This window comes from Prionailurus bengalensis, chromosome A1 (genome assembly GCF_016509475.1).
Source record: "Prionailurus bengalensis isolate Pbe53 chromosome A1, Fcat_Pben_1.1_paternal_pri, whole genome shotgun sequence".
Taxonomy (NCBI): domain Eukaryota; kingdom Metazoa; phylum Chordata; class Mammalia; order Carnivora; family Felidae; genus Prionailurus; species Prionailurus bengalensis.
In genome coordinates this window covers 10,197,590-10,341,331 of record NC_057343.1, presented here as the reverse complement: position 1 = coordinate 10,341,331, position 143,742 = coordinate 10,197,590, and the positions used below count along the sequence as shown (strand labels likewise).

Below are 143,742 nucleotides of genomic sequence, written 5' to 3'. Positions count from 1 at the left end.
TAAAATACCTAGTAATAAATGTAACCAAGGAGATACAACCCTATTTGTTAGAAATTACCAGAAATTAATGAAAGAAAATGAAGAAAACATAAATAAATAAATAAATAAATAAATAAATAAATAAATAAAAGCTATGTGGTGCTTTTATTAAGACTTTTATTAAGAACAGAAGGTGTGGGGGCGCCTGGGTGGTGCAGTCGGTTAAGCGTCCGACTTCAGCCAGGTCATGATCTCACGGTCCGTGAGTTCGAGCCCCGCGTCGGGCTCTGGGCTGATGGCTCAGAGCCTGGAGCCTGCTTCTGATTCTGTGTCTCCCTCTCTCTGCCCCTCACCCGTTCATACTCTGTCTCTCTCTGTCCCAAAAATAAATAAACGTTGAAAAAAAAATTAAAAAAAAAAAAAAAGAACAGAAGGTGTGGGTCATAAATGCACAGCAGCTTACATGAAATGTGTTGGTGTTTTGGGTGCTGTTGCCAATAAACAGTCATTTCTTTTACAACAGCTGCTTCCAGGTGTAGGATCCTGGTTAATAAACTCAACAAAACGAACACAATTCTTCTTCACTTATCCATCAATAAACATGTCAGAGAGTAATGGCAGGTAGGAGGCCCCCACAGGACCTGCTGAGGTTGGGAAGAGAAACGTGTTTCCTGGGGAGATCACAGTCTGGTGGAGAGGACCGAGATGCGCATGAGTAGCCATGAGCTTATGTAGAATATGGAAAGCACTCTAAGAAGCATCTGAACAAAGTATGACAGAAATGCAGGGAGAAAGTTAGCACATCCACCTGCGGGGCGGAAGAAGGTCTCGCACACGGGGAGTTGAACTGCGGGTTAAGGGTCAAAGGGGCTGTCTGCAGCGAGAGAAGGTGAGATGGGCGTTGCAACAGAGAGAACAGGGCGGGCAGTAACATGGAAGCTGGGAGCTACGAGTTCAAAGACTGAGGAGTTTGGTTTGGCCGGCACATAGGGAATATGAAGGAGAAGCCAGTTCGGGCTGCCTTGAGGAGGACGTTAAATGCCATGCTAAGGAGATTGACCTTCCGCTGAGTGTCACAGGAAGGGCAGTGGAGAGATGGGAAAGGTGTTTCAGTGGTAATGACAAAACCCTCCACCATGACACCGTAGCTCCTAAGGCCTGTCTTGTGTCCTAAGTCTGCAACCGCTGTCAGAAAACCCGGTACGTAATGTTCCCTGTTCATGTGTGTTGTGTCCTGATTTCATGAAAGGGCTATGCTGTGAAAAAATTAATTCAACGGTAACATTTTGGATGAATTGGAGAGAGGAAGGAAAAGCAGAAAGAATGGTTAAAAAAAAAAAACTAAACAGCACACCCGAAACTAATATAATTACTTTCAACTATGTGACTTCATTTAACCCTCACAAAAAAATATACATAAAAGGGCCATTCTTCTCGCTTTGCAGAGCGGTAAAGTGAATCTCAGGCAGGTCAAACCCCAACAGCCAGAACTGCCTTTGGTGGCAGTTTCTTTCCACAAAGTTGTGCTCTTTAACCAGGGTGGCAGCAGCAGGAAGAGAAGGGATCACTGTGAAGACGTGACAGAGGGCAGATCAACCATCCAGTTCTCGTGGGTGAACAGCTATTGGCTGGAGCGAAGAGACCACAGAAGGAGACGGACAGAGCAATGAACTAAAACAGAGATCGGCCAGAGGAGCGAATTGGTAAGAGAAACAAATGGAAGTTCATCATTACTACCATTATTACTGAGAGCTACACCCTCACAGAATCAACAGCCTAATAGTCATAGCTAATTTTTAATAAACACGTATACACCAGGTACTCAGCCAAGGGCTTTACAGGCATTACTTCTCGTTAAATAACATTTTGTTCAATTCTCAAGACGATTAGTTCACGCAGCTCTCAAAACTTTCTGTGACAACACTAACATGTTATTTGCTTTTTAATCTGTGTTGAATTTCCACCAATGGTGAAAAGCAGCACGGGTCAAAGTGCTATTGTATTGGCTCAGCGCTAATCAAGGCAGTGGTAACGGCAACACAAAAGCCAAGTTACCGCTTAACGGAACAGTACGAATTACTAATCTTATTAAATGACGCCCTGAGTACATGCCTTTTTGATATTTTGTGTGGCGAAACTGAGGTGTGGTGTCAAAGGACTTCTCCTATATATCAAACTCTGACATCCTCTCAAGAAAAAGCATTCGTGTGATCACTGAACCGGATGCTTGTTTTTTTCCCCCTGCACAATACCATTGTTAGTTGATAGACTGACAAACCATGGCTCTTCAACCTCGGGGACCGGGCACACATTTTCTCAAAAAGAAACAAAGTGAGTCTGTCACTTCCAGGGAAAAATAACGGATGGCATTCGTTGCCAACGATAAAATTCAGGCTTTGACATGAAACTTGAATTTTGGAAAACTCATGTCTGCCACCATGAGCCTAGTAGCCTCCCGATCCTTAAAGACTTTTCCATGAGATCAAAGGTGGTATTAAGAAATGTAATTTTCTTTCTGAAAGCCTATACTGACGCATGTCAACGTTGGGAAGACGCGCCTACTTCCGTGAGACGGTATTTTCCGAATGACTTGTGTATGATGTTACAAAATCATGAATGGGTTTTAGAAAGTGCTATTCAAAGTAAAAGACCAATGAGTTTTAACGTAACACAGTACAAAATTCACTGATATGGCTTCAGATTCCATGCTGCAACTAATGTTTGAGAAATTACCAATTATCTCGAGTTTTGGTGTTTGAATGTCTGGGGCACCTGGGTGGCCCAGTCGGTTAAGCATGTGACTTCAGCTCAGGTCATGATTTCATGGTTCATGAGTTCAAACCCCGCATCAGGCTCCGGGCCGTGAAGCCTGCTTCGGATTCTCTGTCTCTCTCTTTCTCTCTCTCTCTCTCTCTCTCTCTCTCATTCTCTGCCCCTCCCTCATGTGCACACATGCTCTCTCTGTCTCTCAAAAAATAAATCAGTAAATAAATAAGCATTTTAAGAAGAATGCAATTAAATGGAAAGATTATTGGGGCACCCAGGTGGCTAAGTCAGTTAAGTGCTCAATTCTTGATTTCAGCTCAAGTCAGGAACTCACGTTTGGTGAGTTTGATTCCTGCCGGGCTCTGCACTGACAGCATGGAGGATGCTTGGGATTCTCTCTCTCTCCCTCTCACTGCCCCTCCCCTGCTTGTTCTCTTTCTCTCTTTCTCAAAATAAATAAATAAATTTTAAAATAAATAAATCACTTAAAATCCCTTCGTTTTTCAACTACGTATCTGTGAAGCTGGGTTTTCTTCACTTACTTCATCCAAAACAATGTGTCCCACCAGATAAAATAAAGAAGCAAATATGAAAATAATCCACTCATCTTCAGACATCAAAGAATGTACAAAAATGTGAAATAATGACATTCTTTTTATTTTTTTTCTTTTGGAAAATATAGTAATTTATCACAAAAAATGTATATGAACAGATGACGGGTTAAGTGTTGTTATTTTTTACCTATTAATATGTTTCACTTCCTTGCTCTTATATCTAAAATAGTACTTATAGGGGCGCCTGGGTGGCGCAGTTGGTTAAGCGTCCGACGTCAACCAGGTCACGATCTCGTGGTCCGTGAGTTCGAGCCCCGCGTCAGGCTCTGGGCTGATGGCTCGGAGCCTGGAGCCTGTTTCCGATTCTGTGTCTCCCTCTCTCTCTGCCCCTCCCCCGTTCATGCTCTGTCTCTCTCTGTCCCAAAAATAAATAAACGTTGAAAAAAAAATTTTAAATAGTACTTATAGATATGACCCACGTAAACAAAAGTTCTTCAGGGTTATTAATAATTTTTAAGACTACACAGGGGTCCTGAGACCAAAAAGGTTGCAAACTGCCAGGTCAGGACATACAACTTGTAAACGGGGCGCCAGTACTCAAACCAGGGGGTGACTCTAAAACCCTCTCTCTTACCCTGAATTGCTCGCTATTTAGTTTTAGATTTATTGCATTTGAAGTCCCAAATTTCCAAGGATCCCATTTTGGCTTTCTGTTACCTAATTAAACCTCTAATCATCAGGGACTTAAAATAAGCATCAGGTAGATGGGCCAAGTTACATCGTGGTACCAAACAACCCGAAAACCTCACTGGCTTACAATTACAAAGGTCCTGCCAAGTCCGCTACTGGCCCAGGTGACCCTCCAGGCCAGCTGTGCTCCATTGTCAGTGATCTCAGGCTGCCTGCCATCTCAACTCAAGTTCTCCTTCAGGGTCATTGTTGCAGTACAGGCGCCTGCCGGAAAGCCACCCCCCCCACCCCACACACACACCCCAAGTCAAAGGCTTCCAGCAACAGCGAACAGACATCTCGGCTCAGGTTTCCCTGCAGGGTGGGGCAGGTGCTGTCCTCATGGCTGGAACAGAGTAGAGCTGGATGCTGTTGATTACTGTCCAGCATCAACACCCTGTGTGCCCCCCATCCTCCACCACCCCAGTGTCTGCTCTGAGGAGATGCAAGGGGGCATGAGCAAGGGTCAGTTTTCAGAATTTAGCCTCTGCCCTTCAGAAACTCACAATTTACTCTAGAAAGGAAAGATGAAGACTACACACATGTCTCCGTAGCTGACCTGTGTACCGTTCTTGAGTTTTTATCGAGTAACCATGAAAATAATCGCTGAACAAGGCAGCTGGAGGAGGAGTCCAGATGAATCGAACAGTTTTGAGTGCTCTCGGGGGAAAAAGAAAGCTCTGGCTCGGGTGATCAAGGACAATTGCAGGGAGAAGGTAGGATTTGAATAGAGGTCATGAAATGAGGGAAGGATCCAAACTGATAGAACTGGAAAAGGGGTAGGGGAGAAAAAGACCTAAAGTTCAGTGAAATCAGAGACGTATTTGCAAGAGGGCCAATAGACTAATGCGGTGGCAATGGTGGATAATGTCCGAAGATGTATTGGTAACATACAAAGATGGGTACCAGGGGTGAGCGGACAGGAAGCTGTAGCAAGCCCAGGAGGGGGGCACTGGCCCCAGTGAGGGCTCAAGTCCCTGGGAAGAGACGATAAAGCTGCCAAGGGCCCAAGGAGGGAGGTCACAGGGCCCCGAGGTCTTCTCATCCATCAACAAGGAAAACATTAGGCTTAAAGATACAGACAACATTTATTTTAATCAAAAAAGCTAGAACCAAAATAGAATCAAATATTTGTCTCTCTTTTTGCTAAAGATGTACTTCCTTTGTAATTGCCCAACTTCTAGAACGATAAAATAGCTGTGGGGCAAATGAAAATACAACTTTCAGAGATAGCATTTCAGCAGCTTTAAGTCAAGCGGATGTTGGAATATCTTGCTGAAATTAAATTGTCAGGGCTCTCAGAGGTAGGCAGGTCCTCCGTTTTTGTGTTTTCCCGCTTTGTAACATCTACTGGCATCTACTTTTAGAGGGATATAAAATGGAAGAGAGGAAAGAAGGAAACGCCAGATCTTGAGGTGCGTGCGATGTCTGCTCAGGGGAGCTGTCCGGACTCACCGAGGCCCTCGGGGGTGAGCTGAGAGCCGGAAGAAACTCAAGAGGTACAGTAGTAATGCAAGAGAAGGGATTACGAGAAGACACATTGCAGGCATCAAATTTAAAGGACCTCTGAAAGATCGAAGTCAACACATTCTCCTTTCTGTGCTCCCTGCATGGTAACATTTCTTAGTTCATTTAAATGTTTGAGGTAAAATCATAGAGTGTATAACGCTAGAACAGAGTAAGAAGCTGAAGCAAGATGGTTGAGTCCTTGAATGGCAGGCTTGCAAAAGTGTCCTTTCTCCAGTAGTCAAGAGGAAACCATGGCGTTGTGGAGAGGCTGACGCTCACGGAGGTAGCCCATGAAGAAGTCTCTGGTGGCAGATTCTAGGATACACCGGAGAGAGTACAGACAGATGGCAGTGAGGTAGGTTGAAGGCCATGGCAACAGTCCATGCAGAAGTCAATAAAGAGCTGAACTAGAACCGGGACTGCAGAATTCGAATGGAACGTGAACGCGAGAGTTATCGTGAAGGATAAGTCAGAAAGATTCAGGATTAGCCAGAAGGAACGAAACATGATTCCGAAGTTTGGAAACCTCGCAGCTAAGTACCATGGTGAGATAAACGAGGGAAAGGAATGCATCGATGTCAAAGATTTCAGTTCTCTGGCAAGTTGTATTTGAGGCGAGGGTGGGCCGTCTAAACAGAAATGTTCTGTAAGCAGATAGACGGGTGGACGGGAACTCGGAGAAGGGGGAGTGGCTGAAACACAGATTTGAAAGGATCCACAAAAGAATTGGAAGAAGAGAACAATCGCAGGAGCCAATAAGAAAAGAGAGAGAGTGGCAAACGGTAGGACCCCGAGCTAGGGACACCACCCTGGGGGCTGTTTTTTCCCATCTTGAGAGCAAACGGTGGGTGTCTTTTGCGACACCACCTTCCAGCTCTCTGACAACAGCTGGGTGTCCAACGGTCCCATTCCATTCTGACACCACCCGCCATCCACCTGTAGGTTAAAAGCCTCCCACAGACTGCCCCCACTTCAGATGCCAGTTGCAAGTACAGGGTCACCCTATTTCTGGCGGATAGGCCACAAATCTGGGGTTCCTACAGTCTCCTCCTCCCTTTCAATAATTTGATAGAACTCACAGAACCCAGAAAGGCACTTCACTTAGGTTTACCGGTCTCTTGTAAAGGATACAAATGAACAACCAGATGAAGAGGTGAGGTACAAAAGGATGCCAAGCACGGAGCTTCTGTCCTCGTGGAGCTGGGGCGCCCTGCCCCCCCCCCCCCCCCAGCACATGGATGTATTGTCTCACTCGGAAGCGCTCCAAATACCATCATTCGGGGGCTTAACGGGGGTTTCATCTCGCGGGCATGATTGATTAAATCACTGGCCATTTGGTGATTAACTCGATCTCCAGCCTCTAGCCTCAATCTCTTTTCTCCCCAGAGGTTGGGCTGAGAGGTAGGGGGGAGAGGCAGTGAGGATTGGGGCTTCTAATCAAGGCTTGATCTTTCTGGAAACCAGACTTCTGTCCTGAAGCCGTCTAGGGGATCCCTAAGAAACACCTCAACAAAAGAAACTGCTGTCATTCTTATCACTCAGGAAATCCCAAGGGTTTTAGGAGCTCTGTGCCGGGAACCAAGGAAAACCGAGTCGCTTTGCTACATTTGGGAAATTCCTCGTCTTACTGTAGGCAGAGCCTGATCAGTCTCCCAGCCTTCATTGCTGCTAGGAAGCAGGGGCCACACCTAGACTCAGCCCATCAGACACCCCAGGCTGCAGGGTACACTCTGCGGTGAACCGTGGCATCGGCGACAGGTCCCGCCGGTGTTGGTGCCACCAACAGTGTGAGCAGCAGCATGTGGGGCTGGCGGCACATTTGATGGGTCAATCTCTGGCACGACCGGCCTCCAAGCTTGGTCCCCTGCCCCTCCCTCATGTTCATCCGCCAACCCTTCAGATCATTTGAGCTAGCCAATAACCTCTCTGTCTCCTTTCTTCTTAAGTCAGCCAGAGTGACTTCTGTAGCTTGCGGTTATGACCCATGACTAATACAAAACGTGGCGAACAATGTCAATCATGGCAGGTTATTGCATTTGATTTCATGATTTGGTTACTTGAGATTTTCAGACAGATATCTAGTCATGGGAATACAGTCGCGTTAAGAGGAGAAAAAGAGTGAGTTAAAGGTCATACTTAACCTGACCACACGTCTAAGATCGATGTTGTGCTAACCAACAATATCAACTTGGTTATAAAATTCTGGAGAAGTCATTACCGTCCAGGTGTTGAAAGTCTGAGACCTCGTCTTGCGTTTTAGGTGTCAGGTGAGGCCGGAGAGGGTTTCGATTCTTATTCCTTCTCCCACCAACAGAGGGAGACCCACTGTTAGCATCAGAGCCAAGAAGAGAATCCCACAGATTGACAGAATGGGGCAGTGGAATGGTGGGAGTATCCTTCTCTTCCCTCCCTACCTCTCCTTCCTGTGGGGTAAAACAGGTTCACGAACTTGGCATCCTCAGTCCTTCACACTCTAGCCTCGACCTTTCTACCATCAGCTCTATAGCTGTCTTCCCTCACGTGTCCCACCATAGATGCAGGACTCTCTAGGACCACACTGCGTTCGTAAAAGTGACACGTTCTTTCACACATAGGAGAAAACACCGCAATATTTTCCTTCTGACTAAGATGGTTCCCCCCCACGTTCCTGCCTGGCAAAATCACAGGCTTTTCCTGTATGATTCAGATCGAATAGTGCTTCTTCGGTGAAGTTGTCCCGCCACACCTCAGATCAAATGGTTTCTGTTTCTGTTCTCCTTTAGCACTGCTCTGTAAACAATTGATTATGCCCTGTATCGACCTGTATCTGTAAATTACAAGGGTGCCACTATACCAATTATATATATCTAAAAGCACATAAAAACAGAAAAATTTAAAGTATGAGATAAAAAACCATCAAATCAAATTTGACTCTTTTTTCTTGTCCCTACCCCCACCCCCAGCACAGGGTGCCCCTCCTTTGTACATAACTCTATCACGTTGATAGCATTTATTGCATTCTATTGTAATTCTGTGTCAATACCCCGTTGAATTAGCCTTTGTATCTGCACATAAACTAGGTGCTTATATACAGCTGTTGAATTAGCCTAATAACATTAGAAATCATTTTTTATAAATAGTTTCAAGTTCCCATAATTTCTCAGTGACGACAGATTGAAGAAATTGCTATGTTGACTGAGTTATCCCAACAACGGCAGTTTAAAGTCAGGTGAATCGCTTTCCTTCATTTAAACTGCCCTGATCTTGTGCTCAGTTAGATTTTCTTGCTGTCAGTCCTGGATTTATGCTTTAGAGCCCCAATAAATGACAATCCGATCCCAGATCTGGAGCTGTTAAAAATTCCAGATCTGGGTTTGTTTTCGAAATGAAGTATTTGGACACTGCTGTCGCAGCTGGGACTGGGTCATTAATCTGCAAATATGAAAGTCTCCCCAAACAAGCCAAAAGCCCATTATTCATGCAACACTTGAGGCAAAGAAAAAAGTCAAATAGGAATATACTTTAAATAGCCACAATTCCCATTTCTGAAAATTCTATTCATTTTGGGCATTCAAGGCTCAGTGCTTTTTCTTATGAGAATTATCTGACTGTGAAATACTTGCTAAAAAAAATAGAGTCTTTAAAGAATACTATTATGTTGTGGTCCTCTACAACGTTCATTCTACTTGCTTAAATTACATGCTGATGGCTGAGCTGTGTAGGCAACATACTAATGTGTTAATAATTAAATGAGTGCTATGAGGAAAGCCAGCAAACTCCTGCCTGATAGGAAGGTGGCTCAGTGAGTGCATGTTGACTCCACATGATGTTCTATGGTTTCATTTCCCAGCATCCTTCCAGTAACCATCTCTGTTCCAAAATAGCCCTTTAAAACAACAAAACACATTTGAAATAGGTCTATACAGTGTCTTGACTGAGCACTTACTCTTTATTTTGTTTCTGTGTACATCCCCCTCAAGACAACATTAAATTTCTGCTAAGGGCTATTTGGAAACAATAATATGGCAATAAGCTGTTGGCAATACTGCTTTTATTTGGGACACCCTACAGATAAGAGATTGAGAGTAGGTTTAAAGTTAAGGGAGTTGTTTGGTGTTTGAGTTGGTGTTTGGGATAATAAACCACACACTCCTCCTTTCCTCTGGGGATTTATTCCTAACTGTCCCACACTGGAGAAATAGTAGCCAAAGTACTGCTTAAACAAGAATCCCCTTGTGGGGCTATCATGAAGCTGGATGCATGTGGCCCAGGCAATCAAATGGGAAGGATTGATATACTCCCTCGGGAGCAAAGTTCTGTGGAGGCAAAACGTCAAAGAGGAAGTTCCTTTTGTCCATCCTGACCTTAAGACCAGTAACACAACTCACTTGCAAAGCATAGGCTGGAGGATGCCTTGAATTCCAGTCAACCAGATCAAGACGTCCTCATTCTTTTGAAGTTCTAATAAAGTAGAGTTGGGGGATGCCTGGGTGGCTCAGTCGGTTAAGCATCTGACTCTTGGATTTCGGCTCAGGTCATGATCTCATGGTCGTGAGGTCAAGCCCCACATTGGGCTCTGCCCTGGCAGTGCAGAAGCTGCTTGGGATTCTATTTCCCTCTCTCTCTGCCCTCCTCTCCCCCTCTCTCATGCTCTCTTTCTCTCTCTAACAAAAAATAAAAAAAAAAAATAGAGTTGAGTATAAGAATAAATGTGGGTTACCATCCGCTATGGGGAAGGAGGCCTAGTATGATGAGAAGGTCTGAAAATTCCTCTTCTCCAATAATGATAATATTCAGTTCTATGATTTGCTGGTGTTTTCTAAATTTCATGGGTTTGAAGTTAAGTATCTGTTGAGTTATGCCATATTATGCTGCAGTAACAAATGACCCCAAACTCTCAGAGGCTTACATAATAAAGATTTATTTTTCCCTCACTCTACATGCCTATCAAAGGTCAGCTGTACCTCTGCTCTATGTCATTTTGACCCTGGGACCCAAGGTGATAGAACAGCTTTTGCCTGGGACATTGGCAGTTGCCGTAGCAGAAGAGGAAAAAATATGGCAAACTATACATCACTTATGCTCACATTTCATTGGGCAAAGTAAGTTGTACAGCCACATATGAGGGAGGGGATGTGTCATCCTTCCGAGGAAAGGTCACCCCAGGTGGGCCACTGAATATGATTGAACTATATTACAATTAATGTGTGCTGTTACATTCGTATGTTTTATATTGACCCCAGGGAACTTTAGAAAAGTGAGACACAAAGGAGATCTAGAAATGGAGAAATACAACTATGGACGCATTCCAGCCCCAGTTACGGTGTATTGTCAAATACTCTTAAAAAAAAAAATAGGCTTATTTTTGCTTACAATATATGTCTATGTCAGGGGCCTCTGATCTGTGGTGTTCTACAGTGTCCACACCCAGAGACACGGGCCTCCGCGCCTTCATCTGCAACATGGTGGACCCACGGCAGGGAAAGAGAACATAATAATTTGCACACTTTGTCTTAAAGACTTTCACCAAGAGGTAACACATGACACTTCTACTCCCATTCTGTTGACCAAAGTAGATCACATGGCCATGCCCAAATGTAAAGGGAAAGCACTATCCCATGATGTGCTTGGAGGGAGGAGAACCAAACCACAGTGGAACCACCCAATGACTACCACAGAATATGTTGAAGATGGCCTAGGCTGAACAATTGAGTAAGAATCCAGAATCCACCAACCCTCTGTGACTGCTCTGGCCGGATTGCACAGAATAGAGGAGAATGAAAAAAAGTACATCTTCTGTCTGTCTCTTCAACTTTAATTTCTTCATGGGGAGAAATAAAAGAGTTAAAGTTTCATACGTTGATGCAAATGTTGAGTTATTTTATATACTAGCATTGTATTATCTGGGCTGGGTTCCTATCCGAGCTCACTATATAAACCTGCCAGACAAACTTAGTTGGCCATGGAAATAAATTATGGATGACTCTCAACCTATTATAGAGTATGACCCTGGATAGAACAACATCTCATCTTGATCCAGTTTAGAGGAAAGTGAAAGCCACCTCATAAAGGCCTGAGGGGTTCAAATACTCACATTTGGGGGGATTTTCAGAAAAGATAGGATAATTTCAGGAAGGGGCCAGAGTAAAGTTCTCCATTAGGCACAGCAGGCATAGGGTCTGGGGTCACAAATCTTTCAGCATATTCTTTTAAAATTAGAAGAAAAAAAGAACTTTCATGTTAAAGAAAATGTTTTCACATATAATATTAATATAGTCATCTTTTTACCAATGCTTTGGTAAACTATACTTTTTATTTTATTATGGGGAAAGGGGCTTATGAAGACAAAAGTGCCTAAGACCCATGAACTCCGTATTCTCCCCTAACCTTCTCTCTGGAGAACAAGAGAAATATGGTCGACTCAGCCTGATCATTGAATACGTTGGGATTAATAAGCCAAGAACTCAAATGAGGAACTTCTGGCCTCGAGGGGAAAATATGGCCTCCCCTGCTCCCCATCCCAGGGCACATCATATAGAAGAGTGCTAAAAAGGATGTTCAAGGTCTACATAATAATTTGGGGATCAAGACATGGTGGAGATTTGCTGGATGACAGAGTGTGATGTGGAAAGTATTACAATGCTAAGCCAGAGAATAAAGTCTACTTCTGGATTCTTCTCTTTCAAAGTCTTGTCATATGTCTGGCCTGGGGTTGTGCCCCATGTTGTTCTTCATTCTCTCTACAGGGGGTGGGAGTGAGCTATTCCACAAGTTCTAGCCTATGCCTTGAGGACAAGTTATTATTTCTCAGGATTGCTCATCCTTGGTGCACTTTTGTCCTTAGTAACAGCCACCTCACCATTATCTCCCATCTGCACCATAAGGACGTCCAAACTGGAGGCCATGTTTCCACCCTTGCCCTCTATAGTGTAGACCTGTGTTACACATAGTGGTAACCACAAGCCATGTATGCAATGGCTACTAAGCCCTTGAAATGTGACTCTGCTGAATTAAGAGGTGCTGTAAGAGTAAAATATATACCAGATCTCAAAGATTTAATATTTTTTAAAAGACGTACATACTATCTTAATAATAATTTTATATTGATTATACGTTATACTATTAATAATTGAGACATTAGGTTAAGTTAAATATACTAAAATTATTTTCACTTGTTTCTTTTTACTTTTTAATGTGGCAGCGAGAACATTTTTAAAAATCATTTATGACTCATTTTTGCGACTCATACTGTATCTCTATCAGACAACGTTGCTCTAGAATGTTGCAGCACCTAGAGTGATCCTTTGGGAATCATGAATATCATGTTTCTCCTCTACTCAAAACCCTCCAAAGCTTTTTGCATTTCACTCAGAGGCAAATAACAGATCTCACTGTGAGCGATAAGGTCTTATGTCATCATAGATGATCCCAGTGACCTCTCTGACCCCCTCTCCTACCACTTTTGCCTTTGCTACTCCGTTTAGGACACACTGGTCTTCTTGCTACTTGATACACATGCTAACCATGCTTCTATCCCAGGGCCTTTGCATATGTTTTTCCCTCTGCTTAGAATCCCTTTCCCCAGATATTTGTATGTCATCCCCTCACTTCCTTCAGGTCTGTGCTTTTATCACCCCGTTTTAAGCAGAAATGTGCATGCACACACACACACACACACACACACACAGTCCCCTGAACCACCTGTTCCCTCCTTATTCTGTTTAAGTTTTCCTCACTGCTTACCATAAGCCATCATTTTGTCTTTTTTTTTTTTTTCTGTCTCCCTGTGTTAGAAAGTAAGATCCATGAGGGCAAGGCTTTTTGTGTGTTATTTACTGCTAAAGACCAAGTGCCTAGAACAGTGCCTGGCACGTAGTAGATACTTAAAGAATCAATGTTGAATGGATGAATATCGAGCAGTAAATGTGTGGGGATCCGTGGGGGAAAGCTCAGGATGACCATGAAGTTTGCCACTGGCCACGTAAAAGGATCTCCTTCACCACCGATAGATTTCCACAACAGGGTTTGAAGCAAAAACCTAACAGTAATGGTATCGTCTCTGCCTGACTTTGTTCCCTGTAGAAACTCAAGGACAGGACAGGACCTGGGGATACTAGGTGCCATCCAAATGTCATCAACCCTAACACAGCCACAAAAAATCTCTCTTACGTGTGGGTGTGTGTCCTTTTTTCTTTTTCCTTCCTTTTCCTTTAAACACAACTAAAACAGAATACAGTGATTTTTTTTAAGGTTTATCTATTTTTCAGAGAGAGAGCACAAGCAGGGAGGGGCAGAGAGAAAGGGGGACAGAGGATCTGAAGCAGCCTCCTTGCCGACATCAGTGAGCCTGATACGGACCTCGAACTCAGAAACTGTGAAACCATGACCTGAGCAGAAGTCAGACACTCAACCAACCGAACCACCCAGGCGCCCCCATAATACGGTATTTAAAAATTATTAGATAAAATGAAAAGGAAGCTAAGAAATCCAAATAGCATAAAACCAATTACTGTAGGGCTTCGGCTGTGATCCTACAATAACTACAGTCAAGTCACAGACTGATTAAATTTTCAAGGGCAAGGCCTGGCTTCCTCTGGTTTCAGCTCTCATCTGTCTCCAGATCATATGTGCTCTGGGTGTTACCTCATGTCCCCATTACCTAGTACACTCCTGAACATTGCCCTCAATTCAGGGAGGCCCTGGAACACGGACTTCGTGCCACAAATCCTTGTTTGCCAGAGACCTCACTTCATAGTTTATGCTTTCTCTAAAACACAGTTAATCCCCAGTTCTTCCAGTCAGCCCCCTCCCCTGCCCTCACTGGCTCTGAGATACACTTCTCTGGGCTGTTCCCACCCCTACTGGACTCCAGGGAACCTTCCTGGCCAGATTTAGCCACTTGGTCTCAATTAACAGGGACCCTCTGTGCCCCTTCCCCAGGGGAGGTTAGGATCTGCTCTGTGTGAGATCAGACGGGAGTACAGCCCCGCCTACACTCCAGAAGCTTCACCCCATCCCATCCCCACAAATTGCTCGGCACCAGCGATATTAACCTGTGCCTCTAACAGGATGAACATGGTTCCATTCTCTGGGACTCGCCTGGTAGGGATTTTGTGCCTTAGGCGGCGCTTGAAGAGAAGGCAAGGAATTACTCAGGATCCCTTTGGTCTATTTCCTCGTGTTGCCTGCACCCACACCCACTACCTCTATCACCCAAGCCTGCCAGCCGGTGCTGGCCCCACACCCCGCGCCTCCTCCCCCTGCACTTTCCCACCCCTTTGTACCAAGCGAGGACTTCCGTATTTAACACCTGGCTCCACCAGTTACCAGCTGTCCTTTGGGAAATCACTGAATCCAACAGAGGTGTACTTGCATTGGTAAAACAAGGATGAAATAGAAGGTACCCGTCTCAGAGGGGCCCTGGAAGCTTCTCTGGAAAGCACGTGTGCCCCCCCCCCACTGGCTCCCCTCTCCTGAGCTGTAAGTACCATGTCAACCCGGAGTTTCAGGGCCTGACTTCATCCCCATCACAGAACAAAAGGAACACATAGCAGAGCTCAGCCGAGAGACAGATGTACAAAGACAGAGCAAGTCCTGATAAGCTCACTGGAGGCCCTGGATATGGCCGAGCCTGCAGCGGAGATGGGGTGAGATATGCACCCCGAGACTTCCAAGTTACATGCATCACCAACTTCCCGTTTTTTAGTTTTAGCTTGTTGGCTGGTTGGATTCGCGTTGCCTGCAAAAGCTCAAACTAAAATACTCCTTTTCTATGCCGTGGCTCTTAGGCAGCTTCGTGTAAGATTTCCATGAGCCTCTGGCTCCCCTGGGTGGCAAAGAGAATAAATTCACATTTCTAGGATTCCTACTTTCTACACGGGCATTTTCATTTCTACAATTTATTCACACTTTGACGCCCCTCGTCTCAGATGTATTGGGGTTTGCTCTTAGCCCACAGGTGCTTTGCCAGAGAATTCCTTTTCGTGATCCACCCACTCACCTCGCTGTGGTGGTGCTGTGTCTGAAGTGAGCCAGTCGAAGCCCCTCACTGGTCCTATTCGGGGTAGCCACTGGGGTTGGATCAGATGCGTAGTGAATGACCCCAGTCAGGGGAGCAGAGGGTCACCCTCCTCCAGAAGCAGTCGGGCCCCAAAGCACCACTTTGGTATTATTACAGGTGTCACCAACCAATTGTGTGAACCAGCCCGGGTTCTAGCATGTTCTAAAAAGCCCCGGCCTTGGGAATTGGCCTCATCCAAATCACTCTGAATGAGGAAAGTGTAGAATTGAAAAAAGAGCAAGCTGATAGCCATTTTCATCATGCAATTTGTAAAGGCATATTTAAACACACAAAGGTCCGGCCATATGGATTTTATTTTATCACGATCAATTTCCTGGATAGCCATTGCGATTACAAACATCAACGAGGTCCCTGGAACCCTTCCTGACCTTTTAGTACCCACGCACCACCTGGAAACACATCTTTGGTACGTACCACTCTGTTGTGCTTATGTTTTTTTTTTTTTTCCAACGTTTATTTATTTTTGGGACAGAGAGAGACAGAGCATGAACGGGGGAGGGGCAGAGAGAGAGGGAGACACAGAATCGGAAACAGGCTCCAGGCTCTGAGCCATCAGCCCAGAACCCGACGCGGGGCTCGAACTCCTGGACCGCGAGATCGTGACCTGGCTGAAGTCGGACGCTTAACCGACTGCGCCACCCAGGCGCCCCATGTTTTTAACATAATTGTCGCTCGTTCCTCACTGCGACCCTGGCAGTTCAGAAATACTAACCTGCTTGTCCCTACAGGTGTCATTCACCTTCTGTGTATTTGCATACTCTGGGAGAGAAACAGAGTACCCTTCCCCCAGCCGCCTCACCTCGGCTCAGGTGTATCTACCGTATCGCCCTCTTCCATGCCCTTGGCCCAAGTCTGCTTCTGCTTCTATGCACAGTGCTGTCGTTACAGTGATTGCATCGGATAATTGAAGCGTGGTCTTTATCTTTTTTTTTTCTTTAAAAAGTGCTTCCTAGCACAGGGCTTGGCCCAAGGTTTATTAAATGAATATATGAATTAGAAGGACAGGAGAAGACAAAATGGCGTTTGTTGAGGACCCGCTGGCCAGAAGCCCTATGGCACTGGGGTAAGAAGGTAACAAGCGAGCATAGATAAATGGCCTGGAGACATACCCGGCACCCAGTGCACATGCATATTGAGTGAATGATGGTAGATTCACATTGTGAAGAGGAAAGCTGAGGCTCCGAGAGCTTCAGCTACTTCCTGAAGTCACAGAGTTACACTGAGAGAGCTAAGATTTGAATAAAGCTCTGTCTGGTCCCCAAGCTCTGGCCTCCCTGTAGCCTTCCATGTAAAACCTCCCCGTAGCAGGCGGGCAAATTTTTTTCTGTTGATCGTGATCTTTCAAATCAACGGTAACACTTTTACATAATGACTTTCCATGGGAAGAATTCCACAAATAGTTGGTGGTTGAATGGGTGAGTGAATAGGCTGGGGGAAACTTCCAGTGCGGGGCAAACACAGGTGGCTGACAGAAGTCCAATTAGTGGCTGGTATTAGACTCCTCCTTTAGAAGGTGTACAATATCACTATAGCGATCCACTAAGCAGAAACAAAATGCATGATAACATAACCGTGGGTAAAGGGCTCTAAGCACAATGTAACAAAAGTAAACGTAAAGAAAGTTAATCTTTCCAAGACAGTGACAAAGTTAACATCGGTGATATTCAGAATGTTCTTAAGAATCTCTGACAGCGGAGAGGAGGCATTTTTAGCCTCCCTGCTAAAATCTGATTCTCTGGTTTTGAATTACCTGCCAAGATACGAACACAGATCTAACATTTTGAAATCTGTGGACAGTTACTTGTCTGAGCAGCCATGCGGTGTGAGGAGTGCTCTGTGACCGGTGAGGACAAGTAAAGAGTTTCAGGTTCTCTTACTGGGGAAGGGTTACGAGGGAAATGAAGCTAACTGGAAGCATCACGGGTGACCAGGAGATTAAATAATCAAAGCAGTAACAGCCACAGCTGCTGTCCGTTATCTTCCCTTTCTGTGGCAGGCACTTTGCTTATGTTACGTTATTGAATTAACCGGCCCCCACGATACACGAAGCGGTAGGATCTCTTACCCACATTTCACAGGTAACGTTTTCGGAGAGGTGAGGTATATAGCAGTTTGCCCAAGAGATGTTGCAGATGCGAAGATTGACACCCGGGTCCATCTGACTCCAGACACGGACGCTGCTGGATTGTCTTGTGACTCCCACTGTAAAGGCAAATCCACAGCCCTGCTGCTGGGGCCCTGAACCCTACCACGCTCAGTTCCAAAAGCCGCAACCCCTTCAGTTTGCTAAGGACGTGGGCTGATCACCATCATGGCCTCCGTACAAAGCGAAGGCCTTGCACACTGAAGGTGCTCATCCACTGGTAGGTGAAGCCAAGGGCTACTCTGTAATCAGCGAGGTGCAAAGTTGACCAGTTAGCAGAAAAAGCATTTCAAGCTGAAGGCTTAGAGGCATTTTAATTATGTCAACTGGAAGGACATATTTAAAGCACAAAGTTTTTGGCCATTTTGGTTTTATTTTATTATGATTAATTTCATAGAGACCCACTACTACTGAAAAAAGCCAACAAGGTCCTTGCTATCCGTTTTGGAAACAGCCCCGTGCTCCTCAATATTACAGTCTTTCTCCCACCATCCCTGCCAAGCATCCTCACACTCTCTTACTTATAAACTCTCCTTCAGGGAAGAGTTCTGTTCAAGGACAAATGTGATCCCCAAGGATAGGTCATAGATCACAGTAGTAAGGGTGGGGCTTCCTGTACTCCCAAGGAACAAAAATGTCCTTTGCTTTCATCTCTGTCCCCCAGGGGTAACAAGCATAGTTGGTCCTTCCTCTTCCTTAGGAGGTGTCCTGACCATTGGAAGATCAAACGCGGCCAGCGTGGGGCCGGACGAAATAAAGTTCTGTACTGGTTTGTTCTGGGAGAAAGAGGCCCTTTTCTGACTGCCTCGCAGGACTGAGGCTGCCTTCTGCTGGTAGGTCTCTCAGCCTTTGGAAGGCCAAAGAGAAATCAAATAGGAAAAGAGCATGCATATGTTAAGAACCTTAGCAGAGGCAGGTCAGGGACTGGCATTCGGCCACGTATGAGACACAACCAATAGTAAATGAGGAGGCTGCAGGCAGGTATGAAAAGGCAGGGTCAGGCACTACAGACACTCCCGACCTTTTGTTCTGGGCTAACCCTGTCCCTTCCCTTAGAGACCAAAGAGAAGAAACTGACCTGTCAAAAAATTAAAAACAGTTGAGAAAGGGTGAACTCCTCAAAAGGGAGACTTTGCAAGGGCAAAATAAAGCGCAGTAACAGACTCGCGGAGTGTGCTTTTTTTTTTTTTTAATGAGAAAAAAACGACACACAAACTTCCTCAGGAAAAACAGACTTAATCTTTCACAATCTAAATAGCCGGTTTCAGGTTCCTACCAGTAATTGTGTTTTTCTGTCTCTGGGAGGTTGGAGGGATCCATCTTCTCCAATGCTTTACTCATACCTTAAACCTTATGTTTGTTGATATGGAAAGCAGTTGGAAGGCATGTGCTATTATTGTGGAGTGCCTCATCATTCAGAATTGGCAGCATTTTTTGGTGCCTTTTTGCTATCTCTTCTTTTTGTTGGTGAATTTTAAGAAGCAACTTTAATTTGCATGACTCTCAGTTCTCATGTCTCTCTCTTTTCCAATTATTCCAGTTGTCCACCGCAAGACAACTGACCTTTTGTCATTATATCCATCTCTGCCGAGATCTGACTTTGTAATCAGGCGGCCGGTTCTCCTGAAGTCTCTAGAAAGAGGGATTTCATTTCACTGGGCACAAATGAAATAACGGTCTGACTTGCCCAGTGAAAACAACCCACCCTCCTGAGTGGATTATTAATTCATTCGGGAGACTGAATATACATGGGTTCCATAAACCTAAGGTGCCATCTAACAACAGCATCTGTAAAGATGCTAACATTTCTGGAACTCAGACACATCCCGGTCTCAGAACCTACGTGATGCATAAAAAAAAAATAATAATAATAAATAAATAAATAAATAAATAAAACAGAAAAAACATAAACGACCACAGGAAAACACCAACACTTCGGTGATTGTTTCCCACTAAAACGAAGGCACTTCTTCCAACAGGGCAAATCCAAATAGTGGCAGGGAAATGACTCATCTTTATTTACAAGGACTTTGAATTTACCCCATTACAGTTCAGAAAAGAGAAGACATAGGGAACCAATTCTTCTTCCTTTCCTTTTTCTCACATGTGCTGAAGAAACAAAGAAAAGAAAAGAAAAAAAAAAGAGGAATCTGTTTCTGGCTTACAAATTTAGATTTCAGGATGAAAAATCAGAATATTATGTAGGGCAGCAATGATCCCAGTTATCCAAATATCTAATTATTAGGTCATAAGTAAGGAAACTAAGGCAAAGAAGAGTGGTGAGTCACATACATTTGTCTGAAAGAATTTATAATCACAAAAAGACTTCTCAATCACAGGCAAAATCAACCACTCGGAATGGGCAGGGCCCCTTTTCACAGCAGCAAGGCATGTCCTGTAGCAAAATGGGAGACACACGATCCCTCCTCGCCTACTGGATGGAACTGTCTGACTTATTCATAGTCTGACTTAGCCTCCGGGTTCAGAATCAAACGTTAGTCTATTTTCTCTCAAAAACATCTATGCATCTTTGTGCCAGGTAAGCTTAAGTGAAAATCTCATAGATATGAGAGCAATGGTTCTCAATCAGGGACATTTATTTTCCTACTGCTGGTGGCTAGTGGGTAAAGACCTGTGGTACTGCGAAACACTCTAGGACAGCCCAGACACAACAAAGAATCATCTGGCCTAAAATGTCAACGGCGCCAAGGTTGAGAAACCTGGTGTTAGAGGAAAGCTGACACATGTCTCTTTTTTCCCAGTAAGTTTGTGATGTATTTCTGTCTCCTGATAATTCACCAAATATTTATTGAGTATCCATTATGGCACTGTGACGAAGAAAAACAAGGTCACCGCTTTCCTGAGCCACACAATTTGAAGAGAGGAAATAAGCAAATAAATAACTAAGTAAACAAACAATTTAATTTCAGAGTGTGGTACATATTGTTAAGGAAATAAATGGATCACAATAGAGAATAACTAGAAGATGTTTTCGATAGTATAGTCAAGGAAGACCTACCTTGCCGAGGAAATTAGGATGTTTTTAGCAGCAAATAACAGAAACTCCCAAGTCAAGCTGGCCTAAACAGTGAGGAAAAATATGGTTTCACCTAACTCCAGAGGTAGGATGGATCTCAGGATTGACTTAATGCCCAGGCTCCAATATCTATCCAAGTGTCTATTCCAACTTCCTTTCCAGCATGGCAGTAAGGTCCATCATAACAATTGTCGGTCTCATAACCTCACTTAAGGGTGCCTACGGGAAGGCAAGGGAGATGGAATGGGGCACCCAAGGAACGCTCACATCCCAGTGTTCTAAGCAATAACACTGAGAATCACCTGAGTGGACTGTGTAGGTCACGTGCCCATCCCTAAACCAATGACTGTGGCCAGGAAGAATGGAATGTGCTGATTGGCTTAAACCAAACAGTGACTACCCTTGGCTGCAAGGTCTGGCTTCAGCTTCTCCTTAATAACTAAACAATCACTTGGGTGTTTCTTGGGGAAGAGTGATGTCCTAACTGGGGGGCACTCAGAAACTTTCTCTGTACATGAGATTCAAACTCAGTTTTGGAGACTGACAAGGAGCTGGCCTAGCCAAGAGCCCAAGGAAGAGCTTGGTTGGGGGTGGCGGGGTGCACAAAAGCTTTGAGGTGGCGAAAGGAGGTCATTGGCCCTCCAAGGAGAAAGTGGTTCATACTAAGCTTGGAGGGGCAGATATGAACTTTATCCTATAATTTGAGTTTTTGCTAACCACATTTGTTATGTGGTGATTCTTTGTAAGTTGGGAGGGAAAAAAAACCCCACCAGTCTTTATTTCCTTCAGGATTTTTCCATGCATTCCTACTTTTAGGTAATCATTCTTTCTAGTATCACTTAAAATTAAGACAGAATAGGTTTTATCAGAATTAATTGTCAAAGAACAATTTTCAAGTTAATATATGAGAAGGAAAAATCTTTTAAAAAGCAAATATTGGAAAAGACTCAAATGGACAAGATTTGAGGTGTTTGAGCATTCAGATGCACAGGGACTATAGAGAAGCTATGCAAAACTCCTGATTTGGAACAATTTTCTTTGCTTCTGTAACCCCCCGCACCTGGCACAGGCTGAATACAGAGGCAGCCACAATAGTGACTCACACCAGAAGTTGAAGATCATGGGCACTTTCGTGTCCATTATTCTACCTACATGACCATTGTTTTGCCCATCTCTTCCTTCCTTTTAAGGAAGCCCATCACAACTCTTGTTTATATTTACTGCACATGATCTCTCGGAATGGCATTTTTGTTTGGGCTTTTCTTTCGTCTTTGCATTTTTGTTTTATTATTCTTTGGGAGCTGTTTCTGTTTCCAATGTTGATGACTCTCTTGTTCATCAAATATGGGGGGAAAAAACCCTAGTAACTGCAAGGATACCTGCTAGCAGATTTAGGATAAAGTCACTTTAAGTCCTTGTTTCCCTTTGGCTCCATAATTAGCAATGATGTGTTGGGATAATTTTTGTCTGTTCTTTATTTGATCCTAAAATTTCGGACACTATGACAGAAATAGTGTGAGAAGTTATGTGTATTAAAAATGTAATATATCGGGGCGCCTGGGTGGCTCAGTCGGTTAAACGTCCGACTTTGGCTCAGGTCGTGATCTCGCGGTTTGTGGGTTCGAGCCCCGCGTCAGGCTCTGTGCTGACAGCTCGGAGCCTGGAGCCTGCTTCTGCTTCTGTGTCTCCCTCTCTCTCTGCCCCTCCCCTGCTCATGCTCTGTCTCCCTCTGTCTCTCAAAAATAAATAAATGTAAAAAAATTAAAAAAATAGAAATGTAATAAATCAAAATAGTAAAATAGGATAAAGTAATATAAACAAGGATTCTAATTGAATAATAAGCATAGTATCATCTAATTAAATAATAATGTGATAGTTCATATGGCCCCTACTCCCTCACCTGTCCCAATAATTAGTTAAGGTGAACTGATTAAATAAAAGGGGGCTACGAACATGTACAACTCAGCATTCATGGAAACGTGAGCTGAGATAGCAGTTGTGGTGCTGGCTTTTCTTGAATAATATTACTACCACTATAATTTGTTGAATGCCTACTACCATGTAGATGTTGTATTTATATGTAATCCTTCCAAACTCCCAACAAAGATAGTTATCTCCATTTTTACAAATGAAACCAAAGCCCCAATAACAATTTGAAGATTACCCAGATATCACATAATAAGGACATACGTTTGGTGGTTTACATACCCCCCTCAATTATTACATACAACCTACGAGGTGGAACTCAAGAAGGTTTAGTAATTATCTCAAGGCCTCACAGCTGGCAAATTCATAAGTATCTAGAGCCAGAATCAAAGCCCATAAAGTCTAACTCTGGAAGGCTGGTACTCTTACAAGCTGTGCTATAAAGTATCTTAGTATAGCCCAAGATTTGAATCTGACTTGAAACTGTCTAGCTCTAAAGGCAAGAACTGTTCCCTTCTTTCTGTTCAAAGGTGCTACCATTCTGGTGATTTTAATACAAGGTTTTGTTATGCAAACAAAGTGGGGGTGAGAGAAGTTTTTGGAAGGCAAAACAAAAAATCAGTACAGCTAAGCAATTTTCAAAGGTAAGAATACAATCACCTTTAGATAGCTACTGAAGCAATTATGCGGGGCCAACCATCGAAACGCACATGCAATTTACTTTGTATGTAACAAAAGCCGGCCTCCCAGGCTTCTATTATAACCTTCTAAGAATTGCCATACTCTTCAGGAGACATATTTTTGTATCTCCAGCTCACTACTACTACCTTATCCACTTACACACATGTGAACTGTGCTTATATGTCTACGTGCCCGGGGGGAGAGTGAGCAAGGAGTTATCTGGACAACTTGAAAGACACAGAAGTGTGTAAAAGACGTAATAGCAGCAGAATTCCACCTTTTTTTTTTTTTTTTTTTCCTTTTCGTCCTTGTCTCTTTACCGAAAACAAGCTGACAGCAACACCACTGTTCAGGGAAAGAAACAAGATCAAACAAGAAGCAAAACTTAATAATTTATGGCCAGGAGTGGCAGGGTAAAAACGAGGTCTGCTCAAGTCAGACTTCAAAAATAAGCAGCAAGGGATACTACAGACAGCCTTCCAAATTACGCCACATTTAAAAGGGCTTCCTTTACAAAGAAAACAGTAACAACAACAACAACCTCTTATAGTTTATTCCACAAAAAGAATATCCTGCCGGCTGATGAATACAAGAACTTTTAACACACACCCTGTGCCTATTATTAGCCGCATCAACGGAAATCCCTTCTTCTAATTCATAATTCACTGTGGGGTGATCTGTACAACAATAGAAGCGAATACACACCAAACAGTAAACAAGATGCCACTGCTGGAGAAGGCGCGCAAACACAGTACAGGGAACCGGGCCTCTCCCGCGAACTCCCGAAAACAAAGCCGGGTCCCGGCACGCACTGCGGCCGGAACTACATATCCCAGCATACAAGGCGCACACCGGCTCCCGGCCGGACTACGGTTCCCGACATGCTCTGTTGACAGCTGGTCGGCCTCCTCAGGGTGTAGGGGTCTAGGGTCTCCGCAGAAGTGGGGTTTGTTTCCCCGCTCTCAGCCCCTCGGGGTCGCGCACCATCACCCACTAGTAAACTGTGAAGATTACGATTTTGGGGGTCAGTCTTCATTGTCCGTTTTATTCGGAGAGCAAAGAGCTGTGGCTAGGGCGGGCGGGGACGTAGGTGGGTCAGTCTGGCCAGCGTGAGCCAATAGCGCCGGAGCGGCTCTTCTGCCACTATGGCAACCGCGGCCGACCCCAGAGGGACCAGCCACCCATTGGGTAGAATCTTTCGAGAAGGCTCGAGAAGAAGGAAGCGGAAGTGGCACGTGGAGGGGCCGGTGGAGGCGCCGGTGAGTAAATGCCGCAGATTCTGGAAAGTTCTGATCAGTGCGATACATAAGGCTGAGGAATTGGGACCTCCCCTTTTGGGTCGGTAGTTGAGCGCCGCGCCGGTGAGCAGCGGGTGCAGATCGAGACAGTCCTCCCGAGCTTGAGGAGCGCCCCGCGGAGACCGAGCGCCGCTTTCTCCCGTGCTTAGTCCTCCGAGTGCTGCCACTGTCCCCGGGAAGCCGGAGGCGCCGGCAGGCGGGCCGTTCGCGTTTCCGTCCGAGTGACAGAGGAGCGGTCGGACCCCGCGGGAGCCGCGCGCGGCCGGGGCAGGAAGCGGCTGCCGAAGCAGCGGGAGGGCGGCAGGAGGACGCAGACCCAGACCCAGAGCCGAGGCGGAGGCGGAGGCGGACCGCGACCCGGCCATGTCGGTGGTGGGGCTGGACGTGGGCTCGCAGAGCTGTTACATTGCGGTGGCCCGGGCTGGGGGCATCGAGACCATCGCCAACGAGTTCAGCGACCGCTGCACCCCGTAAGTGGGAGCCTGCGGGGGCGCCGGGGGAGGTTCTGGAGTGCGGAGAGAGAGAGCAGGGGCCGGGGCTCGCGGGCGGGCTGCGGCGCGCCGGGCCGAACGGAGGGCGGTGTGGGTAGCGGTGCGCCCCTGGGGAAGGTTGGGAACCGGCGGCCCGGCCCGGCAGGACGCTTGCCCGACAGGGGTGGGGGCTTGCCGTCGGGACTGGAGGGGGGTCGTTTTGGCGATCCCGAGGCCAAGAATAGTCTCAGAGCGGAGAGTCCCAGGGTCGTCGCTTCTGGGGCGGGCTTCCTACTGATGGGAGAGCTAAGGCCAAGCCCGCGATTTCGTTCCCTTTTCTTGGCAAGCCTCAGCTCGCTGCTTCCGCGGCCGCCCCCGTTTCCCCACGCGGCTTCTGAGCTGACTGAGCCGCCCCCAGCTTGTCCCCCTCCTTCCGAGCCTGCCTCTGCGCACCGCAGATGCGGGGCTGCTGAGCTTTTTCTTCCGCATTGAGTCTCCGAAATGAACTAGAAGCTTCCAGAGCGTGTATGCTGCTGCTTGTCCAGTGAGCGGGCGGATTGTTGTTAGCGACCGCAGAATCACTCCTTTGATAGATGCCTTTTCTTGCGCACTTTCCGTTGCTAACGCTGGTAGACTTCGTGCCTGGGATCGTTTGTGGAGATGTAAACGGCCTTTTGCTCGTTTTAGGAGAGCCATTCAGGAGGAATCCTAAATCATGTTCTAGTTTATTAATTTTGCACAGTTCAAATAAAGGAGATAAGGTGAAAATTGCACACTTTTGTGCTAGAATTCGGGGATGGATGTGGTCAGAATTAGGATGTTCTATTCCACAGCAGCATGGGGTGGGCAAGGGCAACATTTTATTAAAGCAACTTTTTCAAGGGGCTTATTTTCTGAAGATCATCATGCAAACACGCCTGCATGTACATTGATGGAAACAACTGATTCCTTCTCAGGAAAATTAATGTAGGTAGTAATTTTTTCAACGTCTGAAACCCAAGATAAAAAGCCTAGAATGATACCTTGAGCTCACAGGTAGGATGACCGATGGCCATTTGTGAAGGTGAAACTCAGAAAATTAGCAAATGTTTGACGTTGATAGTACCATTGGAAAGACTTATTCCACGATTCTACCTCTTTGCAAATCTACAGTCTGTTCTTTAGATATGTAAAGGTCTGTATAATTGGAGTACGCTAAGAAAGACAGTATGTCAGGCTTTCCTGCTTAGGTACAATTCACATCTTTGTTCTCTTCGATCCAATAAAAAAGAAAAGCTGTTCAGATGAGACTAGGAAAATGTTGTATACGTGGCTGTGGTGACCACTGTGAAAGTGAAGACAGCAGGTATGTCCCTAGAAAAGGTAAACAGAGGGCAGCATTGGAGTTCCCTGTGATCTTGTTGATACAATAGATATTTGACTCACTTGCATTGGCCACTATTAATTTCCAAGTGGAAAATGAGTAAAGTCGTTCTGCAAAGTGAATGGTTACTCTAGTCCTAGAATGTTACTTTGTTTTCAGAAGGTTCTAGCCTTTGCTTGAACACTTCTCCAGCTTTTAGGATGCTATTTAGAGCACCTGCACAGATAGTTTGGGTCTAGGGTATCAGAGCAACCTTAAACTTGATGCAGCCCCGTGTTTAGTGCCCTCAGCATATTCCCACTTTGTTCACCTACCTGCGCCTTGATTTAAAATCTGATTTGCTTTCCTCCTGACAAGACTTGAGTTTATCTGTGCTCTGTGCTACCATTCCATTTCCATTGCTGAGAAGGCTGCCTCACAGAGGTCATTTTTCATCTCTTCAAAGCTGACTTAATTAATGGAACTAATTATTCATGCTTTTCCCTCAACAATTATACTCTGTTTGCTGTGGTCCTTGCTCTGCATCATACTTACTTGGCCTCCTTAAGTAGAGTTCCCCGTAGGACCCTTTTGTGCTTTTAAACTGCAGAAACCTAACTTAGGCCAACTTGTTTGGATTCATATAAATCTGTTGATCCTGAAGGGGTGGAGGTATATCAGGACAGTAATCGGTATGACAGTGATACTTAGATTTGTACAGAGTTGCCAACTGAGAGTGGCATTCACTCCATATATTTTGCTGATCATGTGGCTAGGGCCAAATTAATAATTCCCTTTATTCAAAGTATTTTCAGAGTTAATGTCCATTTCCTAATAATTGGGGACCTGGAGAATTACACGGGTATTTGAAGTAATGGAAAATGCCCCCTGAGCCATGAGCAGACTTTTTTGGCTAACTGCCCGTTAGATTAGATTCTCAGAGTAACAATTAAGTGGGCTTCTACTAAGTATCTGACTAAAGCTTTAGACTACAACATTGTGCCCTACTTGTGCCGCCCACCAGCACCCCTGACCGTGGGTAGGAAACTGGTGTATTATTTTCTCGTCTATCCTTTTCAACATTTTGAGACCTGTGGTTTGTATATTTTCTAGATCAGTCATATCATTTGGATCAAAAAACAGAACCATTGGAGTTGCAGCCAAAAATCAGGTATGTTCTTTAAGACCATTCTGGTCACGTTTTTAAGGGAGAGGTTATGAAATATCGTAGGCTGTTTATGTTTGAGTTTTAGAAATGTAATGTACGTATTCTTCAAGAGCCCTTAGATGGTTATTTTTTCTTTGTTCCCTTCCTCTTTCAGTGAGTAAGATCTGTCTTAACTTTCTAATCTGCCAACCTTAATTTTTAGTGATTTTGCTACCTTCTAATTTATCTAATTTTTAAAAATTATAAATGAGACACCTGAAGTTCTTTCATGTGGAATTGTGATACTCATTTAAGAGTTAAGGAAGATTTCTTCTAGAAGTTCTATATTTTAAAAGCATTTTCAGGTTATTTGGTAAGGTAAGACTGGGGGAACTGTCTGTCTAGATGTGTGCCGTCTTCAGGGTAGCTGTTAGATACACTTGAATTTGCCTCCTCTGCATTGAAATGGGAAGTAAGTAGGACATACACATGAGCTTTTGAAGTCTTACAAGGAAGTAAAGTATCTCCTTAATATTCAACATGAGTACATGTTGAATGACAGTATTTTGGATCTGTTAGACTAAGTCACTGAAATTAACTTCACTTGTTATTAATGTGACTAGAACATTTATGTATGCCCCTTCCATTTAGGGCTCACATTATAACCAGGAACGCTTAGGGTTGGGAAGGAAAAAAATAAAGGAAAAGAACACGAAATTTGAAATCTGTTTGGAGAGGCTGTAAGAAAGAGATGGAAAAAATTCTTTTAAACACAGAAAATAGTACTGCTGAAAAAGAAGCAAAACTCTAAACCCTGGAATGCTATAATAAGGCAAGTTGGAAGAGATACAAGGCAAAAGAGAGAAAAATAGCTATGCACACTCAAAATGGTGTACTTAAAAGGGACACATCAGTGGAGGAACTGTCTCCCTCAATATGGCTATTTAGAATATTGATATGCCAGACCTTAAAATGCTGTTGCAGTTTTTTTGTGGCTCTGTGAGGAGACTCAGTGGAGGCTCAGATGTAGCCTGTAGATTACTAGATACACTTCAACTCCATTTCAGAATCACAGGGAATTTTAGTACATAAACATGCTTAAATTCCATGTTTGAAAAACTACTACTGCCAGGCTGTATTCCTCCCTTTAAAAGAAGTAGACCAGAGAAAACAGTAAATAGGAAACTGTTCTGGTATTTTCATTACTTTAGAAGTCTGTTTTTAATCTTTTATTTTAATTGTTTCTGTATTTTAAATACAGTTTTTACTGTTGAGTGCTTTGAGTGAAATATACTCTGAAGTGGGACTTTTTAATCCGGAGTCTAATCATCAAAAATATGCAGTTAAAAGTCACTTAGAAATTTTGAATGATCCTTGCTGCTTCTGCTTTTTGGTACCGATAATTAACATTCCATGATTATAGCAGCCTGTGTATTTTATGGCACAAAATGTTTATCCTGACCAATTAACAATTTATTAGACTATAACAATTAACGTTAACTTTTTTTAAAAATGTAATTTCACTTGTAGTGCTTTTAGATCTCCTTATTCGTGTATTCGGTGGATATAAAACGTAATAAGTTTAGTGGGGAGAAAGGAATGAAATAAAGGGATGCAGTTCTTGATTTGTTCAGGGCTTTAGAGGTAGTTTCCCAATCTTTGATTTTATCTTGCAGGGTTTGAAATCTTTTTAAAAGTCTGTAGTGACAGCATTGCCTCCTGTTCCTTCTCATTTCCTACCTTTTGGCATTTCCCAGGTTTGCAGAGAAAGTTACTTATATTGTGGCTTGAGTCGTACAATTGACTTTTTATAAAATTATAATTACTGATGTTGCAATTAGAAAAAAAAAAACTAACTTCTCATTTCTTTTTCAGCAAATCACTCATGCAAACAACACAGTGTCTAACTTCAAAAGGTTTCATGGCCGAGCATTCAATGACCCCTTCATTCAAAAGGAGAAGGGAAACTTAAGTTACGATTTGGTTCCAATGAAAAATGGTGGAGTTGGAATAAAGGTAATCTAACTGACTAACTTTAATGTGCTTAATAGGAAATGAAATTCACCTATAGAAAAAGCGCCTAGTTCTTAATAAATGTTTACCTCAAATTTCTTAATTAGATGATCTTTTTTTTGTCAAGTTCTTTTAAACTGTAGGTATATGTTTTAATGGCCAAAAAGTATTCAAGTGGCATATATTGCTATAACTTAATTAATATCTTATGACTTCTTTATAATTGTTAAAATTTAGGTTTACTTAGTGGTGCTTAAAAAGTTCTCCATTGTGTTACAAAAGTCTGTTCCATTACAGCCCAGTTGCAATTGTTTGAAGAGCACTCGTGTAATGCAACCAGAGATCTGTTCTTAAACTAGCGGAGGCATTCCTGTGTTATGACCTACACAAAATGATGTTTGTCACAGTGATTCATCTCTTCAGTTAGAATGGAAATTTACTACTTTGTATAATGTTTCCACTAGTACTTTGGGTAGGGGGAAAATTTACCCTAGATTTTTTTTCTCTTCATCTCTAGAGAAAAGTTCTTTGTTGCATTTTGGGTTTGGTTGGTTTGGTTTTTGGTGTCCTGTTCCTTTCTTCTTTAATGACAGCTGCAACAATAAAGATTTTCTAGAAGAGGATATGTAATAATATATGGAAGTTAGTATTAGCATGTAAACGTTAAGTACCACAATGTTTAACATGTTTCTTTCCCTCATACAGGTAATGTACATGGACGAAGAACATCTGTTTAGTGTGGAGCAGATAACAGCCATGCTGTTGACGAAGTTAAAGGAAACTGCCGAAAACAACCTCAAGAAACCAGTAACAGATTGTGTTATTTCAGTAAGTAGAATTCAACAAGGCAGTGTGTTTTCTTTTAATTTGCCTTTCTTCCTACCCTTTAAGTGTTATTACTAGAGATCAAAATCCTGCTGGACTGTATTAACAGAGTGTTCAGGAGCATTTCAGAGTATGTTTGAGTGGTATTTTTAGCAAGAAGTTGCAGGAGTTCCTGACTGGAGGTGCAAATCCACCTCTTGCGGGACTCTTTGAAAAGACTGGTCGGTTGAATTGGAAGATGTTCTTTTTTTTTTTTTTTTAATTTTTTTTTTCAAGGTTTATTTATTTTTGGGACAGAGAGAGACACAGCATGAACGGGGGAGGGGCAGAGAGAGAGGGAGACACAGAATCAGAAACAGGCTCCAGGCTCTGAGCCATCAGCCCAGAGCCTGACGCGGGGCTCGAACTCACGGACCGCGAGATCGTGACCTGGCTGAAGTCGGACGCTTAACCGACTGCGCCACCCAGGCGCCCCGAATTGGAAGATGTTCTAATGCTGTCCGTTAACAACACTGTTAGACAACCTGTACGCTTAACGGGGATTTTCAGAATTCTGTCCATTGTGAACCAGTTCACTAGAAGTTTTATGGTGTAACCTTACCAGTAGTGACAAAACTTAAAAGATTTTTAGCACTGGAAAATCCACTATCAGTGGACAGTTGATAAGTTATCAAGGGGTATTTGAAAAGGACAGAAGTCAGTCTTTTATTTGGACACCAAAAAGGCAGCTGTAAATTCTGCTTTCCCAAATGTGTAGGGTCACCTTTTGATCTGCTCTGGTTATGCTCCGCACTAAGACTGTCTATAACAGACTACATCACGCGTGGTCTTTGCATTACAACATGAGCAGGGTGGCCTGCCCAGACCAGTCAGAAGCTTTGGTGACAGTGTGTCCTAGGATGTGAAAGGATGAGGCAGAGAGCCCTGTTTGCCCTTGCAAGGCAGAATATGTTCTACTAAAAAGGAGTATTGGGCTGTTGCATGGAGAAATAATATTAATCTCTGGTAAAATTAAGAATTAAGTTACAAGTCAGTAATTTTTCCTTTTTTTTTTTTTCCTAAGTAAGCTAATATGGAAAAACTGCTGAAAGCAGTGTTCCTGATTTGAAAAGTGAGCAGAGACCCACTTTTGCTCTTACCTCTCTTTCTGAAGCAGCTACAAATACTTTGGGGAAAAAAATGAAAGCCACTGTACTAAGTTTTCTCTTAGGTACTTTCTAGTTAAGTGATTTTATGAATGTATTGTTAGATTCTCCTGAAGAGTGTCCTAGTTAAAGTGCTGTCCTAGAAAGTGATCAAAAGAATTAACCTAGCTAAAGCACAGGTCAGCACCATAAGAAATTTCATCCCATCCCTTGAGCTGTTTTTGCTCTTCTTTTTAGGAATATCAACAGGCTTTGCCAAAAAATGTTTTTGTAATCTTAACAGGTCTACAGAATTAGGAGGTACCCCATCATCTATTAATGCTTGAATACAGTGAATAGCAAACTGCAGGGCGGTGGTGTATACGAGAATTAGCCGTGCGTTACCTTTAGGTACCTATAGTATTGTCTGTAGTTTAGTTACGTTTAACATTAAATGTTGACTTAGCACTGTGGTTTCCAAATAAGAAATTTCAGGCTAGCTTGGAAATGGTATTTCATATCCTTAGATTTAAAGCTTTCTTTTATTAGGTAGAGGCAGTTGTCACTATGTCTTAGTGAAGACTCCTGATTAATTTTTATTTGGGGTTAAAATTTGGTTATAGTAAAGATTACTTTGATAATACAGTTTTGGGGCATTTTTTTTTTTTTAAACAGCTACTCTTCTGAAAGTTACGGAACTTGCTAGAAACTAAGTGTAAATGTCTGTTTCTGTTTTATAACTTTGATAGGCACATATTTATCTGGACTGTTGTTAATGTGTTATACGTGGTCGTGAGAAATTTGTGTGTGTTCTAGACAACTTAAGGTTCTTTGTTTTCTTGTTGGTAGGTCCCCTCTTTCTTCACAGATGCTGAGAGGCGATCTGTATTAGATGCTGCACAAATAGTTGGCCTAAACTGCCTACGACTTATGAATGACATGACAGCTGGTAAGAAAAAAAAGCTACTTTTGTGTAGAAGTGAATATACTATCAAAACTGAGTTAAGACAAGTCAGATATCCTAGCCAAACATTTTTTCATGTACCCGTAGAAACATAGCCTATTAAAAGACATGGGTTAGATTTGAAAGCAGGAATTCTGTTTTTTTTTTTTTTCAGATGCTTATGTTTAATGAGAAATGGTCACTGTGTCAGTTTATGAATCTGTTGTCATTAGGAAGTACTTCTAGGTATATATTTCAGTCCTTTGTATTATGTGTGTTGGATTTAGTTTTTTATTTCCTCACATGGTTTTTATAGTTAAATTTTCCCCAAACCTTAGGATTTGGGGTTTCACAGCTACCATGGCTACGAGTATTAATGAGGTTAAAAAAATTTTTCCCCCTTAGTCATTGATCACTCATTTTCTATCAAATATTGATTTAAGCTGTACCATTTGCCAGACATTGTGTTAGGTACAGATAGGGTGGTGAGCGGACCAGTCACTGTTCCTTCCTCCTAGAGCCTTTACTAGTTTTTTATGATTACAGGTGAACAAAGAGTCAAGTTACAATTTAGTGTATTCAGACAAAGCAAGTAAGACTTTATTCCAGAATATTTCTAATATGTGTGTTCTTTAAAACTCTTAATTCAAGTATCAATAAAGGTGTATCCTTAGGCTATACATGTTTAGAAATACGGTGGCTTCAAAGTTCAGAAAAAGCTGACCCAGTCTCCTTAAGGTAGATCAGTTATTTGCCTTGGCTCTAAAAAGAAATTGGTAGGAACTGCCATTGCTATAGTTGTATATTAAATTCTTAATTTTTTTGGATAAGCATTCTCCTGGCAGGTTGTGGTTAAAATGTAAGTATGGTGTAATTAGCCTGCTAATGTTTGTGGTTACATTTCATTGTATTTGCACCTTGTACATTCTCTTTGTCACATCTCTTCATTGAAAAGTAATAGAGCATTGTTCTAAAATCAGAAAGGGAAAAACTTATGCCATGAAAATTAGTATGAAGTCAGGTGTGAAAGAAACGTGTTCACCAAGTTTCCTGCATGTATAATTCTTTCGGTAATGATGAAATTCCTAAGAAAATGTGAAACAAGGAATTGAGACAGTTATTTTTTTGTAGTTGCTTTGAATTACGGAATTTATAAGCAGGATCTCCCAAGCCTGGATGAGAAACCTCGGATAGTGGTTTTTGTTGATATGGGACACTCAGCTTTTCAAGTGTCTGCCTGTGCCTTTAACAAGGGAAAATTGAAGGTAAAGTCATAAATTTGAACTAAATGACCAAAACATATTAAATGTGTTGTAGTTGTCATTACTTTAAGCTACTGAGCCTTCTTGACTTTGTGCTTCTTAGGAAGCAGAATTTGGGGTACTATAGTAACAAGGACTTATTCCTAACACTGCTCCCCATAAAGATGACGTGATTATTTTAGGAGACCCTTAAGTGTTCTTGCTTAGGAAGGAGAAGCATTTTAAGATTATCTTCTATGTAATCATTAAAAGTAAATTAGAGATTCAGCATTTCATTTGGATTTGGTGGTAACATTTTTCTTAGATTTCATGTTACTATAATTTAAATAAAAGTTTTGATCTTACTAGTCTTTAGTTGTTTGTGTAGTAATAGTTAAGATTCTGATTAAAAATATGATTGAAAATAACCAGATTATTTGTTGTTTTAACTAAATTAGGTACTGGGAACAGCTTTTGATCCTTTCTTAGGAGGGAAAAACTTTGATGAAAAGTTGGTGGAACATTTTTGTGCAGAATTTAAAACTAAGTACAAGTTGGATGCAAAATCCAAGATTCGAGCACTGCTCCGTCTGTATCAAGAATGTGAAAAATTGAAAAAGCTAATGAGCTCTAACAGCACAGACCTACCACTGAATATCGAGTGCTTTATGAATGACAAAGATGTTTCCGGAAAGATGAACAGGTGCGTCTTGAATTCTGCTAGATTAAACAGAAGAAACTTCTTGCTGAAACTATAGCCCAGGTGTCAGTCTAGCTGTGGTGTTGAGAGTCTTGGTCCACATTTTCAAGATGATATGCTATATACTAGGACTGTTCACACCATTAGAATTAGGGTCACTTGTGCGAAAAGGTTTTTTAATTTTTTAAAGAATAGGTTTTGTTGGGTTTTTTTTAATGTTTGTTTATCTTTGAGAGAGAGAGTGGGGGTGGGGGGTGAGGACAGAGGATCTGAGGCAGGTTCTGTGCTGACATCAGAGAGCCTGACGCGGGACTTCAACTCATGAACCGCGAGATCATGACCTGAGCCGAAGTTGGGCACTTAACCAGCTGAGCCACCCAGGTGCCCCTACAAAGAGGTTTTTTAAAAAGATCTTTGCTAAGTGTCCTCATGATGAAATCTTTTTAGTGTTTATCAACTCTCGGTGTTTCTGGGCTAGTAATTGAATAATGGTTTCACAAAAACCATTTAGGAGTAAAACGGCAGTCTGAATAGTGATTTTTTTTTCCATTAATGCTGGTAGAACTAATTTTTCTCCCATTTCTTTTCTGTACCTGTTCTGTGTGTGTGTGTGTGTGTGTGTATATATATATATATATATATATTTTTTTTTTTTTTTTTAAAGTTAACAAATTACAGTACAGTTGAATTTGGCCCATACGGAATGGAGGTTGTCTGAGGAAAAACAAATTCATTGGGTTAATATTATTTTCAAAAAAAAATAGAACAAAGTATTGGCTTTCAGATGCTTTTTCTAAAAATTTATAGTGTTCCTCTTATTTGCCAAGGGCACAATTTGAAGAACTCTGTGCTGACCTCCTGCAAAAGGTAGAAGCTCCCCTTCATTCCCTTCTGGAACAGACTCAGCTCAGAGTTGAAGATGTGAGTGCGGTTGAGATCGTTGGAGGCACTACACGAATTCCAGCCGTGAAAGAAAAAATTGCCCGATTCTTTGGAAAAGATATTAGCACGACACTCAATGCGGATGAAGCAGTAGCTAGAGGATGTGCACTGCAGGTATTACGTTCTCAGCCCTCCTTTCTCTTGCTGCTCGTTCCTTAAGCCATTTCTGCCTTGTTTCATTGTGGTGGGGTCATACAGTAAGCAGAGCCTTGTGTCTAATAGATATCACAAGGGAGCCCGCTTCCAAAAACATCTGTTAAGGCTGTGGGGAGACCAGGATTTTCAGATCTGGAACATCTAGGAAATTTCTGATTAAAAGAAATTTGCAGCTGATGTTTCTTGAACTGTGGATTGGGAATAGGCATGATTCTGAGGAGACACGGGAAACACAACTGTAAAGCATGAATCAGTTGTGTGGTGTTGACAGTTGTTACAAAGCACACAGGGGGATTAGAATAACAATGTGGTGCAATAAGGAATTGATTTGGGGGAAATTTCCTGGGCTAGGAGTATTAGTTAACAAGTGATTTTAGAAAATAGCTGACCTCCTTCCCCCTAATTGATTTTAACTTGCTCATCAAGTAAGAAAGTGGCTCAGCGGCTCAAGTGTATTTGGCAGAGCACAAGCACCAAAACTAGAAGTTGTTGATAAGAAAAGCAGCATCTGTAGTTAGGATATCGCAGTCTGATGTAAGTAGTTTTGACTAAGTTTCAAGTTAACAATCCTTAAATTTTATTCTAGTTCGTACAGTTATTTTTGATATAAAGCAAAGGAAGAGATTCTGTACACAAAGATTTTAGAAGGACTATACTTAAAGAAGAACATATAGGTACTCATTATTGTTAATCATCTGTTGTATCATCATGATTCGTCATGGGGTTTTTGTTTTTGCTTTTTTCCTTGATAATGGAGTATGCCCCCTTCCCTAAGAAGTCTCCCAACTCCCCAGAACATCGGAAGTTCTTAGAGGAAGAGCTCACTTTTGGTCTCTCTTTTGAAGGGTCCTATGCTAATCAGAAACTGACTTTTAGCGTAGTCACATATTTAGTCATTTTTATGTAACTACTCTAAATCCACCTGTCTGTTGGGTGTCATCTACCCCAAATGTGAATTTACCATCACCTCCTTCATAAAATTCCTTGAAAATATGAATATTTGGGGTTTTATCTTTTTTCAGTTTCTTAGACATTCGAAAGATGATGTGGACAGAGCTGTTTGTGGATATATACACAGGTTCAAAAGTGGTACAGCTTGTAATTGAAGTTGCTGTCAGGACATTTCTGGAAAGGTCCATGTTTTTTCCCAAGCTCCTATGAAACTTGCTGTTAGTTAACTGTTGCCATCCTAAGATTCATTGTATTATCTGTCTTTATATTTAGTGATTGGCATAGTATTTAGATGATAAATCCTTTGCACTTAAGACTGTGTACCGTAAGCAATTTTGATTTTGAATTTAAACTTGATATCCGATTTTAATTAAAGGGTGAGTGCAATTATTTATTCATAGCCTCCTGATAATCCTTTTTCTTTTTTCCTTTTAAGTGTGCAATTCTTTCCCCAGCATTCAAAGTTAGAGAATTTTCCATCACGGATGCAGTTCCCTTTCCAATATCTCTGGTGTGGAACCATGATTCAGAAGATACTGAAGGGTAGGTAGCAGAAGATAACTATTCAAATACTGTATTTTAATATCAAGGAAAATTAACAAATGACTTTTACAGTTGAGAGTCTGATTATTGGGATCTTTGAACAACCAACCTGACGAAAATATTTCTCTCATTTTGGTGTTAATAAATGGTGGGCTAGAATTGGTAGAGATCTCAGAGTGTTTATTCAGTTTGTGTAGCACAGTAAGTTTACATGTTTGCAATACTGAATGCTTTTTCCTTTCCTCTAGTGTGCATGAAGTATTTAGTCGAAACCATGCTGCTCCTTTTTCCAAAGTTCTCACTTTCTTGAGAAGGGGACCTTTTGAGCTAGAAGCTTTCTATTCTGACCCTCAAGGAGTTCCATATCCAGAAGCAAAAATAGGTGAGCCATTAATTTTGTGTGTTTATGCTTTTAAAGACTTAGTGTACAAATGTAAAAATTTTTCTTGATGTCGAGTGGAGTAGAATTCCACGTAAAGACATCGTTGGTTTAGAATAATGGTGATGGAGGAATCTTTTCCTTCTATGGATGAAGAAATTGGCCAGTGGAGATGAAATGACTTGCTGGTGCCACTGTTACTTCCACATATTTGTGTTTAGGGACTCTTCAGTGTTTTTTCTCTTCTGATGCAGTCTCTATTTAAAGCATCAGCACCTACTTTTACTGTTAACCTTTCTTCTGGATGGCACGTTACTTCCAACTTAAAACCTGCCTCAGAACCCAGTGAAAAAAGTACATCTTTTTTGGTACACTTTTCTTGGAGAGGTTTGGCACTATCTGTCTGTTTTGACTCCTAGTTACTGGAAGTCTGTTGGAGAGCTACAGATACATCTTCCTGCGTGGCCATGTCTCTTTCCCAGGCTGAGGGCGAGGTTCGCCAGCATCGCTAGATGTGTTCCGGACTCACCCTTGCCCCATACCTTTTTGTAATGAAGTTGTTTGAAGGAGTCTGACCTGACCAGTTGTGTCTTCTTTCTTGTTATTTAAGACTAAAAGTGTACTGGCACAGATTGGTTTTGTTTTTTAAACAGTTTTTACGAATTTATTGCTAAGAAATTGTTGAATAGAGACTGAACTTTTAATAGATAGGTTGGATTCTATGCATTAATTCCCCATCATGCAAAGGGTATAATCCACGTTTTTTAGTACGTCATCAAGTTAACATGTTACCACCAAAACCAAAAAGCTTAGACATACTTAAAGAACGGTCTTGAGGGGCGCCTGGGTGGCGCAGTCGGTTAAGCGTCCGACTTCAGCCAGGTCATGATCTCACCGTCCGGGAGTTCGAGCCCCGCGTCGGGCTCTGGGCTGATGGCTCGGAGCCTGGAGCCTGTTTCCGATTCTGTGTCTCCCTCTCTCTCTGCCCTCCCCCGTTCGTGCTCTGTCTCTCTCTGTCCCAAAAATAAACATTGAAAAAAAAAAAAAAAAAAAAAAAAATTTAAAAAAAAGAACGGTCTTGAATTTCTCTTTCTCCTGTGACTTGCCTTGGATGCCCCATAGTAAATGCTGTTTCTTTAAATTATTTCCTGACCTCTAGTGATCTGATAATTATTGAATGTCAATTCCATCATCTTTCACTGACCTGGTAATTAAATATGTAACTTTCTGTGTTTGTGTAGACAGCACCTTAAATATAGGGCTGTTAAATCCCATATAGTGCTTTGCACATATGAGGTTCAAAATACTTAATTTTGGTTTAGTGATCTCTGGAATAAAGCTATTGGTGGAGATGATAGCTCACACTTAGCACTTGGTTCTGTAGTTTTACATGCTCACTGTAAACACTTGCCAACTCTGTCCATGGAAACATAGGTTAAATAACTTGAATTAGGACACATAGCCTGGGTTCACGCCCAGGCCAGAGTCCACACTCTTAACCCCCCCCTGAGTAATGGCTCTGGAACTACTGTATTTTGCATAGTAATTTCAGACTTTGATAAACAGGGGTTCTCAAAACCTCTCGTATTCAAGACCTAGGGAAATGTTTTGATTATTCAGTCAGAAAAACCGTATTCCCTAAAGACCCTGTGGGATTAAAATGCATCTGGTGCTTGATATCGCTTGAGAGCCATCTACCTTACACTTGGTAACAGATTTTCCAGTCTAGTTTGTCCCTTAGCACCAATCTGGAGAAACAGGGTAGGAGGAGGCAGGGACTGCTTGTCAGCAGTGCAATATCTATGTTAAATACACCCAATCACAAGAGTGCCCTTGCTTTTGAAGGTTTTATGGCATATTAAGACTAATCTCAAAGCATTGAAGTTTACCATATAACTAAGTTTATTTTATGTTTGTAGTGAAAAAGATTCTTAATTCAGTTGGTAGAGAAAATTGGGGAGATTTAGGACTAGCATACTTTCAAGCTGTATTTTCGGGCCTTTGACTTCTTTACGGAGGTTTAGATGCACTTCTAAAATTGCCAATTTCTTTTTGTTCCAGGCCGCTTCGTAGTTCAGAATGTTTCTGCGCAGAAAGATGGAGAAAAATCTAGAGTGAAAGTGAAAGTGCGAGTCAATACCCATGGCATTTTCACCATCTCTACAGCATCTATGGTGGAGAAAGTCCCAACTGAGGAGAATGAAGTATCTTCTGTTGAAACAGACATGGAGTGTCCAAATCAAAGACCAGCAGAAAACTCAGACACCGAGGTAAGTTTCTGGATCACCCTTTGTGTTTGAATATATAGTAGATTTAATTCTATAGGAGAAGGGTAGGGAAAGGTTAAAATACATGTTTCTTGATTTTGATTAGAATTTTGGGTAAGGGTGATAATAGCAATTGCTACGTGATGATAATATACAGCCCAGAATTTGATGACTTATGATTAAATTCTATATAGCTTAATTTGAACTGGCACATTACAATATAACTAGAGTCATAAAGTTTCTCTGAATTATTTTTTTAAAGGCATCAACCACATATTGAGAAGGCGGTGTTGACTGATGATTAAGAAAAAAGACTTAAAAAAATTAATGTGGTGGAATATATACCAAATATTAAAGATTATTTTTAAAAACTGTGAAGTTGACTTTGGTATTTCAGGACTTGCTTTTATTTACATGGTTTGCACTTTTGTTTACATGGCTTGCTGTATTGTGGGAGGAGGGAAGAGAAGTATCTACATAGAGAATAGAAAGTTGTTATTGTTCACGTTCTTAATTTAGACTTTTGTTAGCATGAGTGCAGAAGAATTTTAAGAAACTTCAAGATAGATTAACTGTTAGAGTTTACTTTTGGATAATAATCACAAATAGCTTACGTGAAGAGGCAGGTGGTGTAATGTTTTAGTTAACATGTGAGAAAGTATGGTATCCTGTGGCCACACAACTCTATTAACACTGTTACCATTTCTAGAACGTTTAAAGAACATTTACATCTGAGCCTTCATTTTCTCATTTAGAAAAATTTCAAAATAATGAGTTAAATGACCAGTGCCATATACTTTGCCATTTGGCAACAGATACCATTATTCTAATACCTGTTGTATCAGTCTCTTAGTGCCTTTTGGGTATATTTACATCATGAGTGCCTTGTTTTTGAATACTTCAGTGTCTGCCTTAGAATCTTGAAGTTCTGAAAGAAAATTTTAAGAGGCTTCAGGGTGGATAGAAAGTAGTTAAATTAGAACGTTTTGGGCTTTTCCCGAAGATAGGAAAAGAGTATAGCAAGCACTGATTATTGGGGATTGAGTTCTACTAACATGTAGCGTATATTCTTTATCCTGAGATCTTCTGAGGTGGAAATGGCTGGATCCCAAAAAGGTGGGGACGGATGCGGTCTTGGGTATCTGTAAGCTGAAATGATGCATCCCTGAATGACTGATAGTTGGCTATTTTATGCAACTGTTCATTTCATTGAAATGGAGCTGTGTTGAGATGCTCACAGCTGCTGGTGAAATTTAAGTTTTGGAATCTTGTTTTTGGGAGAGAGGCCTGGAGTCAACCTACTTTTTGTGCTTTTGAGAGCTTAAGAGCTGTACAAAGCTAGGTGAAAGTTTCTTAAAGGAGAGTTCTTGACTCACCACATCAATCAAAATGCCTACTACTTGGTTATTTAACTATATTAACTGCTATCGTTGAAAGAATTTCTTACAGGTTTAAGATTTGTAAGGAGTTTTCATGTGTTTATTTTGCTTTTATCCAGTCTCTTTTTTCCCCCACTTATTAAGACTTCAGAAATTGAGTGTACTGTCTTTGGTGCCCTATAACCTATTAAATTTATACAAGTACACCTGCTTTCTACATCCTTTGTGCCTGGGCTTTCATTTCAGAAAAATATCCAGCAAGACAACAGTGAAGCTGGAACACAGCCCCAGGTACAAACTGATGGTCAACAAACCTCACAGTCTCCCCCTTCACCTGAACTTACCTCAGAAGAAAACAAAATCCCAGATGCTGACAAAGTGAGTGACTCTTCTAGTTCATTCCTTTAGACAATGTTGCAACATGTGATCATTAATGATATCATTAAATCTGCAGTTTCAAGAGCAAGCACCAAGTTATCTTATTCTGGGTAGGATTTTTCTTCTGTTAATTTTTTATGTGTTTTTCAATTAAAATGAGTTAGAGGTACTCAAGCTCAACTCAGGAAACTGAATATCCTGCTTTAAACATGACAGCTTCTCTTGATGAACTGCTGCTCCGAGCAACAAGAGATGAATGCATGGCATTTCTTGTCTTCTCTGGTGCCAGACATATCTGCTAATGTGAGGAGCAGAAAGAGCTACATCCCAGTGCTGTGTGATGAGTTCTTACTTGCATTAGTCTGATGATAAATACACGGGCTATAGGAGTCTAGTAAACTTTTTTCTCCTCTCAAGTGACCTGTCAAATTAATTATGATCTGGTAACAACCAGATTGTACCTCAAAGTAATTTTGCTTTGCCATGCTTCCACAGTATGTATTGGAAGCTAAATGATTTGTGTGGTGTCCCTTGAATAAATGACAGCTTCTAATAAGCAAACCTTTAAAATTCATGGTCCGATAGATACCGCCAAGTTTCCATTGTGACTCCAGATCATTCTGTGCTTTGCAGAACTTCCACTTTTTGTGCAAGTTGCATGTAAATTATTAATCTTCCATTAGTGATTTGGTTCTCTCTTACCCTCCGATGAATTCTAGAATTGTTCATTGGCAAAAATACATTATACACTTGGTAAAAGCTTTCAGTTTTTAATCTCATGCCCTCACTGGTCCTGGTGTGGGGGGGTCCTACTATGAGCTTTAGTTCCTGACTCTCTGAAAGCTGCCTTTTTCTTCTCTTCCAGAGTTGCGTGGTGGTGGAGGTGGTGGTGAAGCAGCTTTGCTTTCTTTGCCACAACAGCTCCCTGCCGTCCCCATCCTTCCCCTTCACGTAGCGTTGAGCATGAACTGACTTGTGCTGATGGTCTCAGGACCTGTCTGGAACATAACATGGGGCACCATCTCATATTCTTAGTTGTAGGTGGGACTGATAGCAGCAAACCCTCTGGAACACTGTCACATACTACTTTGGAGATTCTTCATCCGTGCCTTGTCAAGTGCCATTTTGTGATGTATTGGTTTAGTCAGTAGTCGGTTTAATGTTGGACCGTCAGAGAGTCTTATGCTGACTTCACTGCCACACATGTGCTGTCATCCATTCGTTTCCCAAATATCTGTCGTACTCCTGTGTTTTGCTAGGTGTAGATGTCATCTAACTCATTTTCCTTGTGGTTCGTGCCCCCGGAGCATGCATAGTCTGTTGGGGGGTCTGTGCACTAGAGTGAAGAAGGCATGGGGACTGCGGGCTGATTGGCAAGATCATTGTGGGTGAGGCAGCTGGCCACACGGAGACCTGTGACTCAGGAATACTGAAATAAGTCTGGTAAACAGGAGTTCTAGTCCCGTCTCTGTCTTCATCATTTTAGGCAAGCCGCTGAACCTTTTTCAAGTCCCAGTTTCTTCTATGACGTGCCTAGAGCTTCAACCTTTTTTTTTTTTTTTTTTTTAACTCCCCAGAATTATCCACCAGTGGTGTTTGCCGTATCGGTGGGCTATTCTTTCCTATTTGGCCATCCCAGCCAGTCAGGGTATATGTTTTATACCCCTTGGTTTTTCTAATCTGTTCTACAGCTGAGTTTCCTAAATTGTGTTCTTTACCATCTCAGCTAGTAGGAGCCTGTAGAAATGGAAACACAGAAAAGTCCTGGAAAATTAAAGGCAATAGGAGAGATACTTACTTCTTTAGCCCTGTATTTACATATTTTTAAAAACTGCAGTAAATTGTTAGTGTTTGCTGCATCATTTCACTTTCTATATTAAGGCTCTTTGTCTCTTTTTACCTTACAGAGTTGCTTGTGAAAAGTGAGATCACTCAAAGACAGATAATAGGAATAAGGATACTTATACATATACTTACATATATGTATGGGGGTGTGTGTATGTATATAATCCCCGCATTCAGCAGGAAACTTTAAAAGGCACTCATCAGTATAGTGCTAATTATAACTGCAACAGGTATAATAGTGGGATACAGGGATTTAAGTATATATTACAGGAGTAGATTGGTCCTAACATGCTTAGCATTGGTCATAATCTATCTTGTTACTATTAAGGTTCTAGACTATTATTTAAAGATGTGGCAATTTAATAATATTTTTGACTTTTGGAGTCTGAAATATTGTCGAAGGGGGTTAAAAATTAGAGAACTATGAAGAAAAGCTTTAGCAGGAGAGATTAAATTTACCATGCAAAGAGGAAGGAAAGTATGACACGTTTAACTTGTAACTGCAGCCCAGTGTGAAATGTGTGGTGGGAATTAGACGGTCTTCGACATTCTTCTAAAGTTTAGGGACTTTATTTTTGCCTAAGTCATCAGTAAGTATGATAGGGAGATACTGTTGTCATTGTTTCAAGGATTATGTGAGAATTTTTCCACTTCTTTTTTACCCCTTCCCTAAGGTAAATGAAAAGAAAGTTGACCAGCCTCCAGAAGCTAAAAAACCCAAAATAAAGGTGGTGAATGTTGAGCTGCCTATTGAAGCCAACTTGGTCTGGCAGTTAGGGAAAGACCTTCTTAACATGTATATTGAGACAGAGGTAAGTGCTTCAGGTAAATATTTTTCATTCTGCTGTGTATTTAGTTGTTTGGCCCTGTTACCCATATTTCTAATAGATAAATACGTACACTTCTTTCCCATACTCCCAAGTTCTATACAGTTTTAGGAATAGGATGAGTCCATAACTAATGGTTTTCCAATTTAATGTTTTTAACAAGCTTTATTTATAGTTTTGCATCCTTTTGAAAGAAAGCTGTACCGTAGATCATTCTGCCAGGTATATAATTGATTGCCCAAGCTCTTGGAAGAAATCGGATGCCAGTATGTCCTAGCACAGAGCACAATACAATTGGCATTTCAGGCCACACTACATATTTCTGTTAAAGTACGTTGTGCTTCTTTGTAGTCTAGAATATGTGAACATAGTTGAGATTCCGTTTTATTTTGCTGAGATGGCAACATTGTGCTTAGAAATTTAATAATTATACCTCACTTATATTTCATAAGTGGGTAAATAAATTTATAGTCCTTAATTTCAAATATGGTGGCAGAATGGTGTGACCATTATACGCTTGCCGATATTAATCCTAATATGAGACAATCGTGTAACTACCTAAAAAAAATAATAAATTACAGCGGATTGGGTTTTTCCCCCCTTGGTATTAAACCTGAGATGTGGAAGCTATGTAATTTATTACCTAATGTTTTTTTTTTTTTAAATCACAACCTATGTGTATATAGTAAATGAAGAACTTTGTAAGATTTATTGGAAGATTCATGAGGTGTATGTTAGAACTGTTAACACTTTTGGGGGCGGGGGTATATAATTGTTGATTTTAACACCAGAGTCTAGTTAAAATTTAGTTACAGGTAACAGAAGACTGGAATTGACCTTTTCTGTTTTCTGACAGGGTAAGATGATAATGCAAGATAAATTGGAAAAGGAAAGAAACGATGCTAAAAATGCGGTGGAGGAATATGTGTATGAGTTCAGGGACAAGTTGTGTGGACCATATGAAAAATTTATATGTGAGCAGGTATGTGTAGAGCGTTGTTGTTTTCTTTTTCTGAGTTTATTTTGAGAGAAAGCGCACATGCACGCTCACAAGATGGGGAGGAACAGAGGGAGAGAGAGAATCCCAAGCAGGCTCCGTGCTGTCCGCACAGAGCCTGATGCTGGGCTCAGTCTCACAAACTGTGAGATCATGACCTGAGCTGAAATCAAGACTTGGATGCTTAACTAACCGAACCACCCAGGTGCCCCATGCTCTGTTTTTATTCAGATAATCTCATAAAGTGTTTCATCTCAAGTCTGACATTTAAATCTCTACTAGATTATGTAACAAGCTTTTTGAAAACGGAAAACTTGAAATAGAAATTGTATAAACAAAGTCTCGGGAAGAGGCCCGTCAGTGATGTGCAATTTTACATTCTAACTTATCCCAGTGACCCTTTCCACAAGAAAGAACCTATCAGACATTTACTCAGAGTCTGTGACACTAAAGGTATGGGGGCTAGAGGGATAAATAAGAGGAAAAAACCTTGCTTTTAAAGACCTCAGACCTTTTTTTTTTTTTTTATGACTGGTTCTCTTGCCTGCTCTGTGGTCATTGTTTTATCCCATAAGACTTGTTCATGCAGTTGTTCCAAAGTTTATTGAGCACATTATTCCCCTTAGCCCTTTTCTAAGCTCCCAAAGTCAGTGTGGCTCTGAGTAAATCCCAGAAGCCCAACTATGAAAGATGGGACTTGGAAAAAAATTGGCTAGATAGAAATTTGGGATGGTTTAGGGATTAATCCTGAAGTTACAAGAATTTAAACTTGGAGGAGTCTGTTTTGTTCTAAGATCCTTGAGCCTACCTTGTAATAAACTTTTGGTTTTTGGCTCTGCCCCGACACTTCCTGAATTTCTTAGATGGTTTGGATTCTGAAGGAGAGATGACCCAAAATAGGGTAGACCTCCTCAGGCTAGAGTAGAAATAATTACATGAATTGGTTCGGAAATGATTTAGGTTCAGTGATTGAATTGTTGTCAACTTGTCTGACCTCTCCCTTTCAGTATTCGGTAGTTGTGGGAGTGAATAGAAAGTTACTTAGTCAAGGCCCAGTTGCTTTGGAGAACGGGAAGAGAACTGCTCTTCCATAACCACATTTCAATGTATAGATTGTCCAACACTGGACTTCTGAGATACATCATTAAGTCAGTAAGCAGCTTACCAAAAATTCTCAGATGTCCCTGTGTAAAAGAGAAGCCAAAGAATTACAGTTCATCCCTCATGTAAAATGTATGGCACGGCTAGTGTTTATTGCTCCTTGATAACTTTTCAGTAAAGAGAATCCAGCTAATCAGAGTGCCTTCCTAGAAGTAAGATTGGTTACTTAGCGTTTAACACTTCTGAGGATGACTGTTTTGCTGTGAAAATTTTTGCAGTAAAGTTGCAACTGATACGGATTCTCTTCTGTTTCCTATACAGGATCACCAAAATTTTTTGAGGTTGCTCACGGAGACCGAAAACTGGCTCTATGAAGAGGGAGAGGACCAAGCTAAACAAGCATATGTTGACAAGTTGGAAGAATTAATGGTAAGCCCTTCTCTCCCCCTAGACCACAGACTTCTGAGATGCAGTTAGACAAATGCTAATTTATTACATTTTGTTTTAGAAAATTGGCACTCCAGTTAAAGTTCGGTTTCAAGAAGCTGAGGAACGACCAAAAATGTTTGAAGAACTGGGACAGAGACTGCAGCACTATGCCAAGATAGCCGCGGACTTCAGAAATAATGTAAGTCTTTTTATACATCGCAAGGAAGTTAACCTAGATTTTAATAAACTCATACTAAGTTGAGGAGCCTTCGTTGTGAACACATCTTCCTAAGTGAGACATTTGTTTTTGTGTTTGAGACCAGAGGTAGGTTTGAACTTGATGGAAAATTGGGTCAGGAGGTGAGATGTTATTGTTAAATACTTCGTTACACAGGATAACTGTGCTTTTTTTCCATTCAGGATGAGAAATACAATCATATTGATGAGTCTGAGATGAAAAAGGTTGAGAAGTCTGTTAATGAAGTGATGGAGTGGATGAACAACCTCATGAATGCTCAGGCTAAAAAGAGTCTTGACCAGGATCCAGTTGTACGTGCTCAGGAAATTAAAGCAAAAATAAAGGTAAGCATTAATGTCTAATGTTTACTCCTGTGTTCTCTTCGGGACTCCAGTTGTAATCCTGTGAACTTGAGACAATTCTTTCTTTGATCAGTCTTTACCTCATTCTGACTGAAACCAGATTTCTTATTAGTTCACTGTTGATATTTCAAAATACAGAAGACCTTATGTTTCTGTAAAATTCCCTTTTCTTCATTATTCATTTACTTCAATAAATACATTTGTTGAGCGCCTACCATGTGGCAGCCATTGGTCACAGGTTAAACTGAGTGTACAGAGGCAGTCCCCGCCCCTGTCACAGTCCACCTGCTGGTTCGAGGAAGGCTTCACAGCTTACAAGTGCGGAAGGAAGTGTATCAGATGGTGTCAGGTGCTGCGGGCACAAATGAATGTAGAGTGTTAGGGTTCCGGGCACTGGAGAAGGACCCAGATTGGTATTGTATCAAGGAAGGACTTGCCAAGTGTGTGAGGCTTTAAAGAAAGCTGAGAAGAAAACCAAAGAACGCTTTTCATCTGCAAGAATGTTTAAACACAGTGAAGGTTAAAGAATCGTGAGCCTTTGAAGTCAGGGGGCTGTAAACTTGAATCCCAGCTCTTCACTCACGGGTTTTCCTGATCTTGAGGTTAAATTATCCAGCCTCTCTGAACCATCTTCTCTCTCCTACATAGATGGGGATCATAATTCCTACTTTCTAATACTGTTGTGAGGATTAAGTGAGGTAATATAATCTAGGAGTACTTTGCAAGTTCCTGACACATCCTATAAGAATATTCTCTTCTCTCTTGATCAGGCCTCAAGCTATAGTTTTGGGCAAGTGTAACGAGAAAATGAATTCCTTGAGCTGTATATAATTGGAGTTGGTAGAAATGTACCCGTTCACGTGTGTTATGAAAGTAATTGAAAATGACTGGATGGATCTGAGTTACCCTGATGACCAGTTTTGTTTTCCTTGCTTAGGAATTGAATAACACCTGTGAACCCGTCGTAACACAACCCAAACCAAAGATCGAGTCACCCAAACTGGAAAGAACTCCAAATGGCCCAAATACTGATAAAAAGGAAGAAGATTTAGAAGGCACAGAAAATCTGGGTGCCGAGCCTCCACGTCAGAACGGGGAGTGTTACCCTCACGAGAAGAGGCCCGTTAACATGGACTTGGACTAGAGCACACTACGTCGGCTTCGTCCTTCAGTCAGTAGATGTTTCTGCCACAGTATGTGACTCTACATAACATACTGAGACTATTTATATTTTCTTTTTTAAGGATGTTTAGAAATTTTGTGTATTATATGGAAAGAGAAAAAAGCTTCAGTCTGTAGTCTTTATGATCCTAAAAGGGAAAATTGCCTTGGTAACTCTCAGATTCCTGTGGAATTGTGAATTCATACTAAGCTTCTGTGCAGTATTCCCATTTGCATCACTGAGGATGAATTTGACTTTTGTCTTTTGGAGAAAATAAACTGTACTGCTTGTTCAAGAGGGCTGTGATTAAAATCTTGAAGCATTTGTTCCTGCCAAGGTAGTTTTCTTGCATTTTGCTCTCCATTTCAGCACGTGTGTGGGTGTGGATGTTTATAAACAAGACTAAGTCTGATTTCATAAGGGCTTTCTAATATTAATTCTGTCCAATAGAATATGACTTTTTGCTTTGATATTAAAAAAATCCAATGAGTAAAGCAAAAGCTAGTGAAATGTGTTAGCAGCATGCAGAACAAAAACTTCCAACTCTTTCTCTTGTTATACAGCACATTGTCATGTGAAGGCGTAAATTGGAAGAAATGTGGATTCTGTTTGTCACTGATATTGTGAAGCTTTTATGAGCTTTAAAATAAAGTTCATCTCATGGTGTCATTTCTAAACGGTTTTGTCACTAACTTACATGGGACTGAGGGAGAGGAAAAGCATGTAAACTGTAGCAGAAATGAAGTTCTTTCATATGAAAAATCCCAATTTTCCCTTTTCTGATACCCCTTACATATGCTTTCTCCCGATAGAAAAGTAGCATATGTTTATTATATTAAACATGGTCTTTAATATAAAGTTGAATGTAACTCCCAACACCCAGAAGAAAACATTAACCTGTTGCGTATCTTTCGAGCCTTTTCCTCCTGATGACGGTGTGTGTGGGGACGGGTATGCGTGTTCCACTGTTGTGTAGGATGTTTTCTAAAACTGTGACCAAGGAGAGAAATACAGTTAGGTGTTGTAACTTTACTGCTCTACCGAGTTCCAATGTGAAGACATACATAAAACTACTTTAACCGGTCCCAGTGCCAGTGGAGAGCGGTTTGTCTGGGTCTTTTAATCTATAATTAATCCCGCGGTGAATCCTGTCTCTATCTGCATATTTTCTAAGGACAAGAAGTGTCGGGGGTGGGGTGGGGAAGACATGCTCATTTAGGATAGATGACAACCACGCTATACCCACTAAGGGCAGCAGTTTTATGCTCTTTTAATGAGGACCAATTTTCCCTCACCAAGGGGCGGAATTCATCTTTTATGTGCTGCCAGTCCGTTACAATAATCTATTTAGCTACTGTGTGTCAGGCTTTTCAGAGTTTAGTCCTTAAAACAGCCCCGGCACCCCAGCTACTCCAATCTTAAATCCCACACTCAACAGTCATTCTGCACTAAGTAACTTGTCTTTGTTACGTGTGGCTTGTACTTCCGACATTATGAATTTGTTTGCCTACGCGTGTTTCATAAAGGTTTTATTTGTTCTTATTTGTAGTGTTTATTGATTTTCCATGTTACTATTGAGGATCTTAACCATTTGCCAACATTCAAACATTTTCCCACTTTGCAATTTCTTTTAACTTTGTTTTTCCATGTAGAGTTGACCTCGTGGTTTTTCTTCTGTTCTCTTAATGCACACTAATACATACTCATTGTACAGTTCCCCGTTGACAGGTGAAGGTAGGTTAGTGTTCTGTGTACAATTGGGAAGCTCATAAAAGATGAAAGATTTTAAAATACAAGAATGGGAAAACTTTTTTCTTCCATCCCCAAATAGTACCTGATGACAGAGGAACTATCAGCCTGTCCTAAATCAGTATTAAAGATGGGAAGTTTTCTGTAGTATCACTTTTCTGTAAAGATGAAGTTGTTTTTTGTTTTTTGTTTTTTTTTAAATGGCTCACCTAGCTATAGTTTGCAGACCTCAAGATTGCATCTTTGGATGTTGGAAAACAACATTGTCAACGTTGACTACTTCATGATACATGTTAATATTCTAATATATATGATAATATCACACAATTGTGATTTATCTAGCAATCACTTAGAATCCTCAAGGCATGGAGTAGTTTGGATAAATGCTCTATTTAACAAAACATGGAATTTTATATTTAATTTTAACTTAAATGGTCACTTTCTGACATTCCTAAAAATATCTACTCACCGGAGAACATGGGCAGTAACCTGACATTGGCTGTGGCAACTTCTTACTATATATGTCTCCTGAGGCAAGAGAAACAAAGGCAAAAATAAACTATTGGGACTTTATCAAGATAAAAAGCTGCACAACAAAGGAAACAAAAGGCAAGCTACAGAATGGGAGAATATATTTGCAAATGACGTATCTGATAAAGGGTCAGTGTCCAAAATACATAAAGGACTTACCAAACTCAACACCCCCCCCCCAAAAGTAATCAGTTAAAAAATGGTCAGGAGACATGAATAGGCATTTTCCCAAAGAAGACCTACAGATGGCCAACAGACACATGAAAAGACGTTCAACATCACTCATCATCAGGGAAACCTAAATCAAAACCACAATGAGATACCACCTCACACCAGTCAGAGTATCTAAAATTAACACAGGTAACAGATGTCGGTGAGGATGTGGAGAAAGAGGAACCCTTTTGCATTGCTGGTGGGAATGCAAACTGGTGCAGCCACTCGAAAACCGTATGGAGGATCCTCAAAAACTTAAAAATAGAACTACCCTATGATCCAGCAATTGCACTATAAATATTTATTCAAAGGACACAAAAATACTGATTCAAAGAGATACATGAACCTCAGTGTTTATAGCAGCATTATCAACAGTATCCAAATTATGGAGAGCCCAAATGTCCAGCAAGTGATGGATAAAGATGGGAGGTATATACCTCACATGTGTAATATATATGTAATAAATTTCACATTACACCTCCCATACATACATACATACAATGAAATATAAGCCATCAAAAAGAATGAAATCTTGCCATTTGCAATGATGTGTATGGAGCTATAGAGTATTATGCTAAGCAGAATAAGTCAGAGAAAGACAAACATGATTACACTCACATGTGAGATTTAAGAAACAAAACAGATGAACATGTGAAAAAGAGAAGCAAACTAGGAAACAGACTCTTTACCTACAGAGAATAAACTAGAGAGTTACTGGCAGGGAGGTGGGCCTGGGATGGGTTAAATGGGTAATGGGTTAAGGAGGGCACTAGTAATGATATACTGGGTATTGTATATAAGTGATGAATCGCTATATTGTACACCTAAAACTAATATCACACTATGTGTTAACCAACTGGGATTTAAATAAAAACTTGGAAAAAATGTCTACCCTTGTAGACCCCTGGAGTCTAGTTCATCATGAACATTGGTGAAGTCTGAGCAATGATTAGCTTTCTTGGGTCAAATCCCCAATGTTTACTTTTTATTGTCCTTGATTCCCCATCAAAAAAATGTAATATGCCTCGTTTCAAAAGCCCTTCAAGAGTTACTTTCAGAAAGTCCAAAAATAAACTTTGGTTGTTGCCAATGACTCGCTTTTATCAGCAGCATTTGTATATATATGTGTATATATATATATATATATATATATATATATATTTACATTACCACTTCCATCCAGACTTCTATCCAGACTATGGTATTTGCTGTGCAGGAATACGTCACTCTCTCTATGTAATCCACACAAAACAACCCTGTCATGCTTTTCTGGGGAGATGGAGTCTTCTAATGATATTTGGAGAGAGAGATTCACTTTCCCAAAGTACTATGTACTGTGGGCGTGGTTACGCCCCTCCAGTGGGCAGGGTGAGGAGAAAGCTCCCCCGTGCCATTCCAACTAGCGGTGGCAAATGTGCTGTGGTTTTCTCTCCGTGGCCTAGCTTCGCTAGCATTGGGTACTTCCTAAAAGACAACCAGTCAAAATTGGTTATTTTTGAGTCTGTATTTGCATGTGTTTTGTAAATAATATGAGCATGTGTGACATATTTGAAAGCTTCAGAATAATTAGCTGTTCCAGTCTCTGGCGGTTTCATTTTCTCAGAACTGTAGTACAGCATGGGTCCCTTAACGATTCTTAATCTACTTAAGGCAGGTGGCACTGTGTTATGGGGACCGCCTGGCGCCTCATACAGTGTTCAACAGCATCCCTCATCTCTACCCACTAGGTGCCACTAGGTGCTCCTGTTGTGACAACCAGAGAGGACCCCTGCCCCTTGAGAGCCTCTCTAGGGAAAGCGACGACCTTCCAAATCGCACACAAAGAGAAGGGGGGATATTGGCACTTACCTGCCTCCGAGTGCCTCAGCCCTCTGCTAGGTGCTCCTACTCGGGCTTCACAATCCTCTGAGGGTATGTTTCCCGTTTTACCAGTGGGGAAATGGGGTGAAGGACAGTCCGACCAAGTTGAGAGGTTCATCAGAACTTAGATCTGACTGACTCCAAAGGCAGTGTTCTCCCTATGGCAGCAGAGGGATAAAAGTTAGCATGTACTCACCCAGGGGTAAAAGTTGGTCAGCGCGGTGAAAATACACTTTTATCATCATTGCAAACGCTCCGTGAGAGGCCTCCGAATCTGTTCTCTGCAATCATCCATTGAATGCAACCGTATTAAGATGTGTTATTTTCTCACCAGGCTGTAGAGAGCTTTCTAAGCCCATGCTTCTTTGACACACCAAAGCTTTTCACCACCAAATACAGTCTCTTAATCCAGTATTTGCAACCCCGGTTGCGACCGAGACAGAAACAAAGAGGCAGAGAGAGAAAGGAAGAGAAGAGAGAGAAAGATTAAGCAAGGTATCAGTGTATAAAAAGAATCAAGATGAGGACTGGTTCTGTTAGACAATTACAAGTGTTCATTAAAACAACAAGACAATTTAACAAAAACCGAAAAACGAGCTTGCCTCTCCATTAAACGCTGACCCAGAAACAGTGATTTGCAACGCAGGCTACAAGTTAAAAGATGCCAGAAGTTTAAAAAACAAAAACAAAAACAAAAAACAAAAAACAAACAAAAACCAAAAAACGAAAACACCCACAGAGATTCTGATTGGGATGGGGCCTGGGCATCAGGATTTGCAAGGCTTCCCAGGCGAGTGTAACCTGCAAACTCAAGAACCATTGAGCTATTGACTAAACACAGGATGTATGTGAAAGCTGATATTTCAGCCAAGGTATCTGAAGTTCCATTTTCCGAGCAGTGACACTATATTCTATAAACTGATATATGCCCATCCATTTACATTTTTCTATACTTAGCCTTTTCTCCTTGGCTATGGATGTTCAATTATCCCTTAAGCTACCCAACTTCCTCACTCCTCCTCTCCTGTCGCTTCCCCCTAGGGGGACTTGAGGATTGATGTGATACGGTTACCGGCACCTTTCCGTAGGTCTGTGTGTATCATTTTAATGGTTTCTGTTTTCCTCACTTAAGGCTTGAGGCATATGGAGAATGAGCCCCCGTGCAGCCCACTGAATGAATGGTAGCAGTTATTTACTCTGGTCCTCGTAGGGGCTCCTCCCCTGCATCACCACCACCCCTCACCCCAACATCCTCTGCACACATACTGCAGCCCAGAGATTTCCAACAAATGTGCTCCCTTTTAAATGCTTTCATCTTTTATTATTAAAAACAAAACAAATAAAGTGGAGAGAATCAGGAAACAACCCCCTACATCCCCCCTGCTGGCTCCAGCTCAGTTGGGGATAGCACTGGGTGACAAATTAAGTGCTTCCATAGCTTTTAAGTCAAACATATTGGGGGTTCCATTCCGGCTCCACATTTTACAATCAGCATGGCTTTGACATTGACCTCCCCCAGCCAATTTCCTCCATAAGCTCGGTTTCTCCCTCTACAAAGTGGTTGTCCTTGAGGACGAAAGGAGTTGGTCTACACGACGACGTGTTTGGGGATCTTGGCACAGAGCAGGTATGCGGTGAAGGCTGGCTGCACCAAGAGTAGGGAGGGGCTTCCTCTTTGCTAGGTTTCTTTTCCAACATCAGCATATACTGTTTACGCCTACCTGCTATCACTGCACACACGCGTGCGCGCACACACACACACACACACACACATACACACGATATTTTTTAGTTTCTTCCCTTTCATGTTTTCTCTGAAAAGCATGGCTTTTGAAATAGACATGGGCAGTCAATGCATGCCTGTCTTCCTGCTCGGTGAACCAACCAGCCACTGTGGGGTGAGTGGAAATTCAGTCTATTTATCCTCACTGGGTGCCCAGGGCTACCTCTTTGCTAACCACTTCCAGGTTTGGGAATGTTCTAGAAGCCAGATGGCGCCAAAAAAAGGCTCTGAGGGACCATGACTTTATCATCCATAGGCCAAGGACACTATTTGCCCAGGGCCAAAGAAGGGGTGATTGTCAAAATTAGTGAATCGGCCTATTTACTGGCACTAAAAACCTCCGAGAGAGTTGCCTTAATACTATCCCTTTCCCACTAAATGACGACAAATACCAGAGTAGCTTTTTTTTTAACGCCCCTCCCTTTTTATTTAGAAAAATTGGCAGAACAGTGCCGTGAACCCTTGACCAGTCACAGCGACAGTCACCTCTCCCGCCCATACCTTCTCGGAACGGGGACCTCGTCCTCCCACCCCTCAAGTCCACTGTCACGCCCAAGGAACCCCTCGTCGGCACAAGAGCCCGACCAGGTACCTCGGTCCCCCAAACGTCCTTTACGGCTGTTGTTTGGGTCCAGCGTCCGACCGAGGGTGACGCGCCTCATCACTTCATCTGGTTGTCATAAGCAGCCCGACGCTTTCTAAACGATGTTAAGTGTTGTTTGAGGATTCTGGACATTCTATAGCAACGCTATATATAAATGTTTTGCCTAAAGGAGAGCTTTCTCGAGGAATTTAGAAGGTGATTCTTTATTAGTCAAAGAATTCTCATGAGGTACGTGCATTCGCTGGTCCCAAGTGTGTCTTAGTAACAGCTACCTAATCTTGCGACGAGGGTCATAACATTCCTCCATGAGTAGATAATTCGCATGCGAGGGTAAACGGCCCTACTGCTCCACAGCCACGAAGATAAAACCCAGAAGAGCAGGGGGGGCGCGCAGAGATGCACCTCCCCGTGTCCAGGAGTCGGGGTGGGCACCCTCTCCGTGAGGAGTTTGGTGGGGACCGAACTGTGCCCACAAGGGAGCACTGACGTTCAAGCCAGGGGCGGAGTGGAGGGAGGAGCGCTGCTCGGGGCAGGGGCTGCTGCTCCGGAAGGAATGGAAGGATGTGTGGCACCCCCGGCCCCGCGGGGGCTGCCGGCTCCTGCCTCCTCCCTGGGCTCTCCCCGCACCTCCGAGCGGATGCGTCACCCTGACGCGGCAGGGAGGGCCGTGGCCAGGGGGCTTCTTCAGCGCCTGGCGGGCCGGGGCCTGTGGGGTCCCCCTGGCAGCGACGGTCCCCCGGTTGCCACACAGTGAGGCCGGCCCGGGGTGCCGACAGGGAAGCAGGCCGTGCTGGGAATCCTCACAGAGGACCTGAGCGATTCCCGGATCCCCTTCTGCGGACCTGGCCCTTGCACTTTGCCCCGGAAGGAGCACCTGTCCTGAGATCTCTGCGCGCTCACGGGGCCACTTCAGCGCTTCTGGGCCCTCGTGCGCCGTGCGCTCCCCACGGACGGCAGGGACGGGGACAGGCCGACTCCCAGGTCTCTGACTTCGGTGTCAGAGTGGAAGAGGGTGCCATGCCTCAAAGTGGAGCCCACGGGAGGAGGCCGGGCTAGAGGGGGGCGTGAGGAGAGCTGAGAGATGTGAGGAGAGCCGAGGGGGGGCGTGAGGAGAGCGGAGGGGGGCGTGAGGAGAGCGGAGGGGGGCGTGAGGAGAGCTGAGGGATGTGAGGAGAGCTGAGGGGGGCGTGAGGAGAGCTGAGGGACATGAGGAGAGCTGAGAGGGGCGTGAGGAGAGCTGAGGGGGGCGTGAGGAGAGCTGAGGGACATGAGGAGAGCCGAGGGGGGCGTGAGGAGAGCGGAGGGGGGCGTGAGGAAAGCTGAGGGGGGCGTGAGGAGAGCTGAGAGATGTGAGGAGAGCTGAGGGGTGCGTGAGGAGAGCTGAGGGACATGAGGAGAGCCGAGGGGGGCGTGAGGAGAGCGGAGGGGGGCGTGAGGAAAGCTGAGGGGGGCGTGAGGAGAGCTGAGGGACATGAGGAGAGCTGAAGGGGGCGTGAGGAAAGCTGAGGGATGTGAGGAGAGCTGAGGGGGATGTGGGGGGACCTGAGGGGGGCACGAGGGGACCTGAGGGGGGCGTGAGGAGAGCTGAGGGACATGAGGAGAGCTGAGGGGGGCGTGAGGAGAGCTGTGGGACGTGAGGAGAGCTGAGGGGGGCGTGAGGAGAGCTGAGGGACATGAGGAGAGCTGAGGGGGCGTGAGGAGAGCTGTGGGACGTGAGGAGAGCTGAGGGGGGCGTGAGGAGAGCTGAGGGGGATGTGGGGGGACCTGAGGGGGGCACGAGGGGACCTGAGGGGGGCGTGAGGAGAGCTGAGGGACATGAGGAGAGCTGAAGGGGGGCGTGAGGAGAGCTGTGGGGGATGTGGGGGGACCTGAGGGGGGCACGAGGGGACCTGAGGGGGGCGTGAGGAGAGCTGAGGGACATGAGGAGAGCGGAGGGGGGCGTGAGGAGAGCTGAGGGGTATGTGGGGGGACCTGAGGGGGGCACGAGGGGACCTGAGGGGGGCGTGAGGAGAGCTGAGGGACATGAGGAGAGCTGAGGGGGGCGTGAGGAGAGCTGAGGGGGACGAAAGGAGAGCGGAGGGGGATGTGAGGAGAGCTGAGGGGGGTGTGGGGGGAACTGAGGGGGGCACGAGGGGACCTGAGGGGGGCGTGAGGAGAGCTGAGGGGGATGAAAGGAGAGCTGAGGGTGATGTGAGGAGAGCTGTGGGACATGAGGAGAAGAGCCTCAGACTCCTCTCCTTGGTTGCCCAAACTGGCTATGACATCCTGACCTCTCTTTTTAATGTTTATTTATTCTTAGAGAGAGAGAGAGAGACAGAGCACGAGCCGGGGAGGGGCAGAGGGCGAGGGAGACACAGAATCCGAAGCAGGCTCCAGGCTCTGAGCTGTCAGCACAGAGCCCGACGCGGGGCTCAAACTCACGGACCTTGAGATCATGACCTGAGCAAAAGTCGGCCATTTAACCGACTGAGCCACCCAGGCACCCCTGACCTCTCCTTTTAAAAGCAAGTGAAGATTTATTAGCTTATGTAAGAAATGAGGAGCCCTGTCAGGGACATGATCTGTGTGGGCTTCAGCTTGGGGTTGTTCTCAGTGGCCCAAGAGACCCCTTTGTAGGCTCGTTTCCGGGGGCTGGTGGCAGCCCCCGCCCCGCACGTGCCCTCCCCCTGACACTATGAAACAAAGCAAAGCCAGGACTGGCCACGTGTGGAGTTCCACTTCCAACCCTGTTATTCCGAAGAGGCCTTTGTGTCATACAACTGTACAGTTTCTGTGAGGAATGGGGTTTGAAATCCACTCTTGGCTAAAACCCTGGATAGCACGTGAAAGGGAAAAGAGTCAATGCCTGGCTGCAGTTGAGATTCAGGAAGGTCCCAAGTAGGAAACAGGTGGAGGCAATGGGGCAAGGACCGGGAGACACCAGATGGACAGAAGGGAGCACCCAGGATGCTCGGGGTTCGTGCTGGTTTTCATGCTCGTGGCTGAAACAGGTGCTTCTGATTTCCAGGGCCTGTGTCCTCAGTGGGACAAAAGATACGTGTACTAAGGCTGACATGGGTCGAACAAGGAGAAGCCCAACTTCCTTTGATCCACAGGACGCTCACCGCTGGACCTCTGCCCGCAGGCTCTCGAGGGACGCATGCAGTCACGAGAGGTAATTTAGGGTTCCAGTTTACTGCTCACTTTCCTAAGTTTACGTGGGGGAGAATGTTCTGCAAACGCAATGTCCGTCGTTTCCTTACACTTGCTACAACCGCTCTGCTCTCAGAAATCACTAGTGAACTTTCTGGGGCTAAGTCGAGCGATCTTTCGGGCCTCCTCTCTGCTGGTGGCTCTGTGGCACTCAGTGTCCCCCATCTGTTGCTCCCCTCTCACTGGCCCGGAAGCCAGCAGTCTGAAATCAGGCTAGGGGTGGGCGCCCACTCCTTCCGAGGGCTCTGGGGGGAAGATCCCTCCTTTCCTCTCCCAGCTTCTGGTGGCTCCAGGGGTCCGTTGGCTTGCGGCCACGTCTCTCTCCCTTTTTCACATCGTCTTTCCCACGTGTCCCTTGATCTCTTGTACCTCTCTTCAAGGACACTTGTGATGGCATTTAGGGCCCACCCGAATAATCTGGGGTCATCTCCTCCTCTCCTGATACCGAGTTTAATCACATCTGCCAAGACCCACTTCCCAATAAGGTCACATCCACAGGCTCTGGGGATTAGAACTTGCTAGCTCTGGGTGGCCATCATTCAGCCCACTACCGTGCCCCACGGTGGATGAGAAAAAATCTTGCCTATGTCTTTCTTGCAATATTTTCCTGTCTGTGTTACACCAGAGAGAAGTCTCCCAGATGAAACGTGCCTGCTTTGTTGTTGTGTAGGAATATGAAGCCGGTAATTAAAATTTGTAAGCCTTTCGAAATACCTCTGCTGGTCATAAGGATGTCCGCAAATGACATCTTTCTTCGTGAGAGTCACCACAACAGGAGGCGGAAATGAAAGGGGAGACTGGAAAGTGTGTTTCGGGATGGGAGGTACGGGAAGGCGTGATACATTGAGCCAGACAAATTATTTCAGACTAGCATCTAAACTATAGAATATTCTCTTTGGGATCCTGGAACTGACGGGAAGGGGAGGGCAGGCCCAGGTTTAATCTGAGCAGAAAGGGCAAGAGGTGGTTTGAGGGATGGAGGGTAGAGGCTGGCCTCAGGGAGGGACCCGGGAGTAGTCAGGATTCAGGTAGGACAGAGTGGCTTCCAGGGTTTGGAGGAATATTCCTGTCCCTGTCCTGAATCTCACGGGCATCTGGCCAAGTATCTAGGAGCTATAGCTGGCCTCCCCTGAGTGAGCGCCTGGAGTGGAGAAAAGACCCCGGTTCCTCTTTGATGGTCCCCTACCTTCTCCCAGAGCATCCTGAGAAGACAGACAGATTGTGCTCCCAGGCTCAGCCAAGTGGTTGCTACGCTGAGTTGTCCCAAACAGAGGAGAGAAGACAGTGCTGCTATTCTAGTACCGCTGGTTAGAGACTGGGGTCCTGACTGGGCTTCACACTCACGGTGGGTCCCTCAGTCCAGAGTCCTCAGCTCCCTGAAACCTGGTGGTAAGACTTGGGCAGGAGAAGGAAAGACGGCTCAGGCTCTGAGCCTGTCATAATCCCAGCTCTGCTTCCTGGAAGAGTCCGTCCGAAGGACCACCAGTCGTCTCGGCTAAAATCAGTCGTCTTGGCTAAAACCAGTCATCTTAGCTAAAACCAGTCGTCTCGGCTAGCAATAAAATGGCCCTTGTTTCCGTCTTCCATTATTCCCTGTTGTGGGTCTCCCTCTGGGATCTCACCAGAAGGGGGGATTACTGGCGGGCCGAAGTTGGATCCCCCGGGGCCCCTGCTCGAATGCCAGGCACCATCAGCATCTCGGATCCTATCAAGTCTCATCCTTCCTACCAGCTGCCCACCCCACCTGCTGGTCCACGATGCCTCACGCTGTCCTTTACTTACAAAGGGAAGAGGACAGATGTAGGAATCTAGAGACATCATCGGTCCCAGACCTGGCTCTTGCCACCTTCTTGCTTATTATCCTGAGCAAGTCGCCTCTCTGTTATGGACTGAGTGTTGGTAACACTCCCACATCCACAGGCTGAAGCCCTGGCTGCCCTGTGGGGGTGGTGGGAGGTGCTGCCTTTTGGAGGTGATTGGCTTGATGTGCAGTCAGAGGTAAACAAATCCGCTTAACGATCATGAATCCAGCATTTCCCAAACTTACGTCGGCAAGGACCGGTGGGTAATGGCTGGCTTATCTCCGCTCCCGTTGTGACCGCCAGTGGACAGGTGAGAAAGCAGGATTCTGGCTGCAGAGGTAGGAAGAGTGGGAAGGGGGGAAAGAAGAACCGGGTCAGAAAAAAAAGGCAGATGTTTTCCACTGCTTTGCCCCATTTTCTCCCAACAAGTCCAGACCCACTGGAAGTTGCACCTGGAGGTATCTGGAACCCCGCTTGACATGATTTATAAGATAGGGTTTTGTTTTGAACGCCGCTGACTTCATATAATGGCATTATTTCCTCAAGGGATTAGTTAATGGAGGGAACACTGCCCTCAGCAAAACAGCATTAATGCAGAGCTCTCAATTTAAAATAGTACCAAGTAGGCAGGCTAGAACCCTGAGGATTAAACTCGAAATGTTATGGTCCAAAAATAAAGGATTAAAAATGAGTACTTCATTAAAATGGGGAGAGATCCAGTGTTTGAAGGTTTACATAAAGCAGGATGGGGAAAGGGGTCCGGCCAAGGTGGGTTGGTTGCTCAGGAGGCTCAAAGATTCCAACACGGAAGGGCAAAATCCGGGGGTGGGGGTGCACACAGCTCCCCCTGCCCTTTGTAGCAGGTGAAGATATTCAGGCTTAAGGGATAAGTAGTAATATACTCTGGCCCATCCGCAAGCTGATGATAAAACTGAGAGTGGGTCCTCTCTGTGCCTCTGGAACCTGGGTTCAGTAGGAAGGAGAAAACTCGGGATTTAAATCCATGTCAGGAAGAAGGGAAGGAAGGAGGGAAGGAGAGAGGGAAGGTGGGGGAAAGGCAGGCAGATAGGCATAGTTTGCTAGTCTGAGGCAGTGGGAATCAATTGTCTAGCTTTCGGAGACACGGAGAGGATTGTTTGTCTACTCAGCACCCTCCTCTTCTCCAGGGAACAGTCCTTGGCATCACTGTGGCTCTATGAGACCAGCCATTTAAAAAAATTTTTTTTTTCAACGTTTATTTATTTTTGGGACAGAGAGAGACAGAGCATGAACGGGGGAGGGGCAGAGAGAGAGGGAGACACAGAATCGGAAACAGGCTCCAGGCTCTGAGCCATCAGCCCAGAGCCCGACGCGGGGCTTGAACTCACGGACTGCGAGATCGTGACCTGGCTGAAGTCGGAGGCTTAACCGACTGCGCCACCCAGGCGCCCCGAGACCAGCCATTTTTTAAAGGAACCAGGCTGCGGCCCTCACTCGGTCTGAGCCAAGGTAAGTGCTGACTCAAGATATGTCAGCAAGTCCCTTTGCTAGGGATGTGAGACTTAGAACCCCCAAGAGAACCTGACGTCAGTCTCTCTGTGGAGTTCAGGCTACAAATTAAACCCAGAGACTGTTGTGGCCATGTTTCCTGCGCTGTGGACAGAACTGGTCTGCAGACAGAGAGAGACAGACAGAGAGAGAACAGACAATATCACAGGGACAAGGATGGGACGTTAGCCCTGATGGGGCTTTTAAGTTCTTGGTCATAATGTTTCCCATGGTTCTACAAACCAATAAATTTCTCGTTTTGCCTAAGCTTGGATTGCCTAACGGGTAGCCAGGAGTCTTCACTGATGTGAGGGTTCTCCACCGGCACCAGCTGGAGGTTCCTGTGTGGTTGGGTCAGAAAAATCCCAGGGAACGATCATGCAACTTAACCGGAAAGAGCACCCTCTTCCCGGGAGTGGCTGGACATAGACACATGTGAAATGCCAGTCATGGTGGGGGAGGGGACGGGGCTCCTAAAACGTGCCCAGTGAGGATCCGGCATTCTTGGCCAAGGTGGAATAGGGAACAAGGCCACGGGGGCCTTGAGGTCTGGGAGTGGAGGAGTCGGAGAAGTGAAAGAGAAGTGGGCACAGGCTCACCTCTACTTGGGAGTCCAGGACAAGAGTACAGATGGAGGCTCAGTCTTGAAAAGTTAAATATCAAGTTAACAAAGTGTCCAATAAAATGTTCAGCAGGTGACAAATGTTCTATCCTCCCACCTTGGCGGTGCGTAAGGCCCCAGAAGGCCAGTACGGGCATAAAATTTTGGAGTCCTCGTGGCTCCGTGGTTATGTGACAATGCAGGGAGGGCAGCCCCTGGCTCCCAGCCCGCAGCTCACCCGCTTTCTCCCTCCACCCTTAGCTTCCTCCTGCACCATGAGGGGTGTGGATGGCACCCCCAGCCAGCACACCCAATGTGTGTCCGCACCCCAGCAAACACCCACCCCTTTGCCCCCTTGCTGGGCTGGGACTGTGTGGTCTCTCCACGGATGGATGAATCCCCGAGGACACTGCATTCATGGCCCTGGACACGGGCTCAGGGCCATCTGGGCACGACATCTCCAGGGCCCAGGACCTGCAGCATGGTCCAGAAGGGGGACGCTTCTCCTTCGTCCTGCAGACCCCTTGCCCTACGGGGACGGGCACGGCCAGGACAGTGCCCCGCTTGCCCCAGTGTGAAGAAGGTCATGGGCTGACCAAAGAGCAGGTGAGCAGTACTGGCAAGTACCGGACTGGAGGGTCAAGAGACTTCCTGTGTTTGCAGTCACGGACTCTGTCCCTTACTGTCCTCATTTGCAAAATGATGGCTTTGGATTAAGGGTGGAGATTTATAGCCCAGTGACTGGGGCCAAACTAAGGTTTGAAGTTGGAATATTTTGGCTTGGGTGCCTTTATGAAAAAAAAAAAAAAATGTAATCTCTCTGAGGACCAGTTTGCTCATCTAACAAGGAGGGATGCACCTTCCCTAGGCTGCTTCAAGGTTAAATGATGCCCGTGAAGACATCAGCATAGCAAGTGCTCTGTAACTGGTAGTGGCACCATTATTCTTTCTCTACCGCTGTTGGGATCTCGGAGGGGGCTGAGAGCTTTCAAATGGCTGCTTTAGAGCCACGCTTGGAAAGGACCCGGCAATTGGCCTTCTGATATTATTCCTGAAACTTGCTTTTCTCTACCCTGAGAGTCTGCGCTGTTGGTTAGAACTTGTGGCCTCTGAATTTTCTTGCGCCATTTACTTAACTGATAACCATCAGCCAGTCATTTAAACTCCCAGAACCTCACTTTCCTTGTTGGTGAAATGGTATAATCACAGTACCTATCCATAGGGGTGTTATTAGGAATAAAGGAGATAATACGTCCAAGGTCTTAACTGAGGCTTGCCTGGCACAAAACAGACTTTCAAAATTGTTAGTTATTTTTTTTTACCAACAGCATCCCTTTCCTCTCTATGGTCCCACCCCACCTGGGGGCAGGAGGTGTCGGGGACACCTGGGTCGTGACGGAACTGCAGCCCATCGGCTCTGTGCTGTCTGCACTCAGTGAAATCGAGGCTTCCGAGGAAGAAAAACCTCAAATCTGACCCGTGGGCTTCACTTCAAGCTCTAATTGTTTGGGGAGGAAGCCCACATTGGCAGACATCATTTCTTGTTTTGTTCTTCTTGGGCCCCGTCGGGCAAAGGTTACTCTGAGTCAGTCAACTGGATTAACTGGGGAAGAAGAATTTGCCAAGAAAAGAGCACCCTGGTCTCTTCAGAGCCCAGACCCGGAAACTGCTATGTGATCAGTGCTCCTTCTGGGCGGCTTCGCTTCCTCCTTTTTCCTGTGCAGGACAATTTAAATTCAACAAATCCGAGCCGATAATAGACAAGTCTGGCTTCTCCCCGACAGCCGACATGCAGGCGACCTGGTGGCACCGGAGGGTCTGGTAGATGCCGGGCCACCCCAGCTCAGGCGTTCTCCGGGAAGGCTGGTTCCGCTCCAGCGGCAGCTTGCAGGAGAAGGACCAGATGAGCGTGCGGATTCCTCAGGCACCTGCTGCCTCCCGCTTAACCGGAAGCCCCCGCTTCGGCTCGGTGGTCCTTCCCATCACAGCACCGCTTCCATTAGCAAAAACATGCGCATGCTCCTCTCTTCGATTTGACCCTCTGTCACCAGCTCTTCTCCCTCCTGCTGAATTTGAAACACCTTGGAAAGCCGCCTACTTCCGCCCCTGAAAATCCTTCCTTCCGTGGTCAAGTCCTTGCCACGGTCACCTCCCCCCTGACTCTGTGCCAGCACATGGAGCTTCTCACACTCCCAGAACTCCTCCACCTTTCTCTCTTGCCCTGGGCCTTGCCTCATGCTCCTCCCTCCCTCCCTCCGCCCTGCCTTTCACTTTTAATTGCGGTAAGACACGCATAACACACAATTGACCATCTTAGCCTTCGTTAACTGCAGGACAGTTGGGTGGCGTTAAGCCCGTTCACCACCACCCATGTCTGGAGCTCTTGCATCTCGTAAAATGGAAACTCGATCCCCATTAGACAACAGCTCTGTACTCCCCTCTTCCCCCAGCCCCTGCACCCACCGTCCTACTCTCTGTCCCTATGAATCTGACTCCTCTCAGTCCCTCATGTAAGGGCAGTCGTACAGTCTTCGTCCTCCTGGGTCTGGCTGATTTCACTCAGCTGAATGTCCTCAAGGTGCCTCCGTGCTGTAGCAGCAATTCCTTTTCTAAAAGTTCTCTTTCAATTGGCTGAGTTCTACTCAACTTTCAGGCCGGGGTGTGAATGCCTTTCCTCCAGGAAGCCCTCCCCTCCGTGGGCCCCCCACACTGATGTTCCCACAATGCTTTGCACCCCTGCTGTCAAGGGGCAGCTAAGCGGTGAAGGCTGGGGGAGCCTGGAGACTACCCGCTGCTTCCCTGAGTGTGGACTCCTTCGGGTCACAGACTCCCTCCCATTCCCACCGTGTCCCGCACAGAGCGGTGCTCAACGAATAGTGCAGCATGAATGCTGAACAAACTCCTTGGAAGTACTCACTGATGACTTTCAGCAAAAATCTCGAGACCAAGCCTGAATGCTCTTGATCTACCAGGGACAGGAGGTACACTCACCTACCCTTTGCTGGAGCATGGTTGTCTCTGTGGGGCCATTCTCTGTCTCTTTACTGGATTCCGTGGCCTCGGGCAGCACCCCCTCCACGTCTCTGAGAGCCCAAAGGTACCCTTTCCCTCTCTCCGCTCCATGCACAGCCACTGGGTCATCCGCTCGCCTTCCTGGTACCGTGTCTCTGGAGATGATTTCCCAGCCTGCCTCTCCCAGCCTCACTTCGCCCTACACAGCCTGGGAGCCATCTACTCTTGGCCACTTGGCCACCCCTCTCCGTGTAAGTGAACTCCAGCCAGCGTGTGTTTCAGCAAGTTAACACTAGCGCCGTCACTCGGGCCCGCATTCGGGGGAGGACGCTTGATTCCACGATAATCTGCCCCCAGCCAACAGCTTCTACGTAGCGTCTGGAGCATTTAAAAATTACGCTTTCCTTTCTGTGCTCAGACCCGAGCCCTTCTCTGCGGCATGGCCTTTCACAGAGCAGTGGCACCACGCGCCTGCCTCACCACCGAACAGTGGTCTGACTTTGGGCAAACTCGAAGCCTCGGTTTCCTTATCCGTAAGTGTGGATAACACGTCGTACCTCTCCAGGATGTTGTGAGGACCAAACAAAATAATTTCGTGATTCCCACCTGACTGTCAGAGGTGGCCCCGGACAGAAGACCCTCAACATTTTTTGGCATTGAGTAAGGCGTGTGCTATTGGAGAAGGCCGGGCCCCACTCAGAGAATGTAGGTGAGGTAGCACCAACGCGGGTAGTGCAGTGACAGGATCTTCTCCCTCCTCCTTGCTCCTCGTGGTCTCTGCTTCTTGTCCTCAGTGCTACAGCCAAGCCGTCCAGGGAAAGCGTCAGTGTGATTTGTAGGGGAATCTTGCCGCTCCAAGACTCACATATAACAGACGCCCTCCTGACGGAACTCGTGGACTGACTGACTGACTCTGTAAACACCTGCCAGATGCCCGCAGCCTCCCAACGATCACATCTGGCAGATGGCACGTCTGCTCCCAATGGTCGAGGGTTGAGTTGTACACTTAACAAGGACCTGCTGTGTGTGTTCCCAGACCTGTTTATGCCAGTGGGACATTTTACTGCAATTATATATTTATTTAAATGAAATGAAAATGTGCCCAAAACCTTGTAAGAACTGAGATGAATTCTTTGGAAAGACTAGAGGAAGGGTGATATTGAATTGAGGATAGGTGGGACAACTTTTAAAGCTTGGCGGAAAATTCTAAAAAATCTAGGAGTCCCCTGTGCTCATATTGTTTTGCAAATACCTTCGGGTTCTTGCTCTACTTAAAAAAAGCAAAAAAAAGGGGTGCCTGGGTGGCTCAGACTGTTGGGCGACTGACTCCACTCAGGTCACGGTCTCACAAATTGTGAGTTCGAGCTCCATGTCAGGCTCTGTGCTGACAGCTCAGAGCCCGGAGCCTGCTTCGGATTCTGTGCCTCCCTCTGTCTCTGCCGCTCTCCCGCTCATGTTCTGTCTCTCTCCTTCAAAAATAAACATTAAAAAAAAAAAACAAAACAAAACCTGAAAGTCATGTAACGGACTTAAGGAAGACTGTGCTGAACTCATCTCTTAGTTGAAGAAAAAGCCTTGGCCCAACATCCAAAGATTGGGGAATGGGTGTACATTTCACTGTTGCAAGTTGAAATAAAACATTTACTGTACGTACGTCGGTTCCCTGCCTTAGAAAACATACGTTTTTCAGTAGCCCAACAACCACAGGTGTTGATCCAGTTGGATGAGAGTATTTCCACTGGTTCCCTTCCTGGTTGGGACCTGCGAGGCAGCCCCGCTCTGGCCTCTTTCCTTCACTGTTCACAGCTCCCCCTTTGCATTCCATTCTTGAGGCCAGTCAACAGAAAGAGGTAGAAAATCAGCTCTGTGTCCAGAGCCAGCTTCCATGCCAGCCCACTCGGAGTGGACGGAGCAAGTGTCGGTGGCATCTTACTGCTGGCTTATGCTGTTTGGAAGCCTTGCCCCGCCCCACACCCATAACAGTCTCCGGTGATGGACTGCAAGGTGTCCCTCAAAGCTCAGATGTTGGAGCCCTAATCCCCAGTGTGATGGTATTTGGACACGGGATCTTTGGGAGGTAATTAGGGTTGATGAGGTCATAGGATCGGTGCCTTCACAAGAAGAGGAAGAGACATTGTTCGTGTTTCACCCCATGAGGACACGGTGAGAAGGTGGCAACTGAAAGCCAGGAAGAAGGCCCTCACCTGGAACAGGATTGTCCAGAACCTTGATCTCAGACTTCCACCCTCCAGAGCTACGTGAATGAATGCCTGTGGCTTAAGCCACTCAGTCTGATATTTTGTGACAGCAGCCTGAGCAGACTAATGCTCCCAGGAGGGGAAACTAAAACCCAAGCAGGTTCTGCGAAGGTGAATAAAGAATGACACCGATTCTGCTGCTCAAACCCCACGTGTCTGAGGACAGAGGATCCCCTCCCTTTCCCTCTCCGGACCTACACACTGTCACGCTCACCAGCTCGTTGGATTGCAGACCCACATGGGAGATCTCCATGTGTATAACAGGAAGTTTAAGTGACTTGCCTGAGGTCACACTGTTTTCAAAGACAGACCTGTAACTCTAATCCTAGTCCGTGTCATTTTCTAACTGGCCAAAAATTCTCCCAAAGCCAACTTTAGATTCGTGGCTAAATGATGCCCATGATGGATGGTGTTTCTGTGTGTGATGCTCTCCAATTTTGATAGCATCTGAGACATGTTCCTATGTGACCCCCTGAAACAGAGATTGCTAGCTGTCTACCAAAAATCCTTTGTTCCTTTCCTCCTTGGTTACAGAACTCTGAACTCCTCTTGCAGCTAGGTGTGGCCCACGTGACTGCGTTCTGGCCAACAGGATGTAAGCAACAGTGTACGGGACCTCCTAGAAAAGTCCATAAAGGTTGCTGATCTGGCTTGGAGGTGCCTCCCCTTTGTCTTGGACCTCTGTTCGCCATGCCTCTGTTTCTTCACACTGTCTGAAAGGTGGGAGGCCCTGGCAGCTATAAGGTGATAGGGAAGACAGAAACTAGACCTAAGATAGTGGGTAGAAGTATGAAGAAGGGGTCTGGGCTCCTGATGACCTAGAGCCACTGCACCAAGGAACTGGGCATGTCGGGATGGCGTCGTCACTCACACAGCCCCACGGCCTAGATCTAAATCATGCAGGCAGGATGTTAAACTGGTGAGATTTGAATGGTGACCTCATTATACTCACAGGCTGCGGGGCTTAGGGACAAGTGACTCATGCTGATGGCAGAGTAGCCCAGGATGCCTCAGCCAGGAAAGGCTGCCTTACTTCAAGGGGGCCCTCGCTTTGACCTGGCTGTTCCTGTTCGGCTCACCTGCCATTGCAAAATGCATACCATTGATTTATGTCTTGTTGCAGTTCAACTTCAAGGATGGAGTCTTCTGGAGAGCAAGGGTTAGGGGTTTTTTCAGGCTGGAAGAAGGAACACTTGTGGGAGTGGGAACCCAGGATCATAATGGTGACAGGGAACAGAGATAGCTTGTCAGTTACATGCATTTTTCTGTGTTGGAACAAGATACAGGCTGGCTGAATCTGTTACAAAACAAGAGCATTTTCCCCCGAGCTTTTACTCAAATTTGAAACCACCAACTCCTATGTGATATTTTCCAGGTGAATGATTTTCTGCATTCCATCAACTGACTTCAGTTGTGGTTGTGTTTGATCTGCTGGTATTCGGGAAGAATCGCTACTGACACCCAGAATCCAATCAACACATTCGTTTTTGCAAAACAGACATTCAGAGAAACATAACATTTTTAGAGCTGGAATAAAACTCACAGATCAGCTAATCCCGCCTCTCATTTCACAGATTAATGGAAGTGATTGCTGGAGGTCACGCAACTAATGAAGGTGAATTTAACAGCAGAACTCAGGCGACCCTACCTCATAAACACTTTATTCTGCAATTTCACAGTTTGGGGTCCCATCGAATGGTCCAAATACACTATATAAGGGCTCAGGTTCTTTCCTTTTGCCCTATTTCTCTGGGAAAGAATTTGCAGACTGTTTCCTGGGGGTACCAGCAGTCAAATTGGACAGAAAAATAAACACAGATGCACCTAATGGTCTACCAGCGAAGACCAAAATCCATCCTGGAACCGACTGCCCCACTCTCTTTCACCCTCAGAGAACCAACATCATGTCAATGATCTGTTTTGATTTCTGGAACCGAGCGGCTTCCTCCCCACCCTGCCACTTCCTTTTCCTCCTCTTCTCCCTCTTCCTCCTGCCTTGCCCTCCCTCCGCTCCCTTCCTGTTCCTACATTACACTTGCAGTGGGATTTCTCTCTAAGACTGCCTTCCAGCCAAGCACTCGCCTGGCTTCTGAGCACATCAGCATTTTTCCCTTCCTCTCGCCTTCCTCTCTTCCCTCCTCCCTCTGGGCTTTTGTTTTCAAATGGCGGGCCCATCAAAATTAATGAACTCATTTATTTGCTCCATATCAAACGCACACTGAAATTATTGTATTTCTAAATAGACCAATGGTGCTGGGTAGACACATTCTGATCTCCTGAGGGCTACCACCGCACCTCTTTGTTACCTTGGGAATGCTTATGAGAACAGGATCGTGGAAATGTGAGAGGCCTCTGACAAGACAGAAGGTTTTCTTGATCTATGCCTGCCCAGTCCCTTTATTTCCTATTTTGAACGTGTTTGGGGCTCTACACAAAAGTCAGCGACGAGGTCATACCGTGTGATCAGTATTCTAGGAGGCTGCCAAGGAAAAACCCGAGACACATTATTTTGCTGGCAGAGCAGGTGTTCTGCTTTGAGTTGTAACATAACCAGTGAGCAATAGCTCATGAAATGACCTTCTTTTCAATTTATTAAAGGGCAAGCATTTCTTGGAAATCCATATATTTTCACTAAGCTCTAAATCAAGACTGCATCTACCAGGGCCCTCTTAAAATCTCTTTCTCCAGTTTTGACTTTCATAGACTGGGGCACTAACCCATTCATTTCTTCCTTTCACTTGGAAGCCAAGCTTCTGTGTGTGTTTCTTAATAGAGAGTGTGTGCCGTGGGCTGAATTTGCAGTGTCTGTCCTTCTCAGATGTGACAGCTGGGCTGAGCATGATCCTGGGTCTCCTTACATTCCAAGGCCATGAATAATTGCCTTTTTATCAGTCAAAGGAGGACAAAGTCAAGCGACGCTAGGGGGATGAGCTTCAATCATTCCCACAGATGCACCCACAACCACCCCCTCCCCCACCCTACCTGGTCTGAAGCACGATCGGGACACACTTTAAATCTCTATGTTTACTTGTTCTCTGGGTCATCCCCTGACTCTTTCAGTCTGCAGTTTGTATTCCATGCTGATCTGCCTGGAAGCCACAAAATCCGAAAATGCAGGTGAATTGGATGGACCAAGACCAACCTTAGCCTTTTCCTCCACCACATTGTCTCGCTCCTCCTTTCCTTTGTGCATAGCAGCAACATCCCCTTCCACCACTGAGGGAGCAGGTATGCTCTGGGGATCTGTCAAAATTTCATAGGGCACTCTAGGGTGGCTCCCGGGGGCAGGAATGAAAATATCCCAGGGGCTATGCTGCCCAAAGGTTCCTGGAGGAATAGAGACAAATAAGCATAGTACAGAAGCTAACCTATCTTCTAATCAGAGCAAAGCTTACTGCTAAGGTTGTTAGGTCAACCTAATCAAATTTAGTTCTGCTTCTGTGGTTCCGTAAGAAACAACTCGAGGGCAGTTGGCTCTGGAGACTTGAGCCTGGAATGCCTCCTACAGAATGCATCACATGGGTGCATAAGTTACTCAGTACTAAACTAAGGACGGACAGGATAAATTCTAGTTTTAGCACTTGCTTCAAGGAATATCAGCTAGGGAGACAAGCTGACCTGCTGAAATAGGTACAGAGTCTCTCTACATAGTGAGTCAGGTGAATCTCATTACTTTAGCCCACTCAGGCTAGGCCCTTCCCTGTGTTCTGAATTGTTCCAACCAAGATATGACCCTATGATAACACATTTCCTTACCAAACTCACTGCATTGAGTCTAGGTGAGCTCTCTAAGTTGAAATGTCTTTAATTTTGCCGATTTTTGTGAACGTAGGCTGACGTTAAGGTATAGACTGAATTTTGTTTCCTGCAAAACTCACATGTTAAAGCCCCACCCCCAGTGTAACTATATTTGGAGATAAAGCCTGTATGGAAGCAGTTAAGGTTAAAACGAGCTCATGAAGGTTGGACCCTGATCTGACAGCGATCTGATAAGAAGAGACACCAGAGCCATCTCTCTGCCACGCAAGGATACAATAAGATGGCCCTCTGTAAGCCAGGAAGAGAGTTCTCTCCAGAACCCGACCATGTCAGCACCCTGATCTCAGACTTCCAGTCTCCAGAACCATTCTGATGTAGGAAAAGAAATGCCTATTGTTTCAGTCACCCAGTCAACAGTATTTGTTAGGCAGCTTGAGCTGACTAATACACTTGGCCTTAGAGAATATACGTAGCCCTGAACTGAGACTGAGAAGGCAGCCAGGTGGGACATTCCATACCTAGGTACACCCCATCTCTGCTCCATAGGCACATGGTGCAGTCAAGGGAGGATGAGAGCAGAAACTGTTCTTCTATCAGCTCTAAACTAATGAGATAAAAAAGGAGGAAAGATGCTCCAAAGCTGTTCCAGCATGAAAGGGACATTGAATCAATATGTCAATGCTCCATTAATGATGGTTGGAATGTAGAAGGCAGTTCAATCTTCTGAATTATCCTTGGTACCATTCTCTCCCTACCTCCTACCACATCACACCCTCCAAGTTCTCCAGCGCCAGTCCCAAGATATCAAACAAGATACGCCGAAAACCATCTTACGGGTGATGGGTCTGGGGGAAAGATCAAGATATTGTAAAGAACAGCCCCACCAGAGTTCAGATTGTGCCCTTAGCACTGACTCCTTTCAATTCAGTAAGAAAAAAAAGTGGGGGGACACCTGCACCTGGGTGGCTCAGTAGGTTGAGTGTCTGACTCTTGATTTCAGATCAAGTCACAATCAAGTCAGGTTCGTGGGATCAAACTCCGTATCAGGCTCTGCGCTAAGCGTGAAGGCTGCTTAAGATTCTCTCTCTCTCCCTCTGCCCCTCTCACCTGTGCTCTCTCTCTCTCTCTCTCAAATTAAAAAATAAATTTAAATTTAAAAAGTAATAAAAAGATTAAATTTACTAAGTGTCTAAACTTAAAGGAAAATACCAGACCAATTCACGGAAGATGATGATCCATTTACAAGAAAAATGAAGACTTCCAATCGCTTCCTTTAGTCCTGTGCAAGCAGTACATACATCTTGTTTTCCCCAACAGTAGGATTCGGGATTACAATCCCGTTTTCCTATTTTGACTAATTCAGAGGCCTTTTGAGAGGGTTGATTTGATCAAAGCAATGGGAAGTATTTTAACTCTTACAAGTTCTTGAACTCTAAAATAGATGGTACTCACAACGTCACAACACTGACATGGGCCGTGCGGAAGGTCACATCTAAATCAAAAGAAAGAACACACCTGAGTACAGTGGGAGAGTTAATCACCGCAATGCTAGATGCCATACAGCAGTTTCATGGGATGGGGTCAGATCTGGATGAGTGTCCAGCAAGGGAGAGGTACCGGTGTGGCAGTCATTGGTTTTGCTACACTAACTGCTAAGTGTTTATTGAGCACCTAACTACGTGAAAGACCCCATGCCAGGTCCAAAGACATATAAAATGGGTCCCTTGCAAGCTGCTTATGCTATGGTTTCCCTCAGTGCTTAGGGTTTGGAAAGCACACAGGAGTAGACAAGTAATCAAAAGTGATTTGTAAAGTAGCCTGGCAAGTGCTATGCACCCAGTACTTGGAATAGAAGACGGAGGCTAGGCAGGTGGCTCTTACTTCTAAATTCCAATTTCTCTTGCTGTAGCGTTTAAACTTCTGTGGGGAACAGGAAAAGGTGACTAAATGGAAGTCTGTATTTACCTCTATATTGGCCTTCCAGAAACGTGTTTATTGGGATTCTATATAGCCATTTAAATATGTTAGATTCTAAATATGCTGAACGGAGTTACATGTGCTTTTTTGGAAAGTTGTCTAAGGGATGCAAAGGTAAAAAACAAGTTCTGGAAATTATGTAGTGGGATATAGGTGCCCCTGTATATATATATATATGCATAGAAACTTTCTGAAAGAAAATTAAGATTCATTCACAGTGTTCCCAGGAGGCAGAAATGGCAGGTCAGGTGGTAAAAGAGGTCAGAGTAGCAACTAGTGCTTTTCATTTTCCATTCTTTTGTGCTCTCTGATTTTTTGCTAATCTTGAGCATTTTTACAATTGTATGAGAGGGTTTTAAATTTTTAAACATTTTTGTACCACCAAAGCAATGTTTCCATAAGACAGAATTTCTGGAATACAGATTTCCAAAAATAAAAAATAATGCACATTTATAACCTCATCTACCAAGAGATAATATTTGTGAAAGCCTTGGTGTGTGTCTTTCCAGACTTTCAATCTTCCACGTATTTCTTCGTTTTAACAAAGAATCATACTTTCTTTATTTTTAAGATTCATACTTTAATGTTGTCTTGCGATCTGAATGTTTTCATTTAATAATTTGCCGAGAATATTTTCCCTGTGAATACACCTTCATTTACAGCACTGTTCTTCAAAGACTGGATGGTATTCCAGTGTATTTGTCATACCATCATGTACTGAATCAATTCTCCTTATGTTGGATATCTAGGTTGCTTCTAATTATTCTCTTTCTCCCTTACCAACAATGTATTGATTCACCTGATAACTAAATCTTTGTGCGCATGTCTGATTATTTCTTATGGCCAAATGCTTAGAAGTAGGATTGCCGGTTTGAAGCTTTCGATATGTAGAGTCAACTTACACTTCCGATAGCATACACCAATTTGCTTCCTAGCCAAGAGCATATAGGAGTGCCCATTTTCCTGTATCCTTGCCAAGCTAAAAATATTTGTTTCTAAACCCATTCTTAAAGGGTTTTATAGACCGCCTCCCCCTACCCCCCATCCTCACTGGTACAATTTCATCTTACCAACCAGAATATTAAGTTAAAACTGAAGCTGTGCTCATTATGGTATTTAACATGAAGTGTTTATTGTCCACTCTTGGGGGGCTGCAGCTCGGGTCCCTGCAGGCCATATTCTTTGATGTCATAGACGTGCACAATCCTGGTCGGCCACGTAGGCGAGGGCATCTCTTGCTGTCACTGCGATGCTGCTGACCTGTGCTTTGTCTCTGGACTGAACACATGAACATGGTCCATCACACACACACACATTGGGTCCATCATACATACACACACACACACACACACACACACACACATGGCCCATCACAGATGCACACGAGGCCCATTGCCGATAAAGCTGACTTGTCAGACAATGGCAAGTGGAATGCTGCATCCCATTTGCAGTAAGAACTCATCACTGTGCCTGTGTTAATCTTTCAGCAAGATAGGGTATGCTATATAGATAATCAAGCTAAAAACTTGGAGCCCAGAAGAGTCGCTGTGTTGCACAGTCAGGCTAGTGTCGATAAAGAAAAAAAACAGGGGCGCCTGGGTGGCTCAGCTAGTTAAGTGTCCGACTTCGGCTCAGATCACGATCTCACAGCAGTGAGTTCGAGCCCCGCGTCGGGCTCTGTGCTGACAGCTCAGAACCTGGAGCCTGCTTCGGATTCGGTGTCTCCCTCTCTCTCTGCCCCTCCCCTGCTCGCACTCTGTCTCTCTATCTCTCTCAAAAATAAATAAACATTAAAAAAAAATTTTAAGGAAAAAAAACAACAACAAACCCCAAGCATGGAAGTTATTTCCAATCGACTGTCCAACTTATAGGAGTGAGGTTTGCAATGGGACGGGCCCCACCGAACAGCCTCCAGAAGGTGACAGAACCTGTGAGGAGGGGAGAGCAGGAAGACCACCGGGGGTGTGCACTTCGCCTGTGCCTCCGAGTCTCCTGAGACTTTGCTGCCAGGCAATGCAGCCTCGTGACACCAGGGGCCTCTTCGTATACCCTTGGCTAGAATTATCGGTGAATATAGGGGAAGAGGGTCCTCTTTGTGGGTTTTGAATCAAAGGGCTCAGTGGCCTTTTCTGTCTCCACTAATCTAGGCAACTTTCCTGATGAGAAGGGCAGATTCGGCTATGGAAGAAAGGTCTGGAAGTTAGAGCTACGGCAATAATCTATGTATGTGTGTGTGTGTGTGTGTGTGTGCATGTGTGTGTAAGTACTTATTTTAAACACACTGTGGCTAGTCAAAGGGAGTCTTGGGCCTAGTCAAAGGGAATCTTGGGCCGGGGGGGGGGGGTCTTTGTTGCCTATCAGCCACAATTCTTGAATGTGTTTTACACATGGGTGTTCATGTAGGAAGCCTTTGTGAAGTGGGGACCCCATGCATATCACTTGCTCTTGGGAGTTCCCTAAATTACAAGGTTGAAGTTTCCTCCTCTTAGGGCCAACGGGGCTCTGTGATCCCACCAGGCAAAGCAGAAGCCATGGATGCCTTAGTGTGGAGGGTGGAGAGCACCTGCAAGGGCATCTGCAGCTTTGGGGCTGGGGCCATGGGTCCAAAGTCCAGAAGACATAGCCTCCTTAACTACCTAACGAGAACACGAACGACCACCCCGGGATCCGTACACACAACTTGAGCTTCCCCTCTGCAACCGGAACACAGGTGGCTGGCTGTTTTCAACTCATAATTTTATTTAAAATCCTGGAGCTTAGGAGCAGGACTGTGGCTCGCTTGTTACATTTTACTAAAGCCTGAGGGTCATGTCATTTGTGTAATGTTGCCTTGCCAGTTAGTGGCAGATCTGGATTCAGAAGCTCATCCTCAGGCTCTCAGGGGAGCCCTGGCTTCTTCCTCCTAAAACAAGCAGGATACATAGCTGATCTACACTTAGGATGCTTTGTTCTTCTTAAGGCTCTTCCGTCAGGCTGCCTGTGCTTACTCGTGGCTCTCCCCTTAAAAGGCTGTGCTTGGTGTTCATTTAGCCTGACTACATGATGTCCTCGGTGACCCACTTCACTTGTAGAGGCCTCTGAGTGGGCAGCTGAGGCAAGGAAACTTGATTTGGAAGAAGTGGGAGTCAGGCCCTCACTCCCTGGGTGATCACCTCCCTGGCTGGCAGGACCGGGGCCAGAGCAGGTAGGGTAAGGGGCTTAGTCAGCCTGGGCTCCAAGGACAGAGCAGCTGGAAGGAGAGATAGCAGAGGTTGTGGAGGGGAGTAGTGAGTGCTTAGGGACCCTCCCTTTCCAGGTCCAGGCCTGCAGTGGCCAAATATTAGAAAGAGCAGCACAGCCCCTGCGGGAAGCTATTCTTACCTTGGGGCCCATTGGTGATTAGGAAAGTGGCCACTGATTCAAACTTGGCTGCTCGAGTCTTCAAGAGGGCAAGACAGGAAATGCTCTGATCTGGGCCTGGTGACCAGGGAGAGTTTGGGTGTGCTCACAGCCCTTTCTCCCACCTTCTTCTGTAGCTCTGCCCCCCAGCACACCCCCTCCCCCACTATGGGCCTGAAGCAGGAGCTGTGCACACAGGGGCCTGGACATGCTGGCGTCCTCGCTGGTTAAGAACCAACCCAGGTAGGGGCGCCTGGATGGCTCCATCTGTTGAGCATCCGACTTCAGCTCGGGTCATGATCTCACAGTCCATGAGTTCGAGCCTTGCATCGGGCTCTGTGCTGACAGCTCAGAGCCTGGAGCCTGCTTCAGGTTCTGTGTCTCCCTCTCTCTCTGCCCCTCCTGCCTCATGCTCTGTCTCTCTCTCTCTCTCTCTCTCTCTCTGTCAAAAATAAATAAACATTAAAAAAAATTTAAAATAAAAAGAACCAACCCAGATAAAGTCAGGTGTGAAGGCAGATGGCCCTGGCATCGCCCAGGACCCTAGGACTTTTGGAGAGAAACAAGGATTTGGGAGGCTTTGCCCAGGACTTTACAGGTGCTTCTCAAGAAGTCCCCACTCCCTAGAAATTCTTGGATTGAAATAATATGAATTAACCATTATGTCACCTCTTAACATTTACCAAGATACAAAACCATGTGAAATCCTATGGTATTGGATTATTAGTCCCATGGTCAGAGAGAAAGTGGAGACTTAGAAAAGTCGAAAGCTTTGCTAAAGGCCAAAAAGATGTCCATTCTTTCATTCACTTGTTTTTGATGAACATGTGTTAAATCTCTGGTACAGCCCCGACATTGTGCTGAGAGCAGTGGATAGAAGGAGAGGCAGAGGGCCACACTGAGGCAAAAGAACTACTCCCAGGAATGAACAGGATGCTGCTGGCACATGCAGGACGGGGCTTGTTGTGTATGGAGAAGGGAGAGGTCAGAGAAGGCATCTGAGGGGAAGCAGCATTGAATCTGGAATCTTGAAAGATGTCTCGGGCACTGGGCAGAGAGGGCTGTCTAGGAAAAGTCATCAAACTCTATCTTCTCTGTACAGCCAAGGGTTGCAATACATTCTAAGTCCACCTCCCTGCTTTCTCCTGGTCTTCCACTCCCCCTGCTATACTTTAAGCACCATCGACACAGGAGCCACATCTGTCTTTTTTTTTAAAGCCACTTATCTGTAAATCCTCTCACCATGCTTACTACATAGAACTCAAATATTTGCTGTTAAATAAAAATCCTGCAAACTTAGATGAAACCTGTGAGAACCACAAAGAGCGTTGCTACTTGAGGTTGTGAGCAAGGAGCTCTCTTTACATTTTTCTCCTTGAGTCTGTGGGCATCGGGGTACGTGGCCCAGACTGAAGGTGCCATGAATGGTCTCATGTAAATAAGGGGCTATATAAATAATGGGGCTGGTGCTGAAGTTAAATACAAGGGGTGCTGTCTCACTACCATGGGGGTACCCATGAACCAGGCTGTTAATCATTCAGTAACACTTATTTTGGCCTCTGAGCTCACCACAGTGGACGTGATAGACTCAGGCCATGCCCTCAAGCAGAAAATGATTATAATTAGGATTATCTGTTTAATGGACACTTTCTATGTGCCAGGCACTGAGCTAGGCATGTTCTCAACATTCCTGTACTTTAATCATCACAACAATCTTAGGTAGACATTATGTTTCTGATTTGGCAGGTGGTGAGACTGTTTTCGAAAGAATTACATTGCCTAAGGCACACAAGTTAACCATAGAAGGGCTGAGATTCAAACCCAGATGTGTTCACATCCAAAGCCCATGCCCTTGATATTGGATTTTGTAGTTGTCTTTGGAAGGCTGAGGATTCTTAGAAGCAGGATGGAGGGTCCACCCACATGGCGGTATGGCTCTTGCCCGTACCCAATGCCTGGGATATACCTATAGTGATTAGGCTAAGTGTTACCTTACTCTCAGTTTATCAGATCCTTGGGATTATTGACACAAGGCAGGGGCAAGATGGGGGGCAGGTAAAAGAGGGGGATATGCAGCAAAAATAAAGTCCCTTCACTTTGCCCACATTTGTCCTGCAGAGGGCCTGCAGTCCCAAGAAATGGGTCTGCATGTCACTTCCCTACTTTCCTCAGGGAGCATTTCACTTCCCTAAACCTCAATCTTCTTCATCTGTGATATGGAGACAATACTTCCTATTTCATAGAGTTTGGCCAGGAGTAAGTGAGACACTATGTGAATTGTGCTACATGACCTTGCAGTGATAGCTGAATGGGGACGATGAACCTACAGTTCATGGCACAGAGATGCTCAACAAATGGTAGCTCTCATAATCATTGTTACTGAACTCTCTGGCCTCAGTTTCCTCATCTGTGAAAACGGGTACAATAGCACCTATCTCTTAGGGTTAATGTGAATGCTAAATGAGGTAAAATATTAAAAGCACTCAGGAAAATACATACAGGATTAAATATATTATTTATATAATATTTGTATATTGTTAAATTAATTATAATTCTATTGTTAAATAGTAGGTACTATTTAAGTTATTATATTTATGAAATATTATATTGTTATAATAGACAAATATCATTATTTACAAACAAGAAAATATTATTATATTGTTTTCCTAGTTAAAAAGCCTTAGTATCTAAGAACTAATAAATGAATTCAGCGTAATAGCAGGATACAAAATCAACACACAAAAATCTGTGCATTTCTATACACAGACAAGAAACACTCTGAAAAGGAAATTGCAAAAAACAGCCCCAGTAGAATAAAAAAGAATAAAATACTTAGGAATTAACTAAGGAAGTGAAAGACTTGTACAACGAAAATGACAAATAAATTCAAAACATTTATTTAGGTTATGAAAGAAATTGATAACCTAAATAAATGGAAACATATCCATGTTCGTGGATTGTCAGACTTAATATTGTGAATACTACCCAAAGTGATCTACAGACTCAATGCAATCTCTATCAAAATCCCAGTGATGATTTTTGCAGAAATAGAATACCTATCCTAAAATTCGTATGGGATCTCAAGGACCCCGGATAGCCAACATTTTTTCAAGATTTTTTTGATCTTTTTCTTTTTAATTTTTTTTTCAACGTTTATTTATTTTTGGGACAGAGAGAGACAGGGCATGAACGGGGGAGGGGCAGAGAGAGAGGGAGACACAGAATTGGAAACAGGCTCCAGGCTCCGAGCCATCAGCCCAGAGCCCGACGCGGGGTTCGAACTCACGGACCGCGAGATCGTGACCCGGCTGAAGTCGGACGCTTAACCGACTGCGCCACCCAGGCGCCCCAAGATTTTTTTAATCTTGAAAAAAAAAAGAGCAAAATTGAAAGACTCACACTTTTTGATTTTAACATTTATTGTAAAACCACAGGAATCAAAACAGTGTGGTACTGGTATAAAGACAGACATGTAGATGAATGGAATAGAATAAAGATCCCCAAAATGAACCCTGACGTTTATGGTCAAATGATATTTGACAAGGGTGCCCACATTGTTCAATGGGGAAAAGAGAGTCTTTTCAACAAATGGTGTGGGGAAACTGGAATATCCACATGCAAATGGATGAAGTTGGACCCTTATCTAACGCCACATACAAAAATTAACTCAAAATAGATCAGAGGACTAAACGTAAAACCTAAACGAGAAAAACTCTTGGAAGAAAACACAGGCCAAAAATTTCATGACGTTGAATGTGGCAATGATTTCTGGGCTATGACACTAAAGGCCCAGGGACAAAATTAAAAATAGACAATTTGGACTTTGTGAAAATTTTGAAAAATGTATTATCAGAAGACACTACCCAGGGTAAAAGGGCAACCTATAGAATGAGAGAAAATAGGGGCTCCTGGGTGGCTCAGTCGGTTAAGCGTCCGACTTCAGCCCAGGTCACGATCTCACGGTCCGTGAGTTCGAGCCCCGCGTCGGGCTCTGGGCTGATGGCTCAGAGCCTGGAGTCTGCTTCCAGTTCTGTGTCTCCCTCTCTCTCTGCCCCTCCCCCGTTCATGCTCTGTCTCTCTCTGTCTCAAAAATAAATAAACGTTAAAAAAAAAATTTTTTTTTTTAAAAAAAAGAATGAGAGAAAATATTTGCAAATCACATATCTGGTAAGGGATTCATATCCAGAATATATAGGGAACTTCTAAAACTCAACAACAACAAAAAAAAACCCAAACAACCTGATTCAAAAATGGGCAAAGGACTTGAACAGATGTTTTTCCAATAAAGATATACAAGTGGCTGACATGCACATGAAAAGATGCTCAACATCACTGATCTTTAGGCCAATGCAAATCAAAATCATAATGAGATACCCCCTCATACCCATTAAGATGACTATTAAGACAAACAAACAAACAAACAAATGAAATAACAAGGGTTGGTGAGAACGTGGAGAACTTGGAAACCTGTGCACTGTCGGTGGCCATGTAGAATGACAGAACCACTGTGGAAAACAGTACAGAGGTTCCTCAAAAATCTAAAATAAAACTGCCACATGATCCAGTACTTCTACTTCTGGATGTATACCCAAAAGAACTGAAAAGCAGGGTCTTGAAGAGATACCGGCATACCCATGCTCACAGCAACGCTATTCACAGTGGCTAAAATGCAGAAGCAACCCAAGCGGCTACTAATGGGAGAAGGGATAAGCAGACTGTGGTACACCCACAACGGAATATTATTCAGCCTTAAAAAGGAAGGAAATTCTGTGATATGCTACAACAGGGTGAAACTTGAGGACATTACATTAAGTCAAATAAGGCAGTCACAAAAAAGACAAATATCGTGTGATTCCACTTACACGAAGGACCTATGGTAGTCAAAATCGTAAAAATAGAAAGTATCATGGTGGTTGCAGGGGATGCGGGGAGGGGAGAATAGGGAGTTAGTGTTTAGGGGTGACAGTTTCGGTTGGGGATGATGAAAGTTTCTGCGGACAGGAAGTGGTGATGGTGCGCAGCCACGTGATTGTGTTTAATACCACCCAACTTTAAGTTTTGGTGTGTGTGTTTTACCACAATAAACAAAGAGGAGGAGGAAAGGAGGCAGAGGGGAGGGAGGGGGAGGAAAGGGAAGCGGAGGAGCAGAGAGAAAAAGCCTTAGTCTCCCAGTGAGCTCACTGCTTTCCTGGATTTTAGCCTGGTTGAAATCTGCCTCTCTCTTTCACTCTCAAATTCTTTCTCTTTGTTGTGAAGGAAGATGTAACGATCCCGAATATAAGGAAGAACGAAGCTAAAATGTTGGAAAGTCAGCAGAAAGGATGTGTTTCCAGCTCATTTGGCTTTGCCTGCTCAATCGCCTCTCTCTCTCAGCTCCCCTCTCTACTAAGAATGACTTCAGAAGAATTGTCCAGACAGTTTTCCAAATAAGATGATGACCTCTTAACCAATCCCATGTGAAAAAGACCACTGGGTTCTTTGACCTTCCAGAAGAGCCAGGACTGCTCTTTCCTGGAAGGGTGGGGAGCTTTCACATACTTTCACCTCGTTTTTTGCAATGTAGAAATGTGAATTATTGGTAACGATGGCTGGCTTTGCATTTGGGGAGCAGAAAAGGAGTTTCTCAAAGCCAACAGTCACATAACTTGAAGCAATAAATGCTGCTGCAAACAGGGTTTTAAATTAGAGCTGCTGGCTAAAAGGTCAACATCGCATTCTTGGCCAGTGACTTTATTTTCATTTTAACGGCAATGAAAATAATCTTTCAGAAGGAAATGCCATCACTTTTTCCCCAAAGGTTTTTAAAACTTTTAGGCACTCTGGGAAAGAGCTTCATAGAAGAATCTTTTTTGTTATAGTAAAGGGGGTAGGAATAGACTGGATAATAAGTCTATAGGTAAGAATTTCTTTTTAATCTCATGGTGCTTAGTGGTTTCCGTTGCTAGCCGCTGCCTTCCGGAGTGTCTCTCTCGCAGTCCAGAGGCTGATCACGTTGCTTTACCATTATTTTCCTTACTGGGCATTCATATCTTATCTCTGAATTTAGACTGTGAGCCCCCTGAAGGCAGGGTCAGGCCTCGCATCTCTCTCTCATCTTTTCTAGGCATCTCCCTCAGGGTTATGCCCATGGGAATGGTTCGAAGATATTTTCTGATCAAGTAAGTCATTAGAACTTTTCCTTGGTTAGTAAGTTATCAAATGCCTAAAGCGGGGATTGCAGGGTAGGGTTCTCTGAGGGTTTGCTGCTTGGGCTTCAGGAAATGCAAGAACTTACCAGTTTTATGCAAAATCACCAGTGCCTTGTGTCTCCCCTGTTGGGGCTCCATGGGTATGAGGTAGTGGGTCCCCTGGCTGTTGGCAGATGAGTGGCTGCAGACTGTGACTTGGGAAAGGTAAGCCTGGACTCTGGAGGTAGGGCAAGGACTGGTAGGAAGCCTTTGGCGGCTGTGGGTTCCCACGGTTTTCCATCCAGCACAGCCAGCCATGAAACTGATAGATTAGTGTGTTTTTCAAATGGTTCATGACTTGGAGGGAGAGGGGTGTGGTTACCAGCCCCAGGACCCAGCCCTGGACCTGCACATAGCAGGAGCTCATCAATATGTTTTGAATGAAGATGTGAAGGAATGGGCCCATGATCACATTAGGAGAGAGAGGGGGTCTTGAAGAAATGGAACCAGGGTAGACAAATTAGAGAGAATGGGGTGGGAGAGTGGGGAAAAGTTTTGCAATAAAATATACAAGTAGTAAGGACTGACCCATGTGGGGGCGTGTGGGGGATCGTGGGACCCTGGGGGCACCCGAAGGGCTAATGCGTGTGGTGAGGGTGGCATTAAGCTTGAGGGCACACAGCTGAGTGACACATCGGGAGATGATATTTGAGGTGGGATGGGGGGCAGGAGTGATAGCTGGGGAAAGGAGCCCATAGAGAGTGGTATTAAAGACACAGGGCTAAAATCGGCACTGTAGCAGAGACCAAGGGGCTCAGCAGGAGAGACAATCCTTCATGTGGACAGTGGATGAGACAAGGCTCCCAAAGGTAGTGGGCAAGGCTGTGAGATAGGCTCTGATGGATGAGTGCCTGGGATATGGACTGAGCTAGCTAAACTCTTAAGCTCCCTCCCAGCTTTGGGAATTTCCATTTGACAGGTTAAACCTGAAACCAGGCTAATCCCTTCTCACCTGGATGCTGTCCAGAACTGAGATTTCTTTAGCCGATGAGCCAGGAGTCCAAGCCTGCTGGGGCCTGTGCAGAACGGCCATGGAGCCTGCCCCTCACCTACCTTTTCTTTCTTCTGCAACCATGAGAGGGGCTGGGAGTGTTCAGCTTGCAGTAAATGTGGCCTGAGATGACGTTCCAAATGATGACCTCTCCATCATAACTGGAAGTCATGAGAAGAAAAGGTGGGCATTGAGCCAAACAGAGGATGTCTTCTTTGTGCCCATGGTTCTGAGAAGGAGAGAGATGGAGAGGGACAGGGTAAGAAATCAAATTCTCAATCACCCATAGATAGTTCTCCTTCCTCTGATCCCTAAGACAGAGGATGCAGACGGGTTCCTCCTCCTGTGCTTGCCCACGATGGAGACTCACCTAGAACCTCATGACCCAGCCCCAAGGATCAGGGCATCCTTCCAGGTAGGAGTCTGTGTACAGGTCAGCCAGAGAGGTGCTGCCTCTCCTTGGGTCAGTTCTACTACCTTCCCCAGGGAAGTGATAATCCTAGCAGCTTCCTGACCTCCCCACACAGCTGACAAATGGAGTGTTTGCAGGGAGCCCTGTTTGGGGCTGAAATGGTGATGGCAATGGGATAATGGAAACCAGCTCTGGGCCAAGGTGATTTGGGTTCCCAACAGCTCAGTTCTAAGTTCCAGAGTGTGCTGTCCCTTGACTTGATTCCTACAGGGCTCCCATCTGCGGCTTACACATGCAGTTAGGAATTTAGATCACCTACTCTCCTCGAAAGGAGGATTTGGATATGGATCCTTAAGAAAGATGAGAAACCAAAATGGAGTTTTTTGAGGGCAGTGCTGCAGAGAGCTTAAAGAGCTCCCGGCCACAGTCCCTCAACATCCTCACTGGGGTACAGTTTCCATGTGAAGAGACTTGGCTTCTCCTGGTGCTGTAGAGGCATCATTTCTCCCTTGCTCTCACATACTTTCCACAGAGTGTCCCCTGGGGACCTGTCCATGTCATCTAAGATGTCCCTTCTGCCTGAAAGTGGCTGGGAAGGTGGTGGCATAAGACAGTTGGAAAAGAGAAGGTCAATAGCTTTCTCTTTCCCACAATCTTCTGCCAAATCCCGTCTCCTTCTGTGACTTGTGACCATGTATGTCTGGGATCCTCCTCCTCCTGTGATCCCCCACTGCCCACACCATGAAGTGTACATGCCTTAGCATGACTGTCAAGCTCTAACTTTTCAACCTCATTTCCCTCCTGTGTCTGATGCCCCAGCCCCTCAAACTTTTCATAGCCCTCCAGACAACATGCTTTTCATGCATGCTTCCCGACTTGGCTCATGCTTTCATGCTTTCCCCCTTCCCATCATCTACATTGCTTTCCTCACCTCGGCCTCCTGGGAAAATCCTAGTAATCTTTCGATCTCCTGTGTGATGTTAGAGCAAAGTTAGTAGTTCCCACATCTAGGCTTCTCCCACATCTTTTACGTTATTATATCATTTGTCACATTGCATGATTATTATTTCCGTAGTTTATCTCCTCACCAGGCTGTGAGATTCTGGGCCAAGAATCACATTGTTTTTTAAAAATATTTTTCAACGTTTATTTATCCTTGAGAGACAGAGCATGAGCAGGGGAGGGGCAGAGAGAGAGGGAGACACAGAATCCGAAGCAGGCTCCAGGCTCTGAGCTGTCAGCACAGAGATCGACGTGGGGCTCGAACCCACGAACCGTGAGATCATGACCTGCGCCGAAGTTGGACGCTCAACCGACTGGGCCACCCAGGCACCCCAGGAATCACATTTTATTCACGTTGTATCTCCTGGGCCTATCCATTAAGCATGACACTATAAAAGTGCCCAAAAATATGTGTTGAGTGAGTTAATAGTTGAATAAATAAATATTTGAATGCACTAACACTTCACTGACTTGCCTGACAATGCCTCCTTGCAATGGCCTTCACTTCCAGGCATTTTCTGCACAACTTTGTTCTTTCACTCAATAATCACTAATCTGCGAACTCCGGGAAGGCAGAGATCATGAGATGACCCTTTTGATCATAACTTCATCTTCAGTGAACAAAGCACACTTGGTCCACAATCTGTACTTGGCATATGCTAGTTGAATGGAATCAAATTAATTAGGCATTGCTATAAAGTGGGCACTGGGCTAGGTCCTGGGAATACCATGGTGAAGGCAGACAAGGCCTGGCCTCATGGAGTTTGTATTCTAGTGACTTGTACCTTTTGGAATGTTTATGGGGGTTTAAGGTAGGGTTGAGCTGTAGCACACGGTTGGGCACAGTGACTTTGCTTTCTTAGCACTTGTCTTATTGGCTTGGCATCCAGACAATTTTGAGGGAGGTCATTCAACCATAGGAGGCTGCAGAAAGTTGGGGCACTTTGCTAATAAGAATCACAAGAAGTCTCCCGGTTATGGGCCCCCAACAAGCCACAGGGCAGGAATGTCATCTCTTCGGCTCCCTGGCTGCCCAAAGGTGACACAGCAAATGCATACAATTTTGCATGCCAAGCAGAAACAGGAAGTACATGCTTCTTTGAGGAAAGTCACACCCACCACATCTTGGGCTGGCATTCCTGTACTACATGAATCCTGGCTGAGCTCATGGAGAGCTGCATGGATTGGCTTCTGTAGTCCCATGCCCCAATCTGAACACAAGGCCATCACTCTTCCTGGAGGGGAAGCAGCTGCCTGGAGCCCAGTACTTCTGGCTCTACCTGGACCCCAGTCATGATTCCTGCCACAGCAGAGGCTTTTGAGGTCCTTGTGACAACCCTAGGCAGGCCCAGGAGAGTCAGGGTGAGCCTCTGAGTGACAGATATCCTCAACATGTGCCACTGTTTGGGTTGAGAGCCAGACAGTGTGGACCAGGGCTCACCAGGTCATCCTGCCAGTGTGGCTGCGGCTTCCAGAAGTGATGAAAGTCACATGGTGCATCCTGTATGCAAAGCCAAGGAAGAGACGTTGTATAAGCAGTAAAATGAGCTGCCAACACACTCACAACTTCAGAGAGAAGGTGTTGGCACATTTTATAACCCTACCCCTCACCCCACCAGTGATGTAGTTTTTCGAAATGTCAAAGCAAATTCCTCTAGTGCTAGTGGGAATAAAAAGCAATCCACTTCTGACGTTTGGGTGATTGCATTTCAACAAATCATATGTCAACTGACAAACTCTCCTTGGATGGTCTGCATAGCTTTGCCTTCATAATAAGAAGCCATAGCCACTGCATGTGTTAAAACAAAAGCCGTCAGCTCAGGAACCTATAATACCAAAGGATGGATTCAACACCAGAGCTTCTCAGGTAGTCGTCTCTCAAATCATCTGGGGATGCAAGGCTTAGGCTGTGAAATACGGCTTGCCTTCAAACGAATAAGAACTTACAATGTTTAAAGACCTTCAGAAATCCATGACCATCCAGCATAGTGAGCAGGGGAAATAAAATGTCACAGGTAGATTTAAAACTTAGTTTCAGTCAGCATTTTCAACTTCTCCTGTCCCTGAATCCTTTCTCCATCTCTAAGCAATAAAAAGATACTTTTTCCCCCCAGAGATGCTTATAGATGGCATTTCATCTCCTCTTCCCACTTACAGAGGGACCAGGGCATAAAGACAAGGTGGAAGGAAGAAGGGAGAAAGTAAAGGCTGGACAATTGACAGAGTGGTTAGCCCTCACTTAGGGGCAAGGATATGTGAGATATGCTGACGCCCCAGCGTGCCGGGGAGGAGGGAGCATGACAGCCCGGGTACGAGGGGTAAGAATACAAGGCAAACTGTGTAGAGCTCCACGTTCCAGGCACGGTCTGCTTTGAATTCCCAGAGATGCCCTCTGTGCCTCTGATAGCTCTTCTAGCTAACACTTCGTGATACTGCGACTTACGATAAGAAATAGGTATTCGGTCTCTGTCCCCACTTCTGGCAGATAGCTCCTAAAACCCTTGGAATTCCCTAAGTGCTGAGAGCATGGGAGGTGTCTGAAGTTGGTGGGGGGGCACAAAGACCGGGCTTGTGGGACTGAGCCTGTAACCTGTGGATCTGATGCTATCCCCGGGTAGATGGGCCAGGATTGAGCTGAATTGTAAGACACCAGCTGGTGTCAGAGAATTGATTGTTGATGTGGGAACCAGCGCCCTCCCAGAGTTAGGTGAAGAGTCATTATACTTCCTCCCATAAAAGAGAGCTAGAGGGGTGCCTGGGTGGCTCAGTCAGTTAAGCGTCTGCTTTCGGTTCAGGTCATGATCTCATGATTCATGAGTTGGAGCCCCACATCGGACTTTCTGATGTCAGTACAGAGCGCGCTTCAGATCCTTTGTGCTCCTCTTTCTCTGCCCCTGCCCCACTATGTCTCTCTCTCTCTATCTTAAAAATAAATAAACTTAAAAAAAAAGAAAACTAGAGGGAAGAAACAGAAACAAAAACCAAAGTAAAAAAAGTTTCTAAAAGGGAGGAAGAGAGGGAGGGAGGAAATTCTTCTGTCTCTATCATGGCTTAACTTGTAGAGAGAGCAGAAGTCTAAAGAACTACTACAAACTGATTTTAGTGTGAAAAGAATCAAGGGTAGGGTTGGTGGGGAGAGGATAGCAATCTGAAGCAGGGTTTTGAATAGCTCATTTTGTACATTTCACTTACAAAATACACATTTATTCTTCTGTCCCATCCAACAGCTATGATGCACCTAGAATAGTAACAGAGTAGTAGTACATCTCAATACTTGAGCTTATCATCTCTTTACTTTCTGCAAGCAATCAATACTGTGGTTTAATTTTGCCATGTCTATATGATAAATGGAGAGAGCAAGATAAAATGTGATTTGATAAATTAGGGTCAGCCTTTTCACTGCTACTTAAGGGATCTATAATTTCCGAGGTCTATGGATGCTACCCCAGGAGCAGTTGCCCTTCTGAAGGTTAAGTGATCCTAAGAGATCGGTTGAAACACGGAGGCAAGGGCACAAACAGAAACCAATTGGGAATTGTTTTCACTCTTTTTGTGTTCAGGAGAGAATTTATTGGATTTTTATTCTTGGCCTTGTGGCTGCTGAATTTAATTACTCTGGTAATCTAGTCTGTGATTTATTCTTCAAGAAAGCATTTGGTGGAGAGATGCAGTGCTCCCTATCTCTACCTCTAAATAGTCATCAAAATGTGCAGAGAATTGCTTCCAATATTCTAGAAGAGCCTAGTTGCCTAAATTACCATCAGGGAGCAACCAGGGTCTTCGGGAATGCTTTGACATATTTCCTTCTGGAAAATTCCCTTCATTGTCTTGGTGTCCTCCTCCAGCATAGATTTTGTATCAAAAAGATGCATCCCCCTCTTACATCCAAGCTGAATATAACTTACTTATTTTGGTTCACCTCCAAGTAGGTACAGTCACAGACTTCACTTTGCTTTTCATCTAGAAAGATAACATTGTCACCTTCTATTAGACATTCTTCTTTATTAGTCCTTAAATCAGTTTACACATGTTGTCTCAATTCAATGATTATTGGGGAAAACTTGCATACTTTCTAGTTTTCAGACCACAGTTAGGTGTCTTTCAAACCACCAAAGCCCTGCTGGTTTCCTGCAGTCCCCCCCCCACCCCCCGCATTGCCCTAAAATGCTGGTTCTGCCCTTGCTCAGCTTTGGGAAGAAGCTCGCCTTCTCCTGACAGGACCCTACACGGTGCCCGGCTCCTCCTGAGTGAGGAGACAAGTGAACACAGGCAGGTCAAAAGCAGAACTTGGAATCACAAACTCATTACTTTGAGTGATTTTTGTCTTTTTTTACTTTGGATTCTTTTATATTCTCTGGTAGTTGAAAAGTTTTTGCCTCTTATCTTCCGCATGGAAAGTCAACAGGCCAGAATTGTGGAAATTCGACCAAAATCAGGTACAGCACATGAACAAGTGGAAAAGTGGCCTTGGAAAAAAAGTCACCAACACACAAAACAGACTAGCTTTTAGTTTGCTCACCCATATTTTGACTTATGTGATGTTTAAAATGTTTAGAAAAGCTAAGCTCTTTTAAGAACGCAGATAAACATACCGGGTGATGAAGGAGCAGGTGCACAAGGCTTAGCTGAGAGCACATACATTCATGTAAAGTACATCTCTCCTCAGTAGAAGTTTAAAGTCATTGGTAAAATGAAGGGCCAGAGAAAAAGAATGTAGGCTTGTCACGTGCACCCTAGATCCCATCTCATTTGTTTCTTCTACCTTGACAACAAATGCCCAATCTTGCATCATTATGTTATGGGGAGCCTTGGTAGGAAGCGACGTGCCATGTTTCAGTGTGTGCAGACAATGTCCGTGGTTGTAGCTCCATATCTTCAGACAGCCGTCTCTGCCCCCAGTGACTAGCCTAGGAAACAGTCTTCTGTTAGGAAATCATGTCAGGGAGCTCACCGCCTAATGGCTGAAGCTACTAGAGAAGACACATACCTTCTTCCACTGGAGTCAAAGGTCAGAATGTGATTCCAGCATTGCCATGAGCCCCAGTAAATCCAGAAACAGCCTTCCTGCTTCAAAGTCCCATACTTTTACCACCTGTATCCGGAAGTTGAAAAAAAAAGTGACCACGGGGCGCCTGGGTGGCGCAGTCGGTTAAGCGTCCGACTTCAGCCAGGTCACGATCTTGCGGTCCGTGAGTTCGAGCCCCGCGTCGGGCTCTGGGCTGATGGCCCAGAGCCTGGAGCCTGTTTCCGATTCTATGTCTCCCTCTCTCTCTGCCCTTCCCCCGTTCATGCTCTGTCTCTCTCTGTCCCAAAAATAAATAAACGTTGAACAAAAAAATTAAAAAAAAAAAAAAAAAAGTGACCTTGAGATACTGGCTATCAAATTAAAGGGAATTTGCATTCAGAAGTCTAGTGCCACAGATATGTAAGATGAAAACTTACCCTGAAGGTATCTTTACTTCCAATACAAGTTGGCTTACCTTGGTGTATTCATTTGCTGGGCTGTATTATAAAATACCACGGAACAGGGGGATTAAACAATACACATTTAGTTTCTCACAGCTCTTGGGGCTGGAAGTCCAAGATCAAATTGTTTGCAGGTTTGGTTTCTTTTGAGGCGTCTCTTCCTGGCTTGCAAATGGCCACCTTCTCATTGTGTCCTCACATGGTCTTTCCCCTGTGTATGCACACTCAGGGTTTCCTTATGTGTCCAAATTTTCTGTTATATGGACACCAGTCAGATTGGCTCAGGACCCACCCTAATATCCTCATTTTAACTTAATCCCCTCTTTAAAGGCTCTATCTCCGCATGCAGTCACATTCTGAGCTGCTGGGATTGGGCTTTCAACATAGGAATATCCGGGAAACAAAATTCATCCCATAACACTCAGCGAGAAGATTAGAAAATTTAGAAATCTTTGGGTAAAAATCTCCTGACTACCTAGGCTCAGAGAAATAGGTGTGGATTGGATTTTGAGCAGCAAAATTTATTCAGCACCAAGGCGAAGCTGAGTGAGGAAGACAGCCTGTTTGGGGGGAACGATATATCTTCTAAACCCTCAGCTTTCAGGTTTCACTCAGTCTAACTAGTTTGAGTCTTGGAGTGGCTTTCTTTCTGCCCCATTCCTTGAGCAACCTTTGAATGAGAATCATCTGTCAAGGGAGATGAATGTCAGCTTTCATGACTGGTTGAGGTAAGTGCCTACCCCAAGGAGGGCTTCCTCTGGGGCAGGCTTTCTGGAGCCTGTACCCAAAGTCATGGTGGCGTGGGAGGAGAAATGCTTGAGGACAACACTCTGTCTCAGAACCACTGAGTGTTCCTATTAATCTTCCACTTTGTAAAAGAGGCTATTCCATCGACATAGAGAAATTTCCAGGTCTCCAACCCAGAAACCAGAAGGCATCCTCTCCCTGGTGTTGATTTAAATGCCTAAGAGCAGGTTTTTAGTAATGTACACTTTGCTTCCTGCCCCTCTGTCCTTTTACAATGCCAGGGCTCGTGGGGGTGGGAAGGAGGGCGGGGCGTGTCTTTAGCTCCGGAGCATCCATTTGTTCCCCTTAATATTGCGATAGACCCTTAGCGTTACTGGGTATTACTTTAATTATTCCAACCTTTGCAAACATCCCGAAGTTTCACAACATGCGGTGACTTGTAATACGATCAAGGTCCAGAAAGGAATGTGGTACCTGTTGGCATGGAGGAATGAGCAGAGGGTGCTGAGTGGGGCAGATAGCCCACGATTGACACAGAGCGGAGGCAACCTCCCTGTGGACCTGCCTTCTGGTTAAGTGGTTAAACAGTCACACATTCGCTTCCTTAAAAAGAAATTCCCCCAACACCACCACCTGCTACTGCCGGTTACGGTTACGGTTACGGTTACGGGAGTGAAAAGATTGAAGTGAGCAATTACAATATCTTTAAAAACGACTTAGGGTTCTATTTATAGAATCAAGAAAAGTCTAGGGATGCCTGGGAGGCTCAGTTGGTTAAGCATCCAACTCTTGATCTCGGCTCAAGTCATGATCTCACGGTTCATGGGATAGAGGCCTGTGCCGGGCTCTGTGCTGACAGTGCGGAGCCGGCTTGGGATTCTCCCTCTCCCTCTCTCTCTGGCCCTCCTGCTTTCTCTCTCACTCTTAAAATAAATAAATAAAACTTAAAAAATATATATATAAAAAAGAATCCAAAAAAGTCTAAAGGTGCTACTTACACTTTTTAGGTGCATTCTGTAGAGGGAATTTCAAGCCTTAGCTGGGCCTAAGAACCTCTTTGCCCCAAGTGATTCTTGCTTTTGGAGTTCCCATTCAATTAAACATATTAAACTGCAACCACATCCCAAGTTAGATATAATTTTGCTATTAAATGTTAAAATCTTTGTAAAATATCTACAGTTTTAAGCTCTGTTGATAAAAAAATTCATTATTCGTAACAAGTAAATGTCCATATCACATATACCTGTATATGTGTAAGTTGCAGTTTCTATGTAACACATTGCAAACATTTAATTGAATATTTATTAGTTTACACTGTGCCATTTTCAAGCATTTTCAGAGGCATTGAAAGTTGGTGGCCCCTAGCACTTTGCTACGCAACTCAATGAGCAATGTGTGGCATAGAGGTATTCATAACTTCAGGATCGTGAAAATCTTGGGCTATGTTCTCTCCTTCACAAATAAAGACTGCAATGTGGCTTAGATGCTATGGATCGTGACAGTGGGCATAGATTTCACACAGATCTGCAGGATGAGCAAATACTCAGATCAATAATTCAATTCAGTAAGTGTCTGAGAGTTTATTACCAGCATGTGCTTAATACAGTAAGAGTTGACAGAGTATTTATATCTCAATTCAACATCTCCTTACCACCCACAGGCAGGGAAGATATGCATATCAAAAGTAATGCTATTGAAGGAGGCTGACTGTTAGCACAGAATTAGGAGCCCAAATGCTAATGGAGCCCTTCATTCTGCCTGGATGTGGGAGGGATCTAGAAACTTTTCTCAGAGGAGTTGATATCCGAGTTGTGCGTTGAAGAATAAGAAGGGTTTTGACAGATTAAGAGGAAAGAAGGGGGAAACATAGATGAGGTGCTAGTTGCCCTAACTGCCTGCTGAATTGTTAGAAAGGTGAGGCTCATGCCTGGGAAACAGAGCAGGATGGGTGAGGACTGAATCTACACCACATGGGTGAGGACTGAATCTACAGGAAGAGGGAGATGCTTGTGTGAGTCCAGAGCAGTGAAGACACGTTTTGTGGAGGAGACAGGACTTGAGTTGGACCTTGAAGGGTTGCTAAGGTGTGTGTAGGAAAAGAGGAAGAAGCAGGAAATTCCAGGGTGGAGATGGGGAAAAGTTGGACAGAGCCAGGAACAGGCATGTGCAGGATGCTGAGACCAGAAGGTTGGCGTCCTTGGAGTCGCAGGTGATTCTGAAAGATCTGGAGGACAAATGCTTCTCTATAAGTATGAACACAAATTAGACAAGAACCCACCTTCTTTGAGATGAGTTGAGACTGAGTCATCATAACAAATTTTTGATCAACAGGCCAAGTAATCTGTTTCATTTAATACTTAATAAAACCATGGTGATGACTAATTTCTAGAGCAGGAACTGGCAAGAACACATGCAAAGACAACCGAGCCTCACTGGGAGAGAAGCCGAAATGAGTGTGAACATGAAGATGACACTACCAGACTGTGGTGCTCCCGAGGCTATAAATCCTAAAGACGGGGTGTGCCAGGCAATTGCAGGAAGAAGAAAAGAGGATGCTGCCAGATGGCCTGGGACACGGGCGTGTAATGCCAGAGCCTAGGCCAGTGGTTCGGAAAGTGATTGAACTGATATTTAGGTGATTTCAGAACATTTAAAGTTGAGTGTACTTGGGGTGTGTCCTCCCATTAGCTCAAGGGCAGGAGTACATGAATTATGGGATGTGTGCACTTCTCTACTCCCACTCTTTATTCAAGGAGCATTGGTTGTGTCCCTTCTGTGGGCCAGACACTGTGTCACGCATCCAGAACCGGGCTAGCATGATCCTTGAGAGCCCCAGTGAAAGAGGAAGTAGACATGGAATGCTCCATACCTTCATCCCCAGATTACACTATAGTAGAGTTCTATTAATCATCCTACACCATACAAGAGAACCACCATGAAATAATGCCATCCTTTAGTAGCAGATGGCCCTTCCAAAGAGCTCATACTACAAGCCACTGGGGCAACTGTGAGCTCTTCCAGTCAGCTTTCAAAGAAGAGTGTCCAAATAATACTTGATAAGTAGCAGAGTTGAAGAATTCTAGTAGAATTCTTAACTTCCAGGGACGGACTGTCCCCGGAACACTCCGCTCAGCTCCAAGGTGAGGACCATGGGGCTAGACTCACACTCACAAACACATCATTGCTAAAGAGAACAAAAATTGATACTTACAGATGCTTCCGTGCAGCTGACCACTTGCCTGAAGGCCCGGTTGTAGCGGTAGCAAACCGCGGGCTCTTGGCAGGAAACCACCAGGGAAGGCTCCGGGGGAGACCTTACTCATGAAAAACAGAGAGAGGATGAGAACCTGAACCAAGTGTAGGACACAGATACCCGGGAAGACGCATCTATTGCCTTATGGAGAAAGGTTAAGAGGATAGAAATGGGTCTGTGACCTTGGACACGTTGTTTAACTGCTCAAAACTCTAACTTTCTTATCTCTTAAATGGGGATAATGGCATCAAAGTAGATGCCATTAAAGGGCTGTTTTGAGAATTAGATGAGAAGATTCATATAATGTCCTTCCCAAAGACCCTCACATGGCATAATTGGTATTCAATGAGCAGCAGCCACTAATCATGAAAACTGACACCACATGTCTCCTCCTTGGGGCAGGAGGAATGTGATTTCATTTAACTATGGAGTGGACCTTCTTTGCTACTAATTTACATCTTCCCCGCCCCCCCCCCCACCCCTCACAAAGAAATACAAGCTGTATTATCCCGTTCTGAATCTTCAAGCCTGAATAGCAGCACCTTTCATTCAAGCAGGGACAAGGCCCTGCGGTGTGCTTCCTATGGGCAACCAGGGGCCAAGGGCTTACCTGTGTCCTCCAGCCTTGCCCCGTGAGCTACCTCTGGGACAACAGCACATAGAACAGACACTTGTAGGGGTTAAGCAGTTCCACTGTTTAGCACTAATGTCCTCATCGGTAAAGTGGAATCTGGAATCCTTTGTACAAATTTAGTGAGGAGTGGGGGTGCCTGGGTGGCTCATTGGTTAAGCACCTGACTCTAATTTTGGCTCAGGTCATGATCTTACGGTTCATGAGTTTGAGCCCTGCATCAGGCTCTGTGCTGGCAGTGTGGAGCCTGCTTGGTACTCTCTCTCTCTCTCTCTCTCTCTCTCTCTCTCTCTCTCTCAAAGTAAATAAATAAACTTAAAAAAAAAAGAAATTTTGTGAGGAGTGAGGAAAAGGATGTAAAATGTCTGGAGAAGCCTGGCATGCAGTGAACACTCAATAAATGAATGTTGGTTCCCAGTACCGCTGCTCTGCCTTCTCTCTTGATTGTCCCTCCAATGCCCGGGTTCCAAGGCTGGGCCACTAGAAGAGGTTCAGTGGGTCTGAAACCTCCAACTTAGTGCCAGACTATTCCCAGTGTGTGGAATCCTTTCCAGGGAAAAATAACATTTGACAGAAGGACGATTTGCACTTTCCCATGAATGGTCTCTGGACTCCTGTGATGGCAGAGTCTTGCCTGGGGGGGGAGGAGGAGGGAAGGGTGTGTGGGGCACAGTCCCAGAGAGAAAGCGCCGGGCCTGTAGCCAGAGCCTACTGGCTTTACCTACATCCCTTTCCCAACGCGGGGTGGAAGGCGCTGCTGAGTCTCCCCGCTTCGCAGGTGGAACCACCAGAAGGCTGAGAAGGACCAGGTCACTTGATCAAGATCACAAAGCTCCCAAGCGACAGAGCAGGGACCGGCAGACATTATCTGGCACCTAAGTGTTGGCGCTAGAGACTGAGTCTGTTTTTGCCACGAGGTGGAATTTCAGTCTCTTCGCTTAAAAAAAAAAATCCAACAGGCTGTTTTTCTACACACTGCTACCATGTAGAACAAACAGCCGCCTGATTGACGGAAGTCCCGCTTTTCAGCCAGTTGCTCTGGCATCTTGAGCAAAGCGCCTGCTCTCCCAGGCCTGGCTGTGACGATGACCGGGGGGGAGTTCTGCCAGGCGCTCTGGATCCACGGGAGACGTCCCCGTGGCCTCAGGGGGGCAAATTAGGAAGGGTGGGTACAGACACGGGCAGCGGCCATACACGCTGGACTTTTCAGTAGAGTTTTGGTGCTGTGAAATCTGATCGCTTTTCTGTAGAGTTAATTCTTGATCTGTGGTTTAGTCACTGAACACAATAAAGGTTCTTCCTAGACATATGTTCACAAATCAAAAAAACAGAACACTTTTCGAGACCGTATGCCATCATTTTTGGCTCAGGAAATCCATTTGCCATTTTCATATAGATGGGATGTGACACCTACAAACCGCGGTAGCCAGCCTAAACCTTCCCTGCCTCCTTTCCTTGGTTTTCAAAGACTGCAGATTTGGGATTCGGAATCCTGCTGAACACCGAGGGGGAAACTGCAGGCAGAGAATGAGGGATGTATTCCTGGGTGGCGGGGTGGGGGGAATAGCCAGGGGCCAGGTTGGAACCACCAGAAGGCTCTAATGACGTTCCGAGGGCCCCTCACTTCTCAAAGCACCGGCAGTGCGCCTGGCCAGCCCTGCTGAGCCCGGGGAAGAGGTCTGATCTACCTCGAGACAACTGGGCCCAGGGAAGCTCTCTACCCCCGACACGTGCCTCTTAGGAGCATCTGAGAGAAGCCTCCCTGCGGGCTCTGGAGAAGGAAGACTAGACAATGTGCTTCCCATTGTCTACTTAAAAAATAGTAATAAGCACCAAGCTCTCCTTCCCCTTCGAAATCTCAGACAGACTTTTGCCCTTGCAGTGGGAGGAGCACCACACAGGGAGGAGGCCGGGTGCCAGGCATCCGGAGAGGCGGTCTAGCCCCGGCTCTGCTCCAGACTCCCAATTCATTCTCTTCTCCCGGCCTCCGTCGCTCATCTGTAAAACTGCAGCCTTGTGCTAGGTGACTCGTGGGTCTCCGGGAGGCGGGACTTAAACTCTTCAGGAAGACCAGGCAGTCTCAGCCTAGGCAGGCCAGGGGCGGGCCCTGGAGGGGACATTCGGTGCTAAGGGGAGGATTGTGTGAGTGACCTCCCTGACCGTGGAAAGGGCAGCCGGCACCCACTTTCCTGGCCGAGGAGGAAATGACAGGTGGCCTGGCAAAGGGGTGCCGAGGCAACCGAGGCGGCCTCATTTGTAGAGGAATCAGGGAGACAAGTCCTCAAGGCATTTAAGGGCCCTGGGCAGGAGAAGCCTGCCAGGGGACCCTCCACAAGGACCCGTCTCATCACCTGGGACTGAATGGCTACCCTGCTGTAGGGATGGGGTCTCAGATGTGGGCCTCCAGGGCTTCCTGGACAATTTCCTATAGACGTAGAGCAGTGGGTCGATAAGGGCTCGAGAGGTAAATTCCAGACTTGTGGATAACATAGGGAGGTGGTGCTGGAGTGATTAATGGGAGCTGTTAAAGGGAGCTCACCAAACACATACTGCAAGATAAGGACGTGGGGCATAGAGCTGAGGAGGTCACCCAGAGGCCTTAACTGTGGATCGTGATATAAAAGGTTGAAGGCAGCTGCACTGGGCTCGCTGTGCCCTCTAGACAGCTGACGGCTTGGGGCCAAGAGGGTAACCTCATACCTGAGTCGCAGGTGCAGGGGTGCGATCGTGTCGGTGGCCACACGCAGGGCTCTGGGGTGGGGGAGATAGAGGCAGGCCGCACCCTCCCCCTGGATACCACTGGCTTTGGAGGAGGCCGTAAACGAGCGGCTGTCTGTTTCCAGATCCCAGATCTGAGGAGGAAATGAGGAAAAAGTCACCGGAGGTCATGAACCGGCTGCTTTGCTGTGTTTCCGAAGCCGTCACCTGGGGCAGAGGTCTGGTCAGGACTGACGAAGTTTACACGCTGCCCTGCCCCCACTCACCAAAAGGAAAAAGGGTGAAAGGTGCTTCTTGTCCCCCGTTGTTTGTAAAGGAAGCAGAAAGCAGGGCCCTTGTCCCTGAGCCCCTCTGCCATGCTGAAGCTGCCCACGGAGCAGGGATGCCAGAGGCCAAGCCACCATAGGAGCGGCCAGTGGCTTCTCTTCCCGTGGACCGGCTGAAAGCAGGAGCTCGACATCGTGGGTCAGATTTGGGCACAGAGCTACCCCCGTCTCCCAGATACGTTCCCATTTCTTAATGCAGTTCTTCCATACCAGCCACTGGGGAGATATTTGCAGCGCTCAGGGAACAGACCTCAGCGTGGTTATTGGTTAAGGGCATGGAGGTCCAGAACCCCCCTGCCTGGGGTGGCCTTGGGCAAATTACCACTCTCCCTTTCCCTCAGTTTCTTCATCTGTAAAATAGGGAGACTAATAATAGTGCCTATCTTATAGGACTTTAAAGTCTTAGGACTTCTTAAATATTAACAAAAACAGCGTTTAGGATCATGGCTAGGCCACAGTATAATGGTATGTGATTAGAACGCTAATATTATTGTTAATCCTTTATTACGATTATTGCATAAAGTCATGCCACGGCTCTTGTGTTATTTTAAGGTGATCTGATGAGAGCTGCAAGGGAGGGCTCACTCCCTGGGGAGGAGCAGATGGGCCAAGTGCAAAACTGGGAAGACAGAATCATCACGAAGGCAGCTGTTGCTTAGTGGGCTGGCATGCGCCAGGCATTGTGTTAAATGCTTTCCGTGCGTCGTTTCGTCTACTCTTTGTTAGGGGCTGAGTTGCGTCCCCCCAGAACTCGTATGTTGAACAACCCCCAGTATTTCAGAATGTGCCCTCATTTGGAAATAGGGCTGGAGTCTGGCGCGACGAGCAGAGATGAAGTCACGCCTCAGACAGTTTGACTGCTGTCCCTGTAAGAAGGGGGAATTTGGAGAGAGATGCACCGAAGGGGAGAGTGTCATGTAGGATGAAGGCAAGTATCAGGGTGACGCTTCTATGAGGCAAAAACGCCAAAAGTTGCCAGCGAACCCCCAGCAGCGAGGAGGGAGGCAGTCTCCCCCTTCAGTCTCGGAAGGGACCAGACCTGCTAATACCTTGATTTTAGACTTCCGGCCTCTAGAACTGCGAGACGAACCTTTCCATTCTTCAAGCCACCCAGCTTGAGGTATTTTGTCACAAACTAATTCGATCCGAAACCAACTTTGGGAGGTAGGTATAATCCACCGGGTTCCGGCGAGGTTCAGTGACTCTCCTGACGCAGACCTAGTGAGCCTCTAAAGTAAAAAAGAGCCCATCTTAGGCTCGTCTCCCGCCAGAGCTGCGCTGGAAAATCTGAGGACTAAGCTGGGTGGGATGTACTTGGATGGGGCTTCTTTCCCCCACTTTGAGACTCCAGGAAGCAAATCAGCTATCAGGAAATTTGAAGCCTTTACCCCTTAAGCCAGACTCCTATTTGTTGTATTTATACTGTTAGTTTTCCTTAGTTCTCCCCAGCAGGTAGCAAACTCACTTTGAAAGTTCTAGCCTGCTTTTTTAGCTGTGATTTTTTAGGTCATGGCATGAAAGGCAGGAAGCAATACACTTTGGGAGGTCAGTCTCGGGGTGACACTAGTGATCAAAGTAAAATAATCCCATGGAAAAGATGATCTCAGGCCCTTCTTGTTCAAGGGATGTCCCCCCTTCCTTTCTGGAGAACTAAATTGTTTGAAAACGCTCATTTTCCTGGAGAGAAAGGTAACACACGGTCACTTAAACCACAATAGGAATCCATTTATCTAGTAATTTCTTCTTACTTCATGAGATAATGTTACTGAGAGAGAGAAGGTTTTGATGAGGACAAAAATAAGGTAATTCTGGAGCCTGGCAGAGGGATCTTAGTTGGAATGCTATAGAGGGACCCCTACAAGGTCTGTGAAAGGGAAAGGTAGGAAGGAATTCTTCACACTGCTGTTGTCATTGATTCAGCAAGTTGGCATTAAATCCCCAAAGTAAAAGTAGCTACAACAAACTCGTATCACTGACCTATCCATGGTCTGTCCAGCACCCTCCTGTCTTCTGTTAGGAGAACTGCCTCTCTGATTATAAGCAGTAGACATGGGACGGACCCAAGCCTGGTCAATCTGTGTCTTCCCTTAGGTTTTTCTGTCTAGAGCTGATAGTGAATCTGGAATTGGGTTGTGGGTTTAGACTGGCCATCAATGGTCCCAGCCATTTGGAAGGAGAAAACCTTTCTGCAGTAGGAGTCAATATCAGTGTGCACCAAGGAGCAGAAATTCGTAGCGCAGGCAGAAAGTGTAGAAATAACAGTGCCGTGTTTGAACCCAGCTGCCTGTGAGGCCACCTGTCTGATGATCGGGTTTCAATAACCAATAAATTCTCCCTTTTTAGCTTAAACTGTTTGAATTAGATTTTTGTCTCTTTGGCCTAAAAGAGTCTTAACTGGTAAAACTACTCTGTGGTGAGCACAGTTCATACCTTATCTTTTATGAGCACAACTAACCTACGAGGTGGGTCATTTTGCAGAAGAGTGACCAAAGTCCAAGAGAATTAAGAGTGACCAATGACCAAGAGAATTAAGAGTGACCAAAGTCCAAGAGAATTAAGAGTGACCAAAGTCCAAGAGAATTAAGAGTGACCGAAGTCCAAGAGAATTAAGAGTGACCGATGACCAAGAGAATTAATAGTGACCGATGACCAAGAGAATTAAGAGTGACCAATAACCAAGAGAATTAAGAGTGACCAATGACCAAGAGAATTAAGAGTGACCAATGACCAAGAGAATTAAGAGTGACCAAAGTCCAAGAGAATTAAGAGTGACCAATGTCCAAGAGTTTAGCAAGATTGAATCCTTCACCCAAGGTCACTGAGTTTCTGGTAGTTTCAGAGTTTAAACTCAAGTCTGTATTTCTCCAAAGCATTCTGTACCCCACCCCCAAATGCACACTTCTCTGTCCACACTGGAAAGGTGTTTCTGGGGAATGGCCACCAAAATAAGGCATTTCCTGGTTTCCCTTTCACCCAGAGTTATGAACTTCACAGTAGAGTCTGAAAGAAAGTGATGGGTCATTTATGGCTGGGGTTTTAAGAGGCAGATATGCGTTATCTGCTCTCATGCCCATCGCCCCAGGATGAAGAAGACTCTGGGAGTCTAGGACCCCACATGAAGACAGCCTAGTTCTTGAATGGAAGAAAAATGCCCGTCACCAGGAGCACTGGCCTTGGGTTATGAAAACAAACAGGAATAACCTTCTGTTGTCTCAACCTCTAGAAAATATGGGGTTTATTTGTTACAGTGTCAAGCCTTACCTCAGCTGATACACCGTGCTATCCTCCTTCCAAGAAGTAACTTTCTTTCAAGAAATAACTTTTCTGTACTGATTCCTGTTAACACAAAACAGCCGTCTTTGTGGTGTGCAATGTTAAATTCACAGAAAATAACAAGTGAAAACAGAAAACCAAACCTGTCACTTTACTCTCCTTTAGAGTAATGCCAGAAACCAGCAGACTCCTGAAATGTTCCATGTGTCCCCATGATTTAGAGAAGTGAAATATTTGGGCTGAAAAATCAATTCAAAGAACGAAGACCATCTGATCAGGCATGCTAGAAATTTAGCTGTTTGGTTCCTGGTTGATTACTTTTTATTTGATAGGAATAATGTATTCTGAAATAAATTACACACCATATTTCCAAGATAGGATTTCAATATATTTTAAACACATTTTGGGAAGTGATTCAATATGCCTGAATCATCACAGGCAAGATGCTAATCTTGTAATCATGATTTTAGATTGGAAGAAAATGGAGAGGCACTAGGAAAAGAAAATAGGATAGAAGACGTGTTCTTACATACAGAATTATGATTATCTGATGGTGCCAAGTTTTGAGGAAAAAAAGCTCATTAAAAATATGAAGTCTCCAACTTTGTGGCTTTGAGGATGCCTTTGGATGGATTTGATTTTCAAAATAAATCAAAAACTGAAGTCCATAGGTTTTACCATTTTAATCAAATTTTCTTGGAGGACTGAACTGAGTTTGGGTCCTGGCTGCACCACGACCTGTGAAGTCAACAATTACTTTTATGTAAAATGTCCTCATTGGTGCCATGAGGTGGACTCTTAAGCTCACTATACAGGAGCCATATTGGATCCTATCAACATGGCAGCATCCCTGTGCTCAGTCTTTGAGGCTTTTCTCCCCATTGCCCACTCTTGTTCTCTTTTCTATTTCATCCACTCCATGGCTTAAAATTTCATCTAAATGCTAATGAATTCCAAATTTATATCTCCAGTTCTGACATCTCCCCTCAACTCAGGATGACTCTATCCAACACATCTACTACTGAGCTCCTGGTCAGGCTCCCTCTACCCACTATCTGCCCTGTCTCAGTTGGGTGGGGCCCAAAGCCTTGGTGTCCCCCTTGACTCCTCTTTCTCTCTCCTCTCCCCCTCCTTTAAAAAAAAATAACGGTTTTATTGAGATATAATTTACATCACACAAAATTCACATTTTTAAAGCATATAATACAGGGGTTTTTAGCATATTCACAGAGTTGTGCAACCATAAGCATTGTTTAATTTCAAAAAATTTTCATTACTTCAAAAAGAACCCCCATACCCATTAGCGGCCACTCCCTATCCCTCCGCCCTCCTCCCTGCAACTACTAAACAAGTTTCTGTCCCTGTGGATTTGCCAATTCTGGACATTTCATATAAATGGGATCATCCAATACATGGCCTTCTGTGACCGGCTTTCACTTAACATAAACTTTTCAAGTTTCATCCATGTTGTAACACATATTAGTACTTCATTTCTTTTTGTTTCTGAGGAAAAGTTCATCGTAATGATATGCCACATCTTGTTTATCCACTTATTAGTTCATGGACATTTGGGTTATTTCTACTCTCTGGCTATTATGAATAATGTTGCCCTGAATATTCATATGTAAGTGTGTGAACATAAGTTTCCAATTTTCCTGGGTGTAAATCTAGGAGTAGGATTGGTGGGTCATAAGATAACTATATGGCTAATGTTTGAAGAACTGCCAAAATGTTTTCCAAAGTGGCTGCACCATTTTAAATTCCACTAACAATGTATGGAGGACTCCGATTTCCCTGCATCCTTGCCAACACTTGTTATTATCTATATTCTTATTTTAGCCATCTTAATGGGTATGAAGTGGTAACTCACGGTGGTTTTGTTTTGCATTTCCCTAATGACTAATGATGTGAAGCATCTTGTCATGTGTTTATTGGCCATTTGAATATTTCTTTGAGGAAATTTCTATTCAAGTCCTTTGCCCATTTTTAAATCAAGCCATTTGTGTTTTTATTATTGAGCATACAGATTTTTTGGTATTCTACGTGCAAGTCCCTTGTTAGATGTGTGATCGGCAAAATTCTTTCCCATTCTGTAGGCGGTCTAATCATTTTATTAATGGTGTCTTCTGAAGTTTTTAATTTTGATCGCATCCAACTCATTTATTTTCTCCTTCTTTCTGTCTCTTGTGTTTTTGATATCATATCTAAGAAATCATTCCCTAGTCCAAGGTCATGAGGACTTACTCCTATGTTTTCTCCCAAGAGTTTTGAAATTGTAGCTCTTTTTACATTAGGTCTATGGCCTATTCTGAGTTAACTTTTATATATGGCGTGCGCTTAGGGATTAAACTCCTAGATTGAGGTGTCGGCAGGTTTGCTTTCTTCTGAGGCCTTGCTCCTCGGCTTGCAGATGCCCACCTTCTTGTGGTGTCTTCCCATGGTTGCTCTTCCTCTAAGTGTGCTGATTTCCTCTTCTTACAAGGACACCCATCATATTGGATTAGGGCCCACCAATATAGCCTCACGTCGCTTCAATTACTTCTTTATAGGCCCCGTCTCCAGACATAGTCACATTGTAAGGCACTGGTGGTTAAGACCTCAACGTGTAGATTTTGAGGGAATATGATTCAGCCCAGAGCATCTGTAAATCATTTATTATGTGAGTGGTCAGTGAACTGGTTTATGTGTCTATACTGACCAGTCATACTGACTTGCCTGAGGCTCCAGGAGTTCTTTGACTCAGACTGCTCTAAACTCCCACCCTCTGGCCCCATGAGAGTAAAAAAAAAAAAAAAAAGGATGAAATCATGAAAATTTTTCATATTCTTTGGAAAAGCATATGAAATGATGGAAAAAGCAAATCAGTGAACTTTCTTTCTTTCTTTCTTTCTTTCTTTCTTTCGGTAGAAAAGCAACGCATTACAAAGATCACAGGGGCAACTGAATTTTAGAGGTAGATAGGACCCTAGGTATACAAGTACAAAAAGAGGTGTGAAGGCAAACAAAATGAAAATGGTAATATCACTGCTTCTAAAGGACTCTAAGTGTTTAAATCCTAAGCCTTACAGACAACATTTCAGAAAAGGCCCACCTGCCCTATGTGTATCGCACAATAAGATGACCAATAGTAGCAAGGGACTGCTGCCTCCCCCGTGTCCCCATTCTGTCCCCTGCTCCTCCTCTCCATCCTCCAACATACATTCTCCCGGGGGAATCAGGGCAGCATGCAAACGGGGGCTGAAATGCCATAAGGTTTACTCATCCCAACAAAACACCAGGTATAGAAAATTTTCTAAGAGACTGCCCTTCCATTGCCCACGTATCTTCTTTTTCCAAAACAAATCCTGCTAATGTAACTACCATTTGAGTATCCGCTAATGCAGAGGCCTCTAAAGCTGAAGAGGGGAAAGAAAACAGGAAAAGAACACATTCATTCTCTATCGGAAACTGTTGGACAATGTATCAAAACATAAAAGGGCAAAGACCTTAAGAGTGTTGTCCGAGGACCTGGAAGATATTTCGTTATCCTCAGCAGATGCATGGATGTCGATCACTGGAGCTGTGTGGCTTTTCAGCGTACCTGTTGGTTTTCTAGAATGAAGAACAGATGAACACCAAGCAGTTCTAAACGCTGTTTCTAAATAAAAATGCAAGACTAAACTTGGTCCGGATCTGGCAGTTCTATTGAGCCTGGAGGAGGGTTACGTCTCCTTCTGAAATCACGCAAGTATATATCTTGTGTGATAAAAGGACTGAAGCAAATAATACCCGGTTACAGCAACACAACTCAGTGCGAGTTGAAGCCTGGGCTTTGTTTCACCAACTGCTGACAACATCACTATAAAAGGAATGACGAGGAAGGGCACAGGGTGGGGCTGGAATAGATCCTGTGGCAAGTTGTTGCTTTATGCAGGCCAGAGTTAACAGTATGCAGCTCTAGGGGGAATGTCTTTTTGATATAAGCTTATTTCAAGGAACTCTGAGGGATCAAGGTGCCCTCAGGGTCGCGGGGCTGGGTGTGTAGTGAGAGGGTGGGAGGTGGGGAGAAGGGAGGCAGGGCTGAAATGGAAGGGGAGAGCACACTATCGTTTTATAACCAAGTCCCTGGAAGGTAAGTGGATTGTTCCACGTCAGCAGACAAATGGGCGCCTAAGGTAATAGAAGTGGGTAGAAAATCATTTTTCTTTCTCTCTGATTAGGCATCTGACCTTGTGCTGGGCGCTATTCATGGATGACCCCATCAGTAATCTTTATGACTGCTGGAGGGGTAGGTACTCTTGGGATCATCATTATCGAAGAGGAAACCAGCAGAACCCCTTGAGCAGGATCACTTGGCTACCAAGTGACAGGGACAGAATCAGATCCCTCATGCCCACCTGCTCCTAGCGCTGCCTCCACCACTGCCTGTTGTTGCTGAGGGGCGTGGGTCACCTTTCAGATCCTCCACTGACGCCTGATACAGAGGCTCGGGGAGGAAGCTTGGTGCGCCCTAGAGGACCTGTTCCTGTCCCCAAATCCCCACCATTGATGCACGAGAAGACTCCTCCCTATTTTCCACTCTCCTTCCATCTTCAACACTTACCAGTGGAAACGATATAGGCTTTTAGAATCAGCCAAAATGCATTTGAACCCAATTCCGGTGTTATTTCCAAAAAGGTAAACTCCTCTGAGCTTCCGTGTTACCCCGTTGGTAAATGGGGCCAGGGAGTGGCTGGGGCGCCTGGGTGGCTCAGGTGGTTAAGCATCCAACTCTTGGTCTTGGCTCAGGTCATGATCTCGCGGTTCGTGAGTTTGAGCTCCACATTAGGCTCTCTGCTCTCAGCACAGAGCAAGCTTCAGATCCTCTCTCTCTCTGTCTCTCTCTGCCTCGCTCAAAATAAATAAACTTAGAAAAATGGGCCCAATGATTTGCTTATTAATCCCCAAGAATGAGTCTCTAGTGGCCACAAACAGGAGTTTCCCAGGCTGTGTGCTTGCGAGATCAATGTCAGGCAGGGGTTCTTAAATTATCCTAAAGGGGAATTGGCGATCCCCTGTCCTGCTCTCAGGTACTTTACTAGATCAATGGCACTCTTGGTTAGAGAAAGAAAACAAACTCACCCAGGCAGATAAGGATTCCAGACTCGAATGATTCGATCCATCCCACCTGTCAGCAGCAAGTTCATTCTTTCATTTACAGAACGAAAATGCCTTGACTCCTCTGTAGATGCGAAAAACGGTTTGATCCCGTTCTGCTCGCCTTTGGGGCAAACCAAGGAACGCTTGGTGTCTTCTTGCCTCAACATCTTTTCTAACATCCCTTATCCTTTCATCTTTTGCTTGACATTTGTTGTTCCCATAGTACGACCTAAAAATATTCACAGAAAAACAAAACACAGCCTCTTAATACGATCAATTTTCTGACAAGTTGCTGATTTTGAAAGTCCCGCCTTTGCTTTCAGTGAGGACTACTTTTTTCTTCCTCTCTCACCCTCTGGTGTTACACCATGGATCATCTGAAGAATGAAAATGATTTCTGTAAGAACGTCAAGATTCATTTCCCCTCCTTCTCTAGAGAGAGACAAGAAGGGTCACCTGGAGGAAGGAGGAAGCGTGAGGAAGGCCAACTCATTCTGAGGTGGGTAACCCAGCTTTTAATAAATCTCTGCTGAGCACCAGGCAGTATGCCAGGGTCTCACCAGCCATGATTTTATTTGAACCTCACAGAAACTCAGTGAGGCAAGCACCTTTACCTCCAGGGTACAGGTAAGAAAACTTACACCTTTGGGATGTTAAGAAACTTGTCATTAAGAGAGCGATGAAACCAACATCTTCAACCCTAAATCAGAGCTCATTAAGGCAACCTACCCGTTTCATCCACCAACCAGCCAACTTTTTCCTACAATTATTTTGACATATTTTTAGTCAAATGACTTTTTGGCTTATGAATCTACTAAACAGTAAAATCAAAATAGTAGCATCATCCAGAAGCAATCAAAGGCCTTCATGTGGTGTCAGACATCAGTTTCACCGGGAGATCACAAAGGAACTCTCCATCGAGCTTACCCTGACCTCCGACCTCGGCTGTGTCCAAGGTGGCCGAGGGGCCTTGGATGAAGAAGGTCGAAGAATATTTCGTCTTCAGCCTCCCCTTGCCCCCACGCCCAAGTTCATCTCGGAGGGCGGTGCTATTTCAGTCCAGCAGACTCTCCCGAAGTAGGACTCTGATGCAGGTCTGCTGAGTTTCGGGAGAAATGGGAAATCTTTATTCTCACTGGAAAACTTCCAGAATTTTAAATGCTGGTGCACAGTTTCAAAACATGTTTTAAATCTGTCTGTGGTTGCTTCACCCATTGCTGTCTCTGAAGGCCTCCAGTTTAGGAACGTGTTGGTGTGGGGAAGACAGGAACATATCTAGGAAGCGGAAGGGGGCCTCCATCTTTCCACTCCTTCTGAGCTCTTTTCCCTCAGTCACCTGGCCGCTCTTCAGTCCATGAACTCCATTTGCAAATGACCGGGGTATGTGATTTCCACCTTCTTTGGGGCTGTGGTCTGGGTGCCGGGACAGTTTACTGATGGTGAGTTGAGGTCACAACCTTGCTGCCCATGGTTTCTCCCAGCACTGGCAAAGAGATGGCTTGGGTAAGGTACCTTGCTAGTCTCTCTGGCCCTGTCCTTCCCTTCCTCCTTTGGTAAGCAGCAGGAAAGTAAACAGTCTTGAACCCAGGGCTCTTTCATCTGCTAGACAGAGGGGAGGGGAGGGTGAGTGCTGAGTGCAGATAATTACTTAAGACGGGAGAGCGGACGTGCGTATCTGGATGAGCACCTGAAGTATCAAAGCCACGCAGCAAACCCCCCTCAAACACCAGTTTGACACCTTCACCCTTCTTGTTATGAGCAAAGATCTGAAACTTCTAAGCAGGTGTGTCATTTTTTTTTTTTTTTTTAAGTAGAGGGAGAGCAGCCAGTTCATTTGCATGATCTCTAGCAGTTCTTTTCCAACACAGCCAGACAGAGATACATGTTTAAATGGTCGTCATGGAAACCAGAGAGCATAGCTCTCCCCCAAGGTCTGAAGGAAGGATGATGAAAAGTTTAAAGCAATCACCATGGAAACCTAGAGCAGATTCAAGGCAGGTTCAGATCCCTAGCACACTAACTAGCAAATAAATCTTCAGGTGATGGAATCCTACAGGAGGGTAGATTCTATGCTTCTAGCACCAGCACTGACCCAGAAGCCAGGTCTACAGTTATGGGCTCCCAGCATCCTCTGGGGTTGACAGCAAGGTGTGTGTGTTCCCCCAAAGCTCAGACTTTGACTCTTCCTCTTTCGATATGGGTCTTGGAGCCTCTCCTGCACATCCTTCCTTTTATCTTATTCCTCCCTTCCATCAGTTTCCTCAGTATGGTAGGAACCCACAGAACTGCTGTGACAAGTGGATCCCTTCCCAGGTCTGCAGGAAGGAAGACATTCAAGGTCCAGCCTTGGTTTCTCCATAGCTGACCAAGATGTAACTCCCTTTCATGTTTATTAGTAACCAAAATGAGGGGCGCCTGGGTGGTTCAGTCAGTTAAGCATCCAGCTTCAGCTCAGGTCATGATCTCATGGTTCATGAGTTCAAGCCCCACTTCAAGCTCTGTGCTGACAGCTCAGAGCCTGGAACCTGCTTCGGATTCTTTGTCTCCCTCTCTGTCTTCCCCTCCCCTGCTCGCACTCTGTCTCTCTCTCTCAAAAATAAATAAATATTAAAAAATTTTTTAAATAACCAAAACGAAGTCAAGGATTTCTGTCTTCCATCACCTTAAGTAAATGAATGCACTTGAAAGCACTTCCTGTACTACAGAGCCCTCTCTGTAACCCCCATTTAGGGGTGGGGAGCTGGTGCTGTAGCACCTTTTGGAGGAGTGTGTGTGCGTGCAAACATATGGATACCTGATTGAAGCAGTGATGTGACTGTAGGACACTGTGGGAACATGTTGGGGGGACATGTTGGATGGGTAGATGGAAAGAGAAAACATGCGAGGAACCTGTCACCACAGAATTCTACTTTTCCTGGAGGGCAAAGCTTCAGAGCACCGCGTGGGGAGAGAGAGGTGTGTGGTTTGAATTCTGACCACAAGTAAGTTCATTCAATAAATATTTACTGAGCACCTATTATGTACCAGGCACTAGTCCTAGCACTTGGGACATAACAATGAGCAACAGAGATAGAAACCTCTACCTTTGTGGGGCTTACCTTCTGATGGGGGAGGGCAGACCATAAACAACAAACAAGAGATAAATTATACAGTCTAAAGGAAGGTGATGGGATATATAAAATTAGCGAAGGGTAGAGCAAAGTAAGGAAGATTGGAAATGCCAGGAGCAGGAGCTGGGCTGTTTCAGGATGTGTATAATAAAGTGGGCAAGGAGGACCTCCCCTAGAGGTGACATCTGAGCAAAGACTTCAAGGAGGCGAGGGAATGAGCAATGTAGACATTTGCAGGGAGGACTTTCCAGGCAGAGGGAGGATCTGGTGAAAAGATCTTAAATATATCCCAGGAGATTGGTATGACTGGGAGGGAGTGGGTGAGGGAGAGAAGTGGGAAACCAGGCCAGAGATGTAAGGGCTGGGTTGACACACAAGGCCCTGGAAGACTTTGGCTTTGACTGTGAAGGAGATGGGGGGTCTGATGGAAGATTTGGATGGATCTGACATCTAGTTTTCCAGGCTCTCTCTGGCTGCTTTGTGGAAAAGAGACCATAGGGGTGGGGTGGAAGCAAGGCTCTTGTCGTAATCCAGGCGAGAGGAGAGAGTGACTCTCACTGGATAGCAGGAGAGGGATTGGGGCAAAGTGGCCAGATCCTGGGCGCAGTATGAAGATAAAGCCAATGGGCTGGCTGTGGGTGGCAGAGAGGGTCAAGGGTGACTACTAGGTTTTGACTGGAGCAACTGGAAGGATGGACTTAGAACCAACTGAGCCGGGGAAGATGGAGTGAGGGGAAGATGTGGATCTGGGTTTGGATTTAATTTTTATGTCTGTGAGACATCCGAAGGGAAAGGTCCTGTACAGAGAGACCCATGGCAACTGGAAATGCCAGACTGAAGTTTGGGGGGCAGAGCTGGGTTAGAGACATAAATTTGGGATCTGACAGCTATAGCGCTGGAGGGCATCACTGAGGGGCTGAAGGAGATCGAAGAGAGGAAGAGCAAGGACGGAATCCTGGGCTCCAGCCCAGGGAAGGAGAGAAGAGGGGCTGGGGGCCTAGAGCCCAGTGAGAGAAGTGCAGGAAGGGAGTAGGAGCCATCTGTTGCTTTGGGTGCTGAGAGGCCAGTGGGAGGACCATCCACCCTGCATTTAGCAGCACGAGGGGCCCTGGTGACCCTGACAAGAGTGAGCTTGGAGGTGTGGCAGGGACAAAGGCCAGCTTGCTGGGGGCTTGAGACAGACTGGGAAATGAGGCATGGGAAAGAGCTCTTCCCAGGAGTCTCGGTGCAAAGGCTCCCTAAGCCCCACTATTCTCCTCTTAGCACCACGCCATAGCAAAAAACACAGATGGTAACCGGGGTGAGGAGGGCGCCGACTCTTTTGGTCACAGACTTGTCCAGATCTCTAAAGACACTTGGCAGTTCAGGGTGTAAGGAGCTTTAGTGGCCCCTGCTCTCTGGAACGCGAGAAGAAAGAAGGGATGCACAGGAAACTCATGGCAAAATTAGGGATCTGGGAGTGTGAGCTGGATGAATCTTTAGAACTCACATCCAGCATTTTTGTTGAACTAGAAAGGAAACTGAAGCCTGAGGTCACAGTTCTGTGAGTTGCAGAGCCGGGGGCTAGAACTCAGAGATCCTCATGACGGATTCTTTGCTTCTGTTCTGCACAAACACTCAATTTTGAGCTGCTTCAGTTTCTGAAGGCTGAGCTTTAGTTTCTTAGTATTCCTCTCCATTACAGTTCCAGAAAGCCACAATTTCCCAGTTCTAAGAACGTCTAATGAAAATTCCCAAGAAACTTCTTAACCATTGCACATCTCTTTCTAATGCTTTGGTGATTTAAATGTCAGTGAATCAGAAATGTATAAAGGAAGATTTCCTTGAAAGACAACGTGAGCTCGAAGGCTGTGAATCAGGGGTGGAAGAGGCCTCGGGGAAGCAAGGTGGTATTTCATAGGAGGCTGAGCTCTCAGGCATGACTCATTACTGATTTTCCATGATGTTCAGGGGCAACTGGAACAAGATTCTAAAGGAAAAGAGGAAAAATACCCCTAGGATTTCAGCCTTTCCAAAGCTAAGAAATGCTCAGGCAGAGCTAGGCTGAAAGGCATCATGAGAGAAATGGCTGTCATCATTACGCGGGTGGACGGTTGACTTCTGAGTCATTTAAAAAGGTGTTAAATATTTTATTCATTACAAATGCACTGACTGGTGAGTTCCAACCAGGCCCTTAAAATCGACGGGTGCAGGGAGAGAAAGGGAAGGTAAGGGCCAGTTAGAAAGGCCAAGAGGAAAAGGTGAAGATAATTCCAGCAAGTGAAATACCTGGAAAAGAACTTGGGTAGGAAGAGACCCCAAGTCATGACCATCCTCTTGGTGATGAGCACACAACTCCTGCCTCCCAGCCTCCCCCTTCTCTCTCTGCCGGTGAGCCTGGCTGGGCAGCAGACATGAGTGTCTGTGATGGGCTCTTCCAAAGATTCCTCTCTCGGGATGCTGCTGCTGCTAAGCAGCCCACCCAGACAGCACAAAGATGGCAGAAGGCGGCTTTTATTGGCTACAACTTTCTTACTATCCTAGGGTGAATGATAACATTTCTTTTCTCTGTGGTCAGAGATGTATTCTGCTCCAAGGTCAGAATCTTCCTTTTGAACCCAGGTTGTCCTAAAACAAGTCCCAGGATCAGAGGGATAGGCTTTCCCAGCCCAGCCCTAGGGGATGGCAGGTGGACTCCTGGCCTTGGGGTCAGAAAAAACTGGACTTGGGTCCCAATTCCACTTCTTCTAGCTAAGTGCCCAATGGGCAAATTTTAGCCTACTGGTAAAATGGGGTGCACACAACTCATACCTCACCTGGCTACCATGAATATCAAATAATAAATATAGTGCATGTGAGTGATTCTTGAACTTGGCTGCAAATTAAAGCCACTGTGAAGTGTCCACAAAATACAGATGCCTGGGTCACACTGCCTTCAACAGTGGTTTTCAACCTTGGCCACATTAGAATCACTGGGGGAGCTTTTAAAGGTCCCGATGCCCAGTCTTTATCCCAGGCCAATTAGGTCAGAATTATCTGAGGGTAAGACCCAGGCAACCAGTTTCTATAAAGTCTCCAGATGATTCCAATAGGCAGCCAAGACTGAGAATCACTAATGATATGAGAGTTCTTTATCAATTAGCAAGTGCCAAATACATGTAAAGAATCATCATCAGTATCAACTTGAACATTAAGTACGTTGATAGTGATTTTGAATTGGATGGGGCTTTCCCACATACTCCCAAGGGCTTCACAAAATGAGCAGGAAGTTTAACAAAGTAAATGTGAGGAATTGAGACTGGACTTCAAAGGGCAATTTGTTAGAAAAAAATATAAAAATATTAGTATAATTAGAAACATAGAAAAATTCGTGTTGTTGTGTTTAAAGGGTGCTTCTCAGACTTGACATGTATGCAAGTCACCCTCGGTTCTTTTTCAAGCACAGACTCGGGTCCCATTGTTCCGAGGGAGGCCCGGGACTCTTCAATTCTAGCCCACACCCCGGGGAGGCCATCGCGGCGGGTCCCAAGATGACTAGCACAGATGACCTAGATTCAAGTCCTCGTTCTTCCATTTCTGAGTTGTGGGGCTGAGTGCACGCACCATTCTTCACTTTTTTGTGATGGGTAAACCTCCTCTTCCCATCCCCACTTCTGGAAAGCATGCCTCCTCCTACGTCATGTAGTTGCATGGGCACGGTCAGCCTCTTACTGTCCCTGCCTTTCCCAGGTCAGTTGGCTTGCAATTGTCCCAAAGATGGGCCAGACTGGTGCAACAAGAACCTTCCCAGAGGTGGCTGTACCGGGGACCAAGAGTGGCAGCTAGTCTTTATCGGTGACCAAGCAGCATGAGAGGCGGGCCCATCACCATCTGAGGGAACTGATGTGCGGAGGAGAGAGAGAAACAGAGTCGGAGAAGGAGCCGAGACCCTGCTTCCAGGACTTCCCCACGCTGGGTTATGCGTCTGCCCTTCTCACGTCATATGAGCCATCCACAAAATTCTCCTTTTGCTTCTTCATTTGGATGACACTTCTTTCGATACAGAAAACAACAACAACAACAACAAAAAACCCCGAACAAGACCCCAGGACAAGTTAATGAATTCTTCTGTGCTTCGCTTTATTCATATAAGGTGGGACTAGTAGTGGGACCTAAACCACAAGGTTGTTACAGAGATTAAATGAAATAATACATGGAAGGAGCTTAGTATAGTATCGGATACTTAGTGTTCAGGGCCAGAGATTGCATCTAGTGCAGACCATGAGCTCATAGCCAGGGCACGATCCCTTATAAAGGGAGTGGATTCCTGGTTCCAATCTAGACCAGTCCCTCTCCCCGTACCAGGATGTATATCCTCCATCTGGTCCCGACAAAATGATTCCCACATGAATAGCACAGACGGGCTCTGCCACCTTCCCTACTTCATGGACCCAAGATCGGCTTGGCCAAGCCCATGACCATACCAGGTGTGCATCTGGGGATGTGAGAGTAAGGGATGGGTTGGGCTCTTGGTTCTCCCTTGACCTTCCTCTGGGTTCACTTGGTCAGAGTCCAGCTTCCAGAAAAATGCAAAGGTCTTCAGGTTCTGGTTCTTCCTGTTGCCATCACTTAAAACTGTTATTTTCAGCATGCCTTTTGAATTCACAGAAATGACCCCATCCCATTTCACACCAACGCCCCAAGACCACTGTCCGATGTTGATATTACTGCATATTCAATAGCATGTAGCACATTAGGGGCGCTCATAGGGTGTGGCCTGAGGTTGCTTAAAGTGGATTTTGTTCTTATTTCAAATCAGCAAATATTGATCGAGCTCTCAGCATGTGTGACGCCCTGTGAAGCCCTCCCTCTGTCTCTCCAGCAGCCTAGTGTGAGGCTTCTAAAGCTAAAGGCGGACAGAAGAGTGGAGGATGTCACATTTTGAGCTGCAGAGCGTGGGATGCCTGTTGCAATGCAGAAATTATAAAGGTGGGAGACATCCAAGGATCTGGGACACAGAGAACATTACAAACGTAAGGGGAATGTAAGCAGTACCTATTACTAGAGCTGTAGGCTCGTGGTTGGAGCTTGAAATGACGGCTTTGATAGGATCGTAGTAGTTCAGCTGGAAATGACAGAGAGAGAGAGAGAGAGAGAGAGAGAGAAAGAGAGAGAAGATGCTAATTAACGCGAAGATCACATGCCAGGTCAAGGAAGAGTTTGTAACAACATCTAAAGCATCCTTTTGACCCCCATTTCGAGAAGGAGAAAGGAACCTCTTGTTCAGAGGATGGGCACATTTTTTAAAACTGTACTTTTGGAGTGGGCAGATGTGTGTGGGTGGCCTGGCGGAGTGTGGAGTGCGTGGGGGTTCTCTCTCCTTGACGCTCGCTCAAGGCGAACGCCAGAACCACAATTCCTGGGTATCCTGTCTGACAGACCGTGCTGAAGTTTCTACCACCTATTTTAGATATTTCTGAGAAAATCGAATGCTGCCTGCATAGCCACAGGGGTTTCACGGAGAAAACAGCTTATCCTTCGCCATAAATCATATTTAAATTGGAAGCTATGCTGAGCGTCATACTGGGAAGGGTAAAAGACTCTCTTCCCCTGTCTTTGAAAATTGAGAGCCAGCCTCTGAAGCACACGTGCCAGGATCAGGGAAGCGTGCCTTTCAGGCAGGTGCCAGGGCTCATCTCAGGTGCAAGGAACAGGAGTCAGTGGGATCTGAGGAGTTTGCTTTTGGGACATTTCCTTCCTGGAGGAAGTCCTTATTAAGAAGATAAGCATGTAAAATGGATAAACCCGTAGTAGTGTTGAAAGAGCAGCATTAGCTACAAGGGATGACAGGTGTCTCTTTGAGACCTTGCAGGCACTATGCTAGGCTCAGAGGGGGCATGCGCAGAAGATAACCCTTGGTTCTAACCCCCACGGAGGGCACAAACCATAGAGCCAAAGACACAGGAAGAGGAAGGGGAAGTCTGGGGGAAGAGAGGGTTTCTGGAACTTGGGACCTGACCCAGCACAACAGGACTCGGTGCCCTGAACAATCTAACAGAGCTTAGAATTGTCTCTGTCTTTTCTCCATTAGAAAGGGCTCCCTGGAGACGGCCCACCAGGCAGAAGTCTCAGTGGAGAGATCATGAACACACCCCCCGAGGTGGTGGGAGGAGAAAAGGAGAGCAGACCCCTGGGGAATTCTCCTCTCATACAGCTCCTCTCTGTTAGCTCCCTTTCTATGCTGCCAAGGCCAATGCCAATGCCAATGCCCGGCTTTGTTTTCTCCCCACTCCGCCCCACCCCCTCCACGTGTGGTCATCTCTTGGATGGGACTAGTTCTGGATGTTGTTGGTTTTGGTTCCTACTGCCTTCCAAGGCAATAGGGGCTGATCATTCAGTGGGACAAAACGTCCAGCCTCCAAGCGTGGCTCCACTTTGCAAAGTGGCAGAAGCCGGGCACAACAGGCCACACAGTGTATGATTTCATTTACATGGCATGGCCAGAAAAGGCAAATCAACAGAGACAGGAAGTAGATTAGCGGTTGCCTGGCACAGAGATCTTATTGGGGTGATGGAAATGCTCTTAAACCGCATTATGGTGATAGTTGCACCATAGTTCAGTAAACTTAACAATCATTAACTGTACATTTAAAATGTAAAAAGTTAAGTGTAATTAGAATGCACGTTAAAATGTAAAAGTTGAAGAAAAGAAGGATCTTGTCCCAAACACCTTCGAGAAACATACTGGTATTACATATGGCAAATTTGCCTGTGCTTGTTAAGTTGGATTGTTTTCTTTTTGTATTCTTACTTAATTCACCTTATCTTTCTTCTCCAGAATTGGTATTTTGTTTGCTTCTCTTTGTGTTTGAAATTTTGTTGGTCTTAATCTTTTAGACAAATGCTATTTTCCTGGTCCAATTTTCCTTCCCGTTGAATTTTCCTTTTTTACTTAGCAAATAAGTTTGGCTGTTTTCCTATTATTTCCTTTCGCCCAATAATATTTCCCGACTTTCTTGTCTTGCATAGGTCTTCTTTATTAAGAATCTTCCCCACCTATTGTAAGCCTGATGTGTTAGGAGGACACAAGAGATGTTTCCAGGAGTCTATGCTCCCCTAACAGTTCTTTGAAAAACCCCTGCTCTCTCTCTCTACTCAGGAGGACAGCGTGTCCAATCGGTATTTGGTTTCTGATCTGCCTCAACATAAAGAACAATGTCTTGTTTGTTTATGCGCTTAAGAAATACTAATTTAGCTTCTCAGAGCCAGTAGAAATGTCAGGGAAAGGACTCTCACGTTCAAAGTCATATTATTGGTCCTAAGACACTCGGGTCATTTGAGTTGGCTCTCATTCCTACAAGAGAAAGGAAAACACACCAACTGTCTTTAGACCCAAAGGACAGTCAGATGGGAGCCCCCCAACACAAGTATACCAGGAAGTTCAAACCAATCCATTTCTCTAGCTTCTAGAAACCAGATGTTTATCATTCTTTGTACCATTCCTGGTATTTCATGCAGCATTTTTATTTGTTTCCAACTAGGCTAATAAAGTTATCTTGGGAACAGTGGTCACTCATTAAAGAATATATATATATATATATATATATATATATATATATATAATTTGATTGGCTGATACATCTGGAGAGAGACGTCAGGTTGTCAAATTCCTATTTACTTTTACTTAAACATTTCTTTCTTTTCTTTTCCCTTACTTTTCTCTCCTTCCCTCCCTTCCTCCTTCCTTCCTTCCTCCCTCCTGCTCTTCCTTCTTTGTTTCTCTCTCCTTCCTCTCTTTTTTCCCTCCCTCCCTCCCTCCCTTCCTCCTTCCTTCCTTTTCTTTCTTTCTTTCTTTCTTTCTTTCTTTCTTTCTTTCTTTCTTCTCTCCCTTTCTTTCTCCCTTCATTTCTCTCTCTCTCCTCTCTTTCTTTCCTTCCTTCCTTCCTTCCTTCCTTCCTTCCTTCCTTCTTAGTTTTACCTGAGTAATCCAGTCTCCATGCACTTTCCAGCAGATATAGTTCACATTTGGAGAGGCCACAGCATTTTTAATGCTGATGTTTGGCATGTTTTCAATTTTGGGCAGTTTCTTCCAAGTTCTAAGGAAAAAGCTATAAAAATCTCAAAGGGATAAGAACGAATGTCCTTCCCACATCCTGCTCATTCCAACCAGGAACCTTTTCTCATTATTCTTCTGGCCAGGAATCCCCTCCCATCCTCTGAGACCTCACTAAATCCTCCACGGGACCCTCTCTGATTAAGCTAGACCATCTGACCACTCCCTTTCCTGGACTCCAGGATAGGCTTGACATGACCTGCCTTTATTTTCTTACTCAGATGTGTACAACCAGAAGGTTTTTAGAGCCCCAGGAAGCCCAGTAGAGAACAAGGACTCAACCAGTATTGAGTATCCTTGTGTGTCCCAGCTGGGGTTTGAGCAGCCTTTCAGAAGAAGATAGTGGGTTTTTGAAGTCAGTCCTACAAAGAAGCGGGCCTTGTTTATAGGCATCGTGTACGAAGTCAAATGGGAAGAACTTGGAGATGGCATCAGTGACCATGTTATAAACCCTCTTTAATTATCGAGTAATTCACATGAATGCTCTGGGAGATAGATTGTCCTTCCATGGCTGAAACAGGAACAAAGCGCTAGGAACGAAACAAAAGAATGATTCCTTGTGGAGGACCCGTGTCTGTCCAACAGGTACTCCCCTACTTGTTCCCTGCCAACAAAAGCAAGGCACAGATCCCTTGATTTCAGAGCGGTCATGTGACTCATTTCTGGCCAATTGGATAAGGTAAAATCAGCGAAGGGCTCTGGGAAAATATTTTGTTTCTTCCAAAAGTGTGAAAATAGTGTGAAGCAGTCTCCCTCCCTCTCTCTCTCTCTCTCTCTCTCTCTCCCTCCCTCTCTCTCTCTCTCTCTCTCATTTTTCTTTCTCACTTTTCCCCTTCCCTGGATGGCATTATTTCTGATTTTTAAACACAGTCAGTATGTGAAATGATGTCTAAAGCTATGGCAGCCACTGTGGGACCATGAGGCCATAGGCTGAAGGATAAAAAGCCAATGTGCTAAAAGATAGCGAAGTGACATAATAGAGGTTGCAGGCTCTTCATGAAGCCATTGATCAGCTAAACCAGCACAGCAAACACCTATATCCTGACGTTTTCGTTAATGAAAGAAAGATAAACTCTTCTATCCTTTGCTGGTCATTTTTCTGTCATTTAAAAAGAGCAAACGTTTAGCTTTTTCCTATGTGTCAGGCACTGTTGCAAGCACGGTGTATATATTAACCCGTTTACTCCTCAGCATAAACCTATAAGACAGGCACTGTTATTATTCCCTTTTTAAAGATGAGGAATGTGAGGCACGGGATTAGATAAGCTGCCAAAATCTGTAAATAGAAGAGCTGGGACTCAAACCCAAGGAGCCCGGATTGCAACTTAAAGCACTCTTAGTGGACAGACCAACTGTACACAATCGTCTGCAACTGATGCTCAGGTAGTGCAACTTGTCACAGGATTATGGATTGTATTCGAGCTGCAGGCGATCCTTTGAGATGACCTTGAAAATAACCTGAGTTAGCTAGAACCTGGAATGGTGGTCGATGTATCGCGGCAGCCTGTGAGTAGGCCATTTTTCTCCGTACCTCCAGCAACCATAGAAATGCGCTGGCTTCCTCAAAAGCAGTCCCGAGCAGTCCCAATGTTGGATTTTTTCCCATAATCATTGTGTTTCGTTTGGTTACTTATATCATAATAAAGTTCTCTTACTCTGGACTTGTGATTTTACTTTTTATCTTCTAACTGATCCTTACTCTGTACTTCTCAACTGCTGGCATGGCAATGTATATTTTTTCACTTACAATGCTCATTTGCTTTTGACTACTTTGAAGTACTAATTTTTCATGCTTCAATCCACTCAAAATTTATTTCTTGAGACGCTTCTGTGAACAGTGGTCCTCTCAGACTGATAAGCGACCTTCTCAACTGGTAATCACTCAGCACTCCCTCTCAGTTTGGTTGTAACCCTTGCTGTATTGTCTCACATCGTAGAGGGGTGAGTGAGAGTCTATGGGAAGACTCACTTTCTCTCCAAATGAATTTCCTGTCAGGTTCCCTCTCTTGGACTTGCCTTTCCAGCCACCTTTGCCTGATGAAACTCTTTACTGCTGAATTTTCTCAAATTTTCCACCCAGGCCCCCTCCTCCCCTACCCACCTGAACCAAAGAGAAGGGGAAGTTATAGACTGAAAAGATCTCAATTCCCAAACTTCAGAACTCAAGGCCTAGTATTTGTCTTGTTTCTGCTTTCAGATTAGGACACCTCAGAAACCAATGCTGACTACCGGACGACCTCCATTTTACCTGTGGAATTGTCCTTTTAAGATTTATTTTATGGTCTAAATCGACGTGGCTTCCATAACAATACCCCAATGAATCTGATCTCACTGGTTAAATGGAACATCTTTCTTTAAAAAGCAATTTTCAAGAAGTAGTTTAAAACGTCTGATATTGTTACTTCATAAAGCGTCTCTTCTCCAACAATAGAGCAAATAACGAGTGCATCTCCTCAGTCTGCACCTTCCTTTATGGTACTTTGAGAATCCCTCAACTTGCTCTTTCTGTCAATTAATCTCTTGCATAAATTTCTCTTGAATAAAAATTTTGCTGACCTTGTTCCATTAACCTCTCCTTCATAATACCATTCACCATCTCTGTTACTTTCCTCTGGATACATTTAATTTCTTGGAAGGAATTTTCATGACAGAAATGGGGCAGAAGAGAAAGACTGGCCAAGTTTAGAGATTTAGTGAGTTTCAGGAGATGGTGATGGTGCTCAGTACTTGAAGGTAACTCCTTTGAAACATGCATTCATATCTCAAGATATAAAACTCTAAAAGAAAATCTTTAAATTCTGCTGGCAAACATGGATTCAGTCGCTTGTGCTGAATTAACTGATGGGGAGAAAGTCTCTAAAATAAGGAATAAGGACTTGATTGTAAGCTACATTTCATTCTGGTAATAGTTTCTGTATGATCCATCAATATATTTTTTCAATTCAGACAAGGTTCATAATCTTTTTTTTAATGTCCACCATAATCTTTTTTTAATGTCTGCATAAAGTAGGTAAATTTCCTGGGATATTTATGACAAAAGCTCTTCTTGTTTGAAGGTTTCTAGAGGAGAGACTTAAAGACAAGGTGTCTTTCTTGTATCAGTTTTTCATCTATTCTGCAATTGGTTTCATTACATCTGAGGAACTGTTCTCCACACTGCTAGCTTGATGAGTTCAACAATGTTTGTATCAGCAGCCAATTGTTCACCTCGAACTTTATCTTTCAGCTTGTCAAAAAAAACAACAACAAAAAACCTAACTAACAGTATTTAAGCACCACTGCGAATCTCCAAGGAAGCATAGATTGGAGGAGTCTGTCAATGCAACTGGAACCTCAAGTCTCCCCCCTCCCGACTCAAGACCCCTTAAGAAGGAGTGTGGGACTCTCCACGTGACCCATGAGAGCCCCTTCCCACATTTCAGAAGATCAGGGCTTCTGGACATCCCACCTCAATGGCTGTGGAAGGCCAATATCACCTGGGACTCTGGTTCCCAGCAGATAACACTGAGAAATTGTTTCACTGTGTGTGTTGAGGGGGGCGAGGAGGGGGGACAAGAGTGCTTATCCATTACAGGGCAAAGCTCCAACAGATTTATTCTTTTTCACCCAGATGCAACTGAAGAATACTGTGACTCGTCTTGCTGTGACTCTAGGGAAACAAAAGTTCCTGGAATTGTTACTACCAGCACTGTTTATTTTCCACTCCTCTCCCAAAGGTGTCCTTGCATTGTAGCTTTCGAGCAATGAGTGGATGCCTCTAGTCAAAGCAAAATGCATAGTACCAGGTGAATCCCACCCTGAGGGGCGGTTTTAGTGACATGCCACAGGACTGTGTTCTCACTGTGCCCTGTTCAGCAGTGCCCTCTAGGACCTGCATGAATACACTCTGTGTAGCACTGTGAAATGTGTTGACCACACACAGCTGAGGGAAAGACGGGATCCACTGGATGTCAATGACAGCATTTAAAATCATTTTAACCAAACAGATTAAGGATGCCAAAAATCAATAACGTGAAATTTAGCAAGAAGGAAAGCTCTGGACGTAGGTGCAAAGCATCAATTTGTAAGAAAAGAATGAGGAATAAATACATGGCTTGAATGTGGGAGGTAATATGCCAGCAGGTAAAGCCCTGGTGGGCCATCTGGTGCCTTGTGGTGTCCAGGCCCATGTACTCCAGACATTGCCTAGAAGAGAGGCCTCACGACAAGACATCTTGAAATGAAGTCATATGAAGGACAGCTGAGAAAACTAGAAATGTTTACCTGGGAGAAAAGAAGATAAGAGTCATGCATTTCGGGGGGACTTGTGTTTTGTTTCTCTTCTCCTTTAAAAAGCATTTTTTATTTTTATCTAAGCTATACGCACTTGCTTAAAGAGTGAAATCGTTGTGCAAATTTGAGAAACTCGACGCCTTTCCCCATTTCCGGCCCCAAGGGTCTCCACATTCCCTCCTTTTTAGATGATTACTTTGGTGTCTATTCGAGGTCTCTAAATAACATGCCTACCTTGCTTCTTGGTTTCTCGGGCTGGGGTGTTATCTCTTGACTCTCTACTTTTCGTTTGCTTGGACGTCTGACTACTTAGCATTCTTTACCCAACATCTCAGTCTCCTCTCAAGACCTTCAGCTTTCGTTTCATTGGCTTCATCTTCTGAGTCACTCCGGCTGCCCAAAGCTTGGTCCACAGCTGTCATCTTGGGCCCTCTTTTTACTGTCCTCGTGGGGGGTGGGGGGATGACATTGGGTCTTCTTCTTCCTATCTCCTGTTTGCTGTATCCTGTTTCTTCCACTTTTCAGTTTTCTCCCTCATTTTATAGAGAAAATCCTGGGGGGCCTGGGTGGCTCAGTCAGTTGAGCGACCGACTTCGGCTCAGGTCATGATCTAACGGTTTGTGAGTTCGAGCCCCGCGTCAGGCTCTGTGCTGACAGCTCGGAGCCTGGAGCCTGCTTCGGATTCTGTGTCTCCCTCGCTCTCTGCCCCTCCCCGACTCATGCTCTGTCTCTGTCTCAGAAATAAACACTAAAAAAAAAAAAAATTAAAAAAAAAAAGAAAATCCTTCCACATTATTCTGAGAAGCATACGTATATGGGAAGTACATTCTGAAACTTTGCATCTTTGAAAATGACTTTGTTCTACTCCTACATTGCAGTAATAGTTTGTCTCAGTATAGACTTCAACACTGGAGATAATGTTCTAACAGATTTTGTTTTTAAGATTGTATTTTTTTTTTAACGTTTATTTATTTTTGGGACAGAGAGAGACAGAGCATGAACGGGGGAGAGGCAGAGAGAGAGGGAGACACAGAATTGGAAACAGGCTCCAGGCTCTGAGCCATCATCCCAGAGCCCGACGCGGGGCTCGAACTCACGGACCGCGAGATCGTGACCTGGCTGAAGTCGGAGGCTTAACCGACTGCGCCACACAGGCGCCCCTAAGATTGTATTTTTAAGTAATCTCCACATCCAACATGCGGCTGGAACTTACAATCCTGAGATCAAGAGTCCCTTGCTCTACTGACTGACCCAGCCAGGTGTCCCTCCTTTAGACTTTTGAATGGATTTTCCATCACCTTCTGGCTTTCAGTACTGCTGTGGTAAAGTCCAAATCCACCGTAAGTACTAATCCTATGCATAACGAACTGACTTTTTCCTCCTCTGGACACCACTAGAATCTTCTCTTTGCTCCTAATGTTTTGAGAAGTGTTTTCAAACTATTTGTTTGATTATTTTCTCCACTTTCTTTTCTCTTTTTTTCTGGGCCCAATATTTGGATATTATACTTCTGGATTGGTCTTATGGTTTTATTATCTTTCCTCTTTTATTTCACATTTTTTGTCTTTTTGTCCTATGTTTTGGGAGAATATTATCTTCTAACCATTCTATCGAGGTAAAAATATTGAGCACGGTTTTAAATTCCAAGAACTTTTTATTCCTTCAGTTTTCCTCTATAATGATTCCTTCGTATTTAATGAATTTCATCTTGTTTCTCCAAAGATAATAATGACATCTGATTGTTATTTCCTGCCTAAAAGGAGAAAATATGGCATCAGTGATCTAGGGGGAAGTGTTGCCAATTCGGGGGCCCATGGGGGAGTGGGTTCCGCCTTGTGAAACGGTTTTTTGGCTCTTTGCTTTTCCCACAGCGGACCTAAGGATTTAGTTTTGGGGGATTTCCTAAGTAACTTACCATGTGTTTTTCTGTTTTCCAAATTCCACGTTTTGCTGCTACTGTTTCTATTCATCCAATCCTTCATTCTCTGCCTTCAGGGGGAAAAAAAAAAATCCTCTCCCTGTTGTTCAGATGAGTTTCGTTTAGGTGGGAATAAAAGTAGAGGCATGTGTTCAAATTATCCTGTTTCCTGGAAGTAGGGAGAGTCCATTTGGAGTCATGTAGGCCTTGCTTTTGGATATTTAGAAATAATCCATGGGGTGCCCGGGTGTCTCAGTCAGTTAAGCGTCTGACTTCGGCTCAGGTCATAATCTTACAGTTCATGAGCAAAAATGAACATTAAAAAATTTTTTTAAAAGAAATAATCCACATTTTCAGGGGCTGCCTTGAGACAGAAGCTCCCTCTTCCAGAAAGGGCCAAGCCGATTTGGAATGCCTACTTCTCAGGGACGTGGCAGAGAGGTTTCTAGTTCCACTGGCTTGGTCACAAATTACGTAAGATGTCTATCTGAGACCTCACTCAGAATCCTTCAAATCTATCATTTAAACCTCTGATTCCATTACTGTTATTCCAGGCTTGGAGTAATGTTCAAATGTCCAAATCTGAGCAAATGTGCTAGTGTTTTTGTTTCATTTTCCATACAGCTTACAGTATACTTTTGTGGAGGGATGGCCTTGGTGAAGAAAGGAGAGTTTGCTTCTTCTGGTTCTGTTCTCCAAAGGTTACAGGTGATGAGACATATGTCTCTAGTCACCGTCAGGTTCTCCTCGGTATTTTCCCAAACATAAATCAATCGTTTCAGTTGAATGATATACCTGACAGAGGCTCGTAGGGAAAGCTGAAGGTTATGGAACATGAAGTTATAGCGTGAACCACTGCTAATTGAACAGCGTGTCAAGAAAATAAAGCACGACTGAAATTCTATTTGGTCAATGGGCAAGTAAGAGGTCGTTAATCAAAATTCCCTTTATATTCACCTCTCGAGCAAAACAGTTGTCATGTGCAGTTGATGAGTACACATGCTCACGAGTGGTTACCCGAGCATACTCCTTCAACCATCACTTCAACAATGAAGACGTTAATGTCTTATAGTTATTTTTAAGCATTTTCTAATGATTAACTAATTTTAAACTAAAAATAAAATCCCTTGAATTAAAGATCTGATGAAGATCCAGCAACCAACCATCCATCCATCCATCCATCCATCCACCCATCCATCACCCATCCAACCATTTAATATCTACTAAGGACTCAGAAATAAGAGCTCTATTCCTACCGTTTAGGAGTTCCCAGTGTAGTGAGACAGACAGATTGTGGACAGAACTTTCTGTCTCAGAACTATGATCCCAACCACTGAAGTATGTATGGTCTGCTTTGGGATGCATGGTATGGGGAGGAAAGGCTTCCTGAGGATAAGAGGCTTAGTGAAGGCCGAGGGAGTCAGCTACACAGACTCATGGGACCATGAGAAAAGAGGATACTTGTTAAAAGCGCACCTGCTTTAGAACATGGGGGCCATTTCAGGGGGTGGGGTGGGGGTGAAAACACCAGGAAGAGATGAATCTGAAAAAATAAGCAGGGCCCCAATCCTGACGTGTTTTGTGGGCCATACTGAAGAGCTCGGATTTTATCTGAAGGCTAAGGGAAGTCATTGAAGGCTTTTCTGCAGAATAGAGACATCACCAACTTGTCTCCTCTGCTTCCCCATGGTCTGAGTCACCATCATCACTAGAACATAGTGAACTATGAACTAGAACATAGTGAACTATGAACTAGAACATGACTTCAATGTAGAAGTCAGAGCATGTCTCCCACTGCTTAAAACCCCACAACAGTTCAATCCTGCTATGAGGCCCCATGTGACTTCCCTCCATTCCGACCTGATGCCTCCCAATCTCACTCTGCACCTATTCAAACCACACCAGCACACTTGCTGTGCTACTTTAGGGCACTCCTCTGGGTGTCCTGTCTTCAAGGAACATTCTTCCTCGCCAATATCATTGCTGCTAACTCCCTCACCTCCTTTGAGCAAATACCAACCTTCCGATGAGGACTATCCTGGCTACCTTACTTTAACCCCTACCCCCACACACACTCTACCCTGTCGATACCCTGTGCCCTGCTCTGTTTTTACTCTTTCCACAGCACTTATCACCTTCAAAGATATCATATAATTTATTATGTTTACTGTTTTTCTTCTCCCACTAGATTCTGACTAAATAAATACCTCTTTGTTGTTCATCGTTGTGTCCCAGGCAACTAGGATAAAAGACTGGCACATAGTAGATACTCAATAAATGCTCGTTAGATGTGCGGAAGAATAGATTTGATGTTTCACCAAAACAAAAAACAAACAACCAAAAAAAACCAAACCCCACAAACAAACAAATACCCAAGAAAAATTTGGAAAATGATCTGCAGGGATTTGATATTGGAGGCTGGGGAGGAATTTGTTGCTGTGATGGTAATGATAGGTGGGAGGCAGGAAGTGACTGAGGGGAGAGAAAGGAGGGCACAGGTTAGAATTACTAAAGAGAGAGAATTGGTCACTAAGGGGACCAATTATTTGGATGTGGGGCTGAGTGGCTGGGATGTCTGGCCTGGAGAGGGCACCTGGAGATAGTGGCCCCATTCCTGGAGGCAGCGGGAAGAAAAAAGAGACGCTAACTTTTGGTGAGCCAAGTTTCAGACATGCCTTCCTCCAGTTCCCTGTGGGGCAGGTGAGTGGATACATACTCTCTCTACATATTACGGCGTACTTACGGGTTTTACGTTTTCTCTCCTCTGTGCACAGCCCCAAGGCAAACACATACAATTTACCCTCAATGTTTAACAAAATGAAAATAACCAATTGTAATAACTTACTGCTCACCCTATAGCCAGTGGCCCTCCCCATGGGCTTACCTGAGGCTTTAAAGACAACCTCGGTATAAGGCACAATCAAGTATCTTTCCCATTTCCCCAGTGTCCATTTTCACCCTGACATCCAGAGACTAAGTCTCGATTTCCCTACACCCTCAGACGCCCTCTAACTTTCCTGGAAATGATCATGCCCTTAACTAGTTTCTTTGAGACAGGAGCAAACTCACTGTAATCCAATCCTCAGGGAAACCATTAGATTGGGGTTTTTTTGTTTGTTGTTGTTGTTGTTGTTGTTGTTGTTGTTTTTAATGGCTGGCAAGGCTCTGGCTTCTCTCCAGTTCCTCAAAGCAGTAACCTCGTCTCATGATAAAACTGTATCCACTTGCTAGAAACTCAACAACTTTGTTCTTCCCTTTCTTCATAGCTCCCAGATGGCCACCAGCTGGTCTGGGCTATTTCTTGCATTCGAATCCCTTTATCCGTCCTCCTGGTTTTCTTTGTGATCTTCGTGTCTTGCCCCTCCTCCTTCGAACAGCCACCATACTCTTATAACCCTCTTTGGAAGCACCAAGAGAATTTGAGGACTTTTGGGAACATTACCTCTTTTTTTTTCTTTTGTATTGTAAGGAAAACCAGCCGCGGCGGGGCAGGGAACTGTCTCCTAGAGGAGAGCAACAACCTCCTGCATGAAAGGAGTCAGAGCAGACTTTATGTTCCTGACAAGGCTATAGGGAGACACATGAACCCGGCATGTCCCAGAAACCACACCTCGGTCTTCCAGCTGTGCTCGGTCGGCACCCTTCATGGGCATGACGAGATGTCTGTTCCCCTCCCTGGCTTTCTCACCATCCGGCCAGGGCGATGGAGAAACGTACCACGTGATCTCGTTTGATCGCTGTTCTGTTCCAACCCCCCCCCACCACCCACCGCGACCAGAGACTACTGCACCATATTCCCAGTTGTTTGCAATATAGACCTTTGATTTACACGGCTCTAGCTAGAAGACCATCCGAAATAACAAACTGAAGAAGCGAAGTTAAGGTGTCTGTGTGTCTGTCTGCTGGGGTGGCGTTGCCTGTGCCGGGAGAGGGTGGACCTCTTTGCATGCCTGGCCTGTGTCCAGCTCCGTGCACGCACAAGGACCTGTGCAGGGCGACTGTGCGTGTGTGTGTCCGTACAAGATCTGCGTGTGTGCACAGGATCCTCGTGTGTGACTGCACAGGGGATCGATGTGGGGTAACGACTGTGTGCCGTCCCTCTGAATCTGCAGATGGTGTTTGGGGGTGACTGCGCTGTGCTTGTGTGGGTGTCAGAGGGTAACGCGTGCTGTTTTGCAGGGCTATCTGCGAGTGTCTGTGCCGGGAGACTGTGGGGTGAAATTAGATGCATTTGGGCGAGTGTCGTCAAAGGAAACGTGTGGAAGATAGGTGGAGGGGTGTCTGCAAAAGTTTGGAGGGTATGTTTTGAGATGTTCGTGGAGGACGTCGGGGGTGTTAGTAAAAGCGTCGATGTGGTGGCAGTGGGGTGGGGGGGTTGTGGGGCGTGACCGCAGAGCATCTATGCGGCGTCTATGGGGGTGACTGTGGGTATGGAGGGTATTCCACTCGGGAGCACGTAGGGGCCTTTGTGGGTGAGCTTGCAAAGAGTCTACACCTGCTTTCGGGGATATTTGTGGGGGGGTTGCGGGCAAGTTTCTGGGGGGGGTGTGGCTGGCTGTGGGGGTGCCCGCAGACCTGTGCGCCTTTCTCCGTGAGTAGGTGTGTCTGTGGAGATGCAGTACATGAAGGAAAACGGCCTCAAAAACCTCCCACAGAAGCACAAACCATTGCCTTGCCTTAGTGCCTCGTGGTCCCCAGAGTGTGACTGTGACAGGCCCAGTTTCCCGCAGCAGGCTGCTCTGTCCTTGGGGTGCCCCGGTCACCAGCGGTGATTTGCTCACGACCCTGCTGCACGCTGCCGGTCACTGAGGCCGCAAGCCGACTCGGGGGCCACCTCTCCTGTGAGGAGCAGGTGCGAGTTCCCGCTCTGTCCCTTGGGGTGGACACAACCGTGCGGTCCTCACACCGTTCCCCGGGGCACCCACCAACGCACCTGGGGCTGCCTCCGCCGGGGCAAGCACAACCTGTCATCTGGGGTACCGCCCGGAGAGACAGAAGAGGGGGCACGTCCGGCACCCGTCCCTCCAGCCAGCTCCCAAACATGTCAAGGAGCACGGGCCGCTGGATTTCAATCCACTTTTCTCCAAAAGGGAATCACGGGTTCCGCCTAAAATGAGATGTCCTACAGAGATGGTGCTTTTCGCTTTATCCAGCCAGCTGCCAATTAACCGGTGCCACAACCGTTCGGAGCAATCCCGCGTCTCCTCGTCGAGAGGCCGTGGTTGGCAAAGGGGTATTTAGGTTTCGCGTGTGTAGGGTTGGTGTTCGGCCTTAGCAATCAAGTCCTTTCGGCATCTCCACGATGCGGCTTGTATCCGCTCCCCGGTTGACAGATGGGGAAAGCAGAGCGGAAGGCGGCCACACTCCTGCTTGAGCTCCTGCAGGACCCGGATCCAGAGACGCCCCGTTAGCCTGGGACTCACCGGGCCCTCCTTCAGGGAGCCTGCCAAGGCGCTCCTGGGGTCACGCCAGCTATGGTGGCCAACGTTCTGGGAGGGAACCCGGAGGGCCCAAGCAAGAGCAAACGCCCGCAAGGAGGCAGGTGGACGGACGTATTTACCTAGAGGTCCTGAGCAGGACTCCTGTGCTTATCACGAGGGGCATTAAATACTCTTTAAGTAAAGCTGTCAGGTGCCACACGGGGTGGTTCTGGCATCTGACAGCTTTACTTAAAGCTGTCACGGGGTGGCTCTATCTTTTGTCTGAAGAAAGGTATTTCCCTAACTTCAAAGCAAAAAGCTGGTGGTGTTCATTCCTGATGTGCCCTTCCTAGTCACTTTATTTTTTTTAATGTTTATGTATTTATTTATTTATGTTGAGAGAGAGAGAGCAGCAGAGAGAGAGGGAGAGAGAAAGAATCCCAGGCAGGCTCCGCACTGTCAGCAAAGAGTCCAATGCGGGGCTGGAACTCCCAAAACTGTGAGATCGTGACCTGAGCCAAAATCAAGAGTCAGACACTGGACCGACTGAGCCACCCAGGTGCCCCCCGCCCTCCCGTTCACTTTAGATAAAACTTCTCCGGTTTCCAAGAAGCACCACAGGTGGCCACTCCTTCACCTCTTTACCCAGCTGACACACGAGGGCTTTGTCTGCCCCTTGGCAGGTGCTGAGACACCACCTGAGCCCCGTCCCCAGGGCACCCTCCTGTGTTGCCTCTCGGTCAGATGAGCCCGGTGAATGATCTTCCTTGTCCTCCTTCTGGATACACATGAATCACCTCATTCAGGTCTCAAAGCCCCTCTGGGAGGGAAGTGGGGCGGGGGGGGGTAGGTATTGCCGTCTTCAGATTATGAGTGAGGACATGGGAGCCGAGGTAAGCATCTGGCGACAGCCACACTGCAGGGAGCACACGGACAGAGCTGCGGGCCGGCATCGCCATGACCTCAGTCTCCTTCCCCAGCTACCGCCTCTAGGTGACAGGTGCTGTCCTCCCTAACAGCATCCATTCTACTGAAAGATGAGGCATCGCTGTAAAGCCTCACCACCAGGTGGTGAGTGAGAAAGCCCCAGGGGCGGTGCAGACCATGAATATTACAGGAGGGCTGTGTGCGGCGATCAGGCAGACTGTGGAAGACACAGGGTTGGACCCAAACACTGGAGGTGGGAGAGGAATTTGACAAGCCAGGACAGACGGGAGGGCACATTCCAAATGTGCAGTTTGTAAGCCAAGATGCAGAGGAAGGCAGGGTTCTGAAGACGGCCCACCCTAGAGCCTGTGGGGACACGGATTCAGCAGGCCGGGCAGAGAGGAATAGAAAGAAGGGGCAGATGGGAGAGGGGAGAGGAAGAGGGAATTCCCCAGGAGGGACGGGGATGCCATGCCACCAACTCATATGTCACGGATCGTATGTCACGGGAGACCTAGGATGTGTTGGGTTTGGGTGCTTTTTTTTTCAATATTGGTGGTAAAGACTGGCTTGTCGTTCGTTGTAGGCACTTCCCTCCTGATGACCTGTTCACCTGTCCCAGCTGCCGCTGCAATTAAGCTGACTATGTGACCGACTACTGACTTCTGGAATATGGGCAGAAATGACCCATAGCACTTCCAGGCGCGGTCCCCAAATCCTCCTGCGTGACCGTCCACCCAACTACCTTCCTTAATTTGCCGCTTGGACACAGAGGTCTGGACATTGTATGTTTCGTTGACATGTTCAGACTGACTTTGTCTGTGATGAGTTTTGGTTTCCCTGCTCTCTGCCCTGAACCAGGCAGAATGGCGGGACATGCCCTCAGAAAACATTTCTCGAGTGAGTGAAGGAACAAACATCCCGACTTTGGAGGTCCATAGTGGTATTGTAGCCACTCCAGGGGAGGGTTGGAATGGGAAAATGAGTCTGTCAGGGGGCGGGAGAGGAGAAGAAAAAGCTAGTTCAACCCCTAAGCTATCTTGAGAACATTAGTATTTTACCCCATGGCAATCGTTACGTAAAGAGGCTACGTCCTTGCTTAAAAATGTATTACTCCCTTCTTTTGAAATTAGATTTAAAACTTCAATATTTACCTTCATCGTTCACCTACGGAAGCCAAAGACAGAATGTTCACACATCCCTGCAACACGGTTTTAAACAGAAAAGAAAAATAAATCCCCTTCAGAAAAGCCAACACATTCCATGTATTTCCCAGCCTCTAATAGCTTGTGCGCTCTTGGCAGAAACAACAAGCAATGTTTTTTCCAGTTAAAAGGGAGCAGATAGTTTTCCAGGCCTTTCTGTTTCTCTCAGAGCAGATGGGCCTTTCTGCTTAGCAGGTGGAGCTGCCACCACCTTGAAATGGGACATGAGCTCGGTCAGACCGCACCGTCCACATGCCCGGACCTAGGTCACAGGGGGAGCTCCCTGTGGTGTGTGACTGCAAGCAGGGGACCCCGATCATTCCAGGACGTGTCTCATAGTGACCCGTACTTGGAACTGCAGTTGATACAGCGGAAATCACCGGCACAACGGCAGGCGGGGACGGTAGCAAAAGGTGCCCTCTGGGGTGTGCACTAAATGCTGCTAGTTTGTCGATGGGAGCTTGCTACGGTATTTTCCAGTACAGTGGGACTCAGGAAATCTCCAATAAGTAGCCAGTGCCACACTACCTGCTTCGCACGCGTTCTCTCATTCCGTCCTCACGACAATCCCGCGGGGTAGGCGCTTTGATTATTTCATTATGTAGACTGAGGCAGAAAGAGGTCGAATGGCATACTTAGGGGACCAGAGGTCCTAGGTAGCATAGGCACTGGACTCGCTACATTTTGTGCGGTCTCCGAGCTCAGGAGACTCAGCAGTGGAACCGGCTACGGTCTTCGTCGGGTTCACAGTATGTGGAGTGCGCGGTAGGTAATGTCATTTTTTGCTCAGCCTGGCTCCAAATCTCGAGAATTAATCTCTGGTCAACCACTGTGCTGTTCTTTTAGCCTTTCTGTGACATCCACCCCAAATTCTGTGACGTGGGTCTTATGTAATAGTTTCCCAGTGCAAAATCTATTAATGAGAATTACCTCCGCGACCTTGGGTTCTGTCACTTTCCATGCAATTACAGTACCGTTTAGAACCTCATCTTATTTCAAGAAGCCACCGTATGCTGTTCCCCTCTCTCCACATTTCGCCAGTTAATATGTCATTTTCTGTCTCCGCACCCCCCCTTAGAGCCCTGCAATCTGTCTCCCTGTTCCTCCGCTCACAGTTTTCTCACCACTGTTTCCGTTTCTAATAAATTAAATGGAATTTTCCCCGTCTCTCATCTTCCTCGATCTCCCTGGATGTTCAGCTGCTAATCAGCTCTTTCCTCTTGGACATTCCCCCTCCCTCGCCTCCTGCGGGTACCTTGTCCCTCTCAGCAGCTTCTTTGCACCTGCTGGGACCCCAAGCTCGCACCTTCACAGTTCCACTGTGCTGAATACTCCTGTGTTTGTTTCTTTTTGTCCCCGCAAAGATCATTTATTATACTATTTCGTTGGTCTTCCAATGGGCCTAGCTGAGGGCTGAGCAGATGATATTTAATTTAATTAACACTCCCTTATTCTGGCTTCTGGCTTCCAGACTTAATGATACCGTGACCCCAATTAAGTTAAGCAGTTGATGAAGCCAGTGGTCATATCAGGATTATTTGCCTGATAAATAACAGATCATAATCAATACCAGGCCAAAGTGACCAGTGACATCCTACAATAAACTGCTTCACCTAAAAAAAGGTGAAAAGAGGTGTTTTTTGTTTTGTTTTGTTTTGTTTTTTTTACCATTTCCTTTAGGAAAAAGAAAAAGGAAACCAAGGTAAAAACCCTGAGAGCTCGTGGCTGGTCTGCAATCATTTTGCTTCTGAGTCTTATCAAATCATCTCGGAGGCTTTGTTGACATTATCTGCTAACGACTGTAATCCATCTTTCCAAATGGAGAGAGGCAACCGGGCTGCCATACGGCACCCTTAGTCCAGAGATCTGAGGTCTGAGGTCAGCCCCCGACTGTCGCTTAGAGCACCCACCACCCGGCCAGCTGCCCGCGCAGGGCCTCTGGACCCGTTTCTAAAGGGTAATATTTACAGTGTTGGAGAGCTGGGCGCTGCGGAGCTTAATGGGATTCTTAATAAAGGCAGCTTTCATTAAGAGAGGGAGCATAGACAAGGTGCCCTTGCTTTTGAGGAAAGGACGACCCAGCACAAGACGGATGCTCCTTCTCAGTTTGGAAATCATGTGGGTCAAGTGCCTTGTCATGCATTAACAGCCTTTTTAAGTTCCTGGCAGATTGAGAGGAACGGCTTAGATAAATGAAGGCAGAGGAATCACGCGATCTGTCTTGGTAGCATAAACGCTGAGACACAGCAGCTGCATTTAAACAGAGCAATTTGCTAAATGAGTGGTTGGCTACTTTCCAGATGGCCAATGTGACACAGGGCTTGGATGAATCCTTTATTCAATCATGCATCTGTCTAGACTGAAGCAGGAAAGGCCAGGTTATCGCCCCTGCACCAGCCGTCCGCCGCCGCAGCCCCGGCAGCTCAGAACCCCCCCAGAAACCCCGCTCGGCCTGGCTGGGGAGGCAGCTTGGCCGGAGACCAGCTGGGGAGGACGGGGCAGCCCGGCGTGCCGAATCCTCAGGAAAAGCCAGCTTCTCGGCTGAAGGATGGCCCGCTCGGATCCTCACCTCACCCGCCTGCCTACCGGGGATACGCAGCCAGGTGACCCTAATAGGACGAAGCGACAAAGCCTCGGAAGCAGAAATATTGGTCGCGTTCTGTGTGCGTTTCCTTTATGTGCACTTGAAAGTCCTTTCACACGCGGTTCATCTGGATTCTTCTGGTTCGGTTGTAAAATTCCCAAGGCCGCCGGAAGAATATTCTTAGCTTGGCCCCATGACCCCACTCTGCTTCCCTTTCTCTCTGCCTCTGACACTTAATTCAATCCTGACTCGAGCATTTCTTTAGAGACGATATCAGGGATATTGGCTGGGGAGGCCAAGCGGTAGACCAGATGACCACTCAGTCCTGGGGCCTCTGGGTCTATGACATGCGTTGACCGACTGATGTAAAGCAGGTCGGATAAAATGGGGCCACTTGATGGGCAGTTTGCCCAACTTTAATAGGCAGGCATCGAACTTCATTGGGCTGTAATGGGGACCTACAGGAAGGCAGCTCCACTAACCTATTTCTCTCTGGTAAGTTATACCACAAGCCTATTTAATTTTTATTATTGCATTGAAAGTTTCCACAGTGAGGGTTTCATTTCCCTGTGCTCTTTAGCAAGCTATTCGAGTTTCCTGGCTAGAATGTTCTGACCAGTTAGTCAACAAGCCTCCCCACCCCGCCTCCCCTCCGCCCCAAGCCGCTGGGCCTCCACCCTCGACAACAGCTTCCTCTTGCTTCTGACTCAGGAGGAAAAGTTTAACCTGGTGAATCACCAGCAGCGCTTTCTGTGACATTCTGAGGAAAACTACAGTTTGCCGAGGAAGCACTCTGAAGCGCTCCACTTCCTGCTGTTTCTGAGCTACACGGGGTGGAAAAATTTGAGTCCTGCCCTGTGCCCATCCACCAAAGCTTTCTCACCAACATTTTTCTCTCTTGGAAGTTTCCGATCGTCAGGGCCGTGTTGACCCTACAGTCAGCCTGAAATAAACGAGTCAAGTGAACAAGGCTGTCCTACAGGAGGGTCTAGCGTTATCCCTCCGCCCGTCTCACCCAGATGCTACTTCTTTTGTAACCATTTGAGCCCGGTTTCCTCATCGGTACCACAAAGTACAGCAAATGCTTTGTGGGACAATTTTTTTTTTCCATTCTCCAACCAACATCACTCTAGATGCGTAAGTGAGAAGCTAATCCGTACACAAGGATGCACTTGGGCATGGTTGGCCTAGACTATACCAATGGAGGTCTTTATGGCAAGAGTCCGGGCTATGGAAAGGGAGTTATTCTATCTAGTATCTCGAATATTCCAGTAGTAGGTATGCCAAAAGTTCAGAGCAATGAAGTCACTGAACTCAGAGATAATTACAAGGCTGTTCAAGTCCTTGCAATGAGGAAACAGCTCAGAAAGGGTATAAAAGTAGATTATTAATTTTAAGAAACGGGTTTCTTAATTTGCTGCATGCAAATAACATTGATGAATGTTATCAAATGATCCTTAAGCCAGAAGCCTGGGCTAGATGCAACAATCGAAAGAAGTCCAAGGACAATCAAGAGAGACTTGGTAATATGACGTTAGCGAACCAAGCTCCCCTTGCCTTTGTCAGCAGATTGCAAAGGTGGCTTCCCTTATGCTGAGTGTGACTGGGTCCTCAATGCTAGGTCCTCAATAGGTGACCTCCAGGGGATGGTTGGGTGAAAAGTCAGGCCCGTGCTTCTGCTTTATAATAACCGCCCTTCTCTCTCAGGTACAACTGATGGCTTTGCTGGATGACAGCACGAACTCTTTAATGCTGCATTCACTGTAAGCCCTTTTTGTAGCCTAAAGAAAATTTGATTTTTTTTTTTAAACAAACATCAAACGAGGACTCAAACATTTTTTGAAAACGTCGTGGCTTTTTAACATTCAAATATAGCTCCACGAAGAGTCCTCCACGACTGACATTTTATCTTATTAGAGTGCTGTTAATTAAGACCCTGAGCCACCAGCAGCAACAGCGACGAAATCAACAGACTCCGGCAAACTCTTCCTGCCATAAAATGCAACTCTGATTTGCAGAGAAGCTCAAAGGACCGCAGCGAATTGGCTCATTCGCATCTAGTCCACTAGGGGGCAGTGAATGATCGAGTTTCCCGCAGGCGGGCTGCGCCGGGTTGGTTGCTATATATACACCTGAAGTGTGGCAGGCCTTTTACACAAAGTGAGCAGCGCCGCGGCAGTGACAGGTGTAGGGAAGCAGCCAGCTATTGCTACCAGCACAGTCTGTCAGAAGGATGAAGTGAAATGAATCATTTGCATTTTTGCCAATGAACCTGCATTCTAATGAACAGGCAGTGTCGCCCGGATCGGCCCCGGCTTCGCCTTCCTGGCTTCTGCTGGACCGTCGCCACAGGCGCCGGGCTGGACCGCACCCAGGACTGCAGCAAGGAGACAGGCAGAGCCACGGAGCCCGATTTACCAGGCGCCTGGGGCTCGGGACCACAGGGGCACGACTGACCCCGCGGCCGGGGGTGGGGGTGGGGTGCTTCCCTCTTGCACTCCATCCCGGGGTCCGCGTCCCTTTGAGGAATGTCAGGCCCGGGAGAGGCCGTGCAGCATAAATCCAGGCACACCATTCACCTCCTAGTCCGTGTGAATGGCGCCCCCTACAGGTGAGCAGCGCGCAGATCATTCCCCGCTCCCGCCACGTGGGGGCCTGTGGGCTGGAGGTCTCCCCACCAGGGCCCGTCTGCTCTCTCACCCGCTCCTCGTTTTTGAAAAAAACAGCATTAAAAGGCGTTAGGGGAAAGTCGAGAGTAAGGCAACTCCTGGGCACAATGAGAAATTGGGAGCTCTTGGATTTCGGTGTCCGCGATGGTCCCATCTGCCTGCTTCCTCTCTCCGGCTTGCTCGGTTCCGTTCAGGACCTAAAGCCCTGGTGGTGGTCCCCTGGCCCTTGCTAACACTTCTTCAGAAAGATCCTGGGATACTGGACCCTTCGACCTAGCTGTGTTTACAGCACTCTGTCTCCTCTCCCACGGGAATCTGCGTTTAAACCTTATCTCCGATTGTCAAACAAAACACACAGAAGGGCATCCTCCCTCCCGGCCCCTGATTAGCAAGAGCCCCCGGTGCCCAACGGGAGGCAAACCAGATGTGCCACTGCCCCCCTGCGCTCCGACGGCGATGCTTTCAGAGCGACTACTCCATTCCAGTGCTGTTTCTTCACACCATTACCTGGAACATCCCTTCTGTTTTACAGGAGAGTCAGTAAAGCATAGGGGTTAAATGCACAGACTTGGTTCACACTGAGTGGGTTCGAATCCCAGTCTGTCACCTCCCGGGAGCAGGTACGCTTGAAAGCTGCACCACCGCTTTGTGCCTCAGTTGCTCCATTCTCACAAACGGCAACCGTAGCATGAACTGATCGGATCTGGTGCAAAGCCCTGAGGACAACCCCAGGCATGTAAGTGAGCACTTCATATATGTTACCTCTTAGTATTTTATTTATTCGACATACGGCTGGGTCTCCTCGTCTGTTTTCCTCTTCATTTTGTCTCAGCTCCGAGACAGAGATGCTCCCACCCTCCTTTCCCCCACCCCTCGCTTCTCCCCGAGAGAAAGGCAGACGGTTTTCTGGCCTCCGATTAAGTGTCTCCTGGCCTCCTTCCACCCTCCACACCTACCTGATCGTCGCCGTAGAGAATCGGGCACTTGTCAGAGTCCTCGTAACTGAAGCAGAGAATGTAAAGAGAAAACATCTTCAGACACCAAGAACAACAAGCTTGGGGGGGGGGGGAAGGGTAGAATCTGACAAATGTCCATTATGTCATGCCCGTGTTCTATTTGTAGAACCGTCTTGGAAATAGGCACTTGGCGACTTTGCCCAGATCAGAAGTGATTTCAGATTCTCTTCGTGTAATCGCCTGCTTCCACCATGCAGCTTCATAATTAAAATGAGAAACTTATTTATAAAGCCGGTGGCGGAGCTGAGCGAGGGCTGTGAGGAGGTGCTCCTCGGTGATGCTGACTCTAAACCATGTCGGCCAGCCTGGAAGGAGTGGCAGGGACCTCTCGGATGGGAGGGATCCCTCCTGTCAGGTGACAGCTGGAGGGAGTGTGGGGGGACGACTGGCTCCCCAGTCCGAGTGCGTAAAGAGAGGCCAGACTCTTACGGGAATTGTGACAAGTCCCGCTTTGGGTAGATGGCTGGCTCCAAGGATTTGGGCGAGCGCTGGCAGGTGCCAGGACCAGCAGAGGGAAGTGACTGCCCGGTGGAGGAAAGCTTGAGCACAGGGGGCAGCGGGCGCGCGGCAGGGAGGAGGGATGAAGAGGCCGAGTAGGAGGAGGTGGTGAGGACGGAGGGCGGGACCTTTCCCCATGACCCCTCGAATCTTCAGTTTTGTCGGCAAACATCACAAAATGCGTGGTGCGGTTGGGTTTCTTGTCCAAACCAGTGACGTGGCCGTGTGGCCGCAAGAGGTGGGCGCCCACCCGTATCTGGGAACCACCAACGTCCCCACTGCAAGGCTTGTTTGACATGATGTGGCCACGTTAAATCTGGCGAACAGTTCATCAGTTTATATCGGGTTTATTTACTGTTCTTGTATTTCCAAAGGCAGGAAGGGACCTACTAGAGACCTTTCTCTCTGCGTCAGTACCAGAAATCTGCGCGTCTCGTAAACAACTTAATTGTTATCTGACAGATACTAGGAAGCTGCCAAGGGATGTTGTTTCCCTCTTTTTTCTGGCTTCTGGGAAGTTTAAAAACAAATGTATTCTTCGGGGATATTGTGGAGGATATTTTCTTCACTGACTTGATCTTTGTCTTAACCCCATTCACATACACGCATGTGTATTATCTTCTATTCTATACTCATTGCTAGGAGCGTTCCCAAATCCTCTTTTAGATAATGTGGTTATTAATACACAACAACACCAATGAGGGCATTTTTGTCTCTCCTGGAAGTTTTTAGTAAAAGAAATGGTCTTCGAGCTTTGAAGTCAGGTCCGTTTTTCATCTCTTCTCGACTGCTATCTCTTGAGTCCTGCTTTTGCAAAAGACTTTTTTCACCCCAATTATTATTAAGATGCTCACTTATATTTTCCTCTACTACCCACCTCAAAAATATTTAGATCTTGATCTGGCATTTATTTTTATGTATACCGTGATCCGAAGACTTAATTTTTTCCCCTAAATATATAGCCAAGAGTTATTTGTTACATTGTTCTCCCACTAATTCGAAATGCTTGGTTTATCAAATACTACTTTCCATATAAACATAGGTCTATTATCAATCTATTTGTCTCTTTACAACAGTATCTTATCTTTTTCATTTACTGTAACTTAAGAGCATCCTTTAATATCAGATGGCTCAAGTCCCCTCCCCCATCGTCCTTTTTCAACATTTCTTGGCCATTTTCCCATGTTTACTCTTCCAGATGAAATTCAGAATCAACCTCTTGAGCTCCAAAACAATCTCATAGAGATTTTGATTGGCATTCCATTGAATTTGACATTTAATTTGGAGAGAGGTGACATCTTCACAATATTGAATTTTCCCATCCAGGAACATAGTCACTTCCCATTTATTTGGGCTTTCTTTCACGTTTTTAGAAAGGTTATCTCTCTATCTTAACATTTCTTGTTAAGGTTATTTCTGCAAATATTCAATTATGTACCAATTTTCGACTCAGAGAAGAAGTGACAAAGATAGTAAGGAGTCAAGTTCTCCTTGGCCAAGGGATTCCTGTTACGCAGCCATATTAACCTGCAGAGACTTGACGTACCTTTTCCTAGCAATCGGCCCACATACAACACTGAAAATACTAGAAACAGTTGGCGAGTTAAGTAAATTATAAAAAAAAGAAAGAAAGAAGGTCATACATATCCCTCCAGAAGACGAAGGTCTGAGGCTGTCTGCTAGGCTCTCAAAAAGACCTGTTTGGACCAAGAGAAAATTTCTCTCTACCTCACAGAAGATTTAAAGGGTAGAATTTAGCCTCCTCCCATATTGTCATCCTCCCCAACACTGCTCTTTCCATAATTCTTGGGAGATAATATCAATCATAAATCATCCATCCAGTCTACTGATTTCTCATTTCCTTGCAACGGTTCTGTTTTCTACTGTGCTGCAGCCACTCACTGGCACGGTCATACCCTTCCTTGATTTAGGCATTCGTAATAACTGCGACCCTCCAGAATCACAGCACCAAACATGCTACCTCCAGTCTTTTCAGCCTGTTCACACAGGCTAACTCCAGGACTTCCGGTCCGTTGATCCTAACACATTTTCACCGTCCACTGTCCACGGACCCTTTCGTGCCTCGTTTTCCGTCATGTGTGGCTTAGATTCCGTGGTCAGCCACAACCGCTTCCTCACGTGGGTGCCCTCAACTTTCTCTTTTATTCTTTTTTGGCACAAGCCCACCCCTGATTCAGTTTGACTTTCCACCCACCCCGTGCATGAAAATGTGGCTGGAGACAAACCACACAACTGTGCTGAGTGGGCTGGCTTCAGCTTCATGACCACAAACCACAAATAAGTTCTCAGAGCTTCCTGGCAGCCATCCTTCATCTCCCACTCTCCAGGACCATTTCCCTACTTCCTCCTTTGTCTGAAAATCTCCGACACCTCCTCCCAATTCCCATTCTCAGATCACGATCTTGCTTTCTAAGTCACTGAGAAAATGGAACCCCTTACAAGAGGCCTCTACCGGATCCCGTCACATACGCACACGTTCACCTGCACCCCGACCCACCCCCTCGGCCTTCTCTTGGGTCCCGCTGATGAATTCCAGCTCCTCCCTGAAGTCAGCCCGTCACGTGCGCCCTGGACCCCATCCTTTCTTGCCCACCCAAGGCTGTCACTCAGCATTTCCCCTCTTTCTCTCCTGCTTTATCCATGTTCTGGATCATTCCCATCAGCACACGGACATGTTCTTATTTCTCTCGTTGGGGGAAATTATAAAAAAAAAAATTGTCTTGATCCCCTGGCGCCTCCAACTATCACCCCAGTTTTTTCCTTCCCTTTACAGAAGCATTACTTGAGACAGGGGTTCCTACTGCTGCCTCAGTTTCTCTTCCAGTTCCCATGTGAAGGCATTCCCATCAGGCTTTCATCCCACCTCACACAAAAGTGCAGTGACCTCCGGTGGAAATTCGGGGTCCTCACGTTTCCAGCAGCTGCACTTGACAGTGGTCACCCCAGGTTTGAGTGCCCCAGACTCAGGCCCGGCCACCTGTGCCTGCGGCAAACACGCTTATCAGCGTCAGGGCTTTACCCTCATCTCTTCAGGCCGGTGATCCCGACTCCGCCCAACGTGCAGGCACGTGACCACCCTGAATTTCTGATGCCCTTATCTGATCTTTTTTTCTTCACAGCACTTACCACTTGGGTGTGTCCTACGTAATCAGATATTGGCTGTTTATTGTCTCAAAGCCAGGCTCCGCCAGGGCGAGGGTTCTGGCCCGAACAGCGTTGGGCCCATAATGAGCTACACCGATCTTTGTGGTTAATGCCCTCATATACTTCCAGGCATGTCCCACCACACAGCCGCCGGCCTGGCCTGGAAACTTCGTGGCTCATGGCTGTTCTCCCTCCAAGTCCTTCCTCCCCTGGCGCCTGGTGAGCTCTGCCCTTCCGGCCCCTTCTGTGCTACACTTCATCTCTTCAGTCCTTATTCGCTAACATACTACCCACTGATTTTGCATATTGCTACCTCTTCCACTAGACTGGAAGTTCCTTGAGAACATAGCTTTCACCTGTCTCTTTCGCTCCCCTATCCCCAGCACCCGAACAGTGCCTGGCATATGTCTTTGGAAGTACTTACTTAGAAAGCATCCTTTATAAAGTTCTCTGTGGTCCGCTCATCGTCACGAGTAGGGACTGGAGGACAGTCCGGCACTAGCCGGGTGCACTAGGTCTGGCCTGCACACCACCCTGATTCCTCGGTGGCCCTCGTTCACCTTTGGCTGCTTGGCCTCCAAGCCCCATGCCGTGACCAGCCTCGGCCAATACCACAGCCTGTCCTGGAGGCCACAGGACTTCTTTTCTCAGTCCCAGGTTTCCCATGGCGTGTGGCCTCTCTGCTTTCTGAGCCTCAGCCAAACTCAGAGGCCACCTCGCCCACTCTGGGGTTTGTCTTCCAGTTGAATGCATGATGATGTCAAACACAGTGTCTGTGATAGTCTAGGTAGTCCCCTGAACCCACTCATTCCTTCATTCTTCAAATATAAATATATATTAAATATACGCCACATTCTCAGCCCTGTTCTAGGCCCGTGAGATATAATAGATAAAGTTCTTGCCATTAAGATGCTCGTATTCTGATAAGGAGACAGATAATAAATAAATACAGCCTATGGCAGGTAATGATAATTGCCATGAAGATAAATAAGGCAGGGTAAGGACAATAAGGGATTCTGGGTCTGGGGGTGGGGTGATGTGGAGAGCGCATTTGCATGTAGGGTGATCAGAGAGGCCTCCCCTAGTGGGTGACACTGGACCGAGCCACACAGATTTCAGGAGGGAAGGATGCCACTGGAGGAGATAATGGAGAATGCAAAGGCCCTGAGGCACACACCCAAAGTTACGGACTGAGATTCACACTTGCTAGTTATCCCAAGTACATTAAAATAAAGGAAACATATTGTGGGTGCGTCCCTGGCTTCTCCTTCACAAATCTTTGCCCCTGAATATTGGCCTATTGTTCTTACAACAATAAGACCGTTGGAAAAAAAAAAAAAAAAAAAGGAAAGAGTTGCCTGGAGATCTCTGGTCTGCTGTGGCTCACTCTGGAAGGAGCCCCGGGGCCTGCCTCGAGGAATCAAATCGCTGACTTCTCTAAGAGAGCTAGACTCCAGCGGTATTTCTGCCAAAAAAAAAAAAAAAAAAAAAAATCCCAGAAACACATCCATCCTGAGTATCAGAGCCCAGAAATTAATCATCTCACTCCGCAGCTCTGGCAAGAGACCAGATTTCCTGGAATTCAAGGCATCTGAAGCATTTCATTGTGGCAGTAACAGCAGCAGCCACGGGTGATAACAATCTAGAAGGATTGAGTTTTTCAAAGAGGCTATCTTTGGTTTCTTTTTAAGATGCAAAGAGGTCCAATTTAAGACTGATAATTTCCTTCCTGCTTCAGAAATTTCTCTGGCTAATCGGTGGGTGTATTTTAGTCTCCGTAAAAGAAACCTCTCCTTTGGGAGTTAGGGGTAGCAGAGAAGAGTAGTAGCCAACGGGCTTCAGCTGAAAGATTCACGAGAGCATGTTTGTCACGTCTAATAACCTGCAGTTTTCAGACAGTGCTTAGGACGGGGCCCCAGAGCTGGGGAAACTCAGCATATGCCCCTGGAAAGAACAGGGGAGCCAGGAAATTAGAAGTACCCCGCAGCGTTTGGATTGGCTCCAGGTTTTGTTTCTTTGAACTTCCTAAATTGC

At 45.3% G+C, this 143,742-nt stretch overlaps 1 protein-coding gene and 4 long non-coding RNA genes across 8 annotated transcripts; 3 read left to right on the top strand and 2 right to left on the bottom strand.

The window, feature by feature from the left end:
• Nucleotides 1-24,589: 24,589 nt before the first annotated feature.
• HSPH1 (heat shock protein family H (Hsp110) member 1) lies at nt 24,590-49,120 on the top strand. Of its 2 annotated transcripts, none has more exons than XM_043576305.1 (18): nt 24,590-25,152; nt 27,608-27,665; nt 29,517-29,657; nt 30,360-30,482; nt 32,453-32,552; nt 33,678-33,811; nt 34,246-34,490; nt 35,315-35,543; nt 36,973-37,079; nt 37,328-37,461; nt 39,520-39,728; nt 41,351-41,482; nt 44,002-44,139; nt 45,011-45,136; nt 46,574-46,681; nt 46,761-46,880; nt 47,102-47,263; nt 48,219-49,120. In XM_043576305.1, exons 1-18 carry the CDS (start codon nt 25,046-25,048, stop codon nt 48,423-48,425), a joined length of 2,580 nt encoding a protein of 859 aa, XP_043432240.1. In that variant the 5' UTR covers nt 24,590-25,045; the 3' UTR covers nt 48,426-49,120. The 2 variants fall into 2 exon arrangements, with proteins under 2 accessions (XP_043432240.1, XP_043432250.1); XM_043576315.1 differs by lacking the exon at nt 24,590-25,152 and adding an exon at nt 29,318-29,398 and having other exon boundaries at nt 27,620-27,665.
• On the bottom strand, nt 40,227-40,876 carry LOC122481176. The gene is made up of 2 exons (XR_006296779.1): nt 40,781-40,876; nt 40,227-40,653 (listed from the first exon to the last, which is right to left on the bottom strand). It is a non-coding gene; the product is annotated as an uncharacterized LOC122481176 (long non-coding RNA).
• Nucleotides 44,774-55,349, bottom strand: LOC122481173. Its single transcript, XR_006296778.1, has 5 exons — nt 55,172-55,349; nt 52,785-52,954; nt 50,662-50,720; nt 49,341-49,433; nt 44,774-47,633 (listed from the first exon to the last, which is right to left on the bottom strand). It is a non-coding gene; the product is annotated as an uncharacterized LOC122481173 (long non-coding RNA).
• Nucleotides 55,350-55,702: 353 nt separating this feature from the next.
• Nucleotides 55,703-61,388, top strand: LOC122481162. Its single transcript, XR_006296774.1, has 3 exons — nt 55,703-56,164; nt 58,191-58,337; nt 61,344-61,388. It is a non-coding gene; the product is annotated as an uncharacterized LOC122481162 (long non-coding RNA).
• Nucleotides 61,389-61,614: 226 nt separating this feature from the next.
• On the top strand, nt 61,615-70,196 carry LOC122481154. Of its 3 annotated transcripts, none has more exons than XR_006296773.1 (3): nt 61,615-61,665; nt 62,567-62,911; nt 69,150-70,196. It is a non-coding gene; the product is annotated as an uncharacterized LOC122481154 (long non-coding RNA). The 3 variants fall into 3 exon arrangements; XR_006296772.1 differs by lacking the exon at nt 69,150-70,196 and adding an exon at nt 68,951-69,129; XR_006296771.1 differs by lacking the exon at nt 69,150-70,196 and having other exon boundaries at nt 62,567-63,597.
• The last annotated feature ends 73,546 nt before the right edge of the window (nt 70,197-143,742 follow it).

Coding starts and splice junctions, on each gene's coding strand:
- HSPH1 (XM_043576305.1), top strand. CDS start 25,046: ATGTCGGTGGTGGGGCTGGACGTGGGCTCGCAGAGCTGTTACATTGCG. Junction 41,483..44,001: donor AAATCCCAGATGCTGACAAA/GTGAGTGACTCT, acceptor CCCTTCCCTAAG/GTAAATGAAAAGAAAGTTGA. Junction 44,140..45,010: donor ACATGTATATTGAGACAGAG/GTAAGTGCTTCA, acceptor GTTTTCTGACAG/GGTAAGATGATAATGCAAGA.